At 42.7% G+C, this 121896-nt stretch overlaps 1 protein-coding gene across 1 annotated transcript; it reads left to right on the top strand.

Moving 5' to 3' along the window:
* Window positions 1-23931: 23931 nt before the first annotated feature.
* On the top strand, window positions 23932-118336 carry ATP9A (ATPase phospholipid transporting 9A (putative)). Its single transcript, XM_014609691.3, has 28 exons — window positions 23932-24072; window positions 46065-46209; window positions 47856-47969; window positions 51987-52095; window positions 60160-60218; window positions 61349-61400; window positions 63347-63441; window positions 65472-65552; window positions 66654-66729; window positions 69691-69767; window positions 71969-72129; window positions 72690-72832; window positions 73477-73589; window positions 76985-77197; window positions 88592-88753; window positions 92292-92384; window positions 93701-93784; window positions 94621-94791; window positions 98211-98309; window positions 98954-99043; window positions 99154-99298; window positions 100727-100791; window positions 101337-101492; window positions 106917-106981; window positions 107909-108017; window positions 109442-109499; window positions 111431-111634; window positions 112860-118336. Exons 1-28 carry the CDS (start codon window positions 24005-24007, stop codon window positions 112994-112996), a joined length of 3144 nt encoding a protein of 1047 aa, XP_014465177.1. The 5' UTR covers window positions 23932-24004; the 3' UTR covers window positions 112997-118336.
* The last annotated feature ends 3560 nt before the right edge of the window (window positions 118337-121896 follow it).

Raw genomic sequence — 121896 nt, forward strand, 5'->3', positions numbered from 1 at the left:
TAGTTCATGCCAACAATGACTCCAAACTTATACAGCTGTATTGCTGTCCGTCTCCAGCATTTTTTTTTGCCATGATCCGATTGCAAAGGACAAGAGTACTAAATTATCAACTTAACAGACCGACTTGATAGTTCAACAGATGCCAAGTCCATAGATGGGACTTCCAGGATCTTTAAATATTCTTCTTATTTAGAAAAGTACATGGCTGGATTCTCTTATTCTGGAGGTCTGCATGGTATAGAGTAGGCGGCTGAGTTGTTCTGATTCGTGGGATTTGAGGGTCATCCCAGATGCAACAATAATTGCCCAGCAGCAGTTTGAAATTGCCACTAGCTGTAGAAGTCTTATTACCACCTGTAGTAATGGAGAATGGGTGATGCTCTGCCGAAGTTTTCCTGACTCTAAAAGGCCCTTTCAGCAGTGATGCAAATTGGGTACTCTGTATATGCCAGAGAGAAATTCCATGCTAGGCACTAGAAGCCAGACTATGATCTTTGGACCAGCTGTGTACTGTCAAAAGGACAAATGTAGTTTGAGCAACTTCCTTGGTAAAGGGTGTGCCACAAAATCCACTCATCCCATGTGTCCTGTTCTGTATGAGTTGTAGTTCAACTTCAGGACTTGCATTCCTAGCTCTGCCGCGTATTTTACTAAAATCCAAACTTACTGCTGAACCAGTACGGTGGACTCGGTGGTAAGCATACGTAAAATATCTCTCTCTGGGAGGTAGTTCTGATGACCAGTTAGAGTGAGTGGTGCTAGCTGTGCTTAAATTCTGGAATTTAAAAGGTGTCCCCATCATTACTACAAACCACAAGGACAATTGGGTAAGAGAAGAGTGTGTAGCACGTAGCTGTATCACCATATTTCAGAGGGAATATAAATTTGTTATAGGTTCTTGAATTTACTACTAGCTGTTTAACCAAGTATTACCTACTACAGTACATCTTAGGAGCAGACATGAAATCCAGCTTCACATCTGAGGCTGGTCACAGAATCAGAAAGTTAGGGTTGGAAGGGACCTCAGGAGGTCATCTGGTCCACCCCCTGCTTAAAGCAGGAACATCTTCAACATGGGCAACTGCCTCCTGATCCTGATTTCCCCCAGACTGTTGATTGCTGACTGGGGGCAGGGTGGAAGTTGCTGGCTCCTCGGGCAAGGGCCAATCTCGGGGTGGGGGGCATGTGCCCCCCCTAGTCATTGCCTATAATCCTTAACTAGATCATCCCTTATTGTCTACTGTCACCCCCAGGCCCTTTTCTGCAGAGCAGCTGCCCAGCTAGTCAGCCCCCACCCTGTACCAGTGCATGGGTTGGTTCTATCCTAAATGCAGGACTTTGCACGTGTCCTTGTTGAACCTCATGAGATTTCTTTTGACCCAATCCTCCAATTTGTCTAGGTCACACTGACTCCTAGCCCTACCCTCCAGTGTATCTACTACTCCCTCCAGCTTGGTGTCATCTGCAAACTTTCTGAGGGTGCACTCTATGCCATCTTCCAGGTCATTGATGAAGACATTGAACAAAACTGACCCCGGGTTCCTATTGCAACAGTGAGTTTCTTAGCCTTCTGGTGAAGTATCTGTGACAGTGGGGTCAGATCAAGTTGCTCTCTCTGTTTTAAAAGCTGCTGGAATTGGTAGCTGCTGGAAAAGAGGAAGCACTAGTTAGATGGCAGGGGCTGAGGCAGAAAAAATGGTATAAAAAGTTTGGACTAACTGAAACTTTACTTCCTACAATATAGTCATGTCCACTTTCATGGATGGTGTGACAGAAGCGTGAATGCGAAAGGGGCAGCTTTCCCACCTAACAGGTTTGCCCTCCAGGTTTAGTAGTGATAGGACTAGATGTCTTTTCCTTGAGAAATTAGTCTAATGATGATAGGGGAGATGACAAAACAAGAGGAAGAGAACATTGCCCATGCAGAGAACAAGGGTTACAACTGGATTTCTAAAAATATTGATGCTCCTAATTCCCATTGAATCAATGTAGGGGAAATCAATAGGCATTAAGTGCCTCTCAAAACCTAGATCTAAGTCTCCAACTTTTTATGCTTTTGCAATAAATTGTCTTCCTGGAGATGTTCAGAAGTGAGCTGGGATAAATGATGCTTGAGGAATAAGGGAAAAGGTATAAATGAAGTTAACTATTTTGAATTTGCCTTTACAAAATCTTAAGCGTCAGTGATCCACTCCTAACATAGCACCTTATGGTTTAGTTAAAACACTCTTCCAGTATGTAACCTTCTGCAATGGTACTAAAAGTGGCAGAACAATCTGTCTTCACTGGGCACATCTACATGTGCATATTAATGTGATGGATGAAAGAAACTCGGGTGATTATTGCACCAGAGTGTGCACAGACTGCCATTTACACATGTGCCTGGGACCATAGCACATTGAGCCAGGTTGAATCAGCCCCAGCTGGCAGGGGCCCGAGGGGTTTGCCTGATAGCCTAGGGCTGCTCCAACCTGGCTCAACATGCTGCAGAGGGGCTGGCTGGAGCACAAGGCTGCTTCTGCGCAGGGCTAGCTCTCAGGAAGCCCCTACACTGATGCACCCTGATGCCCCAGCCAGCTGGAGCGGTGTCTGCATGTGTGCTGCTGTGAAGTAAAAACCTCTGAAGTAGGATAGTACTTGTATTTTGCAAGTACTACCTTGCTGCAGAGTTAATTAGCTTACTCCAGCCTAAGAGGAGCACACATGTAGATATGGCATTCACTGTGGACCTAATTAGTTTACTTTGCAGTAAATGTCTTGTGTAGACGCACTCACTGAAATGTAACACTGGATTCTGTATCTGCTGAGAGACGGCTGAGCTATAAGATTGTACTTACCTGGCACCTTACAAATCAAAAGATTATACTGGGAAGATACTGGGTGATAAGATGGTTGCCTTTGCAGTGCAGGTGGGACCAGAAAGTTAAGCAAATTTCTATAGTGCAAGAAAAGAGTGAGCATCCTGAGCAAATGATTCTCACTTTTATTGTAGCAGAGCTTTTTGAACAGGTTTTTGGTTTAGTTTTAAAATAACATTTCCTCTTTTTGAATGAAAGAAAGAAAGAAAGAACGAAAACTAAGTCTGCCCTTAACCGTTATTTATTTCTGTATTTGACTTGATGCAAAGCAGGAGTACTTTCACTGAAGCAAATGGAGTTAATTGGTGTAAGAGAGAAAAGAATAGATGCTGAGAATGGCACCACCTCTACTATTTAGCAAGGTGCTTTAGGTAAGAAAGCCTATGCTTATTTGTTATTGGTCACCTTCTTTCCACTGCATCTGCTTGGTGGATTTGCCTGGGTTGTCCCTACCAAGATATAGCACACTTGCTAGTAGGAATCGGTGCAAGGATTGATGGAGTTCCTTGGAAGCTGGTCAGGTTGGGCCTAGCACAAAAGTTCTTAGAGGTTAGTTTTTTCAAGAGTATTTAGATGTCTAGGGATGCATGCCCTAGCAGCATTTTCCAAACCTACACAGTTTTTGGTGTCTAAATACTTCTGAAATTAGGCCTTATGTACAAAGTGACATAGGTTGCTGCATACAAAGACATAAAAATTGGACTTAAACCATTTAAGAGTCTGCTGGACTCTTAAATGTACCCAACAGTCATATTGACTAACAAAACAGAGACAAAATACTGGGAAAATTTTTATTTTTCCCCCTTGGATTTCATAGTGGAAGTCTTATTTCCTAGGTTTAAAATTGGCACCAACATGTTACCTTCTGATAACCAATTTGATAGGTTTACAAGTCTCAGAGCTTTCCAAAAAAACCTGTTTTCAAAAATTTAATTTCTAGCTTTTGGGGCAGAGGGAGGATATTTTTTTTAAATAGATATACTTCTGTAAAAATATGCCAATCAACTCCTCCCAGAAGAGCTGGAGAGTCGCATTAGACCTAATTTTTAGGAGCACTGGGCTTCGACTTAATTCTAGCATGACCTGTGGGTTTGCAAGTACAGTATTTTAAAAAATCATCCCAATAGTACTGAGTCCACCTTGTGCTTATCAAGCCTGATGGGCCTTTTAAAAGCAATGAGCAACGAAGCGGGTGGAGCCAACCTGGGCCTGCCGATGTGTGAGACAAAAGAAACCTGGGACTTACCTTTGTGTACCAGAACTACTGCTGAAGTTGGAGCCACAGCTGGGAGAAGAGCTAAGAGTTTCTTCACAAGTACATCAGGAAGGGCAGAAGGGAAAGGAAGCAAATTCAGGGGAGGGAGCAGATGAAATGAAAAAATAAAAGCAAGCACTGAGATTTATCCTTTCAGTAATGGCAAGCTTTTTTGTATTGAAGATGCATCAATTTTGAGCTAATGCTTTCCCTTGTCATACTTCTGTGCTTGGAAGGGAAGGTGGTGTCCAGGATCATCTGTGTACAACTCTAACCCAGATCATAAAGTATGAGAACTAATAACTTAATCAAAGCACCCTTTCAGCTGTAGTGGGTCACAGATATCATCATCGTGCTGGCGCTCTCTGAGTCTGTAGTCCTGCACCTCCAAATCAGAAAGCTTCTGTCTGCTGCGTTACACATACCTTTCCCACTCATGCTCACTCTCATGGTGATGAATGCTTTACATATAGCAGCACGCGGGTGGGCATTGGACTCCAGCATGTGTGCTTCCATCCCACATTCATTACTGACCTAGAAAAGTCTCTGGCTGCACTCCCACAGCAGGAGGGGAAATGCAGACTGGTAGACAAGAGCACTAGGGATCACCAACCCCTGCTTATTCTACTTTTTATTCTTACAATTTAGGGTAACTTCTATCAACTTTGGTTACATTTCAACGTTTGAGGAGGACTTTGTGCTACAAATCCTGTTCAGGGTATTACTTTGCCCCCTGGGAGAATCACGTTTAATAGAGCTACTGTGACTGTTAATTATGCGTGTGGTGGGTGCTGTGGCATATCGAATGTAGCTGCCTGTCCATTTTTTCTTTTGACTATCATGTTTTGCACTGTCATGATCGTCTGCTCTGATGTATTCCCTCACATAGCTTCATGGGAAAACCCGTCGTGAGAAATCCTCATTTTGACCTCTGTGTAGCAACTTAGGGTTCAAGCAAACCCTAAATGTGCCCAAATATTTATGCACTACTAGGTCCAAAATGCAAGCTAAATAAGAAGTATGATTACAGCCAAATGGGTCATTGAGCCTGTCTTAGAGTGAGGCAGGTGGTAGATGCTGAAGCTGTACCATGACGTATAAAAAACAAAAATCCAGCTATGTTTCTTTAAGAAAATACATCTTGAAGCCTGTTATGGGTGTTCGTGATTAACTTAGAACCTGCTTTTTCATTGCTGTAGCCTTACTAGTCACTGGCACCGCATGCATACTAACAGGGCCTCAAGTCACAGCCTTTTCCAAAATTTCCCAAGCTGGTCAGGTAAGTTTGCAAGAAAGTAGCACTTAAAGTATCTCCATTCTGCTTTGATAACTTAATGAGACTAGAGTGGGATATGAATGGTTTTATTTTTCCAGGCTTTCAAAAGCTGATTTATAGTAAGATTAAATTATGTACACCCCATAAGAAATAATGCCAATTTTACTTCATGCTTTTTTTTTTTTATCAGTTGCTTATAACTTCATCCATTTCTTTCCTTTGAAACTGTAACTATTTGTTTGGTCTTGAGTCAAAGTTGAATGTAAAAAAAATCCCACAACCGTTCCTTATTCAGCTACATAGTATATTGTTTTATGTCTCCATTTAGTGTATGAAATATACATTATAACTCAATCAGCATTTGTTTTGTTTTATCACTTTTATCGTAGTCCTAGGAACGAGCTAAATTTGAACAAAATTGGTTTGGTAGGTTTAAAATTATGACTGTTGAAAATGTATGGGAGATTTATGTCAATGCACAATACATTTGCTACTAGGTTTTTATTATTAATTAGAGTTTTATTTCTCTAGAGTGACTCAGAACGCTGGATACATTGGTTTTTGGCTTTTCAAAACATCTGAACTTCCAACAGTTAATTCAATTTAAATCTTCCAATGTATACTTTTGCCTTCATCACATTTGCTTATTCTAAAGTGACAATTACATTTTTTTAAATCCAAATTTAAAGACAGCTATCAATATGGTTTCTTCATGTATTGACACAGCCTGGCTTCCAAAGCCACTTCTGAGACAAGAAGGTCCTGCACTAAAGACCCTGAAGGTGTCCCAAGCAGGCAGCTGGACTCTGCCGTTGGCAGATTTCAGTCCAGGAAGACACAAGTAGATATTCATCATTCAGATCATATAGTAGATATTCATCATATCTGAACATTCAGATATGTTACAGTTCAGGCAGCTGAGGTGAGAAAGGGAAGAAAAGTTTGCAGATGTAGTTTGTATTTTCTTAAGCCATTCCAATAAATCAGCAACAGAACTAACAGAAAGTCAAAGGTGAGACTTGACAATACAATTGATTCCACAGTTGTTTGCATTAGTTGTGTGGGAGAAACCGCACACCAGTTTCCAGTGCCACCAGTCCTCCCCTACAGTAAACTAGATTATAGCTGGGTGAGGGTGAGGGCTGAGCAAGTTTACAGCTCATAAAATAATTTTCATGGTTTGGACCAAGCTATTAATTATGCTAAATCTAAAATGTGAGAATTACATTATTTTCCATCCTTAATTAAAGCCTTCATCCTTGCTACTCCCTCCCTTCCCTTGTGTGCCAAGCACTATTTTCTTCCTTTAAACTCAGTTCATTATATCCCTCTTTGTAGAGAACATTGCTGCGTAGCTATGACTATGGTTAAACACGGACTGGTAGTTTATGTACCTAGATACCAATACTGCAACACTACCAGATGTAATCCTGAAGCCACAGAGTCACCAAGAGGGTCCAGAATCAGAACTTAGTTAAGGTAGGAAGTGTGTCTTATATGCCTATATGGTGCTGAGCACACAGCACTTACTAAATAATAATTAAATATATATGTTAATACATGGAATCTAAATGAAAGGCGAGTCAGTGATGCTCCTTTAACAACACTGAAATATACACTGAACTTGAGCAATATGGAAAAAAAAAAAAAAGGTAAAAGATGCTGAAAAACACTGTCCCTTCTAAATGGACAAAGTTGGAGTCAATGAAGTATATAAATCCACTATGACACTCTGCTAGGATGTCTAACAGCAGAGCACAGTCCCTATCATTTCCTCTCCAGATGTCACTTCTTCCATGCACTTGGCAGCACGAAGCACATCTTTGTCAGGCAGGTGCTGTCAGACTGCTCAAATGTTGCTGGAGTGGAAAGGAGATCCAGAGGGATCTGGTCCTGGCTGTCTTGGAGGAGGCACTCCTGATCTATTTGTCAAAACTTGGTTTCAGAGGGAATGGCACACAAATATGCAAACAAAATAAACCATCCTGTCTTGGGCCCTTATTCACTTGCTATGGAGTAGTTTCTCCTTGAGCTACTTAAATACTATACATGGGGAATCCAGCAAATACCTGTAAGTCTCGACTGCTCAGTTTGCATATTTCATTGTATTAACTGCAGCCATCATGTGCAGCAGCAGGGAAATTGCACAACCTTATTTTAGCTCAAGAGACTGAAATGCTAGTACCAGAAACTAAGAGCATCTTCAAATATAATGTTCTGTTTAAGCTGTTCTGTTTCTGTTAATTCCAGGAAGGGTAAAGTGAAGGAAAGAGAAGGGAAGGCCACAGGATTTGTGACACCTATGAAACAAATAGAAGTTCCACTTTGGGAAATAAAAAAGGAAGTGATACATGCCTAGATGCCAAAAAGGGGGCTATAAGCCAGCCAGCTCAGGCCTATAAATCTGTCAAACTGCATGGTTGTAATTGTAGGGGCTTAAGTTAATTCAGCTAGCTTTGTTCAAAAAGGCACCTCCCTTTGCAGACAGAGTTACAGAGACCAATGGAAATATGGGAAGGCTGTATACTAGGAGGTAGTTTTAAGACTATTTCAGTCTCACTGTACTAACACAGCTTCCCTAGATAATGTTCCTCTAACCATACATTCCTTCCATTCAGTGCACCACTTGTATTTTTATAGCTGTGACCCTTGAGTTTTCAAGGTTCCAGAAATCAGATCCTTAGACTTTTAATAGGTTTTGCATAACTTTTCCAAAATTGGAACAAATGACACAAAGCTAAGGAGAATGGCTGGGCTGTGCATATTACTAGATGGGATTTTAATGCTGTTGTTGCCCATGCTTACCCCTGAACCCATGTGAGAAATCAAAGGAGCTCCCCTATGATAGAGTTCTCAGAATGGTTTTAAAATAGATTTGCCTACAAACGCCAATGCTACTTGTACAGTCGCGTTATCTGCAAGCACAACTCAGACCTTCTTGGTTATCTTAAGGTTTGAAAACTGAAGATTTCAAGGTGTGAAAATCTCAGGGTTTGGGGTTTCAATCTTACAAAAGTCTTCAATGTGTGCTTAACTGTAAGCTTTCCGGTTGCCTTACTGAAGCTAATATAACTACCTGGGCTTAAAATTAAGCACATAGCCAGTAGTTGAGTGAATTACTGAATCGAGACATACTTTTTCTATGCATGGACAGCTAGGGTTCCTCCTTCCTTTTGACATCCCAGCAGTGGTCCACTTCCTACATTTCAGCCTCCCTGTACTGTTTTTCCATTTATTTTGCAATCTTTTTTATTTTATTTGCATTTTCACCATTTATGTTTAGGAAAAATATAAACCATGCAAAATTACAAATAGTGTCATACATATTGATTTATTCCTATTTTTTTTAAATCTCCTTTTGTCCTGCCCTATTTATGCCCGTGGTGTATGTTGCACATGCAAAAAACCCATGTGTTAAAGCTTGTAGAAATAGCTAATAGGAAAAATCACTAAGTACTAACAGGGCCAAAAAACAGGGTCATGTTTTAAAAATACTACTGCACTTTTCCCTTTACCAATCTTTTGAATTTGCTAGCCATTCTAGATGAATGACAGAGTGACAGTCCTGATATTTTGTAAATTAGGCATATAAAGGACTTCCCTTAAACTCAATATATCTTTGTATAAGAAATGCTGTGTTCCCAAATCAACATAAAGTGTGTTAAAAGAGCACCAAATGTTCTTTCAGTAACACAGTCAACAGCAGTGTGAGCTTTATTGTAGTTACCCTTAGTAAGTGTTGATGGATTTATGAAGGACTTCATTAAATATAGGCTTAAAGGATATCCGCTATCACCCACTTGTCAAAAGAAAAAATAATATCAAAGCCATCCCTGCAGATCAGAGATGCAGGTGTTAACAGTGCATTATAATCTGGTAGTGTTTAACTTGCCAATTAATTGCACTAGTCTTGTCTGAGCTCAGACATTTAAAAGATAAATTTAAAAGACAAATGCATCTAGTGTAGACTTAAGGCACATGTAAGTTGTTGCCATAATGCTACTGATTCTTGTCTTGGCATCACAAAACAAGTTTGCATTTCTGTTATGAAAATGCTTCCTCTTTCCATGCATTATGCACAGAATGTAGTGGCTGTGTGCGCCCATTAAACCACGGGAACAGATTGCTCTTGCAAGCGTTCATTCTTTCAGTTCTTTTTTTTGTTTTCTGGAAGACAGTGTAATAGGTGGAGTATGTTTCTATACTGCTCTACCTCACCAAACCTGCCTTCTCCCTTGTCATTCCACTCAGTGAATCGGTAGCAAGAGGAAATGCAACACAAATGTGAAACTATCCACTGTAGAGTTTAACCCATGACTGCAACTCTTCTGTGCTGTAGCTAGAAAATTGATACACTTGCAGTCTCAGAGGAGACTGCCATACAAAGGTTGGAACTGCAAGTAGAGTCCTGCTATGCTGAAAATATAATATGCATTGCATTGGGTATACCTTACTGCTATGAACAAGCGACAATTGTGGATCAATTTGGTATGCCTACTCCAAAAAAAATTTTTAAAAATTAAAAAAAACAAAAACAAACCTTCCAGAATAAAATGGCCCACCCTATTTGTATTGTTCTTGTTTAGTATTTCTGTACTGCTCAAAAGGCATATAAAAGACACAGCCCTACCACTCAGAGGTGCTATCATTAGCTCAAATACATAGCAGAAAATGGAATGCAAGAACCCCACGTTGGATCAGAACTATGATCCATTTAATCTAATATTCATCTGTAGTCCACCTTGATCCAACAAGCCACGGAGGATCTCAGCTGGTGGCTCCTCCAGAGAGCTGTCCCCACGGGCATGTATCTGGCATGCTTCGCAGATGCTCCCAACACCCATCCCTTCTGTGAGCAGAGGAAGACCCTGGCATGCCTATCTTGAATGCCAGGCTGTAGCCTCCTTTCCTGCCTCCTCCCCTCACCTGTTTATTCATCCACTCCCTATCTGCAGCCTCCACCAAGTCCTAGGACTTCCTGGTCAACCTCCTTTTGGCCCTAGCCAAGCCAGCCATCTCTCTCACCAGGAAGGGAGCTCTGGCCAGGAGGACCCCTGGGGACGGTGGGACTGCTTTCCTGTCCCTGGTCTGATCTTGTAGCTGAGTAGTTTCACCGGGCAGTGTCCGCTGGCTCCTTGGACTTGTTCAAGAGCCAGTGGGCACTCTTCCCTCCCCCCCCCCGCCCCCTTGGTGCATTCATTTTAAACTTATGACCTCACTCCTATCCTTGTTATATTTTGATATGTCCCAAGGAATCAGTTGTTGCTTACCCAGTTGCCTTCCTTCTAAGAGAGTGCATTTTCTAGCATTTCTTAGTGGGCATTGGCCCACGATCCTTTAAGCAACAAGTAGGCCTGGTGCTAACAGCAGCCGGCACCAGATGCTTCAGAGGAAGATGTAAGAAACCCGTAGTAGGCAGGTGTGAACTAATCTGCTCTCCACACAAGTCTTACAGCAACAGACAACGGTAGATAGAGGATCCAAAAGTGGGGTGGGAGGAAGTCAGCAGGATAGAAATGTAGAACGTAACTTTCTCACAGCAGAGACCAGTTTATAGATATTATTTTGCACATTATATGTTAGTTCCATCTGAACAGAAAGAGCATATTTTCTGTGGATAGGCTTGACTACATATTACATTCAGATCTCAACAATATTATTATTGAGCTCCCTGCTGGAAGTGCAGCCACAAAAGTGTAAGGATATTCTGAAATTAATACCTAACAAAATTTAAGGAGTATAGCTACAGGTACTCAGTGTTGCCTGATAAATCACACAATACTTTATTTATTTGCATATTCATTCATTTATTTAGAGTAAATTCCCAGCCCCTAAATTCAAGGGGGTTGTTATGCTATTCTTTTTTTTAAAAAGCTTTTAGTTCTGATGACTGGGGAAAAGTTTGCAAATGGAACCCTAGTGTGATCTAACTGCATCTATAACCAGAAAAAACCTAACATTTGCTTTTTAAAAACACAAAATCTAATTATTTTAAATCAATCTTATACTGTTGGGGGTGTTGTAGGCCTTGATTTCTGAATTTTTAGTGGTAATCCTGTTTTATTTTTATAGCATCAGAGAAATGTGTGGCACTGAGCAAATAAAAGCTAGTAAAAACAAAAATTGTGACGATTTCAGAATGTTTTATGTAAAGTTTTGACTATATAGGGCTGAAAAGAATACCATATGTATTCTGAAAAGAATTCTCTATCTATAGATATAGAGAGAGATTTACAGATATAGCTACAGATATAGATATAGTGTGTGTATGTATAGTGTGTGTGTGTATACACATATGTATGTATATTCACTTTTTTAATTAAAAAAAAGTTTTATTTCACTTGACTTAAAGCCAGCTCCACAGCCTGAAGCCAGAGGCTTTTCTATAGGAAGAAAAGAATATACATATACGTGTGTGTGTGTGTGTGTGTGTGTGTGTGTGTACATATATATGCATGTATGTATTCTTTTCTTCCTACAGAAAAGCCTCTGGCTTCATATATCTGTGTGTGTATGTGTGTGTGTGTATTCTTTTCAGAATACATATAGTATTCTTTTATAAGTTGACCAGCTTCAGGATTGGCCCTAAATTAAAGAAAACACAGAGTAAAGTGCAAGTAAAGAGATGAAACTTAAAAGTGATGCTTCTTGCTTTTCTCCCAATCGTTGTGATGTAATACTAATAGTATCACAAACATAAAATTACTTCTGAGCATAAGTGAGTGAATGAAAGATTTTAATGAATAGGTCGATAATGTACCAGAGGTCTTAATATAACTACATTATCCAAAAATATCTCGAAGGGTATAATATAATATCTTGTTCATGTACTTTGACTGGCATTTGGGGCAGCTTGGAAAGAGATACGAAGTTGAGTGGGAGAAGGAAATACTAAAAGGGGTATTGAGCAATGTGGAAGGAGGCAGAGAAGGTATAGGAAAAAATGAGCTGAGAAACAGGCAATGGTAAATGCCAAGCAAGGGACTTTAAAAGTCCTTTTAGCGCTCAGTGCCTGGTTTCAGGTACTATTGGTGATCTGTAAAATAAGCATCTACTACAAGAATGGATATAGGATAGGAAGCCATTTGCTGCACCTCTGGCAACAAAATTACATTGTATCTGTCCTTATCTGTGTGTACCTTGTTTTGCAGCTCACAAGAGAAAGATGAGACTGTTCAGTGTATACTGCCTACCCTTAACTACAGAAAAATCATTAAACTACTAGTATAAGCACAAGTATTTTAAATCACCTTGTTCAACATCTGGTATTTTTGTACAGATGATTCGATAAAATTGTGACCCTGCCTTTTAACCTTTAAAAACAAGCCTGTTCTTTGACAAGTTTTACATTTGTATAGCGACAAGTACACTGCTGGCACTCAATAAATAACAAACTTTTTCAGTAGTTATGATAGTAACTAGAGAAGTGGATCAGAATTGTTACTAGGCTAAATTACTGAGAGGGAGAAAAGTCAAGGTCTACCCACTGTTAAATGTAGTAAGATTTTTTTGATTGCGTCCATTTTTTTTTCTCCCTTCTCAGTCTCCATGTAAATAAAAGCAATGGATTAAAATAATGACAAATAATTAGTTCCTGATTGACTAGAAATTGTGCAGTAGGAACTTTGTGGCACAAAGATCTTTTTAGGGCTTGCTTGTGAGTCTTCACCTTTGTGCTGACAAAAACTGAACATCAGGGGTGCCTCTACACGTGATGAAAATTGCCTGTTTTTGTGGTTTAATTGCATCACAGGTTACACTTATGGGGGTTTTTTGTGATTTAAATGAAATGGTTACATTGCAAACTAAACCACATCCCCATGTAGTTTAGTTTGCAATGTAGCTACTTGTAATGTTGCAGGCTTTAATCTGACAACTCACCCCTGGGTGCGGAAGAGGTGGGCTGAAGGCAGAAGTGGCGAGAGGGGTCTGATCCTTTTTTTTTTTTCTTCTTCCCCCACAGAGCCTTCCCACCTCTTTCACAGCCAGGGAGCAAGTTGCCGGTGGGCTGAGTGGCCCCTGAGCTACCGGGGGCCCCAGTCCTTACCTCTGTGGTGCTGGCACCCCCAGGGCTGCCCAGGCAGGTCAGGGGCTGCCCCAACTCAGCGACAGCACCCACTGGATCCAACTCTTCCATGAGCCTGCTGGGGCTTCCAGTGCACTGTGCTCCATCCCCGCCACCTGGGTCCACCCAGGAATGGGCTGGCTTACTGGCAGGTCACGCGAGCAGGCTCTGCTGGGAGGGAAAAAGAAGTGGTGAGGGGCCCAATCCTTTTTTTTTCACAGATCCTGCCTGCAGCCAGAGGGGGTGGGATGAAGCTACCGCGGGTCCTGAGCTGCAGGGGGGCCCAGTCCTTGCCTCCATGGTGGTGACACCTCCCAGGGCTGCCCAGGTGGGCTGCTAGTGGGCTGCCGCAGCTTGGAGGCAGCACCCAGCCTCATCCAACTGTTCCCTGAGCCCGCTAGCAGCCTGCCCAGGCAGCCCCAGGGGGTGCCACTGCCATGGAGGCAAGGACCCAGGCCCCCCACAGTGCAGGGGCTACTTGGCCCACCAGCAGCCTGCCCCCCAGCTGCAGGAGAGGCAGGCAGGCTTTGCAGAAAAAGAAAAAAAGGATCGGGCCCCTCACCATAACAATCACAGAAACCCCTAAATTGAAACAGTGGTGGGTTTTTCAATTTAGGGGACTAAACACCCATCACATGTACAAGTAGCCCAGAAGTATAAGCTTGTGGCAGAGAAACCAAAGTGGGTTTTATTTCACTTGACTTAACAAAGCCAGCTCCACAGCCTGAAGCCAGAGGCTTTCCTATGGGAACTCTCTCTCATATTCTTTTGGGGAAGAAAAATAAAATGTGTTCCATCTTCCTGCCCCACTACTTCCCCCACTTCTAAATCAAGGGTTTGTGGACAAAGGAGTTGCGTAGTTGCTTTTCCCAGGGAAGTTAAACCCACATCTTTGACAAAACAAAGGCTACTCTCGTAGCATTAGAGTGGCTGCACCCTTCTGGCTACACTCCAGGCTATACCACTTTGGAAGACAGCTCAGCGTCTCCAAATAAAAACTGAAAAAGAGTTTGTAAAAAAAATAAAAATATGAATTCACTTAAGTCAGTGGATTGTGTATAATAATTACTTCCATAAATAATGAGCACGTAACAATTTTGCTATTTCAGTCATTGCAAACTGTCTATGCAAAGATTGAAATAACTCAGATCCAAATTGTGAATCATAGTATGTATCGCATTACATGAGTGGCAGGGTAAGCAGCTTCGTGTCTCACAGCATGGGAATGAGTTATTTCTCCTTCTGTGCATATGTGGGAATCAATCTGGCAGGGGGGTGAGGAGCTAGTAGAGATGGAAGTTCTCCACACTAAGGAGTCATGATCCACCTTGCTTTTACCCTGGAGCAAAAAGGAACTCAGGACCAAATCTTGATGCACAGTTGACTTTTGGCTCTTGTAAATTTTTCTATTTATTTCTTTTTGTCAATGCAGACTCCAAGCAAACAACGCTGAAATGTCAGCTTTTATTTCAGTTACAAGTTCCCTCTTTTGAGGCTAAGACTGCAGTTTAAGCTACCTAAAATGCATTAGGATAGCAGTTCTGTTGCAATGATGTTATCTCTCAAGATATGTTTTTGGCTGTAATACCCTGTTAATCTACATTGGTTGCTCATCTCAGTAAATTATCACTAACCAAATGCCATCATCCATCTTCTTTGTCTCATAATGAAATATCTCATTCATTAAATTCCTGTGGATAAAGGAGATGAGGAAAAAAGAACTTTAGATGTCTCCTGTACGTTGTCCGCATCTCAGCTCTGTCAAGTAAGGCGGGGATCACAACTGCTAGATAAACCATGATCTTGGTTTTGATTCTGATGTCACGATCTTCCAGCACCCATTTCTTCAGGCATCCAGAGGCTGCACTTGCACATGTAAGGCTATGGTGGATTTCTTTGTTGATGTCAGCCTTCTGTGAGAGATGACTTCTAACGTATGGGAAATACTCGGCGTTCTCCAGAGACTCACCGTAGAGATGGATTACCAGAGCTGGGGACTGCTCATTAGGAACTTGTTGGTGGAGGATGTTAGTCTTCTGAATGTTAAGCGTCAGTACCATTTTCATTGTGGTTGGTGTGGTCTTGGTTTTGGCTTGGAGTCAGTTTACCATCAATTCAATAGTTTAGCTTCACTCCAGCTGGAAGCTTGTTGGTGGTCAGATGCAACATTGTGGCAAGGAATATTGAGAAGAGTGTTAGAGCAATGATGCAGCCTTGCTTAATCCCATTTTAACCTCAAAGGGATCTGTGATGGATCCATTACTGAGAACCACCACTCATATACCATCATGGAGCAGGCAGAGAATGGTGACAAATTTTGGTGGGCATCCATACTTCAGAAGGATCTTCCACAACACTTTTTGGCTGATAGTCGAAAGCTTTTGTGAGGTCAAAGAAGGCCACGTGGAGAGGCTTATGTTGTTCCTGACACATCTCCTGCAGCTGGCGAGCTATGCCTCTTGATGCCTAAACCCACACTGAGATTCCAGGAAGAGCTCTTCAGCAAGTGTAAGGAGGTGGTTCAGAAAGGTTCTCAAAATGATAATGATACAACTGCAGCTATACCAGAGGTTGTATCAATTAAACTACCTATTTTATCAAAGTCGTATGAAAGGAAAAGAAAAATGAGGATGGGAGAAAGAATAATAGAAGTTTATTCCTTTTTGCCTTTTTCCTCCTGTCTCTATTGCCTCTCCTATACACCAAATTCATTCTCTGAGTTTTCTTCTCTTTGTTTTGTCTGTGCTTTAATTATTTTCAAAAGTGCTGAGTGCACAGAATTCCAGTCAAAGTCAATAGCATTCATAGGTGCTCAGCATGGTGAAAATCAGTTCCTTTAATTTGCCAATTAGCGGTGTAACATCCTTGCCCTTTAAAATCAATATATTGCACTGAATTGATGGGAGCCAGGATTCCAGCCCTAGAAATTAGCTGTTTGGTCACCTAGTAAACCTCTGCTGGATCTTTTGAAGATTGTTTTCTCCATTATCTTTCCTGTCACTGACAATTAGTTAAATTTATCATTGGAGAGAATGTAGTCAGTTATTTTTTACAGGATCTTATCTCTGCTATAGAGATTTCATCAACCAATTTGGTTAATAAAATATCTTAATTGCAAAATGTGAGGATGACTTCTGCCTCAACTGTGGTGAATTGTTTTTAAATTGTTGTTGCTGCTGTTGTGGCCCTGATTATTACTGCATCATGTGCTGATAAACCAGACAGCCCAGATGAGCCATCCAGAAAAGGCTAGCAGGACTAGTTCCTTAGTTTCCATTAGTGAGATAGCAAATGCTATTTAAATTAATTGGAGTTAATTTGAAAATATGTGCAAACATCCTTCATCTTCCTTTTAAAAATCTTCAATCAATTTTGGTGTAGAAAGTGATGGGAAAATACTGTTTAAAATAAATCCCATTGTGGTGCCAGTGGAACACTCAGTAAAGAGTTGAAGGGGTTATTTCAATGCTTTTCAGTCTTTTTAGATTCAAGGCACTACACGTAGAGTCTGGACACCTCTTGACAGACTCAAAGCGCCACTCAGAAAATGCCAGCTCTTATTTTTCACTCATTTTTTTTTTACTACGGGAAAACAACAGAGCAGTTTTTTGTTGCAAAGAACACCAGAAGACTACAACAGGTCAGAATGTATTAATACTATGGATTCTTATTTGAAGTCTCTGGTCACATCCAGACAACGTGCAGTATGGGGTGCTGCAGACCTGTCTGTGGTGCCACACATCGCATATGCAGGCATTCCCCACTCTGTTAGCATGAGATCCCAGGGTAAAAAAAACACACGCCAAAAAAAAGTGAGGTGGTGCACATGGTGGCAGCATGTGCCACCCAAAACCAGAGCTTGGCCAGCTGGAGCCATGCTAACCAGGCTCCCAGCTGCAGGAGCGCCATGGCTGCAGCTCCCTGAGGACCCCAGGTAAGGCTGCTGGGGCCAGCATGGATGCTGGGACCAGCAGTTGCTGGTCCCAGCCTCCCCTACTCCACCTGGGGTAACCTGCCGCACACCAGATAGCATGTGGCACGGGCATCCCTGGGGAAACAAACATCTGCACTCCATCTGGACGCGGCCTCTGGGTTGATCTTGTGACTCATTCTTGGACCCTGACCATTGTATGGCACCCTTAAAAGGAACTCAAAGCACCCTAAGGTCTAGTAATTAGTAGTTGTGACATCACTACCATTGTTTTCAGTGCAATTTATTACAGTTCATCTACAATAGCTATGAAACAGACCCATGCTTGTGTTTCTCCAATCTGTATTGGCAGTCCTCAATGTCGCAGGGCACTCCGGTGCTCTGCTCCTAGAGAGGAGAAACTGCCAGGGAGAGAGAGACAGAGCCCTGGCATGTTATAAGGAGCGCAGCTGCGGGTTGCCGGAGCAACTAAGGGGAGCCAGCTGCCGGTAGGGGGCAGAGCCTGGCCCTTATAAAGCCCAGGGCTGAGGCCAGGCTGGCACTTCTCTGCCAGCAGCCTGGGAGGTAGGAGCTCATGGGGCTAACAGCAAGTACTGCTTGAGTGGAGTTAAGCCATGATGTTAAGTTATAGCCAGGCGGCTGTGGGTTGTGTTTTGAGTTATAGCCGGGAGGCTTGAAGTTGTGTTTGTGATATTACACCGGAGGCTTGGGTGAGGTTGTAGGGGTTGGAGGAGGCCTCATAAAGGGCCCCACGGGAGTGTGGGGGTCCCAGCACCCAAGGAGGGTGCATTATCCTCATAGGGACCCCGGAGAGTGTGGGGTGCCCTAGCGCCAGGGAGGGCGCAGTCTAGCGCCAGGAGGGCACATTATCCTGCGCAACCAGTGGGTTGCGGGCGCAGCCAGTGGGTTGCGGACGGGGGACACAGACCCCGGGTTGTGTGCGGGGTTTGTGGACCCCAGCCCCAGAGAGAGGGGCAATTTTATTGAGAAGCCCAAGGTGGGCACAGCGAGCCCCAAAGAGGGGGAGCACCATATTAGGGAGCCCAGGACGGGTGCAGCAGACGCCAGCACGGGCATCACTTGTGGGGTGCATAGACCCCAGCCCCAGGGAGGGGTGATTATTGAGGAGCCCTAGAGAGGGGCCATATTGAGGAGCCCTAGAGAGGGGCCATATTGAGGAGCTCAGAACAGGCGGGGTGAACCCAGTAATAGGCCTGCACTGCAGGGAAAACCCAGAGAAGGGCAAGGTGCTGCAGTTGCTCCGAGAGGATGGGGAGTAGCAGCGCGGTGAGCCCATACTAGAGAGGGTAGTGGTGCGGTGGGCCTAAAAGACTGGTGGCCAGAGGGGATGTCCCAGAGGGGACTAGTGTATTGTAGAGAAGGCCCAAGAGTGGGCGTAGGTGCATCGTGACCCAAAAACGTCTTTCACATCAGCGAGGCTTGGGGCGTGGTATTAGGGGTGGTAGGAGCCACACGCAGCCCATAAGGCTGGGGTGCTAGGGGAGCACCGGTCATACTGGGAGACCACAGGAGTCCAGAAGAACCGTGGGGACAGAAGTCCCGAGTAGCTGTGCCCAGGGAGTCATAGGCAGCCTCCCGAACCTACTGAACAGCAAAGACGTGGCGGGCGAGAAATAAGAGGGTGCCTTGGGCCGGCCTTGACACGGAGCGAGGGACCTCGAGGAGATCACGGCCGTCCTGAAGGACCCCGCCGTGACACTCAACTTACAACATTTCAAGTTGCAATGTTTCGCACTTACAACTTTTAAAGATTGACACCCTGTTTCAACTTTCTGATATCAGTTTCAACTTTACAAGGCTTGATCCAATGGCATCCCACACTGGCGACCAAGTTCACTGCGTCACCCATCTCCCTGGACAACATCTGTTCAAACTTCCTTGGACACCTTCTTTAAGTAAGCAGACAAGACTCCTGAGAAGACTCCAGCCAAGAGCCCTTCAAAAAGTCCAACCAAGAGCCCTTCAAAAAGTCCAGCAAAGTCACCTCAAAGAAGTCCTTCCAAATCAATATGATTGTTATTTACAATATAAATACATTAATGTAGCTACATTACCCATCTATAATTGATTGAGTATAAAATGCTGGGTTATTTTTAGTGAAAATAGGGTATTCAGGAGTTGGTTCAGGAACCAATCCCCCATTTATAACATTGTTTCCTATGGGAAAAATTGGTTCTGAGTTACAATGTTTCGACTTAAGACATGGTTTTCAGGACCCAGATGTGTCCTAAATCTGAGGACTGACTGCCTGTAGTTGCAAAACAATTGTATCCCTTCAACAGAACAATAATCTGCTACTTGAAGAATGCAGGATACACACAGCCAGGGCTAGCAATTACTGTTAAAGCTTCTTTTGAACAAAAGTTGCTTGTGATCAAAGTGTCCTGAAAATCATTAGACTCCTTCAGTGCTGCAGAGATTTTTTTTTTTTCCTCAGGCTCCTCAGTTTGAAATCAACAAGATAATTCACAAGCTGATATGTTAAAGAGATCCCTGAGTCTCTGCAGGATCAGGGCCTTAAGTGGTAACTTCCTGGGAAAGGAAATGTTTTCTGGAGAACTAAATATATACTTACCTGCCTCCACTGGGGTTTTAAAACATGTTAGTTAAAATGTAACACCTTTTATAGGGGTGTAAGTTGTAACACCAGTTATACAAGTGTGAACAGTACAACACATGCTCAAACTGTTGTTCTTTACCTAATAATGAGCTTAATCATGCAACTTTCTTGCCCCAAACCCCTAGGCAAATGAAGCACCCACCAAGAGAGTGAACTTTACATTGCTAAAATAGGAATACTTTCTACTTGAGAATATTTAAATTAGCAGTGATTTTTTAATTTACATCTAAAATAAAAGTGGAGGATACAAAATTAATTCAGAGTAGTATGAGCCTTTTAGCAATGTAAATGATTATGTACTAGAAGGCACCGTGAGGCTTCCTAAAATTGAATCCTTTTAGGGTGCATTCACTTATTGGAAGTTTTTCAATGGGAATTCTCAGGTTTGAAGTAGACTGGCAGGATGGATCATTACAGGATTCTTCCAAACCATGGTGATTACTGACTGTGATATAAGATGGCAAAACAGATGGATGTGACCATTTATATAGGACTTATTTGCATTGGAGATTTCAGCCATTAGTTTAGCTATGCAGATATAGGCAAAGCAGCTATAAACCACAACTTCTGTGGGTGCAGAATAAGCAAGAGCAAGCTGCACTGATGCAAGTTATAGTATATAGCAAATTTGGCTGCCCCACCAGCAACAGGCTGCCAATACCTGTAACTGGGATAAATCCCCAGTGCTGAGTTTCCCACAATTAGTGAAAATGAGTTCTTACCCATTTTGCAGAGAGAGCCAAGCATGTAGCTAGTACTTGCATAACTACCAACATATGCAGGTGACCAGTAAACTTTGCTATCCCTTGGTACTGCCATGTTTTAATTGCTTTGTACTTCTCCACTGACTTTAATTAAACTTTCACTAGGCTAATTTACCATTTCTGGTCACTGAACAGATACTACTAGCCATCTGAGACTCCCTTAATTTTGCTTGATGCTTTTCCAGGTGCTTTAGCGTCATCCATGTAACCTCAAGTTCCCAATTTGAAAAGACATTTAGTGTGCATTTTTTGTGAAAGTGCAGTGCTGGATTTTTCATTTTCATATCAGTGGGAAAGTATACTGAGTAACTCCTTGTAACCAAATAACATAGAGTTATTACGAACCCTTCCATATTCTCATCCACAGAATATAAACCTGGACTGCAAATCTTTTGTGAGAAAAATATATTGGATTGGGAGAGGAAGGGAGACTTCAGTGCCAGTAACACCAAGACCACATGGACATGATATTTAGTGAGTCTGAACCAGGGTCCTTGTGATCCTTTCAAGGGTGCCATGGGTGCCGCACAATGTTAGGTTTGCAAACATGTTTTACAGGATAAACCCAGAGATTTCAAATAGAAATCCAACACTGTGGTCTTTCTGGTTGTGTCCCCACAAACACACATGTGTGGTTTACAGCACTGCAGACCCATGTGCAATGCAGGAAACCACATGCACCACACATGCAGGCATTCACTGCACTGCTCATTTGCAGCACAGTGGGATTTTTTGACACCAGGAAATCCTGATGTCAAAAAAACCATGCCAGAAAAAAAGTGGGGTGGCACATGTGACGTCAGTGCGTGCCATCTGAAAATGGAGCCTGGCCAGCCAGAGTCATGGTCTGGCTGCCAGCCAGGGTCCGCGCACCTGGATTGCCACCACTGGAGCCCCAGGGGGCCCCCAGGACCCCAGGTAAGGCTGCTGGGGCCAGTCTAAGTGCCGGCCCCAGCCTCCCCTACCCGACTTGGGGCAACTTGCCACATGCTAGAGTGCATGTGCAGGGACCTTCCCTGGGACAACTATCAGTGGCACAAATATGTACCACTGCTGTTTGCCCCCAGGGAACGCACGTTCCTGCTCATGGGGACGTGCCTCTGAGTTCTTTGCAACAGGAAAACTGCCCTATTCTTTTAGTCGAGCTGGCATTTTTTGAGGGGTGCCTCAAATCTATCCAGTAGTGTTTAAGAGTCTGAAAAGGTTGAGGACCATGGGTCAAGTGAGGTGTTTGTTTTCACTGGGAGGCAGGTTGGAGCAGAGCGTGCTAAGTGCAGAAGCATGAGGGGACCAGAGGAGAATGCAGGGCGGGAGGAAAAGAGATAGCTAGTCACGATAGTCTGAAGTCAGGCAAAAGACAGGATAGATATGCACCTTTATAGAGTAATCAGATAAGATAGATAGATAGCATAAGCTTTTGTGAACTTGAGCGCACTTCATCAGATTCAGACTCAGCATCTGATGAAGTAAGCTTGAGTTCATGAAAGCTTATGCTCTCTATATAGCTTATTTGAGAGGTTTTCAAGCTTTTTCTTATTGTGTACCCCTGCCAGATTTACCAGCTGCATATGTTCCCCTAGTAGCATGTTTAATATTTTAACCCCTTCGATATTTTAATCCCTGAAATGCCAGTTATTGTTATAACGAAAATTAAATCCACCATTACACAGTTTCTCCTGTGTACTTCGCAGAGATGTCTTGTATACTCCCAGGGGTACACATACCACCATTTGGGAGCCCCGGGCTTATTTAGTTACTCTATAAGGTGCATTTCTACCTTGCCATGTGCCTGACTTTAGACTAACACAACTAACTACCTCTATTTTTCTCCCACCCTGCCTTCTGGAAGGAAAAGAGCAAGTGGGCTTGACTGGGGGAAAGAATGATGGGGCAATGGGCAGGGATGAACATTGCAGTGGGACCCGGCTCTGACTGAAACATAGGAAATACTGTCAGGTGCAGAAGGAAGCAAAATCAAATTAAAGCGTAGGCACTTACGCCCCAATAAAAAAGCCTCAAGTCCTGAAGTCAAGTATTTACATCAGTACCTGAGCTTACCCTTTCTTACAATGCAGTTTTCAGCTTTTGTGTTTGCAAAGAGGCTGAGAAGCATGAGCAGTGTCAGTGGTTTCTGCTCACACCTGTAGAAAGCGTGATGCTCTCTTTCTGTTGAAGGGCCGTGCACACAATGCTCTACGGAGCGTGTTCTCCCCAACATGAAGTTAAATATATATATATATATATATGAATAAAAGCAGCCAACACATTTCTAGTATCCATGTAGGGATTTCATAGATGTTAGGGCTGGAAGGGGCCTCATGAGCTCATCAGGAGATAGCGGGTTGTATGAGCCTGATTAATGTGTCAATATGCAGTTTTGCCTGACTTTTGGGGGGGGCATTAAAACACATGAACGTGGCGTGCCCCCAGAGGCTGGGGTGGCATGGCAAGCTCCTGCAGGCGGCGGTGATGTCGGCGTCGGAGCATGGCAGTGGTAAGTGGGGAGCTCCTGCAGGCAGCCATGGCACTGTCGGCAGCAGCTGGGGGGCGGCTATTGCTGACCAGCAGTCGGCAACCACATGCAGACACCCCCGGCAGTGTCAGCAGCGGCCAGCAGCGACCACAGACTGCCTGCAGACGCCACCAGTGGTGCTGGCGGCAACCGTTCGCAGACACCACCGCCACGCTCAGGGGGTGCGCGTGCACCCCTACTCATTGCCAGAATAAAAACAGGATAGCTAACCTCCAAAAACCCACTTGCGGGGGTGGGGTAAAACCCTCCAGCTCCTGAGGTTTTAATGCCAGGAATATCTGACAGCCAGCAGGGCAAGAGAAGAGGAGGCCTGGTCCCCGCCAGTCTCTCCAGCAAGGAGAAAAGCCCCTTTCCCCCACTCCTAAGTGCGGCTGCCTGCGGGGGCCCCAACATTTGGCAGCACAGGTCCGGCTTGCTTCTAGGTCATCGGGTTGCAGCTTCCCAGCCGCCGCCCCGGCCCCGGCCCCGGCCCCGGCGCGCAGGGCCCAAGCCCAGCACGGGCGGGGGCTGCGGGGCAGCCGCGCCCGCCCCCGGCTGCGGAGGGCGCGGGGGAGGAGCGGGCGCTACCTGCGTGCGGGAAGCCCGGCCCAGCCCGGCCCAGCCCAGCCCGGCCGGCAGCGCGCGGAGGGGCCGGGCGAGGCGCTGCCGGGAAGCCGCTCCCGCTCCGGCTCCGCCGCGGCCATGACCGACAACATCCCGCTGCAGCCCGTGCGGCAGAAGAAGCGCATGGACAGCAAGCACCGCAGCGGGTGGGTGAGCGCGGCATCCCCGGCCCCGGAGCACCCGGCTCGCCGCCACGCGGCCGCCTTTGTCCCCTTGGGGAGCTGACAGGTTGCTGCTGCCGCCGTGGCGAGCGGCACGCCCAGCCCCGGCTCCTGCCCCGGCAGCCGGGCAGGGTCCCCCCCGCCCCCGCGCCTTTCCTGCGGGTCTCTCTGCGAGCCGGAGCCCGGCAGGGAAGCATCCGCCCCACCCAGCAAGGGGCAGGTCCCGCTGGAGAGTCAGGCCGCGCAGACGGGTCCCCGGATGGGCTGCGAGTCCCCAGAGCCCTCATCCTTTGTATTTCCTGATGGGGAGGGGAGGGGAGGGCTGTGTGCTGTGTCCCCATTGCTCCCCGTCGCGTCGCTTGGCTCCGCGTCCCCCCAAGCAGACGTGGTCGGAGCAGGTTTCGATGCCTGATGCACCATCTTCCTCCTCCTCCTCCGAAGCATGTCGCTGTGTCGTCAAGGGCTGTCTCCAAATGCCAGCCGCGCTCCCAGGGCAGTGGGAACCGGGTCCTGGGGGTGCTGTGCCGCTTGCTAAGGGCCCAGGATGGTTCATACAGTGCGGCCCCAAGGAGTGGTGACTTTGCTGGCTTCAAAAGGTGGGCAGGGGCTTGACTGGGTTAGCTTGGGGATGCCCATGGAAAGAAGCCGTCATGATGCAAGCACCTTTATAGCCATATAATTGGGAATTGTAATATTCAACTAAAAAATACATATACATTTCTAACCAGACTAGCCAGACATACCAGCCCTGTGTGTGGACGTACAATCCTGGTTTGCTGCCTAGGAAGTAATGTTGTTACTGGAGCCTGTTCTGTTTTTATACCAGGTGAATGACTCTTAAGCCACAGTGTCCAAAGAAATAATGATTTCTTTAATAAGGAAGGCTGTCTTGTTGTATGTGGTGTGTCATATTTTTGTTTTGATTTGGATTGAGCTGAAGTTGTTGAGCAACATGACGCTTTCTTTTAATTAGTACCTTTTCTGCATATGGATAGAATAATGTCCATGACAGCTCACCACTAGGGACGAGGCTTGAGATGAGACCTACTGCAGCCAGGTTTAGCATCTGCTATGACAGTTAGACTGGTGTTTCACAGGGTAAAATAGCTGCTGCTTAACATTCAGTTCTCTCTCTCTGGTCTTTTTTTATGCCATGAAGCCCTGGGGTAATCCTTGCTGCTGCTTAGCTGATGTACTTTCTTATAGGGCTTTACAATCTCTATAGGTCCCTCTCTGTTTTTCTGCTGTAGTTTGCTTTGTTAGCAGTGGCTGACAGCAATTGCCCTGGTGTAACCTAAGCTCTAGTTCACTGGCTCTGGAGCTCTAACTGGTTATCCGTCACAGAGGTGGTACTTGTGCTAGCAGAAACTGTTGACAGGGAGCTGTACTGCAGCATTGATTGTAGTGATTTGAGACTTATTTTTCTTTGTAGTGGTGCAGATCAATTTTTAAGACAGTGGCATTCCCAGAAAAATGACTTATTTACCAGGATTATCAGATCTCTCTTTAATGTGTTAACGGGTTTATAGGGTGTATAGGTAAACCATGCAAGGAAAGCAAAACTAAACCCGAGTGTTATAAATCTAGAGAGAAAACAACCTGCCAGACAGTCCTTGCTCAACCATCTATCTCACGCACCCTGGCACTGAAGAATCTGTTCCAAACTAGTGGGATGAAAAGGGGGAAAATGTTAGCAGATGCAAACTGGAGTCCACATCCATTACTTGGCTTCCTAGACAGATCTGCAAGAATAATAATAGGGAGTGCCTATGCCCACCCCCTCCAATCCCAATGATAGCTAGAACAATTTCTGGATGACCCTGTATTAATATGGTTGTAACCACTACTCTAGTTTACAAGACCCTTTAAAGAAGGGATTACCCATCCACAGTGTCTAACACAGTGGGGCCCAGGTCCTTGATTGGCGTCACTTGATGATATTGCAGTATAAATAAATGATAATGATTAAACATAGCTAAACACTAGTAGGCATTCAAGCAGAGTGTTACTCTTAGGCAAGGACATGGGGTGAAAGGTGATTGTTCGTGCATTCAGAGACCTGAACGAAAAGTTTGATGTGCAAATATTCAGATCTAGAATTGTTTGAAATACATGCAGCTAAAGTAGGCAGCAGGAGGCAGGTCTGTTACTGACCTTTTCCATTCGAGTAAGGCAGTAGCCATATCCCATAGCAGTGAAGAGTCACCACCAGATCAATTTCTAAGGAAACCCAGTGAAGAAGCTGTTAGCAAATGAAGATGCCTTGTTCTCCTTGATGTAGCTTCTTAATAAGGTGATGAGGGCAGTAACTACTCTTGATCATTGACCTTTGAATGTACGATCACGGGTGACTTCTGAATTCTATAGCTGTATGCCTTCAATAATGGGTATGTTATCCACACCACTTTTTTGTCTTCAAGCATTACCTCGCTTTAGTCTCAGTTGAATTTTAGCCAGATTTTTCACTTTAAAATGTTGATCTAGCTGTGACACTCTGATAGCCACTGCTTCATCCATGTCAATTGAGAAAGGGACATGGTGTTGATTGACATCAAAATGCTGATGGTGCCTAGCTTGTAACTGAATTCCCAAGGGTGTCATATCTTGAGATGAAACAAGCTGTGACATGCAGTCATATTAATGACCATATGCAAAAACATGCCAAAGACTTCACAGAACGCATGCAAAGGCATGATCTCTGCCCTGAATAGTTCATACTCCCAAAGCTATGTGTATAATACAGGAAGCTTTTTGTGCCCATTAGCTTCCATTGGCCTTGCAGAAGTGATGCAGCAAGTGACAAGAGAAAAGCTTTAGTGGGGAATGAGATCAGGAAGAAAAGTTGCAGTATTAAGTCACATGGTCACTTCATTTTGGTGTTCAGACACATCTTAATGATTCCCTTGAAATGGAAAACTGGCATCTTGTCAACAGGAAAGGAGTGAGACAATAGATAAATAAATTACTTTATCACCAATTCTGCATCTGGACTATGTGGTTGGACCTCTGCATCTGGATACTGCAGGCATGGGAGTTCTCTTGCACCAAATTTGTTTCATGATAAAGGTCTTATTTGTAAAGTGCTTTCCTTCTCGTTGCTGGGGCACTTTCATTTCGAAACAATATGGCTTGAAACAGAAAACATCCTGCCCAGGGTGGCTCTGTTTACAGAGGGAAGGACGACCATATACAATTTGACAATAACACTGGGAAAATACTCTTCAAGTGCTTTTTCAAAAACTGAATGAAATCTCTAGATCTGTGCATCAGAGACACCAAGAACTGTTGCTTGTCAGCAAAGTCCATGAGAAGCATAGTAAAAATGGAATGTGTGATTTGTTGGAAATACCTCTTAAGTTTTCTAAGCCTAGGCAGGACATTTGATGAAAAAATATATTCTACTAATTGACAAATAAAGCAAATCTATACAAGCTTAACACTGCACTCTGAAAAGTGCTTGTCAAAAATCAACTCCGTCTGATACCTGAAAATCAAGATATCATTCTGTTTTCTTGCATCACCATAGTTATCAAGATTGAGTTTAGGTCCCAATCAGATACAGCTAAGGAGACCTTTGTGATAGAGGGACTCCTTATAAGCGCATCCTTCCATGATGGGTTGTGTACGCAAAGGAGTCTGGCACTCTGTAACTGCAGAATCAGGGCTGGAATTTTCTTCAGGACACTTTTGCACAGTTCCCTTTTTAATCAGTACTGGTCTTTAAAATATGAATGTTGTGAAAGCATATGACTTGAATTAATGTTGTTGAAACTTTCCCATCCCAAATGGTAATTGTTCTAATAAAGAATTATTTTTTTTCATAATCTGTGAAAGGTGTTTTTGTTTTGTGTTTTAATGAAGGTACAAAAATATAGAAAAGTAGTCTAACATAATTTGGCATAAAGAAATTGTATGTAAGGGAATGTGGCTTAGATAAAATAATATATTTCAGTGATTGACATTGCAGATGTCTGTCACTATTAGGAGTACAAGAACATATTCAGACTCTCCAAATATTGTTGCCTTTATTATGCCTGTGTCTTCTTCGCTGCATCTCCAAGCCAATCTTTCTATATGGTCTGTTCCTAATATTCTGCACAGGCTACTGCTTCTGGTGTTGGTGTTGCCAGATCTTGTGAGGTACATTGTGGTGCTACAGGGCATCTCTCAGGAGATGCTCCATGGTTTGCTTCTCCTGACAAACACACTGGTCGGTTGTATAGAGGCCCCAGTGATTTCTACAGGTGCACCGATACATCGGTCCGATATCAGATCAGCACCAAAGAAAATTGACTGTATCAGAAATTGGCCTGATGTGACTGATAATGTAGTTGATAAATGCTCTCTGCATGAGTGCAGCTGCAGCACAGCACTTAGGCAGCAAGGAGCACAGCCTGGCAGTATGGAGAGCTGTGTGGAGCTCATAAGTCTTGTGGTGGGAGGGAAGGGGCATGGGGGGGCGTAGACCAAGGCCCCTGGTGAAGGAGGGAGTGAGGCTGGGGTTGGGGTAGGTGCTGTCCAGCCAGGGCAGGGCCCAGGCTGGAGCTGTGGCTCATCCAGGGGGTGGGGGAAGGGTGAGGGGGCAGCTTCTGTCAATGCATGTACCCAAAGAGGGCTGGGGGGCATATGGCCTCCAGATCTGTGCACAGAGCAGGGCAGGCTGCTGCTGCTGTCTGGGGCCAGAGCTGTGCAGGGATCTTTCCAGCAGGACTGGGCTGGGCTGCACTTGGGGCGGGGACACAGGGAGGGAGGGTTGGGGGGCTATGGTGAATTTTGGGGTGGCTGTAGCCCCCCCCCCCATTTCCCCTCCCAGCGCCACCACCACCTGCCCTGAGCGCAGCCTGGCCCAGCCCCTACTAGGAAGAGCCCAGCACAGCCCCAGCCCACAGAGGCACCCTGCCCTGCCCTGCCCCGTGCAGATCTGGGGCACACACTCCCATGCCCTTCTGGGGTGCATGCAGTGACAGGATTTGTGTCCCCCCTGCCCTCCCTCCTCCCCCCGCACTCCCTGGATGAGCCGTGGCTCTGTCCCACACCCTGCCCTGTCCCAGCCCCACTCCTTCCCTCATTGAAGGGGCCTCAATCTGCTCCCTCCCCACCATGCCCCTTCCCTTTTGGAAATCAGGTCGATATCAGCCAATATGCCTCCATAAAAACCGGCTATTGGTATTGGTCCCAAAAATCTCTGTCGGTGCACCCCAATGATTTCGTGAGAGAGTTGCATTTTCCAAGACCCACTTCAATCTGTTCAGGCTCCTCCATGTATGCCGTTTGTAACTGGAGTCGAATGCTAACTCCTCACTGGGAGTAATTCCTCACCAGCTGCATTCAACAGCTTAGTCACCTAGTTTCTTCCATTCTCTTTGCCAGAGGGTAGATCTGGCTTATTCTGGTGATGTGGTCAATGGTGTGGCAGAGGACAACAAGCTATTTCTCGATGTAAGGCTATAGTTCACTGGTTGATGTCCATATAGTGGGTGGCAGTTGTGTGACTCCTGTACCTGCTGGTTAATGTTGCCTGCTATTGTCCTCCTGATGTAAGGGGGCACTATGCCAGATAGTGTGTATAGGCAGAGAACAGGGATGGGTTTTAGGCAGCCTGTTATAGTTCTGCATGTATCATTTAGGGCGGTGTCAATATGTTTACTGTGACTTGAGCATCCCCAGGTGGTGCAGGCATATTTGGCCATAGAGAAACAAAGTGCTACGGCAGTAGTGAGTAGGGTGGATGGATGTGCTCCCCAATTGGAATTTGCCAGCTTAAGCAAAATGTTGTTTCGTGTGTTGACCTGGGCTTTGGTATTAATATGTGCTTTTTGTAACAAAGTGTATGATTCAGTGTTACCCCTGAGTAGACTGGGTGTTTCTGATGTGCGAGGCTCTGGTCACCCCAGGGCTAGGGACAAATGTTACACACAAACTAGTTTAAATGACCAGAAACCAGTTTAAACCAGTAATTGAACTTCTGTTCTGTGTACGTAAACCACTTTCAAAATGGCTAAAACTGGTTTAAGATAAACCTGATTGAATGTAGTATTAGACTTAACCGATTTTGGTCACACTGGTTTATGGAACTTCTTTCCCAGATCCCTTCATGGTCCAAGTTAACTCACAGTCCCCCAGCATCCCAGAATGCTTTGCAGCCCTGTGCTGGGCTGTGCTGTCTGCTCCACAGGAGTGGGGTTGGCCTCGCCCTAGCCAGAGCACTGTCACTGCTCTGACTGGCTGAGAAGGGGGTGGGGGTGGGACACCTGGCTCCAGACCCTAGCTGGGGTCTGCCTGGCAGGGGCGGAGTAGCCCCTCACAGGCTTTTCCCTTACTCGCTGTTGGAGTGTGGGGTGTGGGGTGGCCAGACCCTGGGCCAGGCTGACAGAGTGAGGCAGAGTGGGCCTTAAACCCCCTGTCTTGCCTTCATGGGACCCCAGCTGGGGTCTGCCTGGCAGGGGCAGAGCAGCCCCTGACAACCTTTTCCACGCTTGCCACCAGAGTGGAGGATCATGGCCAGACACCAGCTGGGGCTGCTGGCATGCTGAGGTGGAGGGGAGGGAAGTTTAAAAAGCCAGGCAGGGGCTGCTGTGCCCCTGCCAAGCAGACCACGTGTGGGGTCCCATGCAGGTGGGAAGAGGGGTTTAAACCCCTTTCCATCTCCTCCGATTCAGGGCCTGGGGCTGATGTCTGGCCATGCCGCCTGCTCCCTCTGCCTGAGCAGCAAGTGGGGAGAAGCCAGGCAAGGGTTGCTGCACCCCTGCCAAGCAAACACTGGCTGGAGTCCCATGTGGGTGGGAGAAGGGGTCTCAACCCCTCTGCCTCAATGTGCTGGTCCAGGCCTGGGTCTGGCCATGCCCCACCTCCCTCCTCTCCAGCAGGGAGCAGGGGAAAAGCTTGGCAGGGGCTGCTTTCCCTCTCCCAATGCCCTCCCCCCCAGGCACACCGCAGCTGGGGTCCATGCAGGCCAGGGTGGAGGTTTAAACCCCCCCGCCCCAATCATACTCAGTGGGCCTGCTGGGGCCTGGCCATGCCTCCCCCCCTCAGCTTGGAGTGCTTCTCTCCCAGCTTCCCTCCAGCCACCACTGAAGGGAAGGGAAAGCTTGCTGTAGCACCCCCAGCTTTGAGTCTAGGGGTGACCAGAGATACTCACCCTGGCAGCCACATCTGATCCTCCACTGAAGTTCAAGAGCCGGAGAGTGGGGGTGCAGTGGTGTTGAGCACCCTGGAGTGGAGGTGATGACCTCCCCCTGTCCCCCCCCCCCCCCCCCGACCCTGCTCTACTAAGCCACTCCCTGCAGGGAAACCCAGAGCAGCAGGAGGTGCCAGGCTGCACTGTCCCCTGCAGCTGTCTCAGGGAGAAATGGGCAGGGCTTTGGCTAATTTCTGGAGAGCCGTGCGGCTCACGAGCTACAGTTTGGCCCCCGTGGTTCTAGCCTGAGCTACTGCAGGCACGTGGCTGCATTTCCAGAATCAAAAGTGCATGTCTGTTCACTTGCTTATCAAGTTCAAGCTGCACAGTTTAGACTAACCTGCAAAGATTGAATCGATTCAGCCTCAGGATTTTTGCCTGTCTGCACTTAGCCCAGGTGACACTCAGGTGTTGTTCCACATCCTGATTTCTCAGATGGAAAGCGCAGATTTGGGATTTGCTGGGGTTGGGTTGGAGAAAATTATTTAGGTAATAATCTGACATTTTGTTCAGTGCTCGTGTAGAATAATAATACTTAGCATTACTGGGCTTTACGAAGTGTTAGTTGATCCTAGCAATATCTCCCAATGGTAGTAAAGCAATTTGCTTGTTTAGAAATGTGGTAAAAATAATAGAAACTTTTTTGTTAATGGATAGCGGTGATGGTATCAGGGATTTTCTTGAGGAATAGAAAAATATTTGCCAAGTCCCCTCTTGCAGTACTATCTCCTTCAAGATGCAAAACCCAAACCAAACAAAATCTAGCCTCAAAGGAAAAAGAAAAGTGCCTTCTAGTTCAACATGGTAGCAGTTGAGCATCATCTTTCTACGAAAAACATTTATTAAAGCTTTTTTTTTTTTTTAAAGCAGCACTCGCATCCTAGGAAATAAAGAAGTCCTGGTTGATGGAGCTATGTGAGATTTGCCATTGAGAATGTTTAAAATTCTTTGAGAAGTGACATTCCCCAGAAGTTGATACTGTCAGACTTAAGGGACTTAAGTGGCTTCTTGATAAAGAAATTCTTGGCCCCCTCCCCCTGCCGGCTGTCTTGTCCCACCACGGCCGCCGTCGCCAAGCCCCTCCACAATTATGTGGCTTCTTGATAACATACAGGATAAATCAGAGGTAACTTTTTTTTCCTGAATCTGACTGCCCAGAATAATCAAATAAATGTTTAAGGGAGGTTTAGGATAATTCAGTATGCAAAAAGAAAAGAGAAAACCGTGGAAATCCTTCCTGTGTTGAACTCCTTGCCAACAGTCTTGCTGCACCTCCTCCTACTTTAGGGGTGGCCAACCTGTGGCATGTGTGCCACAAGTGCTTGGGCACTGCAGCCTCTGTGCATGGCATGTGGCAGACCAGGGAGGGCAGAGGGAGTGTGGGGCAGGGAGCAGAAAGTGAAGCAGCAGTTTGGATAGGGGGAAGGGGACAGGAGTCGCACTTGGGAAGGGTGTGGGGCTAATTTGTGGTACACCGGTCAAAGGTTGGGCCCCACTGTTCTGCTTACTGTAGTCCTGTGAGGTGTATTAGTCCAACGCCTTGTATACATCATAGTTTTGTTGGTAGAAGTTGCATCTTGTTACCATATCTTTCTGTATGTAATCACGCCCATATTTGACATAAGCTGGCAGAAACCAGCCTTTCTGTATCCTGAATGAAGCCACCTCCCCAATGACAAAAGACTGCAGCTGACATACAACTTCCAGCGAAATGCTGGTGTGGGTGCTCTCTGCTGACAGCAATATTAGTTGCAGTAAACCGTCAGGTCCCACCCAGGGTGCACAAATTCTTGGATTAACAAAACCTCTTGTAGTTGTAAAAGCTGCCAAGTGGAGCACATGTATTCCAGTGACATAGCAATGTTGGCAGCTGTAAGCCAACAAAAAGTTCTGTTGGTTAAAACTTAATAGTGTGGATAATATTATATTATACTATTATATTCTTAACTCCTGAGGATAGAAACTGAGCTTTGATCTGGTAGAAACAACAGATGCTGTTAGTACAATTTATCATTGTGCCCACCACTTCATGAGAACCATATATACATGGGAGTGCAGGGACTTCAAGCTGTAATACCAATCAGGCAAGGTTCTTTGAGTAGCTTGAAAGCTTGCCAAAAACTTTTTTCCAACTACTTAGTTGGCCTAATAAAAGATATCACGTCTACTCAAAGAACCTTGCCTACTGCATCCTTAGACCAGCACAGCTACAACCAAAAACCCAGTCATACCAGTCATGAGTTTTAGATTTCTATTTTCAATGATCAAAAGGATGAGATGTCAGTGAGCTTTTTATAAAAAATGAAATAGTGAACATCTTCCTAAGAAAATAAATACGTACTTGCCTCTAGGACTGGCAACATGGCTCCGTGCCACAGAAATATCTGCTTTTCAGCTGTAATCTCCATTACTAATGCATTGAAATGGGTGGCTGTATTGCACTTACACAAATGATATGTGGAGCTTAACTGTTGCCACTCAACATTCCTGCATATGTTTATTTGGTCTGTAGGTTTCTCCTTGCCTACCCCATCAGCAAAATATAGACAGACCACTTAGTATTTTGTGGAGCAACAGGAAAAAACAAGGTCAGGCAAATGGGCAGGAGTTAAGTTTCAGCTCTGATGGCTTGACTATAAGCTTTCATAACAAAAAAACCTCTTTGGGGATCTTCTTAAATATACAAGCGATAAAAGGTCAGAGTTTGTATTCCAAGTATGTTTAGCCATATTTTTAAACCTATCTGTGGAAATCCACTGACGCATGCTGCCTTTTCTTAGCTTTACATTTTCTGGAAAAGGAGGGAAGATGGTGATGTAATGTGATTCCCCAGCTTCCTGATGGACTGTTCTGGTTAGTCCATCAGTTGCTGCCCATGGATTAGTATTATTGCTGGGAGTAGTCTTTTTTTGTACTTTCTTTTTGCTTGCTTATAATTAAAAAGAAGCTCGGTGTTACAGAACGGTATAAAGAAGATTCTGCCATGTTAATATTAGAAATTGAATGTGTAGTAAGTGCTGATGATCCTTTACTTGGACCTTTGAAAAGCCAGTGAAGCAGGAAGCTTTTTTTTTTTTCTCTCTGTTATAATTAAGTGTTGCTTTGCTGTAGCTAATGAGGTTGTGTAATCTGTGGTTGACTGGAAGTCGCAGACTGCTGCGACGAGGAAACTTTGAAAAGAACACCTCAATTTTGCAAAGTTATGATGTTATAGGACAGATTCCCCCTCCTCCTACTGCATAACCTATGAACTGGATATTAACTGTTTCCTTTTTGTTCACCATGTTAGAATGATCACAGTTGTCTATTGGACATTTATGCATGGTCAGTAAATCAGTATTTTAGAAGCAGCAATCATATTTGTGGTCCAGATATCATGCAAGACGATAGCTCTTGATTGCATGTTATGAATCGTGGTCTACTGCCCTCTTCTCTTCCGTCAGTATTGTCAGTGGTAGGGGCTACTGCTTAACTTGTAATCAGAATTTAAACCTGTAAAGCATGTCAGCATGTTCCTAATTCTGGCTGCCCTGTTGAAATCAATGAGATGACTAGTACAGTGCATGCTTAAGTGATTAGCAAGCTCAGGGCCTTTGGCTTTAACTCTGGTTGAATCTGCCCTGTTTACCTAACGTCTTGTGTTTGGTTATAACTATGGAACAATATATAAGTGCATAGTAATTTAAGGAGACAGAGGAGGAGAAGAGACTGTTTAAAATATATGTGTGTGTATATATAATATATATTTCAAAGCAGGGCATTCCCTTTAATAAGAGCATCTGAACCACACTGTTTATATTGGTGTCAGTCATGTTTCATTTGCTGAGAAAACATGTCAGCGAGCCATTTATACTCTTAAAGTTTCCAGAAGTTTGTTTTGGACATTTTCAAATTCTCATTGGAACTTGGTTTCCAGGTTATAATTTATTACCAAGAACACTTTAAAAGGTCTGTGTTAAATGACTCTTGTTCTTTGTTTTAGTCCTGACTCTTTATTTTGTAACTATAAACAGAAAGGTATGTAGCTTTCCCCCCCCCCCCCCCCCCCCCCCCCACTTCCATAATCCCTTAAAGAGGCCCATCCTGAAAGGTAAACAAAGGTAACTTTGGTTTCAAATATCTGATTAGACAGTGAGTAACTCTTGCTGTGTAATTGGGAAGAAGATTGTGATGAAACTAAGCATTATAAATATAAGACTTGTTCCCTTGAGTAAAGCCTTGGTTTTAGAGTGTCACACTGGAGGTCATCCTAAATGCTCAGTAGTTGAAATAAGTCTGGCTAATTTGTGTCTTCTAGCCCTCTTCATTGTGATTGAGAAAACAATCCTCCCATTCCCTAGAACAAATACATTCATACGCACACTTCCTGTTAAACTCCTGTCTGAGCACCAGCCTTTCCATTAACTTTTTTCTTAAATAGAGCTGGTATAATTAAAAGGAAAATCATTGGCTTTAAATCCCTTTTCTTACTTTTTCTGTCTATAAGTAGCACCTAAACTAACAATAATTCAAAGGTATTGGATTAAAAAGAAAACTGTCTTTTTAGAGCATGGTTTGCAAATTTGACTGCTTGGTAAGGTCAATTCAGCTGTTTTCTCTTGTGTAATCATTTTCCCATAAGGGGGGTGTGTGTGTGTGTGTGTGTGTGTGTGTGTGTGTGTGTGTGTGTGTGTGTGTTACACACAACAGCATGGGTAAAGAAACATTCAGGAGCTGTGTTACTGGAAACTGCATTTTAAACTAGATTTTCTGTTGTGGTTTTAATTTGTATTTATCGTGGTCCCACCCAGGGAGAAGACAGAAATGGTACCTCATTGTGCCAGGCACTATACAAACTAGACAGTGCCCCTTTAGAAATGTAATAAGAGACCTTAGTTACAGTAGTAGAAACCCGCATTAAAAAAATCAAGTACTTGCATTGCAGGATAAAGGTTTCCACTAAAGGGTAAAGATATTCTGATTGTTTTACTCCAACAGCTTGACCTAGCTGTTCATTGCTATTAATTACTGGGGTTACTTATGTTACCAGCTGTGTTTATTTTTGTTGGGTTCTCCTGCATTCTCCTAATTTTCCTCCTTTTGGTAAATGAACAGTTCACAGGTGAACAGCAGATTCCAACTGCAGAGGTTGTGCAACAGCTGACCTCTGCTGTTATCAGCTAAATGTGATGATGAGCCAACACATGTTGAGGCAAACTTGCTCTTACAGAAATGTGACAAGTCTAGAGGGAACCAGTACTGGGATGCAGGATAGTAGTTGACAGCATTGGACCCTTCTGCTCTAATCAGACTGCTACTCTAATCACCAAGGATCTTGGTTTTCCCAGATAAATAGCAAATTCTCTGATAAAAAAAATCACAAAATCATGATTAAAACGAAAGGCCCCTCCAAGAGTCCTGCCGGTGTCTCTCAGTTCTCCCCCTCCCCCTGACAACCCCCTGCATTGGCAACGCGTAGGGGGTGCACGCGGGTGCACATGCACCCCCTGAGATCGGCCGTGCACCCCCTGGAAGCACCAGCCGTGAAACTAGAAGTGCCAGTGGAATTGCACTTCCTTTTTCACCACTGGCTCAGTGATCAGCTGCTGGGGGATACCCTCCCCCTCCCCGGTCAGCGACCTGGTGCCTCCCCTAGACTCGGGAGGCACCAGTCGCCCCCCACCCATAGCCCCTGCTTCCCCAGCCCTGCCGGAGGGGGCCCCCAGCTGCCAGGGCTACAGGGCCAGGGACCCAGGTCTGCAGCCCCCTGCCCCCAGCAGAAGGCAGTGGCTGCTACAGCTCAGCTCTCTGCCCCCGCCGGCACCCCGCAATGCCTGCCTGCTGGGCGCACTGCCTGCCTGAGGGCAGCTCACTGCTGCTGCGTGCACTTTCAGGGGGGTAGGGGGGACCCATGCCCCCCAGATCTGTGCACAGGGTGGGTGCGCACTACCTACTGTGGGCTTCCACCCTGCTTCCCTCTCCTGGGGCCTCCACAGCCTGGCAGGTGCGACCTGGCGCTGCAGGTCAGAGTGGGACCATGCAGGAAAGCCGCTCGCTGTTGCAAGCTCTGTCCTGCCCTGGCGTGGTGTCCCCTGCACACGTGGCACCAGTGAGGAGCACAACCCCGTGCTGCCTCTCCCACTGGTGCTGCATGCACAGGAGACCTGTTGCCAGGGCGGAGTAGAGTTTGCAGCAGGAAGCAGCATTCCTGCGTGGGCCTGCAGCGTGGGGTTGCACCCACTGGGCCACAGAGGCCCCAGGAGAGGGCAGCAAGGCGGGAACCCACAGCGGGCAGCCTGCACCTGCCCTTGTCCTGTGCACAGATATGTGTGGGCATGGGTCCCACCTGCCCCCTGGCAGTGCACGCAGCACCGGGGAACTGGGCCCACCTCCTGCCCCCTAGACAAGCTGCCTATCACCCCCTCCTGCTCCCTGCCAGGGCCCTGCGGCCACACATTATGGGGCCCCAAGTTCCCTGCACCACCCAGCTGGGAATTAGCGCCAGCCCTGCCCAACTCCTTCCCTCCCTATGGGGGGCCTCAATCCCCCTGCACTTACCTGTGGGAGCTGCTCTCCAGGCTGCCTGGCACCCCCTGCCTGAGCACCCTCCTCCTGCTCCCCCCTGCCCCCTTCAGGCTGGAACTCTGCCAGGCTCCAGGGAGCTCTTTGCAAAAATGGAAAATCTGCAGGGATTTTTGCTAAAATGAGAAATCCACGTTTCCCCCTTTACTGGAGAAAAAGTCATGTTTTACGCCATTTTTCCGTAGGAAACAGAAAATCCAGATCCCTTCTAATTACCCTCTTGAGGGAGAAACCATACCACCTACAGCTTCAAGAGCAACTTCTGGAGTAGTGTGCACGATTTCTGTTTTGAGTCCATCCCAGACATCTGTGCATACACTAATATTTAAATCTGTTTAGATTGTAAACCCTTTGGCTCAGGAAGTTTCCGTTCTTTATGTTGGCACAGCAACTAGCACGCAATGGGTCCTGACCTAGGCATTACCATAATAAAAATAATAATTTATCTTAGGATTCATTTGTGGCTTGTTTAGTGAAATGCACTGTTGTGAGAATAGGGATCTAATTACGTGGAAAATCATCTTAAATGCATGCAAGAAAATGCCTAATTTAAGGTTGGCCTGTCATAAAATTAATTTTGGTGAAATGGTCAAGAAATATTTTCAGTTAAACAAGACTGTGTTGTTCCTTATTCATTTCCTGAAACCAACTGGATTTCCAAGCCTTTTGCATTCTGTAGGAATTTCCTTGGTAGATAAGATTTCTTTTTGTTTGTTTGCAGACAGTGGGTGGAAAGCATGAAAGATGATACTTCACTTTTTGATAAAACCACCTTTTGTAACTGTGAATGGTGAATGCCATTCACCCTAATATTTCCTGTTTTGCAGCTTGTAGATGATAAAGTGGCTTTACCTGCTGAAAGCATTGAGTAATTCCTTAAATGGTAACTCATTTGATTTATTTCTGATCATTTACATATATGCTTACCAAAGCAGGAGTTCTGTGATTCAAGGCACACATTTTGGCATTATCTCATGTGGTGAGTCTGATGTATATTTCTGTCAGATCTCTGAAGCTTTGCATTGTAAACTTGCATCTAACACAGAGCTGCAAAAGTCCCTGAAATCCAGTGTAACTCCTTTTTCTATAACAAAAGGGGAAAAGAAAAGAAAGGATTAGTTTTAAAGGAGAAGCAGCAACAAGAGAAAAACAGAGGAAAATAACCTTTTCTGCTTTGGAAAGTTAAGATGTTGCATATCTATTTTTCAGGTTTTCCTTTTAAGAGCAAAGTAGGGTGTTAGTGGGGAATCTTTCAGTAGAACAATGCATGCATGTTTATTCACCTGCTGATTCATTACTTGGGTGTTTGTTCTTCTCCAGCGTAGTAGGGAACTTGGTTCATCCCTCTGACCCATCCAGAGATAGATTTTTGCTTCTTATAATACCTGGAACCAAAGCAGTACAATGCATGTCAAGTTAATAGGAAAAGAAATGCCAAGTGCTCCTAAATATCCTGGGGGTAATAGCATAGTGTTTCCAATACTGTACTGGATGTTTTAACAATCCTGATGTCTCAAAGTAAAGCTGAAATAAAGTACTGCCTGCCTGGAATGGATGGGATATATCATGTATCATTTTAAAAGACGTATAATAGCTGTTGGGTGTAGAAGATAGCATATTCTTAAGGTTCACTGCGAAATTCTGGCCAACCACAACAGAATTGTTCTGCGTTAGTGCTGGAGCTAGAGATGATGAACTGTACAAGTTGTAGAACTCATAGAAAAGGGATCTCCAGAGGTCATCTAGTCCAACTCCCTGTCTGAGGCAGGATCATCCCAAGTTGAGAGCCTGGTCAAGATTTAGGGCTGTCAGATAATCGCAGTTAACTTATGTGATTATGTGATTAATGCAAAAAAAACAAATTAATGTGTTAATTTTTTTAATCGCACACATCATTTTGACCACTGGAGCAGACCAGCTCTGGACCAGCTGAAACTGTTGCACGCAGTTCCAGCCTCAGCCCACCCTGTGCCTGCTCCAGACTTGCCAGCACACCCTGAGCAGCGACAGTGGCTGGACAGAAGCTGCTACTTGGCACGGGGGGAAAAGCGTCCCCTTCTGCTCACCGTTGCCAGGCCTTTCTTGCTGCTACCGCCCAGAGCCCATGCCTGGGGTGCCCCATAGCTCCTCTCCTCTGCCGTCACCACCACTTCCAGGCTGCCCAGTCAGGCAGCAGTGACAGTGCAGATGAGCCGCAGGGCAGTCCAGGCACGGGCTCCAGGCTGCTGCAGCAAGAAGGGCCCAGCAGTGGTAAGGGGGAGAGGCTGCTTTTCCTGTGTGCTGAGCAGCGGTTTCTGCCCAGCCACTGCTGTTGCTCAGAATGGGCAGATGAATCTGGAGCAGGTGTGGGGCGGGCCAGGGGCAGGGCTGTTCACACAGCTTCTGGCTGGTTTGTTCCAGCTGGAGCACGCGTGGCACGAGTCGGGATCAGGGCTGGGGCTGTGCACTATTGGTGGCAGCAGGCAGGAGCCACAGGGGATTTGGCTGTTGGGGGGGTGGGGTGCTGCCAATTGTTTAACTGTGCTTAAAGTTGTGATTAATTGTGACTTTTTTTTTTAAATCTCACAATTAATTGCAATTTTTTTTTAATCATTTGTCAGCCCTATCAAGAATCATGCAAAAGGTGCATAGATGTGTTTAAACATGAATGCAGATTGCTCAAGTATTTAATTCATTGCTCTTTCTGCATAGCCTGTGTGTTACCTGGCATTATGAATGAATTGCATGTTTGCTGAATTACCAGAGTAAAATTCTAGCACGTGCTGGTAGAGAGACTGGTGGTGACTGAAACCAGCATGATTTTCAGTGATGTTCCCTTTATTGATTACAACAAAGGGGCAGAGTGGTGCTCAGATTGCTTTGAAAGAAGGTTGGTTCACGTGGACTTCTGCTGCCTACAACCATTTAAAGACAATAGCAAGTGAAATCTTTTTACAGACATTGGAGTGATTACAGTAGACATTGACCTATGCTGCTTTAAGAACACCTGCACAAGTGCTTTTGTGAGGATTGTAAATGGGACAGAAACTGAATTCCGCCCTTTAAGTAAGCTCTGGGGGTGTGGTAGTGCAGAATAATGTAAATGCTCTACAGATAGCTTCAGCTTTCTCTATCTGCAGGTATTGATTTGGGAGGAAAATAATTCAATATTGCCATTTTCCAAGTGTGGAGAAATCATGAGAAGTAGGGCTGGATTGCCTTAAAATTATGAGACTTGTGACAAAGATTGTAATGTTCTTTTTTATTTGCCATCTGAGTCTTGAGCCTTCAGGGGACACAGTTCACATTTTCAAGTTTTATTCTGCATTCAATTGGGCTAAAAACTTACTGCTCCTTAAAGGAAAACTGAGGCTTTCCTGTAGTCTTGTCTTTTAGCCTTCTATCACGGAGAAAAATGCCAAATATTGGCAGTGTTGGCAACACTAATAACTTCCAAATGCCTTGAATCAGTAATTTTCTGAGACATGATGTCCTAAGATCACTGGAAGAAATTTAACATGCAATAGTGAGAGCAACACACACATTACAGTACAGCTGCTTGACTATAGCAAGTGCTGGTCTTCAAGTCTTCATCTAGAGCAGGGGCTGTTAACCGGGGGTACACGTACCCCTGGGGGTACTTGGGAAGGTCCTAGGGGGTATGTGCAGGCAGGCATGGACGGAGTGCTGCCGTCTCCCAGGAGCGGGTGGGGGGGTGAGGGCAGCAGTGCCCCTTTGCGGGCCACGCAGGCAGCGCCTGGCTGGCTGGACGCAGGGGTGAGGGGAAGCTTCTCCTGTGCCTCCACTTTGCACTACCATGTGCTGCTAAAAAATCAACTCATTTTTTATTAAGTGTACCCCCCTCCCCAGCTCCACATCTGGCTGCGCATCCGCCTCCCCAGCTCTGGGTCTGGCTGCATGCCATCCCCTCTCCCCCCGTCCCAGGCACCGGGGGTGCACTTACTAAAAACTTCTGGCCGCTGGGGGTACGCTTGCTAAAAAAGGTTGAAAACCCCTAATCTAGAGCTAGACCAGAAAGCAATCTTTATTATTTGTGACACTGCTGAAAAGGCAGATACTGATGTTTCATAAACAGGTGATGTAGAAACATCCCCTTATATACTGCAATATAATATATTATAATGCAATCATATATTCTGTATGTTAAATGCTTCTTCGATACAGAAATAGGTGTCCTGTGGTCACAGCGTCTGTTTTACCATGCTGAAATTTGTGGGTTTGGGGATTTCCCATTCAGCTTTTAGCAAAGGTCAGGGAAGTTGTTAAATAGCCTCAGTACGAGACCTAGAAACGTGGAAAGAATAGAAAATTAACAGACTACAGCTGGAAATCTTTATTTTCTGTTTACCTTAGATAATTTTAAAGACTGGTAGGAGGAGAGTGTTAACAGGAAGTAAAGAGTGCTTTCTAAGTAAAAAAAGTCAAAACTTGATGGGCTGCCAACTTCAATGGTTTTCTGAGAGGAAAATCCTGTGTCTGAGATGGACACGTTCTCTTCACAGAGTAATTTTAAATTGCTAAATGTTTCCTTTCATAAACCTTTCCCAGACTTCCATAATTCAAATGCACCTAAACTTAAAACTTAAAATATTATGCATGTTGAAAACTACCTCCTTTGTCAAGGAGGTAGTCAAGCTGGGCATTTGACAACTGGGAAAAAAATCTCCAGAGCTAACAGATGAGCTCCCACAGCCTTAACAAAAGAGCCCAACTGGTGCAGCTGGGGCTATCCCATTCATCCTCCCTGGAGTGGCACAGAAGGCACCCATAACTTTGACTCAGCAGCAAGTAATTCACAATTTTACTGTAAGTGCAAATAAAGCTAACAGTTGGTAAGAGCATGCATAAAAAAATCTTGAAGGCTGTGAACTTAATATCTATTTTCATCTTACTGTAAAAATAAAACTTTCAGAGAACTGCAACATAAAATCTTGTCAAGAAAGGGATTTTTTCACAGAATAACCCCAAACTATTAATGCTTCAGGCAAACACTGTGCTGAGCATCCATTGTAGAAAGACACTATCAAGTGACATTCACATTTGTTTGATTATTTTTTATGTTCTTAAAGTTTCAGCTACAATTCTTATAAGGGAGAGCGGTATTTTTGGAAGGAAGCTTGTATCCTTATTTCAGTTTGTTTACTTTGGACATTTGTTCAGAGACTTCCATTTATAGTAAATTCGCTTCCTCCTTTGTTGGCATGTCTTAGCATAGCAGCCAGAAAGTGAGACAATCAGTAAAAAGCAACAACCCTTCTAGCCAGATGCAAATGCTTTATACTGCTGAGGCCCAGATCCTGGATCAGTGCAGAGGTGGGGACAATTTTTTAATTCTAGAAATGTGTTTATGGCAAGAGATTCCAGGTTGTATCCACTTGTGATCACCTCGGGGTAATACGTGAGACTAGCTAGGAATGGAAAGAATCCATGCTTCCCTCACCGGACCAGAAAAATCTAGGAGAAATTCTACCACTGGGGTGTGGATGGGTTAACTCACTGTGTGGTTTCGTGCTTTGTTTTCCCTACACGTAAAATGAAAATAATACACACTCAGTCACCATGCCAGAGTATTAATGGAGATTAACCAATATCCATATAACACTTTGAACATAGATGTAATATTTATACTAGAGGTGCACTGATACATTGGTCCAATATCGGATCAGCACTGATATAAAGCAAATTGATTGCTTCAGAAATTGGCCGAATGTGGCTGATAATTTGGCCAATAAATGCCTGTGCATGCGCGCAGCCGTAGCACAACATGTAGGCGGTGAGGAGCAGTTTGGAGAGCTGCATGCACCTGGTAAATCTGTCGTGGTGGATGGGGAGAGGGAAGGAAGGGTCATGGGGGAGCAGATCAAGGCCCTTACAGGGAGGGAGGGAGTGGGGCTGGGGCAAGTGCTGCCCAGCTGGGATGGGGCGGGCACAGGATGGACCTGCAGCTTTTCCAGGGGGTGTGGGGATGGTGGGGGTGCTTTTGCCACTGTGGGCACCCTGGGAGACCACAGGGGGGCATGTGCTCCCAGATCTGTGCGGGGTGTAGGCAGGGTGGGTCTGCCCAGACTGCGCTGGGCTCTTCCCAGCACATGGGGAGGGTGGTTGGGTCGGGGCTGCGCTCAGGGCAGGTGGTGGTGGTGCTGGGAGGGGCCTAAAGTGAATTTTGGGGTTACTGCAGTTCCCTGCTATAGCCCCCTCCAAGTGCTGCCGTAGCCCAGCCCGGCCCAACCTCTGCACATCCACAGCCTGCAGCTGCAGCCTGCCCTACCCCACCCCGCACAGATCCAGGGGCACATGCCCCCCCAATGTCCTCCCAGGGTGTGCACAGTGGCGGGAGCCATCTCCCCCCTCCCTGCGCCCCACGAACAGGCCACAGCTCCGTCCTGAACATTGCCCTGCCATAGCTAGGCAGTGCTTGCCCCAGCCCCACTCCTCTCTCACCTCAGGGGCCTTGATCTGCCCCCCGCATTCCCCTTCCCTCCCTCCTCCCCTTCCACCACAACAGGCTTACCAGCTGGGCACAGCTCTTCAAGCTGCCAGGCTGCGTATTTGAAATCAGATCGGTATCGGCTGATATGCCTCCTTAAAATTGGCTATTGGTATCGGCCCCAAAAATCTCTATCGGTGCACCCCTAATTTATATTAATACTTTAGTAGCAGTAATAGCTATGTAAGTTCTGACCCAAAGCCTCTCCATGTATTCTCTTTCCTGGACTTTGGCAGACTTTGAGTCAGGCCAGCATTACTTCAAGTATGCTAGGTGTTTTACTAGAGTAATAAAAAAATCAGGGTCTCGACTCCAAAAGGCTTGCAATCTAAATAGACTATCACTGGGTCGATGTCAAAGAATTAAACAATCTTACCTTTTGTTTGTAGCTTTTACATGGGTTTATTTAGCACTTTTCTACAGGTAGTGTTCTGCATTTTCAGTTTTTACTGAGTTTCACTAATAAATACCGTGATTTTTTTTTTTTAAGTCATTCAATTTTTACTGATTTACACCCATTTTTCAGTTCAAATCCCTATTAACTGGCACAAGTGGGGAATGGCCCATTCCCCACTCACGCTAGTTAACAGGGATTTGAACTGAAAAATTGGTGGTGCTGGTAAGCTAAAAGTGCCGCTGTACTGGTTATCTGTGGCACAAGTTTCTGGCTGGATATCGAGGGGGTGTGGCGGGGGCCACATGTGGAGTGGGTTGTTTGGGAGGTGGCGATGGCCACACAGGGGCCAGGAGAGGGTGACTGGAGCCACTGCCTGGGGACCTGGGCTCTCGGCTCTGACCCTGGGTGGGGCAAGGTGGGCTGTGGAAATCACTCCCAGGGCAGGCAGGTCTGAGCTGCACCCCAGTGGCTCTGGCTTTGGCCCTGCCTCGGGTGCTGGGAGCTGGGAGCCTTGCCAGGGGGAGAGGCAGGTGGAAGAGCCTGGCCCTGCTCCCTGCGGTGGGCACTGCACCCAGCCTATCTGCATGAGCCTGCAGGGCTGGAGCTGATGCCTGGGGGCACGGGGCTCCTGGCTGTGACTGGGGGTAGGGAGGAAGGTGCCGGTGCCAGAGTCGGGCTTGGATCCCCCCACCATCACATCTGGCTGCACGCCACCCTCCCTCCCCCCAAACGCCAAGGCAGCCTGGCAGCAGACTGCTGCAGCAAGGGGGAGGGGTGCAAACACAGCCAGGGAAATAAGGCATGGCTCCATGTCCTTTCTGTCACTGCTCCAGGGGCACGCACCTCCCCAGGAAGAGCCCAGCACAGGCCCCACAGCCCTCCCAGGGGGTGCATAGCAGCAAGAGCTGCCCCACCGCCCTGTGCCCCCTGCACCCACTGACAGGTCCCCCTGATGTGCTCCCTTCTGCAGCCCCAGGAGCGGTCAAACAGGCTGCACCCACCCCTACCCCCACCCTTTCCCTAGTCCCAGCCTTATTCCCTCCCTCTCTCATCGCCGATTTTTCCCGAATTTAAACTGATTTTTTTCCTTTTCTTCCTTTTATCCTAATTTCATCCCAGTTTTTATGTTTCGATGATAAACCCTGAAAAATTCCCAGATTATTTATTTTTTTAAAATAAAAACTGAGAATGCAGAACACTATCTGCAGGGATACTTAGAGGTTTGGGGCTTCAGACACTTCGAGAAAAACAAGACAATCTACATGCTTAGGGAAGGCAAGGGGTATGTAGCAGGTGGAGTCATGGACAGGGATAAAATGAAAAAGTTTCTTGAAAAGTAAATGTTTTTCCAATAGGTGTTGTGAGTGCCTGAGATGTTGCGGAAGAAGAGACCCAAGGCCTCGTACAGTTTGGCTCGGCCATCCAGAAAAAAGAGACCAGCGGTACCCTCGCAATGTGATCAACAATCAAAAATACAACTTCTTCACATTTCTCCCTGGGGTAGGTATTCCCAAGGGGACTCCTGGTCTCCACATTCTGACTCTTTTGCCTCATTTTTGGTAGGTTTATAAAGTATTGATGCAGAACCTGAATTCACAGTAGAGAATTCTGTTCCTGCTCCTGTTTTTTTACTTAAAATATGCCTTTTGGTCCTCATTTCAACATCCATTTTGAGTATAAAACTAACTTGCAATCTGTATGGTGGTATAATCGATGGCCATGCAAACTGCACCCTGCTGTCTTTGTGGGCAGAATTTACTCCAAGTCCCAGAGTTGATTATTCCATTCATCCTCTCCCTTAACTTCTACCCCTGGTCTGTAGATCAGCTGCACTGCAGTGTGTCTGCTGATGCTTTTAAATATACAGGCTGTTTTTTTTTACCTTAGGTTCTCTCAAACAAGGCATGTGGTTGTCTGGATCACAGAGACCCATATAAATAGGCAGCGCAGTGATAGCTGTTCTCTTGCGTGGATATTTTGCCTGTGTGTGATGACCTCATAAACTACTGCCCAGTATTTAATATCTCTCTAACTAGTCAAATAATCAGTGATGATACTGGATCACCATTGATCATGTTGATGCTGCCCTATGGATTATTTGGCAGTTTTATTTCCCCTGAACTGTGGATAAGGTATATCAGGGGAATTCCTGACTTGCTAAACTCAGGAATCATAATTTGACCACCCCCACGTTATCTGTGAACCAAACATGATTTTACCCAAATATTTATACACAGACTTCTAATGAATGCCTTTGAACGTGAAGCCAATATCATCCTTTCTTCCAACATAAACTTACAGGAAATAAACTTTCAAATCACACTTGGAATATAGCATGTGCAATTAAGCACCCGAGTCACGTGGTACAGTTTTTGTTCCTTGACTTAGATGATCTAATCTTTATAAATGAGAACAGTACCTGAAGAAATTATTCAGACTCTGAATATTATAGGGAGAAAGCACTTAATTAAGTGATAAGTGATAAGCAATTTTTGGACTTCACCTGCCAGCCATCAGTTTGCTATGCTCCTCTGCTATGCTCCTCTCTTCCTTTCTTGCTAGTGGTCTGTATAGGCTCACATTTCTCCCTTGCAGGGGCAGAAGGACTGGTGGCCCTGCTCCATAACAGCAACTTCTGTATTACATTTCTGAGCTTCTCTCTGCACACCATGCATGGCCTGCTCTTAAGAGGTCAATTTGTAATTCATATAGTCTTTTCATTAGGGACAGTTTTCTTTTAAACAGAGGAAGTAGACTGGTTGCTGTTGGAGTGAAAGTGCCAGGGAAGCAAATGCAAGTTTCTGCACATTTTTTGTAAGGGAAATGGTAGGCAGTAAACTGCTGTTTACAGAACCATCACTTCTCAAAGTGGAGTTTGTCATAAGTTTAAAATAAGGGTGAAATCATGTACCCACCTTAAAGATGAATTACGGAAGAGTCTGGTATGGCATAGGCACAGTTGTGTATACTCTATGCACATAAAATGACCTTTTAAAAATAATTTCCAAAGCTACTTGAAAGCTGCTGCAATTTAGGATTTAGACACTTCAGTAGCTAGCAGAAATATGTCTCATCTCATATGCATAACTTTAGAGCTCTCCATTAATATCTCCTTTCTCTCTTTTTTTTTTTTTTTTTTTTTGTAGGTGCTGTTTAACCAGTTCAAGTATTTCTTCAATCTTTACTTTTTGCTTCTGGACTGCTCTCAATTTGTTCCTGAAATGAGGCTTGCTGCACTTTACACGTATTGGGTTCCCCTGGTAGGTCATCTAAGGTTTATTTATTCAAGGAAGTTTCAGTGTTTGGCTACAAAATGTCCTTTGTTGCCTTATCTCTAGGATTTAATAATTCCACATTTTAAATGGATTGTGTTAGCTTGTTTTTATGAAGTCTGTTCTCTAACCATTCTGGGATGTAGATCCTTGTTCAGTCTTTTTGAATTCAGTTTGTAAAGGTTTAACATTACAATATCAGAGGACTCCGTAACCAACGCTGTTCATTTGAATTGTTAACATATACAGAATTCTTTGCTTATGCAACTTCTGGACATACTGACATTGTAGCCAGCTGGCCCTGCCCTCAGTTAAATGAGGGGAAAAACAAAGACCAAAATAAATATCTTTCTGGCACTATCTAGTCTTCTTCAAAGCTGCAGTTACCAGAACGTGGAACATGCAGACAGAGGATCTGTGTGGGGGCATGAGAGCATTTCATGAGAAAAATTGGTAGGGGTCTCACAGAAGTCTGGCAACCAATGTGAAGGCCTCACAGTATTTTTATTCAGAATGACCTCGGTGAATGACTGTACACATGCAATAAGTGCAAATTCAGCTGTTCAGCTAGTTGCAGCTGTATCAGCCACATAAATCTATGTGCCACCATTTCTCTCTACTTTTAAGTCAAGATGGAAATAATGATTTAGGCTGATGTCCCTCTGCTGCAACCAGCTTCCCGCAGCTGGCGATTCCACTTTGATTTAAAAAAATGGTAGACAATATTTGCATCAAGCCCATATAGCCATCCCTTTTCCTTCAAAAGAAGCTGCAAATAAACTGTTGTTTTTTGGCTCTTCCAACAAGTTTTAGAAATGCTTGGATGAATGCAGTGTCCATCTAAAGAAAATCTTTATAGTAACTTTGTATAGGAAGCAAAAGCCACATTTTAAAGTTATAAGCAGACCTGCAGGGTGTGTAAAGACTGCCCTTGGCTTTTGTTTGTGAATCACTGGTGGTAAAAGCTCTGGGAGAATTGATTTGGGGGGTGGGGGCAGGGAACGGGGACTAGGGGAAATCATTCTTTCCATCTCCAACTGAATGGGGGAAAGTTGCTTTCCATTAAACTCAAAGTAAACAGATATCCCTATTAGTAAAAGCAAACTGATATCACAGAATTGAAGAGTGACGTATGGCAGTCTACTGCTAAAACGCTGCTAGCGTTCAAACCTGTATAACGCTGAATTCAGTCTCAGGCATTTACCCATGACAGTTATTGTGTTTGCCCCATTTAAGAAAGCATGTGTGTCACAAGCTACTTTAACGAGACCCTGTCAACAATTTCTCTCTTTTTTTGCAATTATATAGGCAATTGTGATTTGTCTAAGCCAGATGAGCAATTAGGATTTAGCATATGAGCTGCCAGCGACTAGTATAAGAAAGGTCTTTGTTCATTACTGACTGCTGATACAAGTGTTTGGTATAGAATGACATACATGATGGCATAGTGAGGCAGCACATGTGGGAATATTTTTAGATGATTATTTGAAATTCAGATGCCCAAACTCTTTAAAGTACTGATCCACAAAATAAGCTCAAAATAATTGGCACAGACTCTATTCCTTTCTTTTATTTTAATTTTTTTTCTTTCTTTTTTTCTTTTTTAAAGCAGCTAGAAGTTTGAAGCTGAACACAAGAAATACAAATTTTAATTCTTGGAGAAGTTGTTAGGGTTTTTTTGTTTCTCAGTTACACGATTGATGTCTTTCTCAGTGGCCCAAATTATGAAGTAGTGAACATACCCTTTAGGAGTGAAATGGCCCTCTAAAAGATTATGTATATTAATGACTTTTTAGCTTCTCCATTATGAATTTTATTCTGACACATTTGTATATCTAAAGGAGCTTGAAGTCTTTAGGGTATAGTCTTCCTAGATGGAAGAACATCAGTCCCATTTAGTTGTACTTTTTGGATGTATGGAAGGCAAAATGAGAAAATACCCTAGGTCATTTGTATATTTGATCATCCCTCTTCTCCCCATGGCAAAATTTGGTAGGATTTTTTGTTAAAACACTTTTTTTCTTCTTGCAAAAAATTACTTTTTGTTGTTGTTTTCCAAAATGTTTTTGGACTTGTTCTACCTCATGGTCAAAAAAAAAAGGGGGAGAAAAAAGAAAAAAAGCCTAGAGGTTAAGAACAGTCTATCTTAGGCCAGTAATCTTCTTGGTATTCTATTGTCAGAAAAATTAGCTTGTGTGCAGAAAAAAAAATGACCATTTTTACAGGGTGCAGGATTTCATTAACATTAACAAATTCTGTGTTAGCCTACTAACTTTGATGTCTCTTCTGCTCTTAATCTCTGCTAAAAACACACATTCTTGGAAAGGAAAAAGTGTAAGGGTGAAAATGCCAGCTCTTAGCTTTCACTCATTTCTTCACTATAAAATAATAGAGTGATTGGTTGCAATTTCCCAAATGATTAGCTAGTATTATGGGCCTCGGGTTTTGCGTACCCAGGTCAAGATGACATAAAGCAATGTTGTTGAACTCAACTGGCTCTGCGGGTCGGATGAATAATGCACAGTCAACTCCGCAGGCCAGATTGGGCAAAGGCATTCACTCTGGTTATTCTGGGAATGCGGTGCATGCAGCATCCATATGGGTACCAGTCTGGGACGCATGTTGCACATGGGTCCTGGATTGGCTAGGGCAGGCCCCCTGCTGCCCAGAGCACCTGCATCTAGAGCAGGGCATACTTCCCAGCAAGGATTGCATGCAGCATGCCTCCTGGGCTGGCTGGAGCAGGACTGCGTGACGTGCATCCTAGACTGGCTCTGCACAGATAGCACATGTGGCGCAGGTGCCATGTGCAGCATGGCTGTGGCTCAACTCCAGGCCCAGAGGCAGCACTGGGTGCTGGGTAATGAGGCTCTGCAAGCCTGATCCAGCTCATGGGCCTGTCTTTGACACGCCTGCCTTAAAGCATTATGATTTCCAGGGAGCAGGTGATCAACATTTTCTGAAAATCGGATCCCAATGAGGTTGAGAACCACGGGCCTAGAGCGAGTTGGGCATTGCGGTTACGTTAGTGAGTTTGGAAAAAAAAAATTGTACTTCATTTCCTGCATTCTTTTTCATACATCTATCTTTGGTTTCATTTGTTTATATTCTCTGGGGGTTTCTTTTGTTTGTTTTCACTCTAAATTTGCTTGAAAAACTAATAAATGCACTGATGGACAAGATACCCCTTAACTGGTTACAAATTTTTCTCAAAAAAATGTCTGTACATAAAGCAAAATGTACACAGCTCAGTTTAGTTGGTGTTTAAGGTTCAGCCATCTAGTCGATAGGAGCTGAATACCTTGTGTAAAATGACTTTGTAATATTGGCTCCACAGATAATTGCCTTGTTTGAGCTCTACCTATTTTTAGAGACGTAATGCTAAGAGTATGATGTCTATTTCCCATACAGCAGGAAACTGAACATTTTAATGAAGTAAATAGAAGAGCAGGGTTGAACTCCCAATCCTAGAAATACCTATGAACTTACTGAACTTTGCTGCTGAAACAGCCCCACTGGTTTCAAAAGATAACTCATGGGAGCAGAGTTAGTCATATATGCGGATTTGTATGATTAGGGCCCAAGCTAGGTACTCATCTTTGGTTTTGTGCCCTAGTTTGGGAGGTTCTCTTGTGTATTTGTCTTCCTGTGTGATTGAATCACTTCTTCAACTCTTTACCTCAGTTACTCATCCATCAAGCTGAAATACCATTTTGCCATCTCACAGGAGCACTGCAAGGATAAATCATGGTATTTGTGAGGGGTTTGGCAAGCATCAGAGGCAAGTGTTGTCACTAAAAGATACATTTTCAAAATGCCAGTTTGTTAGCTTGCTATTTGGATTCTAGATGCCACCCATCATCATAGTAATTAACCAATAAAGGGTCAGGTAAGCAAGATTAAAATGCAGAATATAGGAATGGCTATTGCTAGTTATCATGTGTTGTTCTGATCCGTGACAGATGGTATTTTCTGGCTTTTTTTTTCTCCATTCGGCATTTTTAGGGGTTTGTTCTTGCGGTTACCATCATCCGAGAAGCAGTGGAGGAGATCAGATGTTACATGCGCGACAAGGAAGTAAACTCCCAGATCTACAGCAAGCTCACAGCAAGAGGTCAGCTCTTTGGCTCCAGCTCTCTACCTCGTCCGCTGCATCCTGTAGCTGACTGCTGGAGCCTCAGGGGTTGCAATTCAATCAAATGTTACTGATAATCAGAGAAGCAGAGTTCAAAGAGTGGTGGGGTTTACAGGCACGGAGGCACGTGGCTTAACAGCCACTTGGTTGCTTCTGGCACTGGCAAGGCATCTGCAGGTCTTGGTGAACTTGCAGATAGCTTCTTGCATAACTGCAATTGAAGCTGCTTCTACTCAAGTGTTTCCCCAGGAAGTAAATTGAGAGCAAATGTGCATGGGCTAATTATTTTGAAATACTCGAGAGCACAGTACATGCAGCTGGAGTGGTCAGAATCTCACTACTGTTGAGATTAGCATGTGTGACAGTGTTTTTGGTGCTGGATAAGCTGAATGATAAATAAAGTTCCTTCTCATGGTTTAAAATGTATATTTATGCATAGACAGGTCTCTCCAGATAAGTTCTTGGAGAAGAGCACACAGCGGTATAACATTTTAGGCTTAAGTCAGGGGTTGGCAACCTAAAGCCAATGGGCTGGATCCACCTGTGATGAAACTACATCTAGCCCCTGGTAGCTCAGGGAATTGGCATCATATTCCAGCCCGAGCAGCAGAGGAAGCATTTCCGTAGTCCTAGGGTATTTATACACATACGCTTGTCTGCTCTAATGTGCTGGAGCAGAGCCTGCTCCACATGTGGGCTGATGTGCCCGGCAGTGCATTGCATGCATTCGTATAAATGGCCAAATGCTCATCAGTGCTGAGAAAATAGCAGCGGCATGCTTTTGAACTAACACCTTTGACGTGTTTTAGTTCAAAAGCACGCTGCTGCCATTTTCTCAGCGCTGATGCGCATTTCACCATTTATACAAATGCATGCGCCCATGCCGGAAGTGCCTGGTGCTGCAGCGCAAGCATGTATACAAAATAAATGCCCCTATTGCCTGCCAGGTTCAGTTCACGCTCACTGCTGCAACAAAGGAAGCATCCCTGGGGTCCTAGTGCCTGCATCTACGAACTCCCTTAATAGCACCTGCCGGTTGCCAGTGGGGGCTGCCTGGGTACAGCCTGGGTTGCAAGCAGTGGCCCGCAGTGGCAGAAGGTTGCCAACCCCCAGCCTAAACCATAGCTCATACCAGAGCCTTCTGCTCCATGTTCTTGTCCCTTTCCAGTACACTGGATGTGTTGGAGGAAATGGAATTAGGTCTGAATCTGAATTAGCCTGGAATTGGGTTTTGTTTAAAAAAACCAAAAAGCCCAGAATCCTTTGCCTTTGCTCACATAGATCCATTACTTGGAGAATTAGCGGTGAATGTCCTTGTGGGGGAAGTGTTATAGAAGGGGAAATGGATTTCCGTCTTCCCCTCCATCCCCAGTCTCTAAGTGACTTAAGTGCAAGAAGTCATGTAGTAGGAATGAAGATGAGACTAGAGATGTGGCAGATATGATGTTGTGGTTTAAAACCATGTATGTGGTTTCTCCTAAGTAGCCATGCACCAGTATTTCAATAATACTTTTGTTTTCCAGGTATGTGGCATTACTTTCCCATCTATGTAAAAAACACATGTTATATTGTGACGTTTCCTATATGCAATATTTAATTTTGACTTAAGGGTGCTGAAGTAAACAATCCTCATGCAAAATACACTGCCATTAATTTGTACAATTGTAGCATATAAAATACGGTGCTATTAATAAGCTCTTCTGAAAAACAAAAACCCTACGGCAGATTGGCAGTGAACATGATTTACGTAAATAATCATTAGCCCTTTATAGCTTGGTTTAAATATTTACTGGGTACCACATGGCCAAAAGGAGTTAAAATGGTAAAAGATATAGATTTCCATTGCTACAACTGAGAATACATAAATAGTTGATGACTATACTGATATAAAAAATGTAAATTCTGGATTACCAAGGCCATCTGAACTGAACCACTCTAAATACCAAGGCTATAGGCCTGGATGACTCCTGGTAAAAAGTTTTATTTGCAGAGATGTGTAGGATCGGGTAGATTAAAATTAATGAGAGAATGTTCCAAAAAATCAAACATCTCATTTTTGATACGTCAAAAATAATTTTAACTTTCCACTTTGAACCAGTGTTTAATTTAGGATTTTATTTCATATTTATTTTTCAGAATCATTGTTTAGGTAAAAAAAAAAAAAAAAATCTTTTGGACACCAAGCCAGAAAAAAAATCCATTTTTGTGTGTTCTTTCATACAGCACAGCCCTGAATATAATAAACACCTTGTTCTTGAAAAGCAGAATGAAACATCCACTGAGTTCTGTTAGGCCAGCTCCTCTTCCAGGGTATTTATCAGCACCACTACTGCCCAACCTTGTTTGCCAAAATTGCTCACGTATGAAAATATTACACAACAGTACTTTGTCACAAAAAAGTACACATTAGCATTCAATTGCTATTTCCTCAGCTGGTTTTCCTGACAACAGTAGAAACATTTATTAGGTTTGTTGCTTATAACTTTCAAAATTTTAATACAGTATACCTTGTTTAGCTAGCCTTCCCTCAAATTTTGAAGTAATGAGTTTTATGTCATAAGGACATACATCTTTTATAAGGAAAGATTTTTTTTTTTAAAGTAGACATTTCTAGACTCGTAAGATACAATAGTTTCATTTAAAACTTTCAAAAAAAATTGAACTGTACTTTAGGCATCAGTGATGGTGGTGATTTTTTAATATGATCACTGTTTAATATTATGCTTAACAAACACACTTTAAATGCTACTTTAAGTAAAGAGCTCTATCCTTAAACATGGAGTTTCTGTTAATGCCTTGATAATATCAGTGAGGCCAGGGGATATTTTTTTAATGGAAATTGAAATTTAGCTGGCTTCTCTTCTTACTGAGCATCAGTCTTCAAGGTCTATAGTACTTCAATTTGAAGACATAGTGAGAAGGATAATATTAAAAAGAAAGAAAAAAAGGTCTGCCATTTGGTTCAGGCTTTAAACATTTTGCTAGTTTGAGTGCAAGCTTTCTTTTCATTGGAATTGCTTAAGGTTGTGTATATTTTACATGCCAGGAATTATGAGGCTTTTCTGGACTAGGGAATTGGAGTTGCTGAATATTAAATCCCCTTTTAATAACATGTTCTTACTACAACATTTAAAGTGCTTGGCAACCAACAAAAGCCCCATCAGAGAGGGGTGTGCTACATCTATTTAAAGGTATAAAGGAGTTGCCTTCTGGATTCTATTCATTGATCTATAAGGGGTCCGACCTTTCCTTAGTTCTTTTCATATTGCAATTACATTTCCCATGAATGATTCTTCCCCCACCCCCTTTAACTTCACTAACTTCTTGAAGAAACTGAGTGGGGTTGGCAGCTGCGCACTAGCATAAAACCTAAGCCTTTTCATTCTTCTTTTTTAATGCATTTGCTGAGATAATAATGAGATGCTACAGTGGTCTAGTGAGATCAGATTGTAGGGAAAAGAACCAGGAAATGATTTATTAGAAGATTTACCAGTAAGACAAGTGCATCAGGGGTGATTAGCTAAACTTTTTAAAAAGCATTTGCATAGCAATTTTGGCATAGAGTTAATTTAACCATCTTGCTCTGCATGTGAAAGCCAGCAACTTTTTGAGGGCTTGGCTGTCAGAGGTGCTGGAGTGTCCTCACTCCTGTTGACTACAGGCTTAGCACTTCAAAAAATAGTTCATAAGTATATAGATGTCACCAGTGATAATCTCTTTTTTGCCATTCGCTAAATGCAGTTTTAACCACCAGAACCACAGCTCTTCAGGTTGTAAGCTATATTTAGAGAAGCAATGCCTTTTGGGTATAGGTAGTACCTTGCACCCAGGGTACTATGGACCATGACTGGCATGAGGTATTATCACAATCCAAATAAAGGTAGAAACATATTTAAAAGGACAGTGCAGGAGAGTGTGCCTGTTTTCTAAAAAGTCATTATAAAAATTTGCAATTAGGGGAAATTTTCCCTGATAGATGGCAGTGGGGAAGGATAAAGTAGAAGAAGTAAAATTGCTCTTTTGTTTTTGAAGAACAGCTATGGCAGATCTAATAGCTAACTACAACCTTTTGCTGACTCATCTTACTTTTGCTGTAGAATATTTTTCTAAATCATCACAAAAATTGCTAGATAACTTATTATTTTTCTTTTTCCAAACAGCAGCCCCTCTGTACAATTCCAAGGAATTAAGTGCTTGCTCATTTCCAATTCAAGTAGAGATTTCAGCGCATGCTTATGTGCTTTTCTGAGAAGGGATGGATTTAAACAAGCTTAAATGACTTCATGGGAGTCGGGATCTTCCTGTCTTTGCTGTGCATCTTTCTCCTGCTTTGCTTTCTTGCCAGTTGCATCACTACAGAGATGCAGATTTACTGCTCAGTTAAATAATCTCTTGTTAATGCACCTCTATAACACAAGTTCTTTCATCAAGCTAAGCAGACGGCACTCCAATTTGTTCGAATACAAACTCTCTGCTGTTTCGTAATTTGGGCTTTCAAGCTTTCCTCTTGTTTTACCAGTTGTCTAGCGCTGTTTTAGTGAAGGTCTTTAGATTCAGCTGTTCCCTTTATAGTGAACAAAAGGGAATCATTTTTAGATCGCTTTGTCTATTTAACGTAAATAGCCAAAGTCACGTTAGAGATTGCTGAAGAAAGGTGAGATAAAATAGTGACTGTTTTACCAAATGAACCTTTTATTTGGCATAATAATAATAAGCTTTGAGCCTGATTTGCCTTTTTTTATTTTTTTAATGGATTGCTGATGTTAACTTTTTGATATACTCTGCAAATTGGAGTTTAGAGTTCACAATTTGCTAGGACGTATTTTTACAGGATGCTCTTTATTTGGAGGCAGTTGTTTGGATTGTAATTAAAAATAATCAAATTTCAGTCCTCTATTCATAAATGTACAAGACCCCTTGTGTTACAAAGTCTGCAGGCTGGGTTTCTGCTTGATAGAGAGCTAGGACTTTGCTTGCAAATTCCAGGGTTGTTTTTTCTTCTCTTTTTCTTTCCCCCTGGGTAACAGAGCATAATAGAGGGAAACTACACAAAAAGTAAGAAATGTGAAGAGACCTCCTACTGAGGGGGTGCTCCTTCAGATACAGATCATCAGCATTTACCAGCCGTACAAAAACAATATTTTCCCAAACCCTCTGTGCCCTGCTCCACTGCTTGCACAGTATAAACTAGGAGCGCAGCAAAATGGATCAAAACAACCTATTTCTGATTTTCGGATGGGTTTGACTTGTTTTTGTAAACATTCAGCTTCACCTTTTAATTCTGAGTGAATTGTGTTTTGATCCCTGCCATGATAAAGACTGTGCAAATCCCACATGAAATCTCTGTTTAGGCCCTTATATGGTAGGAGGCATTTCCCTTTGCTCATGTATTTGACACTTTAAATTGTCTGCATAATGGCGTGTTCATCATGCTGGGGATCTGGTGGAAATTCAAAAGCCCATGGTTGCATGTCAGTGTGAACCATTTCCATGCTAGTGTGCACATTTTTTTTTGTCTCCGTATGACCCGAACAGGCACTTTCAGAGCACATGAATAGCTGAAACTGAGACCTCTAGGCAGGGATTTTTGTTTGCACGTACAAAAAAGGCATAGAAGTTTCTTTTCTTTCCTTTAGAAAATTTGAAGAAATCCCATTGCACAAATTAAGAATGAAACCTATATTGTTTAAAAAATAAATCCTCAACATTTTAAACTTGGATAATGTGACTAAATGGAACAGGATTTTTGAGATCTGAACTCCGCATTCAGTGTTAATTATCGAAGTACATTCTAATTAACTTCTGAAAAAGTAGATTTAACAACTGACATTTTAAAATATTGTTATCCTTGTTAAAACTGGACCACTTGGAAAAAACCCCTGGCACATATATTATATACAAAATATCTTACTAATTTTTATAATCATGTTGAGAATTGTTATTGGGTATTTGCTTAAATTTACATGAAAATTCCAATATTTCGTTAGCTAATTCCTTTAAAAAACCTACAGAATTCCCAAGATCAAAATAAAACTAATTTTAATAAATGGCTTTATGCGAGTCTTGAGTCAAAGGAAACATCTGGTCTTGGCTTCTTAGTGAGACATATGGTGCTTACTACAAAGATGTCATCCATGAGGGGCCATGAATTTGGCTGGCACTGCAAAATTAGATTTACTTGTTAAAAGGGGTGTGGATCTCTCTTAGACAACAGGCATCCTTGGAAAGAGCATATTGATTAGAAAAATAATGTGACCTGTCTTTTTTTTTTTACGTTGCAAGTGCCAATACTGAGATGCTTATTGGGCCTCCTGTGTGCACTTCTCATTATTTCTGATTTGAAATGGCTTGTAGTGGAGAATGGTCTTTCCCAGATGCTGGCATAGAAAGATCCATAAAGATTTTTTCTGCACATGGTAAAGATGAATGGGACAAGATGATGGTCTACTGTGGTGTTCAATCTTTTTCCTAAGGTCTATTTATTTTTAAATAGCCTGTCTCACTGACACTTTCTCATTAGTAATCTTGTAGGTCATAAATCCTCCTACCAGTGGTCACCTAATATCCCTGGGGCTCACATCAAAAGCATACTAGAGAAATAATGTAAACCAATTTTGAATAGTCTTAAGTGAAATTCACATCTCCAACCAAGTGCTTTTTGTACCAGGGTTTAGGAACTTTTGTGACCATGGGGGAGGAAGTTCTCAGAGCTTCCTTCCTTGTATGGTAGAGTATTCACCAGTGTTTGCTGTTATACCATGAATGACAATATAAGGAAGGAAGCAAGAGACCTTTTTAATGTCCTAATATGATAGACTCCACAGATGGTACACAGTGAGTGATGTTGTTCAGGAGTGCAGTTTTCTCTGCAAATCTCTCAGTGGCATGTCATAGAGTCTAATCCCCAGTACGCTGCTTGTGCCCCTGGCTGTGAATTCAAAGACTTCTTTTGCCCAGCATACGCTTTATTTCCTCTACTTAACTAACATTTCACAAGCCAAAAACCCAGGCCTGTGAAGACCTATGAGATATTTTTGAAATGGGCCATGACTGCTTATAATTTGTAGCAATAATTACAGCATGCGAGGAAGTCTGCATTTATTAGCAGCAGTGATGAGGCATGTTGTTAAGCACACTGTGTCTCACCAGAGCAGCAGGCTGCCTGGGAGCTTAGAATGGCTTTCATTGTTAATTTGGAGCAGAAACACTGAAGCATATCCTGAGAGGGATGCTAATGAAGGGACTGCCAGTAGTAAAATCCCTGTGACCTTTGGGCTTTTTGCTAATTTCCTTTCCCTCCTCTCCAACCCGCCCCCCCAGCACACCCCTTTCTCCTTTTCCCCGAGCTTGCAACAAGCCCGCTAGCCAATGAATTACAAGGTACAGTAGGAGCCTTGTTGGTACCGGGGTCCTGCCTGGCATGAACTCCCACAAGACTTTGCCACTTCCATCCAAACCGCAACCAACCAAAGAAGCTTTTGTTAAGGTATAGCAGGCAGGCGCATAAAGGCAGAGTTTAAATTAACAGATAATAAATCACTAGTCACCGTAAGAAACCAAATCTAGAGCTGGCTAATAATTTTAAGTTACTAGCCAATTGTTCAATTAATCCTCTATTTTAAAGAAACTGGTAAAATGCCTGGCCACTGAGACAGAATAAATGTTAGCATGCTCCTATTAGAGGCTACCTATGAAATTATTGTTAAAAATCTTGGATTGTAAGCACAATATATCAGTTTAGTGGCTTGAAACCCCAGGAGAGAAAACCTAGCACTTCGATTTGTAAAACACGGGCATCTCCCACCTACAGCACTAGGCAGCAGTAGTATGGATCCGCTACTGTGTAGGGACATGATCCATTGTCCTTTTGCATTAGTGTTGTTCTTGACTGTCTCCAAAATGATGTTTAAAGTAACTTATATGTAGTTCCCAGCATAGCTTTTTGGACTTCCAGTGTAGGCGGAGACCCTACTTTTCTGTATGTTTTATCGTAATTTTGCTGGAACGTTTACAACTGACATGGTATTTATTGTACCTCTGCAGGAACCGTGAAGGTGAAGAGTTCTAATATCCAAGTAGGGGACCTTGTCATTGTTGAAAAGGTTCGTAGGGATGGGTGTGGGTGTGTATATGCACATATAGATAATATAAAAGGTTTTGTTTGTGAAGTACTCCTTCACACTCGGTGAAATATGATTCTGAAATATCATGCCACTTGCGTTTTACAGTAGACTAAATAGTACTGAGTGCTGGATATTAATGATCTTGAATCACCTTTCCTAGTAATATCCTTTTTTCTATAATTTTCTATTGCATTAAATAGTCATGGTAAAGTCTTAACGCTAAATCTCTGTATGGAAGCCTATGATCTGAATTTCCTACATACCTCTGCATGCCAAGATAAAAGGGCCAAATGGCCCTGCCTCTGTGCATCCGAACAAGTAGGTCAAATTGTTTGCATTTACAAATCCATTTTTTGCACTCAATTGTATTTTTGGACACATAAGGACACAGCTGCCCATGTGCAGGCTTGTATGTGCCAATATAATATGTTCCTTACTATGTAAGGCACCTCTGAATTTAAGAATCATCCAAAATTCTGGCTTTCAATCTGAAAAAAATAAAGCATCAAATAATGACACACTCTACAGGGATACAGCTTCTGTATGATGCATATAATAGCTTTCAATTCATTTTAATTGAATTTGAGTAAATTACTGGATGGGGACTATATTTAGAATAAATGCTTATTTTAAAAAAGTTTTCCTTTCTGAAGGAACACAGTATTATTCCTATAAGAAATCTCTCTCCTGTAATGTTATAGGTATCTGGATTTGAAAGGATGCGCTATGTATTTTGATATGTTTTCAAATGACCCTCAGCTAGCGCTCCTTTGTTAAGAAGATGGTTTTCACAGACTTGCTTTCTATCTCTGTGCAATGTCTGTCACTATTTTAATACAGAGAGAGCTGCTACAGAGAAAGGGCTATCAGAATTTGTGCAACAGAAAGCATATGAATCTGCCTTTTTGCGGTAAAGTTAGTTTTTTAGGCTTTGAAACAAAATCAGTCCTGATCACCAGATTCTCGAAGACCAAAACCTTTTTTTTTTTTTTTTTTTTTTTTTTTTTTTGAAAGCTGTTATTTTTCTGCCACATCACTGCTGAGGATTGTGGGGGTTGCCTATGTATGCATCAGTGTATACACAATAATGGCCTTTCTTTTCGTAACAGAATCAGCGAGTCCCTGCTGACATGATCTTCCTGAGGACGTCAGAAAAGAATGGTAAACATCTGGAACCAATTGTGAAAATAGCCATTAACCTTTTGCTGGTTATTTAGAAAAAATAATCATCTGAAAATGCAACAGAAATAGATAAAACTTTTGTGTTAGGAAAACGGACAAATCCAAACACTTTGAGCTGTCTTTTTTTTGTAGTGTTCTGATAATTTTTGATGATTAAAGGATATAGATAGTTGAACCCAAGTTGAGGTGCAGTTAAGAAAACTCACACAGTTGCCTGTTTTACATGGAGAGAGGAGAGAAATGGTCAGAACAGCATTCAGCTTTGTCCTAGTGAACCTTGGGATGCTTTGCAAGAGAATAGGTAAATGTTTGACAGAGTTTTTAGAAAACTATATTATGAAGATTCAGAAAATAGTCTGAGTATATCTTAAGGACATGATGTAGAAGGTTACTGTGTTCTGTAGTACCAAAGGGGTAGACACGCATAGCTTCCATGTTTCAGAAACCATTGCGCCTGTAGTGGTTTATCAAGTGAGCAGCTGCCTGCAGCACTATCATCTTAATGAGGTCATATTCCTTTTAATTTGTATCCATAGAAATTGTGAACAAACTCAAAACAGTCTTTATAATGTTAAGGTTGTTATTTCTCACCTGTTATCCAGCACTATCCAAATGTCCGACCTACAGTCATGTATTTTAGTATCTGAAAATGATCTATTTAACTTTTTTCATATTCATGGATTCCTCAACCACTGAAGTATATAAAGTCATTTTCCTTCTATTTGATATGAAATAAAATGGAGTCAACAGGAGAGGTTGAAAGATGCCAGCTCCAAACTATACATTGCTAGAGCATTTCTAGGGGAACTAGTAGATGTGGTTCAAACCTCCTCAGAAAGAGGAGAGAATCAAATTCTTAGTGGGTGCATCTACACAAGACATTTGCTGCACAGTAGACTAATTAGCTGTGCAGTAAATGTCTCGGTGTCTACACATGCACCCCTATTAGGCTGGAGTAAGCTAATTTACTCCTCAGCAGGATAGTAAGGGAACAGTAAAAAAACTGCAGTACTGCATGTGTAGATGCTACCCCAGCTGGCTTAGGCATAGGGTGCTTCAGTGTGGAGGCTGCCTGCTGGCTAGCCCTGCACTGGAACCACCCTCATGCCCCTGCCAGCCTCTTCACAGCACAGCACTTTGAACTGGGGGGGAGCAGCCCCGGCCTGGCAGGCCGACCCCCAACCTCCTGCCAGCTGGAGCTACTCCGACTTGGCTCAGTGTGCTGCAGTCCCAGGAGCACATCCAAATGGCGGTAAACTCCAGAGTGCACATGTTCAAACAGCATGCCCAGGAGCTATAAACTATGGAGCAATAAACTCCAGAGTTTATTGCTTTGCACTAATTGTACGTGTAAATGTGCCCAGTGAGTGCCATAGCCAGTGGTGATTGGGCAAAAGGGTTATTCTGAACCCCAAAAATCAGTTATTTACAGAGCCTAGGAGTGATAAAAACTAGGGGATATAAGTTACCAAAAACAAACATAGGAGGAATCTCAAGAACCTTTTCTTCCTATGGGAATAGCTATTGAATTACATTTACAGAGAAATTTGGATGAAATGCGCTATACCTGAAAGAACTACCCTGGGCACATCTACATGAGACATGAACTGTGCAGTAGCCTAATAACACTGTGCAGTAGCACATCACAGCCCAGCCAGTGCTAATACACTACTGCACAGTATTATTAGGCTACTGCACAATAGCGTCACTAAAAAGGCATTCACTGGTGTTAGTACTAGCATTCACATATATTTAGTACTTGGTTATACAGTTATGCAGTTACTGTGCATATATTTAGTACTTGTATAACTAAGTACTAAATATATGCGCAGTAACCACTGCACATTAATGAACATGTAGACGGCACACCCAATGTACCTGAAGTGGAAGTAGGAAGATTATTAACTCGTATTGAAAATCCACAGGATCCTGCTTCCTTCGCACTGATCAGCTGGACGGTGAGACAGACTGGAAATTACGTTTGCCAGTTACCTGCACACAGAGATTACCAACAGCTTCTGTAAGCAGCTTTCTAGCAAAATATTTTTTTTTTATTGCCTTGCAAGTTTGAAAGAATAGCTAATCTGCCAAAAGAGGGGGAAATGGTTTTTTACAGAAGATGGAATAATAACTAGTGCGCCAATAATAACATGCCAGGCTGACTTGCTCCAGACCTGAAAGTTTGCCTGTGAAGTTTCTCTGGGCTTGTCCCCGATACCCACTCTCAAGCCCTAGTTCCTTAGAAGGCCTGAGAAGAGGTGGTGGGGATGAGACTGGAGCTACCTTATAGACCAACTTCCATTTCTGAATCAGGTCAGTGGTTGAATGGGTTGTCCATTGCTACCAACATATAGACAGACTCAAAGATGAAGACTTCAAAAAATTATATGCACATTTGATCATCCAAATGGCACTAAAATAATCCATTATTCTCAAAAACATATTGAGATGTTTTGGGTGCATGTTATTTTTATTACCTGGTTCTCATTTGAAACTAGTTATTGCTTGAGATTTTTGAAAAACCTGAGAAACTAGGTTATAAGGAACAAAAAGCAGCGGTTTTGTCGTAAAGACTACGAAATGGTACTGTATAAAGATGGAGTTGATATGAGCTGCATGCCAGTTCCTTATCTGAAATATGTTTCTTTTAGCTCTCCGATCTATAGTTTAAGTGTATCCCATGAGACATAATTAAATCTTACAGGTGCACTAACCTCTTGTGCTGTATAAGGTGTTCTCAACATGCTTTGGGAAGTGTTAAAGCTAGTTAGGTTGCTAAAGGGGAATGGCATTTGATTTAAAAAAAAATTCTTCAATCACAATTACAGCTTCCTTTCCTCAAGGAGAGGAGACAAGCAGACAGCTCCCTGAAGTTCATTAGGGACTATACCAAATAGATGCAATTTACTTGACAAATGTTTAGGTGTTGCAATGACAGAAAGCTCTGACAGACTTTGGGATATGTCTACACTAAGCTTGCAGTCTAGCTGTGGCAGCATGGCACTCAGGGTGGGCTAATTGAACCTTGTTGGCCCACATTGCTGTAATTAGATCGAAGCTATTTTACCCATCTCTCTAATACAACACAGTCACTGCTATGTAGACATGCCCTTGCTGCTGCTTAGCTACTGTCCAGAGTAACACCTTGAAATGGGAGGTGACTAATGGACTTTTCATAGTATAAATGGAGGATATCTACCAATATTTTACTACACAAAAGGTCCATTCCCTTGATGATTTTACTTTCTGCTTTTTCATATGGCTTTCTTTACATTAATTGAACTTCATTATATTCCAAGAGCAAAACTTGTGTTTTTCCTTGAAACAGAATATTAGCTTCCACTGCAATCATTGCTTGCCTTCAAGAAAGGAAAGCTTTAATCAGTTGTGCCTCTTCATCATCTGAAGTAAACATATTGCCTTCGTCAACCACTGTGGATCTCCCGGTATCCTAAACTGTAGCTATAGTACAGTTTATGTTTAAAAAAGAAAGGATCTGAGAACATCTGTTTTACAGTATTCGACATATAATAAATATGTTTACATTTAATGTTTAAATATACAAAACCCTGCATAGAAGTATGAAAGTTCTTTAGCAGTGATTTTATATAACCCTAGACATTAGCAGGGAAAATGGCTTGCAATATTAGCATTTCTGCCTTCTTGCTACTGTAGAATTGTTCCCTATTGCACATGCTAATGTCTTGACCTAAATGTCCAAAGCCTTTCATTGTTTCCAATGGCAGACCATTCCACAGTCTATTAGAAATATTATACATTGTCCTAATTATTCAGCCTGATACTTCCCTCATGATGCACTAACCATCAAGTAACATCCAACAGTTTCTTTGCTGACACTGCCATTCTCGAGAAGCTTTTCTAATGATTTTGTTCTTTCTACATCAGAGATTTTTATCATATCATTACTTCAACTCTTCCATGTTAATTTATTTAAAGAAATGGTTGTCAATTGTAGAGGCTTTAAAAGTGTGTATTGCGTTGAACTATCCATCTTTTAACCTTCTGCTACAACATTTCCATTCTGTATAGGACCTTCTTCAAATTCGATCCTACATTTATGCAGAAGAACCTAATATTGACATACACAATTTTGTGGGGACCTTTACCAGAGTAAGTATTGACCAGCCCTTCTTAAGCAGTGTATAGAAGTGTATGCCATGCATAGACCTTTTAAATAGTTTCTGCAGACTTTCATATTTCTTCTGGAGAAGCACTGACGTGTTGCTATCCCCTGTCCAAATATGCTAAAGTTAAAAAGTATAATTCATCTATAAAATTTAACAATCCTCCCTTCCTTCTGCTCCCCCCAACTCCAGAAAAAGAAAATGAAAACTTTATAGCTCATAGTAGGTTTGGCATAAAAAGACGCAAGCTGTGCAGAGCAGAGGCCTTTATTCAGATGATAGTAGATGTGCTCATTGGCGTCAAACATGGTGGCTGAATACCAAGTTCTCCTATTAAGAAGAACTTGCTCACTGCACAAGCTGTAAAAGATGAAACAGCTATCCATTCAGAGCTGCATGAAGGCAGAAAATGAGCTCTCAAATGTCCAAGCTCTGCACTGGTGGCTCTTCTCCTTCCAGAGGAATGCATCTGGAAATTTTATCTGAGGGATGTATATTATATAGAGGGAAAAGTCAGAGCTGCAGAGTTGAGGAAATTTGTAGAACTCTTTGTAGGTGTTCGTTTACCCAGCATTCTTTAAAGGCAAAGTACTTTAGACTTCATCTCCCAATGCACGAAAAAAATTACACCAAATCTTGCTTACTCATTGATTGACATATTATTTATGATGCTTTCCAAGCATTTTTGAGGGATTTAAATGGGAGGTGAAATTATGCTGATAGTTTACGATGAGACGCACAGCAAATTGTCAAGAATTTTCATGAGTGGATGCTGTTGATGGAAAGCATATTCACTGATGGTGTGGTCCTGGGGGCTGTTAATCCACATGGCGCAATAGAAGATGTCATATCATTGTCAAATATTTATAAAAGAAGCCCCTCATTCCATGCCTAACTTGTAGGGGGCTTGAGCAGGAAAGGTCAGAGGAGGTAAAAGTATAGACTTCTGCATCCTTCCAGCTTGTAGAAATGAGATGCCTGTATTTATTGTCTAACAAGGCTGATCACATTGCAGGATTTCTCTCCGGTTCACATACAGATCGAATAAGTTGTTTGAATTATTTTTATTCATGTGTGTCTGTTGTAGGAGGACAGCGATCCTCCAGTGAATGAAAGCTTAAGCATAGAAAACACCCTCTGGGCCAGCACAGTGATTGCTTCAGGTAAGATGGAAGCTCTTGTAATTTTTTTAGGGAGTATGTTAGCAATTTTTTAAAATCCTTTTGTAATTGGAATAATCATCTCTGTCAGTTGGAGAAATTTGCCATTGGAATGAAGTTTTCCACTTGTCCTAACACCTCCAGGGAGTTGAGCTGACATCTAATTACCTGTTGGACATTTATAGATGAGAAGGAATCGGAATTCGAGTGGCCTTTGGGCACTTCTCGAGCATCCACTACCAGAATAGCACTTAATTGCTCTCAACATTGACGTTCTAATCTGTAACAGAAATTGTGTCAGATTCTAGTAATAGAAGCTAACATAAAAATGGCCAGGTAAATGCTTCTGCTGACTTGTGGTTTTGTAGGGGTTAAAATATATATATTCTGTGATAAATGTTGGGATGTTGAGAGGCGTGAATGCTTATCAGGAGAAAAGACTTGTTCTTGGAGCATCGGATGTACTTATTAAAAGGTTTCCACAGGAAAGTGGCAGAAGAGGAGTGAAATTCAGGGCTTGAAGTGTCTGAGTTTGCAGCTCTTTCATGCTATAGTGTTTAGCTATTTGCTGAGAGACATCAAAGACTGGAAAGAAATACAGACTTCAAAAAGTTCTACTTTATAATGGAACTGAGATTGTTTAATTAGCAGAAAAAGATAACTACTTTTCACTTCTTGAGTGTTTCCATCTAATGCTTCTGCTGGTCCTTTTTAAAATACACTAAAATGTTGTCATAGTGATTCATCCTTTGACATGAAATGTAGATGTCCACACACAATTTGGCAGAGTAATTTTTTTTTTTATAGATCAGTAATTATTAGCTGGTGACTGGCTTCCCACTTTGCAAAGAGCAAATACACATGAGTGTGTGCAGGATAACTGTTGTGCCATGTGGCTAGACAGCTAGTAATGCGAGTTCCAGTTCAGCCCCTCTTCTAAACATAGATGAGGAAAAATAGGCAGGAAAGCCATTGTTCTAGTTCAGTGGTTCTCAGCTAAGCTCAAGACACCCTTTCATAATTTTTCACAATTTAGGGACACCCCAGCCAAGAACCACTGAGCTAGAATCTGGGTTGTGCCAGGTAAATGGGGGCAGGTCCGCACCCTACAGGACCCTGCTTTTTCTACCACCTGCCCCCTCCCAGCCCATGGTCTTTACTTGAGGGGCAGTGCTGCTTCACCAGGGACTTGAAAGCTGGTGACTGACTGAAGCCACATGCACCTGTAGCCCCAGGAGCATGGAAGAAGGGAGGGAAGCATGGAAGATAAGCTGAGCTAAAACATGCAGCACTGTGGCCCCATGACTGCCTGTCCGCTTGCACGCGTGCGTTGGCACACAGCGTTCTGCTGGCAGTGTGGGGCTGGTACGGGAGCTGCTGTCGGGGCAGGGAGCAGCCATGGGCACTGCTTATCTGTGGGATGCTAGGGGAGAGGAGAAGCAAGCCACAGAGGCTGGGCACCACAGCAGTTTAAAAGCATCTCACGGCACCTGGCTGAGAATTCCTGCTCCAGACACTGTGCCCTCCACCTTTTTGTTCTGTGAATGCTTATCTTGTGTACTAGTTGATCCAGCGGGTGGATTCATGCAAACAATAAGATACTGTATATGAAACAATGCCGTACAACTGGGTGCAGCTCCCCCTCATGCATTAAAGCAGTCGCCCAGCATGCCCCATCTGCTGCAGTAGTAGGAGTGAGTGTGCCTCCTCTTGCTGTTTGCTGTCAGATCTGGAGTAGCCTGCCATCTGCTGATCTGAATTGGGTTGATTTTGCCACCTTCTGCCATCTGGCTCAGAGCCTTATTTTTAAAGGAACGCTTCCCAGACTGTATTTGGAAGCCACCTCTTTTCAACTTACACTGTAAGTTATTTAGGACTTAATTTGCAGCCTGCTGAAAGCCTAATTAATAATAGGAGCGGGGAAATAAAGCAAATTATTTTAAATTAGTCTAGGTTTGGAATAAGACTAAGATTCTCTTTCCAAGAGATGCCCATGCTCACTCTTAGCCTTTTATGAAGTGATTCACTAGAGTGCTGTTGTAGCATAAAAATATACTTGTAGCCTCCCAGCAGCTCCATCTGTTGCTGAATAATAAGAGTTAACCTGATTCTGCCCTCACTGGGAATACCTGGGCCACTGTCTAATTTAATATTCACAATGTAATATGGAATTGTGTGGTCTCTTCTCACTTTGGCTGGTCCTGCCACTTATCTATACCCATTTTATTCTAGAAATAATTATTTTCCTTGCCTCTCTGATCAGCTGTACAGCCAGTGAATGACTCTTCACATATATTTTTACACCTATTACAGTGCAGTTTCTAAAAATGCTGCCATATAATTCACTATCATGACAAGTTTGGGGGCATTTTGCTTTTGAAGGACAACAAAAAGGCACAAGGCAACAGTGATTGTAATTAAAGATTAATTGGGGGTGGCAGGGGGGAAGGGTAAATTTACCTGTTTTATCAGCTAATTGTAATGCTTGGAGAAGGGAGAGAGAATTTGTGCAGTTAAAGGGAGAAAAAATGGAAGGGATCAGAAGAAATAACTTAATCTGTTATGTCCTTTAATGGAAACATCTTTGTTCCATTACCTAAACTTTAATGGTATACTTGGCACATTTATTGAATGGAGGCTTCACCTCTTAGCACTGTTGCATATAGAAGAAAAATGAGCTGAACTTTTGTGTTCAGAATCAGGGGTTTTTTTGCTCCGTTTATGATCCAAATACCTGAATTTTGTTGCTCTTTGGTTATTATCTACAATTAATAAACTTAATTTGTTAAATGTGTATCTAAACATTGAGCCCATGAATCAGATCCTTGAGGAATGTTCATCTTTCTGGCTGCTTTAAATGAGAGGGGCATTTTGCTTGTCTGTTTGTTGGGGGCTTGGTTTGTTCTTGTTTTGATTTTTTTTTCTGTTTTCTCACTGTTGTATATTTTGTCTTTTTCCACTTAGGTACTGTTGTGGGAGTTGTTCTTTACACAGGGAGGGAGCTGCGCAGTGTTATGAATACTTCAAATCCACGAAGTAAGGTACAGTTTAAAAAAAAAATAGCAAGAAAAACAACACCCAGATACCTTGAAAAATGAATATTGAGCCTTCTGCCTATTACACAGCAAATGTCTGAGCACTGGCTATGCTGCAGTGGCAGCATCAGCTAAATTTTAATTGATGTTCAGCTTTCAGTGTAGGATCATCTTCAAAGCCAGCTCTTTTTCTTCTGTTTTCTCAAGACTGCTGTACACACCCTTTTAATATCATTATGATTCTGTTTCTCTCTTTTTTTCTTAATGATAGATTTATCCTAGTATAATCCTTCTCATCCTCGGAGGTATTAAAGCAAAGTTAATTGTACCGGCATTGTATTGGATGTGCTGAATAAAAAACAAGGTGCAAGGGAAGTTGTGTAATTAGGTCATAAGTTTATTAATTCCACTGCCCGTGGATCACTGACAAGAACTCAAATAGTACAGATTGTGACTCTATTTCTACCTGTTCAAGGGCTTCAGCCAGTCCCCCTAGCTGGTGCCCAGCCAATTGCTTGTCTGAGGGTTTAGGGGCTGAGGGAATGGAGTTGCCCATTAATGGTGTATGACATTATGAGCTCTAGCCTTGCTCCTCAGTTTTTTAGAAGAGTTGCTTTCCTCCAAAACTGTTTCCAGTTTTGTTTTATCAAGGCAGTGGGCTCCCTAAGGAGTGCAGAGACTTTGCACTGGGCACCAGCGCGTGCTGAGTTGCAACAATTAGAACCTGCCTTTTTTTGTCTACCTACCTGGGTCCCTCATCTTTTACAGAGGAGGCAAAAAACCCCCATCCCACCCTGGCTAATCTGAAAGGGAGTAAAAAATTCCTTTCGAATCGCAAAGATGTCAGCTAATACAGTGGCACATAGTTAGCCATGTTAGTCTGAAATCAGGCATAAGGCAGGGTAGATAATCACCTTATACACTAACTAAAAGTGATAAGGAGCATAAGCTTTTGTGAACTTGAGCTCACTTCATCAAAGCTTATGTTCCTTATATATCTTATTTAGTTAGCTAATGCAGGACACCTATACACATACATTGAGGCGGCTCTGACACACTGTAATTACAGCATGTCAGAGCAGACACAATTAATCGAGTCTGCTGGAACATGGTAATTCCCACTCTCCAGCAGACTCCAGTATCATGTGTATTGATGCTGAAAAGCGATGGCAGGGTGCTTTAACTAATAAGCTTTAGCAAGGTTTAGTTAAAGCATCCCCACTGCCATTTTTCAGTGCAGGTACTCTGATACATGTGGTGCTCCAGGTGCTTTAAAGTACCACCACCCATGCCCAGAGCATGTGTATAAATGCCCACAGCAGACCTAAGAAACTAGGTTCAAATTAGGGGGAAGTGGGATCCACTAATTCAATCTCTTCTCCATGTACACAAGGAGCCAGTGACTTAGCTGAGCCTGACCAGCCTCCCTGCCTGGGAGGGGAGAGACACTGAAATGACCCCTACATTACCTGCCAGTCCAATGAAAGCACTGCTACTTTAAATTGCAAGAGTTACATAAATATACAAGCATAGTTCATACCAGTGGAACTACATTTCCACTGGTAGGTTATGATTTTCAACTGTATCAGTAGAGTTAAAATAATATAATTGTTTGTGTCTAGACAAGGCTTCATTGTCCCCTAAGTTCTTTGGACATTAGCAAACCATTCCCGACTACTCGGGTCATTTCACATCTTGTCAACTGATTGGGTCTGTCGGTACTCTCATTTTTCAAAAAAAAAAAAAAAAAATAGTTTACAGTAGAAAGTGGCAGTCGCAGATGGATAGTCCTCCTGCAGCTGTAAAATTTTTGCTGCTAAGGATGCAGGATCCTGAATGTTGAGTTAGGGGGAGAATTGCTTTGAAATGCAGAACAGACATTTTAAATTAAGATAAGAAAGTGTCTAGTGATGAACATTTTGAACTACCAGTGGCTTTGAAATGAGCATGCCATCTCACTGGTTTTGGTTTAGGTCTGTGCAGCTTGCTCTGCTTATACCCAAGAACGCTAGAGCTTTCATTTATGGGTTTGTTTGGTTGGGGGTTGTTTTTTGGGGGGGGAGTGGTTGTAATAGAGATGCTATCTATATGGGTGCGCGCACACTTCAGGCATAGTGACAGCTCCATCCACATGAGATCATGGCCCTGATAACACCTCTATGTGTGTTCTAGGAAATGCTGTGTTTTGTCTTGTTTTATTTGCTTAGATTGGGCTATTTGACTTGGAAGTGAACTGCCTGACCAAGATCCTGTTTGGAGCTTTAGTGGTGGTCTCGCTTGTAATGGTGGCTCTCCAGCATTTTGCAGGCCGGTGGTATCTTCAGATCATCCGATTCCTCCTCTTGTTTTCAAACATCATTCCTATTAGGTAAGGAGGTCACTTAATCCTCCCCAGCAGAAGGTTACCTTCAGTGCACTTTGCACACTCTTTTAACAAGCACAAGCAGGTAAAATCCTATCCTATGAGGTAACTAAATAGAAAAAGAAAGAGTAAAAGCCAAAGGACTGGTCAAACATCAAATAGAGATCAGGTTCTGCAATTTTTAGATCTGTCTATGTGCACTAAACTTCTCCACAATTACAGGTTTAAATTAATTTCCTATCACTTGGACGGGTTTATGTGCATACCTGGCTTGGATGTTTATGCTCTGTCGTACTGATTGGATTTTGGCAGCTCACTTGCAACCAAGCAAAAACCTCTTTAGTTTTCCCCGCTTCATCAGGGTTTAAATGGGACTAGTCACAGACAAACCTTTCTTATGGCAGGCATTTTTAATATGGGAGGACAGCCCTTTTACTGCAGTCACTTCCTATGGCAGCCCATGGTGATGATGTCATCCAAAAGTTTTAGAAAATTCTGCATTTCTCTGGGAGCCATTTATCAAATTAAGCTGGGGTTTTTTTTCCTTTTTTTCTTTCTCTACACAGTTTACGTGTAAACCTGGACATGGGGAAAATAGTCTATAGCTGGGTGATCCGTAGAGATTCCAAAATTCCTGGGACAGTGGTTCGATCCAGCACTATTCCAGAGCAACTCGGAAGGATCTCCTATTTGCTTACAGACAAAACAGGTATGCAGGTAGATGAGTTAGCAGGAATGGATGATTTTTCTCTTATTGATCAGTTGTGGTTTTCCTCACCCTCTATCAATCTTGAGCCTCTATTCTCTGTCTGATGAGTAGATGACGGAATAATTTTGGTTCTTTAAAAAGTGCTTGTTTAAACAGTCATCTGCGGCTTAATAGTGAATATGCTTAAAAGTAAGACCTTGTGAACAGAAACCAGCCGTCGTTCCAACAGCTACTATCTCAAATTGTGCAGCTCTGGCTGAGGAACACAAAATTTCAGTGTGAAATCCTGGCCTCACTGGAGTCAAAAGCAAAGCTCCTATTGGCTTTGACAGGGCCAAGATTTCACTTTGCTTGTGTGGAACTGAATGGCACTTGGTGAGTAATCTCATTCATTTTAATCGAGTGCTTGCCAAGTACCCTTCTTCTCCTTGTGGGAATCTAGTCGCAAGTATTGTCTTTTTCTCTAGCTCCAGACTGCACTAAGAGTCTATTGTAGCACCCAGGTCAGCTTTTGTGCTCAATAGAAATTGGTCACTCTACTTTGTCCTTTCTCCTTTAGTTGGGGAATAGCAGGGCACAAGACTTTCAGAGAGAAAAGATCAGCCAATGCTCAGACATGGCCTATAGTGTTGTTTCTATTACAGGAACTCTCACGCAGAATGAGATGGTTTTCAAACGACTTCACCTTGGAACAGTAGCTTATGGTCTGGACTCTATGGATGAAGTACAGAGCCATATATTTAGCATATACACACAGGTAAAATCAAGTCAGATTACTGAATTATTTGTCCACAAAACAGTGAATAGAGTTGTTTATCAACTAGTGTGAAAGGGATTCTGGGAACATGACCTAATTTTTTGAAAAACATGCAAGTAATTAATGGCCTAATACATTAAAAAAAAATTGGGAACTTGGATGTCCACACTATCTTATGTACATTTGATCCATACCAAGTATCTTTTCTAAACACTGTTTACAGGTCTGAAACGCCTTCCACAGCATTTTTTTATTATTATTTAGAACTGTTTAATCATAACTAAGGATACTGTGACATGATCAATATGTAAAACAATATGCCACACAGCTTTTCTTTTCCTCCTTCTCATAAACTTGCTAAATGAATTAAAGGACTATAGGATTTATTCCTTAGCTTCCTGTCATGTGAAAGTGATCATGTCTTATGCCCATGTGTATTCTGAAGAGAAAGTCCAAAAATCATAAACACCAATTTGTGAAATATATCTATATATATTCCACTTCCCTAGATCTGAGATACTGTACAAAGCTTTAAAAGTGAAAAAAGCCAAAAAAACCCCAACCCCACCCCAAAAACAAACAACCCCCCAATAATTTAAAAAATCAAAAAAACAGATAATCAAGGGGTGGGAGGAGATAGAGAAATCCCCTTTGCAGTATAATATTATGACCCTTAAATTGCTACATGAAATTTGTTTGCATTTTTAGTGCTTTTACCTATCAGAAGATGATCGATCTCCTAAAATGGAAACTTTCCAGTAAAACTGGACTTAAGTAAGGTAGTTCTCGTGACAAGAAAATTGAAAATTAAAGCGTTTTTTTTCAGATGAGAAAATGGTAATGGGGGGCAGGGAAAGGAGGGCTCCTTTCTAAACTTGGTGAAAATGCAAAAGACCATTTGTTCCACTAGGGAGTATTTTCAAATTCAGTAAAAATGTATTTTACCAAAATTTAAATAACTGAAGTCACTTTTAATGCTGATGAGAGTTTGGTATTTCTCTGGGCTTCCAATGGATTTTTCAGATGTTCATACCAAATATTCAAGTCCTCCTTTTTTATAAAATGCAGAATGGGTTTCTCTTTCTCTAGCCCAATACACTGCTAATTTTTTTTTTTTTTTTGGAGGGGGGGGAATAGTTTGGTCATTAGGAAGTTGTCAGTAGCTAATGATCTATGTTGCATTTATATTAATACTGTTTTAAAGATTTAAAGAAGAATAGTAATGTGATCATCAATAAAGCATTATTCTTTTTTTTTAGTTGCTATTAATAAGATTTCTTTCCAGCCATCAGAATGTCCTGCAATTAGAAATACCTTTGCAGTGAGTTATTGATTAAGAACAGAAGTCTCTGTCTTTACTGACTCCTGGCTATTCCCATTTGTAAAATGCAGCCCTGCAGATGTATTCTGTGGAGTCTGGCAACAGATTAGGGGGCCTGTGTACATCAAGGTCTTAATGTCAATCACCTCTATTTCTTATTGGTTATGGAATTGCTTTGCATGTGGTAGAAGTATTTTCCATATGGCTTGTATTTCTCCTGCCTCCTCCCCCCCAGCCAAATACCCACTGCAGCCAACTGATACCTTCCTTGCACATTGCATTTGCTTTCATTTTGCCTTGAAACAGGGGTCAGCACCCTACAGCCTGTAGGATGGAGCTGGCTCATGAAACCATTGGATCCGGGCCGCAGACGTGGGGCTTCGGCTGCAGATGCTCTCCCCATGCTGTTGCAGGGAAGAGGCTCCCCTAGTGTTACCCTGGAGGCAAGCGGCAGCAGCATCTGTATCCTAATGCCCACATGCCCTCATCTGCCTCTGACCTGGGGTGGGGAAAAAGGTTGCCTACCTGGAAAAGCAGGAAAAGTTGCCTTCCACTGCCTTCAAATGTAGAATCAAGGGGCTCTTCAACCTCTCCCTCCTGAAAAGTTAAAACATTAAATATAGTCCGTTTGTCCCCCCTCCCCAAACACTTTGGGGGCTTCCCCAAAAAAACAAACCAAAAATGCTATGAACTGAACAATTTGGAGCATGTGCATGGCAGCAGAATCAGTGTTCAGCTCTTTCCCTTGAACTTGAGAATCTCTTTTCAGTATGCACTTTCTCCTGCGCACATTGTCAGGCCACTTCCCTGTCCTCTCACCAGGCAAGTGAGAGCCAATGGCCATTTGGTGTTTCAGGCTGCTGTCTTCATGTTACGCCAATGGGTGTGCATCTCACGTCTGGTTACCTTTGCCCGTTGAACACTTCACAATCCGAGCGTGAATGTTTGTAGGTGCAACTTTCAGTTGCCACAGCTATCTCAGTTTTTTGCTCTTTGGTTTTCAGAACATTTATAAGATGTGACCTTTTCTGTGTTTTGGCTATACAGTTGGGGTAACATCTCTGTCTGCACGGGGAGGAAATGGTGGTTACTTATTTCCTAAAATAGTATTATTCAAGACAGAACACCACATTTAATGGACAAGTGGTTGGGTCCAGTATGTGAATTGTGCTGTATCTGAATCTAAATGTACTTTAAGGACTTCTCCATTGCTACTGATTTTTGATGAAAGGCACTCTGATCTTACAGTGATAAGCGGCAGTATACATTTTTAGGTTAGCATTTAATTGTACAAAACTGTGCAATAAAAAGAACTTCCCATAAATCTTGTGTGCTTATAATTAAGAGGTTAGATTCTTCATAATCAGAAGCATTTGCTAGTAATGATTCCCTTTAAACTGTAGTTCTTAGTCATTACTCTTATTTTTACCATGCCATGCCCTTTGACCTGGAAGTGAAACTTTTGTCCTCTTGACATTAAAGGTTAACAGAGCAGGAAACTGGATCACCGTATGTCCCTTCTTTGACCAGCATAATTTAGTAATTGTGTAATTATCTGAGGACTCTGATACTAAAAATAGCATTAAAAATTAAATTAATGAAATTTAAATTTCTGGTCCCATGTAAGCCCATCTGCTCTCAGCAAATATGTTCATTCATATGAAATCCAATTCGTTTTGAGGCATCAGAGCCACTGATATTTTCCTGAGTAAAATATGGTTTCAGTGGAACCCATGATCTCGTGGCTATTAGTGTCTGGTGGATCTGCAACAGATGGTCCTTGTCACTGATGCTGGGCTGAAAGCTCCTGGCTAAATATTTGAGAGCTATTTTTTTTCCCCACCAAAGCTATGGTTAAGTAAATTGATATTCATTTAGTTTCCTGTGAATAGAAGATTGTCCCCTGGTCAGTATGCATTAAAAAAGGATGCCCCAGTCAAGAAAATATCCCAAAATACTGGAGGAGTACATCTGTACTAATACTATGTGCGTGGTTTTAATTGAAGTAAGATCCTTAATTGGAATCTGCTTTCCTTCCCATTAAGAGCTTTTTTGTGATGTTCTTTTTCTTTAGCAGCCACAAGACCCCCCTGCTTTGAAAGGGCCCGCTCTAGCCACCAAAGTACGGAAAACCATGAGCAGCCGGGTTCATGAGGCCGTGAAAGCCATTGCCCTCTGCCACAACGTGACACCAGTGTACGAGTCTAATGGCGTGACGGATCAGGCTGAAGCTGAGAGACACTATGAAGACTCATGCAGGGTGTACCAGGCTTCCAGTCCAGATGAGGTAAAACCTGCTAGAAAAGCTGTTGTTTTTTGTTCTCCTCTGGGCAAAAACAGACATAGGGTTTATCTGGGTATATAAAGGAATTAAAGGACAATGCTTTGACTACATCAAAATAGGTATGAGCGAATCATTTACACACATGGCTTGAGTTGGCAATTAATTCAAATTAGTCATGATTGTTCTGGAAAAAAAGTGCTCTCTCGAATATCTCGCAGGTACTTAAAGTGGGACAATTGACTTGTCTGTCTGTACGATTCTGAGATAAAAGGCTTTGTCCTGGGAGAAATTCAGTGTCTGTTTTTATATACTTTTAGCTCAAGGCGGGCTTACTGCATTCAAGTAGCCTCCGAAACCCTCTGTCAGAGTGGAGCTCCCTGCTGGTATATCGGTGCCAAATCTTGTTCCTTGCCTTCATCCTCCCACCTCTGAGAGTTAAGTCCTCTTCGTTGCAGAACCCTGACACCTCAATAAGCCTAATCCCTCCACTGCAAAGCCCTACTTGTGTTTTAGGTCGATCTGGGGACATATACCATTTTTTTTGTTTTGTTTTGTTTTTTGTACTGAGATGCTCTGATTGCTTCCTTATCGGTTTTGAGAGAACTTGTTCATTGGGAGGTGAAGTTAGTGGTTATGGGAGGGCATTTGAGTACTGTCAGACTTCAGTGACTTAGTCTGCATTCACACTGCTGAGTGGGCAATATCCCATACCCCTGACCACAGGACATAGCCCAGGCATAAAGGGATCTGGCTTAAATCTGCAGTGAAGAAATAACCTGTGGGTGCATGTGGGCCTGCGCTGCACCTGATGTACATTCACGCAGCTTGAATGTAGATCAGAAGTAGCATATACAGCCGTTTGCTGCTCCTGGAAGCTGCGTGGCAAAATTAGCGCAAGTAAGTTGGTGGGGAACAGGGAAGGAGTGGGACTTGTGGTCTATGAGAGGGTTGGTGGGTCCATGGGGGGTGGCCTGCAGGGAAGGATGGGGGAGGAGAGGGGAAAGGGCTAAAAAAAGCCCAGTTGAGGTCGGGGGGGGGGGGGGGGGGGCGCGGGGCAGGGAGGGAATAGCACAGCTTCTGCATGGGGCAAGTGGCTGAGCTTTTCCAGCCCTGGAGCTTCACTGGGAATGGTGTCTAGAGGTGTTCACAAGATCAGGTTAACCCCTACATAGATTGATCTAACCTGATCTTGATCTAAGTTATCAGTGCACCTGCTCAGGTGAACTAATTTAGATTGGGCATGCCATTTTTGGATGATTTAAGCCATCTGCGTGCCTGTAGAAGTGGACCTTTAGATTGACCGAACTCTGGTTGTCAGTCTAAATGTAACGCCTATATGTACCTTAAATCCAAACAATGGTAACAAAAGCAGGGTACCTCATTAAAACATTTTAAATGTTTCCTATTCATTCAAAAAAGCAGTGAAGTTATTACAGGGAAGTAAGGATTACAGAGTCCGTGCTGTATTATCTACAAGCTACTTCTTACCACGCAAAACAGATTATTTTTTTCTCCAGTAAAATTCTTTGTCCCCTCTGACAAAGGGTACTTGTGCCACCAAAGCAGTGGGGGTGAATGTGCATTATAAAAATGGCTGCTTCTGAACTGTGACCTTGGTCTGTGCTCTACTTGCTCCTCTTTCTCCCGTTTAAAGGGTTACTTTTTGTGATTCTGCTCTGCGGAAGCAGGGAAGTACTTTTGGGCTGAAACGGATCTGAATAGTTTCTTATGTTTTGTGATCAGAGCCTGAAGGTTTTCCTAGTGTGTGCATACATTTTCCTTTTTTTTTTTTTTTTTTTACCTACATTGTAATAAATTGTCAGTGAAATATGAACTTTTTTCCTTTTTACAAAGACTCCTGCTTTAGAATTTCACCAATGTGGCTGCAGCCATGCTGTTTTTATTGTAACTTTTATAAATCATCTTGCTGTAATCATGCTTTAGCCTACGCTTGCTTGTTTTTTTTATCTTGTGATGATTTGAATGCTGAATTGTAAGCAGTTTCAGAAATCAGATATGTTTTACCACACTGAAGAAATCTTGCCTGTAGGTCTCAAAGGTACAAATATCAGTCAAACATCTATGCTGCGTCTCACAATAGGAGGTACTAAATATGAGAACAGCATTAGTTACGTCCTTCAGAAAAGTGTGATGCTGTTAAATAGCCTTCCCTCTAGGAATCCAAGAAAGTCTTTAACAGGCGTCTAAATCCTACCTTTGAAATTCTATACCAATAAAATATTACCATGGCAGGAAAGGTCAGTTTATTATATGAGCACAAAAACTTGTATTCTTTTTCCTTTCGAATGGTGAGGGTAATTTCTACCAGTTGGCATAGGATTCATTTCCTGTAACAGAAAGCAGGATTTCCTAAATTTGTTTCCTGTGCACATTCCCATTTAGAAGTCTTGAAGTATCTTTATTCAGATATCGGTTACAGCCTTGGGGCTCTGTGATTGTGTCAGTTATAGCCATACAGTAACTAACAGGGGAAATGAAATAGATATAATCTGATCAGAGATAAGTGTGCCTGAGATTCTTGGGCAAACAGTCTTTAACCCTGACAGCACTCCAGAGCTGCCAGGACATGAAAGGGTGTACTGATCAATTGACTCCCGTTGTTTCCTTTGTGCCGAGGCAATCCAGATGGGGCATTTGAAAAGCAACTAATAATCAGCAAGGATCAATTTGTCTCTCTTTAAAATGAAACTTGTTAATCAATATTTGTTTCGGTCATGGCTTGGGCCATGTAAATGTTGGAGAAGGTAAAGTTAAAGGAGATGAAATATAGAGTTGCACTAGCAGGTCTGACTTATGCATAGCAATATGTCTAACTTCACATAGATGCAGAGAGCCAATATCCAGGGAGATTGCTAGAGTGCAGTAATGTAGGCTTCTTAGATGTATTGGTTGCTGTTCAGTACTAAGCACATACTTGCCCTTCTTGGGCTTATATATGAGTTCTGAAATATCTGTGTCTTGTTCTTGTTTTATATCTAGAAATAATTTTCCAGGTAATTTTCCACCTCAGATACTTCTCTCAGATAGCATGGCTATTACTTAAAGCACTTCTAGAGAACGTTGATTACCCATCTCTTATTACCCAGAAAATATACTACTGTTTTCTGAGAGAGATTCCTGTACAACAGGGTATTCAAAATCTGCCTGGCTGAAGGGCCATATATCATTGTTGCCACTATTATTTATCAGCATTAATACAAAGCCTAGAGGCTAGGTCCCTGCCATGTTAGGTGCTATATAAACATGGTTATTTTAGTATAGTTAGTAAAGCTAATAGAAAAGCTTCAAAGTTGAAGAGTTGTGTCCATCCGCATCCCCATCCCCATCCCAACAATTTTTTCACTAAAAATTTTTGTAAGCTGGAAACTATCAGCTAAATGTCAGTTCCCTGTCCTGGAGCCGAATGCTTTCCATCTGGGATGGGATTAAAGGTTGGAAAAAAGGAGTTGATCTAGGATTAGAAAATTGGCATACCACAGCAGGGGAGAAGATTTGGTGTATTCTTCCCTTGCCCGGGTTTCTGTTAGATCTTAATATTCACCCCCGTGAGTTTGTGTTATGCTTTTTACTGTTTTATAGCCCATATAAAAATGACGTGCACCGAGGTAACTCTCATCTGTGATCTATCCTATCCAGAAGGAAGGGGGCTTTTAAAAATATATTCTTGCCTGCCTTCATGGGCTGAGACTGGAAAAAGGTGATTCATGTGCTTTCAGAAAACTGAAGCTTTTAAGCAGCATGAAGATGCGAGAGCATTACAGTAGTAGAAGATCACTCGGTGATGAAGTGCTGGGACGGAGTGGGATCAGGTCAGAGAACAGAGGCAGAAAAAACTTTAAAATGCTCCAACCCATGTTACTTATTAACCAAATCTACGGAAGCCAGCGCTCAGACCCTGATCTGGAGGCTTGTTAAGACAGGGGACAAGGCAAACAGCAACGTCTAACTGACCTCCCTTACGCTCTGGGGATGTTTTGGAGAAAGTTTGGAAAGAGATAAGCTTGAAACAGCTTTGGCTTTGTTCTCATCTTTGAGAACAGGCCTACAAAAGTTGCTGTGAATAACAGACAGATTAAGAGGTTTTAATGGTGAAGCCAATTTACCTGAAATTTCTTTTCATGTTTGATGGCTTTTTTTTAATTAGAAAAATGTTGTCTTTCACTTTTTGCGTATCTGCGTGTGAATGAAAAAATACGCATAGTTTATTGCTCTTAGACTAGATTCCATTCATACTTACTAATGTTTTCATGTCTGATGTGCTTTTTAAGAAATGATATTTAATGTATTATGATAATTCTGAACATAGAGCTCACAAAGCAGATTTTGAAAGGCACAAAATAAGGCTAGGTGCCTGGTTTGCCTTTGAGCCAATGGCAGTTGGATGTATAGCCCTTAATTGTGCCTTTGAAAATCTCCCTGTAAAATACTTTCCCCAGTGTTGTGCAGATGTTCTGAGGCAAACTAGTTTTCAGTCATTTCTGGAGTCACATTTTTTTATAGGGCAGTGTCATACTGTGGTATTCTTACCTCTCACCTCCAAGACCTTCATTACAAATAAAAGCAAAATAGCTCAGCAAAAGCAATTTTAGCTGCCTATGAGAGGGAGATTGTATGGGGAACTGACAGAAAAGAAAATCAAGTATTGGTTTCTTCTGTGTCTCAAGTTCCATTGCAGTCTGAAAAATGCTCTTCTCATATATTCAAGGCATCCTAAATTACACTCAAAATAATACTATATAAATTCAATTAAATTATCCTCTTACATGCTTTAAAGAACCCTGAAGACACAAGTTTTATGCTCTTTTTTTTTTCCTCTCCCAACACAAAGTGCTTTTGAGCCACTGTCCTCTCATTGTTTGGAAGTTGATTAGTATAGAGATTCTGCAGATAGTATAATTTTGGTAGGCTTTGATGAACCATGTTAACACCAAACTGGGCATAGCTACACAAGACGCTTAATGAGCAGTAGCCTAAAACACTATGCAGTAGTGTGCTGGGCAAAAGCCATGCTAATACGCTACTGTGCAATAGTATTAGGCCACTGTGCAGTAAGCATCACTAAAACAAAGTGTGCCAGTGCTATTGTGAAGTGACTTAGTTACTGCGCATTTAGTTAGTACTTTATTAAGCAAGTACTAAACTAAATGCATAGTAACTACTGTGCATTAATGAACATGTAGACATGCCCACTGATGAGGAATAATCCAAGTTACCTAGGTTTTCTGCTTTATTGTGAATGTCCTTGCTGTCTGCTAAGTAGTGCTTTAGAGAAGACTGATAAGAGCAAGGGGAGTGACTGGACACATCTTAAGGGTTGAGTCTCCCTATTATACGATTTGACCCGTTTCCAAGAGGAAAAAAATGAATCTCTAGTTGTGCCCATATAACTGTTCTGATTTAGCCTAATCCAACTAACTTTATGAATGGAGATCTGTAGGGAAAGTTCTGTTCTTAACATTTTGTAGTTCTTAGAGAGGTGATATGGAGGCTTACAACTGCTAGTAAGAGTGCTCAAGATCTTTTTAGCCTTTAGCAAGGAGTTTTCAAAGAAGTGTTATAGTAGAATAGTCTGACCATAAAACATTGGTAGTCCTGTTAGGTTCAGTACTTTCAAAGGTGAATTAAATGTTGAAAATTCATTTTTAAAATAATAAAATTAATTTGCTTTTCCAAATATTACATTGCAGTTCTAATTCCATTGAAGGAAGTCTGCCCAGTAGAAAACTTTCTAATGGTCTATGGCTTCACCCTGCCACATTTTTCAAGGCTAAGTAGTACCATAGTCCATGAACAGTCCCCTGTGAAATACTTGTGCCAGGTATTTTGTATGACGTGTAAATGTGGCCTTTTACAAAGTTACTTCAGTTGCAGAGATAATGATTTTAAATCTCAAGTTTTTTCAACCAGTATTTGTGCTTACTTTAAATGTGGTGGAAAATACTGTTTCTCAGTGTTGCTGGTTGAGGTGACCACATGTGGGGTCGTGAGGATATGGGTCAGCATGTACCCAAATCTGACCCCTGCTGTGGGGCAAGTTAGCCCGGGAAGGGCAGCTGACAAAGAGGACTTACCTCTAGGTCCTGGAGTAGTGAAACCCCAGTGTCTTTATGAACGGCAGTGTAAAGACATGCCTGGAGAGAGAATGAGTTGGGGCATTAAAACCAGCAGAAGACTGCCAAGCAGGGGAGCAGCATGGAAGCTGCTTTGAAAACCCCTGCATGTTGACTCTGACCCAAGCCTGGGCTGCTGAGCCAGGCAGGGGCTGCAAAAAGGGTCCTGAGCCTCACAGAGCCAGAAGATCAAGGCTCCAGGGTTTTATCCCGAGAGGCTTGTCAGAGGAGGACTCAGAGGAGTGCTCAACTACACAGCAGGCATCCAGTGAAAGGAATGCCGACAACTGGGGATTCACAGACAGCTGGACAAGCATCCAGATGGGATACGCGAGTTAGAATCTCACAGAGTGCCAGATATCTGGCAACATGAGACAGCAAATTTAATTGCCGTAGTTTAATTTTCTTTTTTTTTCTTCTTGAGTGTACTAAAAGGCCTGATGTCGGGGTCAGGCATGGATATATGCCAATAATTTGATTTCATTGATTTGAGCCAGTACTGACCCTGCACTAAGACGGTGAACCCCTAGTCATTATTATTTAATTAGTTGGACTGACACGCCTGCCTTTGCCCTAATACAGAAGATGGCAGGCCACATTGCTAAATACTGTTCGGGTGAATACCACTTGGATTACAACTCAGTTGGTGTGTGGAAGAGGTGTAGGGGAGGTAGAGACTCACAAACGCACTAAAAGGGAAAACCCCATATTTAAGGGGACTTACCCATTATTGGAGCCTCCCTTTTTGTATAATTTCTTTTTGTGTATCATCAAGTTGTGGCAGGAAAACAGAGAGGGATTTCATTTCCTTCCTTTGGTAAGACCCCGTGAGGGTCACAGTCAGAAAAATATGCATTGGTGGCACAGGGTAAAGGAATGAGGTACAGCAGAAGGTAAAACTGGAAGGTCACTTGATACTAATTTTCTGTATAGATAAAATCTGAACTGGCCTGTCAAGAATTCAGCCTTTAGGGGTAGGGAGACCAGAAAATCTGTACACAGAAATATGTGAAATATTGAACAGAAGAAGCAACTTTTTAAATATCTTCCACCTCCTGTCTGCCCAGATTCCCAGGTGTGGGTTTACAATCATTTTGGAAAAAATAAACACTGAGATTCCTCTAAATCATTAAGTGCATTCAGTGTTTTTTACAGCACATTGTAATCACCTGATGAAGGCGAGTAAGCTACAAATCTGGTACAGGCATGGACAGATATATGTATATCCTGGTGTAATTTGCCCTGGCTGTGTATACCATTGTAAATTCCACTGGGATTAGGAATGGATAGATTTTATCCTGGAGTAGCTCTCACAATAGGGCTAGGGACAGAAGTTACACACAAACCTGTATAAGTGATCAGAAACCAGTTCAGATCTGTAACACAACAAAAGTTCAGTGCACATAAACTGCTTTCAAAGTCGCCACAACTGGTTTAAGATGCACCTGGATGGATGTAGTATCAAACTTAACTGATTTAGGTTAAATCAGTTTATTGAATTTCTGTCCTAGATACCCTCCAGATTCAAGTTAACTCACAGTCCTCCAGCATCCCAGGATGCTTTGCACTTCCCCAGAAAACACCCCTCACAGGGTGGGCAGGCTAGCCTTAACCCAACCTGTCTGCTCCAGCGGAGCAGGGCAGTGTGCTCATGCATCCCCTGGTTTCTGGCCTGGGCTACTGCAAGCATGTGGCTGCATTTCCAGAATCAAAAGTGAATGTCTGTTCACTTATTGGTTCAGACTACACAGCTTAGACTAACCTGCAAAGATTGAATCAATTCAGCCTCAGACTTTTTGACTGTCTGTACTTAGACCAGGTGACTACAACTGTGTCTCACCACTGGGCACTAGGGGAGCAGGTTTGTCTTGAGCAAGGAGCTACCAAGGATGGAGGAAAACAATAACTTCTTACCCAATGTAATTTACACTTGGAGAGGCTTACTCCTTACTCTTTCAAAGATAATTCAGCACTGGATTGGGTCAGGTGACCTCAGTTTAAAGAGTTTTGTCTTCTGTTTGGTACTTTCTTGCACTAGTGTACTGGTCTATATCCCTAGGAAAACTTTTCAGCAACACAAAACTGGCACCAGAGGCTGCAGCCAAGTGTCTAACTCCTGAAAACAGATTTATTTAAAAAAAGAAACAAACCCCCCCCTCCCCTTTCAACTTAATGAGAACCTGCACCTGCTATGGAGAGCCATGCCAACACATCAGGGGTGGACAAAATACAGTCCACGAGTCAGATCTGGCTTGCAAAGAGGCTTTGTCTAGCCTGCAGTGGGTCCCTTGGTCCCATCCAGCCCAGACACTGCCCTCCCATGGCGCATCCTCCCGCCTCTGGGCACACAGCAGGGCTGGGGCAGCTCCGTGGCAGGACTGCCTTTCTAGGAAGCCGTGGTGGTGACAGCTCTTTCTAGCTGCTACGACCGCTGGCCCCAGCCCTGCGATACTCTTGCATCACAGCCCCAACCTGGTGCACCCTGCACCTGCTCTGGATTTTCCTGCCCAGGCTGAGCAGCAGCAGCCAGGCAGAAACTGTTGCTCAGCACGGGGAAAAAGTGGCCCCTCCCCCTCACTGCTCCCAGCACTTCCTGGTGCAGTGGGCAGAGCCCAAGCCCTGCTGGGCTGCCCTGCATCTCCAACATCATCACTACCACCTCTGGGCTGCCTAGTGGCTGCTCTGTACTCACCACTGCTCTGCTGGGTGGCCTCGAGGTGGCTGTGACACAACCAGAGCTGCAGGGCAGCTCAGCAGGACACAGGCTCTGCCAGCTGAACCAGAAAGTACCAGCAGTGGCAAGGGGGAGGGGCTGCTTTTCCCCTGCACCAAGCAACAGTTTCTGCCTGGTCACCACTGCCACTGCTCAGATTGGGTGAGCAAGTCTGGAGCAGGTGCAGGGTGCACCGGATCGGGACTGTGGTGTGGGTCCCTGCTGGTGCCCTGGGGCTGGGGCCAGCGGTGGCGGCAGCCGGAAGGAGTTGCCACTGCCTGGGCTGCCTAGAAAGGCAGTGCCAGCACACACCCACCCCAGCCCCACTGCGTACCCAGGGGGAGGCAGGACATGCCACAGTCAGGCAGTGTGGAGCAGGTGTGTTGCATGCTGGGGCTACGTGCTGCTGGCAGCGGTGGGGAGGTGCCGCAGGGTGTGCTGGCTCTGGGCTGTTGCAGGGCTGGGGTGGGTGCTGACCAGCAAACACGCACAAATCAGGACAATTATTTTTTTAAATAAAATTAAAATACTTTATTATGGATGTTTGATTTTTAGTATATAATTTTGGCTTTTTTTCCGGTTCCAAGATGGCAAACCCCCTTCCCCAAAGGAGTACTTTTGGGGGCAAGGGGAGGGACTTCTGGTGGCAAAGGTCAGAGAGCAGGGATTCTGGTCCCAAGATGGTGACCAGGGGGCAGGGCACCTGTCAAGGGGCAGGGCTACCCTTTTGGCCCTAGACAGCTCACCAAAACTTGTTAAGCGGCCCTCCACCTTTAATAATTACCCGCCCCTGCAATAGATCTAGATATGAAATATCTTATTAGGTGGAAATCCAGTGATCTAATCCTGGGCCCGTTGATTTTGATTTTGATGGAGACTGTTGATCAGACCTTGTGCTGTAGCTGTAACTATGTTAAGAGTATCAGATTTAAATGAGGGTTTCTCTTTTCTTTTCAGTACACATACACAGTTCTCGCTGATGTTAAAGCACATATTTCACAGTGAGACTATCGACTCATGGCTTAATTATTTCAAGTGGTGTTTCATTCTTTCGTGGACTTCCTTGGAAGACAGGAATAAAAGAGTTCAACCCTTTTTGGAGTAAATTAAATACTTTGTCCTGGGCACTTGGATTCAGCAAATACACTTGCTGTGCAAGAGATGAAATGTCAGGAATAATCATGGTTATAGAAGTGGTTACTCTAGAAGAAAGAAAAACATCATTATTAAACCAGTCTCTGCCAAACTCTTAACTCTAATCAGCCCATCAATAGGAGGTTTATGGCTTCAGAATCAAGATAGGTAAAAGCTTTTCATGTACAGCTCTAGATGCCTTTGGTCTTAATGGATGTGTATAAAAATTAGGTGAGAAATTCACTGACACCAAGGCTTTGTTTTTATTTATTTATTGAGTAGAGTAGCTAGATACTGCAGTTTTTCTTCTCAGATATTTTACATGTGCTTTGGATTCTAAATCTTTCCATGCTGAGTGAATAAAGAGTTTCAGATTGCAACCACTAAAATGACCTGGTTATATATTCCCTGATAGTATAACTACACTGTAGTAAATGAGGTTACACTAGCAGAAAACTTGGCCTGAAATGTCTATCAGAGATTGAACTGAATTAAATAATTTGATGCAGGTTTAGGCCAAAGTTGATGGTTGTTGTTGTTTTGGGGTTTTTGTTGCCAGGTTTGGTTTTTTTGGGGGTGGGTTTGCTTGGGTCATGAAGGTATTTTTAAAAGGAGACAGGGACAGGAGGGGAGCAATTACTAATATGTGCAATATAGACTTCATACACTAGTTCCATCTGAAACCATCCTGGAAGTAGCCTGTTGTTACTGTGTTGACTCATCTCAAGGGGAGGTCCTGCTGCAAAAGGCTGAAGCTGACTTTTGTGCTCATCCCTTGGGAGCTTTCTTCTGCTCAGCTCTGTTTACAACAGTTGTTGCATCCCTTCACATTTTAGCCTAATGCCCAGTGCACAATAATTAGGCCTAACCTCACTAATGAACTTTCATTGAATCCCCTTTCATTTCACGATTTAAATACCAGTCATTGCAGACCTAATGCTGCCCCCACTGGCTTCAGCATTGCAGATCTTGTTTCATCACGTTCTCTTTGATTGTGTGCACTAATATCCACTCTGTGTGTGTGTGTGTGTGTGTGTGTGTGTGTGTGTGGGTTGCAATTCAGTCAGGGGGAAATGAAGGCCGTATATTTCTACTACAGAGAGAGATATTTCAACATCGTTGGCTGGTTGGGAACACTGTTATACCTACTGTGCATTGCTAGACTTTTAGCAGGGTCTACCAAAGCCAGACAATATTGTCACTAGATGGAACTGGCCTCAGAAAATAATATTCAAGGGCCATTTGTTTATATTACATGGCCAAAGTAGATAAACTGATCCATTTTACAGTGACATTAATGACTGAGTAACTTTTTTCTTCAGTTAACCCACTCTCCCTTCCCTTCTGGTGTTCATTTACATGACCTTTGAACTGCAAAGCTCAGCAGGCTATGTGACCTACGACCCTTCTTGTGTTTAGGTGGCCCTCGTACAGTGGACGGAAAGTGTAGGCTTAACTTTGGTTGGCAGAGATCAGTCCTCCATGCAACTGAGGACACCTGGCGGGCAGATACTAAACTTCACCATCCTCCAAATCTTTCCATTCACTTATGAGAGTAAACGTATGGGAATCATTGTTCGGGTAAGTTGCACATGTGACTTTTCATTCTTCATGCATCTCTTACGGAACTGAATTGCATAAGCAAATACAACATGTCAAGTCTCAACAGTGACATACTGCATAAAGAATTTTGCATTATCTCTTATCTAGTCATATCATGGTCTAAAACATGGTCTACATTCAAGTACTGTGATCACTTCTTATTGAACCTGATTAATATATTTTCTTCAGCCAGATGTTGCTAACTGCACAAACCCTGAAGGGCTAGGGCAGTCTTCCGTTTGTGATCAACATGATCTGTTCCGAGATAAAATATCCAACAAAGATCGGTCGCTTCAGTTTTACCATGAAATAAATTGGGCAAGATCAACTCCAGATGGGTGCCTAGTGCTGACCTTGCTTCGTTTACTTCACAATAAAGGTCTTTGCTTTGTGATCAGTGTTTTCTCTTTGTTGGGTATTTTACCTTGTGGTGGCTTGAGTGGGGGAGGAGTTAACTAGTGGGTAGAGTGTGTCAAAGAAGCAGTCAAAGATGATCAATAGTTTTCTCAATGTGTGTGTTTAATATGATTGCACAAACAGATTGTACCTTTGTTCCAGTAAGTATCTGATATTACATCTAATTGAAATGACAAATTCAATGCATGTTCATAAACATGGCTGGTATTGTATTCCTTTTCATCAGCTGACTTATTTTGATAGTGGAAAATTATACAGACTGTAAAAAGATGAGTTGAATTCTCTTGATACCATTTAAATGGTCTATTTGAGACTCCTATCAAAAAATGCGGCAGATTTTTTTTTTTTAAGTCGAAAATTTTTTCAACAGCATCTTCTGCTCATTTTTTACTAAGTCTCTTCTATTATAGTGGTGGGCAGCAGTCATCAACTCAAATTTCATCAAGGTTTGGTGACCTACTCCAAATAAAATGGGTTTGGCTTATCTCAATGACAGCTTGTCAATGTACGCAGCAGTGGCAGAGGGGCACGTGGTGGGGACACTTGGAGTGGCTGTGGGGCATGGCATGGCAGTGGCGCTGCAGGATGGCAGTGCTGTCGTGCTGCTGCTGTCATCAGCCACTACAAAGTTAGTTTGGGGGGCTAAGCCCTATTAGCCTGGCCTTCTACTGCCTGTGTACAGGTGCATGAATCCTATGTTTTTGTCCCACAAGCCATCAGATGTGTTGAACAATCCTGGGTTCTACCTATAAGTAAAACCTACACGTGTTGAGGGCCAGGAAGAGAAGCTTTTGAAGAAACAGTGGAAAAACAATTGTATCATTTTCCTGGAAGTTTAAGATGCCAGTCAGGCTTCTGAAAAATATCCAAATTTGCATAAATTAAGATCTAAGAATTTTCTTTAAATATAGCCATACTGTTTGTTCTCAGCAGTTGTTATAGGCCTCCTAGTACTAGGGCCAGAAGGAATTATTAAAACCCTCTAGTCCAGGGCTCAGCAAACTATGAGCCACAAAGCCATTGAATCTGGCCTATGGAGCTGATTAGCTTTTGGTGACATTCAGCATCAGGGGGACTTTGCTTGTATTTCGCTGGAGCTTTACAACATGAAGAAATGGCAGCCAGGCCCTAGCACCTTGGACCCCAGCTGGGTCCTTCTGGGCTGCCTCCAGAAAATGTTGCTGACCACTTATCTAGGCAGGGCCTAGGATTTCAACCAAAGAGTCCTGCATCACCAGTAATATTATTTTCAAACTTCTTTGCAGAGATGTCCATCTCTTATACTCATCCTATCTGATTTGTCTATTGTAAACTGTTTAGCAAATAAGATCCAAGCAATCAGTTCATATCCAGAACAAGTAGCAGATGTTTCTTGAGTTGAGACAATTTGGCAGTATTGACTCATTGCACACAATCAGCTGTCGTTGTTTGGTGGCTTACTATTCCAGTTGTTAGTAGTCTAGTTTTAACAAAGCAGCCATGCTTTTCCCCACACCCCAATACTCTTTTACTGGCTTATCCTTCTCTAAAGGGGGTGGGGGTTGAGTTAGTTATTTGTTTATTGACTACAAATTTTTCCACTCTTCCCCCACTCGCTTCCCCCACGCATGTGGAATGATGTTTGCTTTTGCAACAAAGATACTGCTATTGTCATATCTGGATTTGAAAGAGGCCTTTGAACTATAGCCAGAATCAGACCACGATGGAAAAAGATGCAGCTTCAAAACAATACAACTGGCAAATCTCTGCGTAGATTTATAATGTGATCTTACCATGATATGAGAACGCGCTAACCTCTTATTGAACTCGGTGGGAGGAAATGACTAATACAAGGAGATAGTTGATACAGTATTTATATTGGACAAAAATTCTAAACTATCTTAAGCCAGTTCTATAATACAGGAAGTGCAGTCTTTATTCTGTTTCCTATGGAGATGCTTTTGGACACTGTTTTTAACTCAAATAATATATAAGCCTCTACCTTTTGCCAGTGCCAGAAAACGTAACTTTTGAATTAAGAATACTATGGGTTTTCTTTGGTAAAGCTGTAATTTGGACTCTGAAATGCATTGCCTGTGAATATTAACACGGAGACACTAAACAGTGCTCAACGGGAATAGATTGCAAAGCACCTGTAAGAACAGTCATGTCTCCTGTCTTCCCAGTAAAAGGTCTAGGCAAAAATCTTCAAGCACAAGAACCTGAGGAAGTTGAATCAGAGGGACTGGATGCTGTCTTCATGCTGACTTGCATCAGAAAAAAAGAGACTATTTGTTCTCATTCTGGCCCCTCTGTAACTGTTACTTCTGTGCTATGTCAGTGGTTTAGAAATAAATACCTTCTCCACTGTGCCCCAGTACTCCAAGCCCTCACTTGCTTATTCAGGTCCCTCTCCTGAGACCTGCCATCACTGGCTTCTGTAGTGCTAGAATTCAAGGCAGTTTGCTTCATTTAATGTACATTGGAGAGAGTGAATTACATTTTTCCTCATTTCTTATTGGGAGAAGCAGTTAGTCATCTTAGCTTGAAGTCAGGCAAGAGGCAGGGCACGGTGGTGATTTAGCGACTAGCTCATTCACAAAGGCATAAACTTTTGTAGGCAACAGCTTATTTCATCAAAACCGTAAGGTATCATCTATGGAAGGCAGCAGCCCATCTTCTGTGGCAGGCATGAGTTTTAATTTTGCTTATTATTGATAATATTACACTAGGAAAGGTAGCATGAGTTTGAATTTGCTCTATGAAAATCTGTGTAGCTATGTACTTACTTAATTTTCCCAGTTAAATGTAAATGACCATGTTGATTTCCATGCTGAAAGCAAACGTACTGGTTTAATAGCTATGTTAAAGCCACAAACGTTTAGGAAGAGGGACACGGTTTCCATGTAGTATGGTGTAAAGTCAACCCCACCCTCATTTTGAGTTAAGATCAACTGCTAACCAGAAAGCAGATAATTCTTCTATGAAGTATTTGCTCTCTGCTTGTTGACAATGGGACTATAATTGACTGGTTTGAAGAACAACTTTTAAGCAAGAATCCTGGAGCAATGGAAACATTACAAATGCAAGGTCTCTGCCTGTTTTGTTTTGGTTTTTTCAGGATGAGTCAACAGGTGAAATCACTTTCTACATGAAGGGAGCGGATGTAGTTATGGCAGGCATTGTGCAATACAACGACTGGCTGGAGGAAGAGGTACGAAGTACTGTCTTACTTGGATATAAAGGACCTTGCAAGCAAAATGACATGTGATACCTCTTACGTTATGCTAATGTAGCAGACTCTGGCAGCTCTTAAAATGGACACAGGAAAAAAAAAATTACTTTGTCACATTGTTTGAATTATCCTTCAGCCAGAGATGGCAGACACAACAATAATTACATCTAAATAGAAGCCAAGTAGTGAATTCTGCCTCTATTTAATCCAGGATAAGTCTCATAAACAAAATGTATCTTGTCTAAATTGGTCCAGGTTTCTTTCTTTAGTAATTCCTGATTCTTGTAGTCTTTATCCTTGGTCTGATTCATTACTTGGCTTTATTTTAAGCTACTGAGTCTGTAATATTTTTTAGAAAAATCACATTTTGATCTTCAGTCTGTCTCTACCTGGCTTAGATGCATCTTTTTCATTGTGATGGTGACATAAACTCAGCTATAGAATTCAAACTATTCTTTCTGGGGGGTTTTCTTTGCTTGCTGCATATAAGAATAAAGCAGTATCTCTTGTGGGATCACTGGGCTTGCTTTTCATTTAACTGGCTAGAGATAGAAATCACACACAAACCGAAATAAGTGATTGGAAACAGGTTCAAATCTGTAGTTCAACAGAAGTTCAGTAACCAAAAACTAGTTTATGTGTATTTCAAAAGTTGTTTAAGATAAACCTGAATGGATGTAGTATCAGGCTTAACTGATTTAAGTTAAATCAGTTTATTAAACTTCTGTCACAGATCCCCTCCAGCTTCAAGTTAACTCAGTCTCCCAGCATCCCAGGATACTTTGTACCTCTCCCACAAACCTCCCCCCACCCCATAGGGTGGGCAGGCTAGCCTTTTGGCCCAGCTGTCTGCTCTAGCGGAGCAGGGAGGCATGCTATAGTACCCCCTGGCTCCTGATCTGGGCCACTGTGGACATGTGGCTGCATTTCCAGAATCAAAAGTGAATGCCTGTTCACTTGCTTATCAGTTCAATCTATGCAGTTTAGACAAACCTGGAAAGATTGAACCAGTTCAGCTGCAGGCTTTTTGACTGTCTGTACTTAGTCTTTGGGAAATGTGAGATCAGTGGAGTTGCTTATGTTAGTTGGATACCTCTGTAAAAGGATCATCATACCAGATTGCTTGTACAGATTACAGACAAATTTTATAATGCACTTGATCCAATGTTATTGATTCAGCTGGATCATACAACTGAGATGATTATGTTCTAATAATAAAATATCTTATTTCAGTTTCTGAAACCTAGTACAATTATGGTACAGTTGATTGTTTACAATGTGAAACTTCTTTCCAGTGTGGTAACATGGCAAGGGAAGGCCTGAGGGTTCTTGTTGTAGCCAAGAAGTCCCTGACTGAGGAGCAGTACCAAGATTTTGAAGTAAGTTTTTCTTAAAACATTACTTAGCGATGTCCAGAGTTCTCATTTTAATATGTTCTCATCTCCACCTTCCTTATGTCACAATCACCATCCTATCTATCTTGCAGTCTTAATCAGCTGATCCTATTTATTGTATCAACAATCCACATAAAGTTTTCCCTTCTAGGCATTGATCCCACAGGAGCTAAAGCCCAGAATTTCTTCCCTATAGATTGTTGCCATTGACATTTAACACAAAAAATGATTGATGCTGCTGAGTGAAGCTCATACTTGTTGAAAAAACTTGTACTGATATTTCTACATTTTTAATTTTGTATCCTGACATTGACAAACCTATGTTTGGACACTTGAAGTGTCCAGCATGGGAGCTTGAGGTTGTTCTTTGTGGATTTGTTAGCTAGGACCCTAGATGATTTAGCTGACTGACCAATCTGCCCCAACCAAGCAAAATCCTAAAGAAGGTTGAATTGTTTGGGACTCTCTTACATTTGTTCATAACTCGATAAAGTGGCAGTGTAGACCTGTAGTCTGTATGAAGTTTCCACCTGAATTGACACTTGCAAATTTTGTGAATGTAGGAGAAGCTATTTGTGTGCCTATATATGTCTGGTAACTGCATCATAGTGCCAGATGCATGCAATAAATTTACAAGCATCCAAAGTTATGGGAGCTCCTAGGAAAGACCTATTTTAGCATTACATGTCTACAAAGGGTACTATTGAGAGGCCTCCCAAGATAATTCTGAGTTTATATCCCATTAAATTCTGTGTTCCTCAGAAATGTAAACACTCTTGCTTTGAGTTGCAGTGGCCATTTTTATCTTGTGTTGTCCTCAGGCACGCTATGTCCAGGCAAAACTAAGTGTGCATGATCGCTCATTGAAGGTGGCCACAGTGATTGAGAGCCTGGAAATGGAGATGGAGCTTCTGTGTCTGACCGGAGTGGAGGATCAGCTTCAGACAGATGTCAGACCCACCCTGGAAACCCTAAGAAATGCTGGCATTAAGGTTTGGCTAACCTAGAAATGGAGTACAGAACTTTTGCTTGACTGGCAGTGCAAGTGGTGATGAAAGCCAGGCACCTTCGGAGTAAATGAGACTATCTTGTAAATAATAACCCATATATGATTTCTGAGCCTCAGTGAAACTTGATGTCAGCACATTTTGTGAGTGGTGGCATTGCTTGAAATTCAAGCTGGTGTTTGATTTCTCTCCCTGCCACAATGTCTACAGACAAAAGCAAGCAACTCTTTGTGTAACACGCAGGCCAGAAAAATCCTTATAATCTAATATTGCTGTGTAGTGGATATTCAACAGGACTTCAGAATGTGAGTCATCTGTGTTGCATAATGTAAGTTTGTGCAGCAAACACGTAAAGCCCTGTAGGTGTCAAGCAATGACTGATTACAAGAAACCGTGAAAACATTGAAAAACAATGTATTTAATATACAAAAAAGCCAAGTACAGAGGTCAAATATAATTTATGTGAGAAACATTTAGGGAGTTGCTAGACTTTAAGATGACTACATGAAGCAAAAAACCTGTTAAAGTTAATTCTGCAATATTCTCTTTGTTTTCTGGCATCCAGATTGTCATTAGGAGGAATCCAGGTTTTCCATTTCCTTTGGAAAAATGGAGTAAAATGTGGATTGCCCCCTTTACCAGAGGAAAACGCAGATTTCTTATTTTAGTAGAGAAATCCCTGGATTTTGCAGTTTTGCAAATAGCTCCCGGCAGGCTGGCAGAGTTCCTGCAGGGAGCTGGGAGGGAGCAGGAGGAGGGTGGTCAGGCAGGGGTCACCATATACATGTGCATGCACATTGGTGCCAGGCAGCCTGGAGAGCAGCTCCGCCAGGTAAGTGGGCAGGGAGGGATTGAGGTCCCTGTAGGAAGGGAGGGAGGGAGCTGGGCGGGGCTGGGGATGCTGCCCAACCGGGCCGTGCACGGGGCTTGGTGCCCAGGGCTACAGTGCGTGGCTGCAGGGCCCTGGCAAGGAGTGGGATGGGGCCACAGGCAGCTTGTCTGGGGGGGGTGGATCGGGTGGGGCTGCCTCCCCACTGGTGCACACATTACCAGGGGGAAAAGGGGGACCCGTGCCCCCCAGATCTGTGCATGGAATGGGGGCAGGGTGGGCTCCCCACTGCAAGCTTGGGCTCCCTCTCTGTTGCCCTCCCCCAGCCCAGCAAGTGTGACCCAGCGCTGCAGGGGACAGCAGGGCCGCACAGGGATCTCCTTGCCGCTTCGAGTTCTGTGCTGCCCTTGCCATGCATCCCCTGCTCACACAGAAGCAGCAGGGTTGGCAGTGTGGGGTTGTGCCCCTCATTGCTGCCACGCACACAGGGGATGCATCACAAGGGCAGCTTAGGGCTTACAGTGGGAAGCAGCTTTCCTGCGCAACCCTGCTGTACCCTGCAGCACCAGGTCATACCTGTTGGGCTGCAGAGGCCCTACAGGAAGGCAGGAGGACAGGAGCCCAAGTCATCAGCCCATAGCATGTACCCACCCCATGCACAGATCTGCAAGGCATGGGTCAACCCTGCCCCCATGTGAATGCGTGCAGTGGCGGGAAGCCAGCTCCCCCGGCCAAGCCTGCAGCAGGGGGGGGTTGCCAGGCTCCACTCCACTGCAGCAGCCACCACCTCCTAGGGGCAGGGGGCTGCAGACCCAAGACCCTGGCCCCATACCCTTGGTAGCTGAGGTGGGCAGGGGCTGTGGGTAGCAGGGCAGGGGGTACCAGCAGGACTGGGGGGTGCTATAGGAGGAAGAGTGAGGGGAATTAGCAGGGCCGGGCAGTCTGTGGAGAGCCTTTCATTTTAACCATAGATTTGGGAGGTTTTATCAGAGAATTTGCAATTTTTTATAAAGGAAAACCAAGATCCCTGCTCATTAGTAGGATTTTGTACAGCAAGATTTAAGCATGCAAACATAAATCCGTAAGTCTATAAATAACCACCAGAGGGAGTCTGAACCAAAAGAATAATGGCACAAAATATCTATTTTCTGCTTTCTGGTTCTGTCCCTCTCCTTAATCTGGTATCTTGTACTAGATGGACAAAAAAGGAGATGATTCTGGTTTGCTCCAGAACTTTGTCCTTAGGTTTGGGAGTACAACATGGAAATTGAGGGGAATTAGGACCTTATCACCTAGACTTCTACAAGGAGGGACTTGAATAAAAGCTTCCTGTTCTGGCTGCTCTGTTTTAAAAGGAAAACGGGATGAAATCTTAATCTGTACAGAAGCAAAGCTATTTCAAGTTCCTTGCACTTGGACCCCCAAAACTTGGAGAGGTCTCAATAAATGCTTTTAATTTGGCACTGTCTCTATTAATAACATGATTTTGTGCATGTTAGTGAATAGGTCACGCAAACAGAATTCAGTTCCAGTAGTTTCCATGGCAATACTTTGATTTTTTTTTTTTTAACTAAATTTAGTCTTGGCTATTTACTCCAAAAGTTTGTTTTTTACTTTTAACTGGGTTAGATAGATGCTGAATAGATAGCCCTGTTAGTGAATGCATATACAGTGCTGCAATTCACAGTAGTCATTTTACTGGAAATGTTTATTGAGATATGACATGTGAGCAGAGAACCAGTATTAAAGGCAGTTTTGTAATTCATCCTGGAGCCACGTCATTATCTTACTAATTATAGTAAAGTCACTTTAAACTCATTTTAGGATCAAAACAGACAAGTGAATTTTTTAAATTTTATTTTAAGAAGTTTGATCCCATATTTGAAGTCCAAAATATAAAGTCTAATTGAGGAAAGCCTCACATAAATAAAATAAATGGTTAATACTCTAGACCGATACATTAGCAAAGAAATTCCCTGTCAATATAGCAAATATAGGTCACTACTGTTGGTGACGCTGCCTTCTAATGTCCTCTATAAGTGGCTGAGTTGTTTTCCTATATGCCGTGCATTTCGTTTTGTGTTTCGTTTGTTCCAGACACATACATCAGCAATGAGCTCACCCCGTTGCATCATCCACATTTCAGGCAGGGCCTTGCAGCATCTATTTGCAGCAAGGGCTGGAGATTTCTGCACAAAAATGAGTCCGGGTGAGGGCATTTTTGCAGAGTCTACCTCATCAATTTGTTTTTCAGGTTGTAGCAACAGAGTTTTGAAACAGAAGGTAGAAAACTATTGTGCAGATCTTGTAACCTGCTGTCTATTGAAGCTTTTTTCCACCCCTCCCTACCCCCCCCCCCCCCCCAAACGCCTTCATTCCCTTGTGAGATGAGGATTTTCCTGTGCTTTGTAAACTGGCCTTCCTTATGAAAAGATATCTACCATATATGGGTTACACTGGTGTGTGGTCTTTTTGTATATGCATGCAGCAAGCACCACTTTTCCTAAAAGAGCCCTACAAAGATGAGTTTTCTTAGGTATTTTATTAAAGTATAATAAGAATATTTGCATTTCAGGTATGGATGCTGACAGGGGATAAGCTAGAAACAGCTACATGTACAGCAAAGAATGCACATTTGGTAACCAGGACCCAGGATATTCACATATTCCGACTGGTAGGTAACACATACTTATGTACTATGATTGATATTAACCCCTCTCACTAGTCTTGTTCAGGTGGTTCAGAAGGAATAGAATGACGAAATCCAACCTGCAGGCAGACAATAATGGGGCATCTTCATAGGCCTTTTTTAACTTCCAGTTTGGAATCGCATCCGTTGCTTCTGTGTCCTATTCAAGGAATTCCTGGCTAATGATTTAGTATAAGCAGGATACAGAACTGCCCCGGTGCTTCCAGTGAGTCTAATCCTGCACCCACTGAAGTTGGTGGGAGAGCTTCCTCTGTTGATTTATATGGAGCTGGCAGGGATCCCGCATCTGCAGTATGAAATAGTGAAGTCCCCTGTCATGTTACCTTCTGGGTTTGGCATCACAAAGAGCCTTGAATAGGCAATATACCAGGAAATAAATAAGCTCAGAGAAGAGAAGAATGATAGTGGACAGGTCACTGGTGATGCCAGAGATAATGCTTTGCTGCTTTCCTAAGGTTTTAGGCCTTAAGTTTACTCTGTTAATTGTTTGGTTTGGTTGATAACTTAATTGACATGCCAATAATTCTGTATAAGTGTTGAAGGGGTTTTTTTATTTAATTTTGTTCTTGCCAGCCACGCGTTCACTCAGCTGCTGTGCTCATTTGCAGGTGACCAACCGTGGAGAAGCCCACTTAGAGCTGAACGCGTTCCGTCGGAAGCACGACTGCGCACTTGTGATTTCTGGTGACTCGTTAGAGGTAAACTCCAGACTGCTGTATAAAGGTCCAAGGATACTATGCATTTGACACAATGTGGAGAACTATATGAAGCATAATCGTCTCTGAAACTTTTTTCTCCTCTTCAACAGGTGTGTCTGAAATACTATGAGTATGAGTTTATGGAGTTGGCTTGTCAGTGTCCAGCAGTGGTCTGCTGCCGATGCGCCCCAACGCAGAAGGCCCAGATTGTGCGCTTGCTCCAAGAAAGAACTGGCAAACTGACCTGTGCAGTAGGTAGGGAACTTGAGAAACTCTGAAACCAATGGCATCATCATCACAGCCTCGGAGACTCGGTCTCATTCTTAGCTTCATTTTCCCTAGAAATAATTTTGATAAAGTGAGTACTTAAAACCATAGTTTTTCATAAGAGATTTCTTTCTGGTACTGCCAATGAGGCCAGTGCTGTACACATAACAAGGACAAGACCAGCTATACTTTTTTGTGAACTGTTCAGCAGAATAAATGCCCAGTGTCAGATATCTATTTACAAACCCACTATCCCTTCAGTTTTTGAGGATTTGTGCAAATGAACTTATGTGCGTAGAAAGATTCAGAAGTACAATACAAACCTGAAATATTTTTGCACAGTGCGTAATTAGTTTGTGGAGTTCATTTCAGTATGTGTTGAAATCAAGAGCCTACTAGGATTCAGAAAAAGATACAAGATGACTATGGATAAGAACACTCATGGCTACATAGATACAGGTTGCTTGTTTAGCATGATCTAGGTTTTAGGTTACAATTTAAGTGCTTTGGTAAGGGGAGAAGTTCACTTTTTATCACGCAGTTGTTCACTTATTCTTGCACTTTCTGTGAAATTAAATATTGGCCTGTAGCTGAGACAGGATGCTGAACTACATCTAGTGTAACATGGTATGGCAGTTCCTCTGCTTTATGACTTAACAACCATTTTGTTTATAACAAGTGGGAATGTTGCACAGCATCCAGTGACACTTTCTAAGTTACTGTGGTAATAAGAAGTAGCGAATGAAAACCAAGTATTTGCAGAATAATGAGCAAGCTGAAACTTTTCATACTAAAATTTCAGTACAGAAAAAGGTATAGAAATTAAACTTCACAAACATTGGGGTATGACCTTCCGAAATGAAGCATTCAGATTGTAACTGGGGGAAAAATAGCATCATGAAGCTCTACTTCTGTGCTAGGCTACTAATGTTGGTTCAGTACTTTGGAGGAAACACTGTGTCCTGCATTGTACAGGAGGTGAATTTGATCTGATGGTCACTTCTGGCCTTAAACTCCTGGGAATCTATGAAATCTATCTATGGTATTTGGGTACTCAGTTTCCCGTAACATTGGGCAGTAGCATAACTGGGGTGGGGCAACCAGGGCAGTCACCCTCAACCCTGACTTGGGGAGTGGGAGGGGAAGAGGATGAGGGAACATTGCTGCTGAAGCCACACAATTGTGTCAGTGGCGTGACAGCAGCCAGAAATTGCCACCTGCCACCATGTCAGAGCTGCCCTGGAGCACCCAACTGTGTTGTTATGCCTTTGACACCGTAGGAGCCCTGCTGACTTTTCTTTTCCACGTGGTTGATGTCCATTCTGGCCCTTACATCTATGAATTCAGCTGTGCTTAATACCAGTTGCAGGTGACTCTTTCTAAACTTTGCCCTGGTTTCCATGATTTAACCTACAGGTGATGGAGGAAATGATGTCAGTATGATTCAGGAGGCTGACTGTGGTGTTGGGGTTGAAGGAAAGGTGAGTATGAAATATCCCTCAGAGCTGATACAGCTTGTGTTGAAGCCTTTCCCTGAAGCAGTCTTTTGATCCAGAACATTTAAAATTCAGTAGTTGGGCTAATAATGATAGAGACACATCTCAGTATCTCTCATGGCTAGCTTGGTACCCTTTCCATCTACATCCTCTCATTTGAATGGTTGTTGTCCTGGTAGCAGATATGTTAGCAGTATAGAATTTTATAATGCACATGATATGATAAACTCAGAGAAAGTTTAATTTGCAGCCTGGGATCCCTAATTCACAATCTGGTTTCTGGGTTTAATAACAAAGAAGAAATACCTTCATATTCTAATTCTTCGCTTAATGATCATGAGAGAAAGTTGGGGACTGAAAGAAGAATTGTAAATACTAAGATAATGCCTTTTTCTTACCTAATACTTAAATGACCTCTGAGTACTACAGCTGTGCCTATGCCATCCATATGAAATATATTAACACACACGGCATGTCTTATTCTTCTGTAATTTTGTGATCTCATGTTCTTTGACTTATCTTGTACAAAGGAAGGAAAACAAGCATCCCTGGCAGCAGATTTCTCTATCACTCAGTTTAAACACTTGGGCCGGTTACTCATGGTGCATGGAAGAAACAGTTACAAAAGATCTGCAGCTCTCAGTCAATTTGTGATCCACAGGAGCTTGTGTATCAGTACAATGCAGGTACGTGGACTTTTCGTCTTGGCTTGTACTTTGTGTATGATAGCGGGTGGGGAGTGATAAGAATATACAAAGTTAAAAAATGAAGGTTTTCACATTTTGGCCCCAGCTCCCTTGACAATGTTAGTGAAAACAGGATTGCTCTTTTACAAGAAGTATCTTGCTTTCATGTAAATGTGTTTCTGATTTTGGACAAAAGGCAGCAGGATTTTCAAGATACTACCATATTTCTTTGAATCCAAGACAAGATTTTCCCCCCCATTGAACATGGTGAAGAAAGTTCCTTGTCTTGGATTTAAGTATAGCGAGGGGGGGAAGTGGGGTGGAGGGGATAGATGGCTGCCAGGCCTCTGGCTTTATCTCTGGCCCCTACCTGGGCTCAGAGTCGGGGCTACAGCCACTTCCCTGCATCTACCCTCTGCCAATCTGCCTCCTACTCCCTCCCCATCCCCTCCTACAGCTACTGCTTACCCCAGGTTGTGGCTTTGGGTCTGGTTCCAGCCTGAAGCATGGAGCACATACTGGTTCTGACCCCTGGCTGGCCCAGAAGCAGCAGTGATGACTCCCCTTTGGCCCCCCCACCCCCGCTTTCCCCATTATAGCAATGGCGGGGACAAATTTAAGATGACCTTCAAATATATAGATTCTATATGTGGAAAATCATTTTTAAAAATTGTAAATTTTCCACATATAGAATATAATTATTGGGGAGCCATTTGTCTTAAATTCAAAGTCATCTAGGATTGCAGTTAGTTTAATTACCTTTGGGTATGAAAGTTTGCATCAAAAATAGCCAAGCAGTTCACAGAAATACTGCAGAATATTGAATTTATTAAACTGACCCTGTTCAGTAACTGACTTGGAGTGTGTATGTAACAAAAAGCACAAGTAGCTCAGCTGAACTAAATAGGATTGCTCACAAGTCTCAAGCGAGGCAAGTTGCTGAATGGGGTGCTCAGTCTGTCCTGAAGTGGGACAAGAATAAGCTCAGCCCCTGGAGCTGACTCAGAAGCTGAAGCATCCATAAACCTCACTAGTCAGCCACTTCCTAGAGTCCCAGGATTTGATTTGCACGGACTTCATTGGAACCAGAATTGGGTTGTTGGTGATCAATTTGTTTTCACCAGTTTTCAGGCACTAAATATGTCTGCAAAGCTGTAATATTCAGCTAGCCAGATTACCATTGCCAGTTGATTAAAAACAATAGGTTAGTTTTGACTGAGAGAATTTAAAGAAACTTAAGAGTGCATGAGCCAAATTCTGTCCTCAACTATGTATTTGCAGCTGTTGTGGACTTGAGGTAAAAGATACTTGGATACATCTGAGAGATGAGGTTGCTCTTTGGAAGTTTTTTCCAAGCTATAATATGGCTGACAGATGCATCTCTTTTAAACGTACAAGATTTTTCAGAAAAATGCAGGCGTCCTCCCTTGTCTAGAGGGTTTAAAGCAGAGGTGGGCAATTATTTTGCGTGGAGAGCTGCTTACAGAGTTTTGGCAAGCCATCAAGGGCCTCATGACAGGCAGCCAGGGGCAGATAAATACTAATTTTCTAAATTTTTTAGGTGCCCCGCAGGCCAGATAGAATGGCCTGGCAGGCCGCATCCAGCCCACGGGCCACATTTTGCCCACCCCTGGTTTAAAACCTAGACCCATGTGTGGGTTAACTCAGTGCTGAAGACTTAATCCTTCTCATGAAAATGGAAAAAAATCCCATGTGGTAGTTTTGTCATTGACCAGAAATTAATCTGAATGGCATTGCAAATTGGAGCGTCCATCAGTAAGTACTGTGAAACTTTCTTCAGTGTTGTTCATACCTGCCTAAGCACATGTCCCTTAAGACAGCTGGATGATTTTAGCAAAACCAGTGGGCTTTGTATGAAACTCCAACCTCATTTTTGTGGCACAGTATTACAAAAGATTCACCACGTTCAGTTCTCCACTTTGCCATTCAGCCTGTTTCATGTGAGATTTGTGGAGGAGCAAAGGGAACTAAAGAAAAGTTTCAGGGCTATGCAACTTCTCAGCGGCTGGGGGCTGCACCCCACACAATTGCGGCCACAATAATGCAAACCTAGGAATCCTGGACCAGTGCCAGGTGTACAACTCATCATAGCCTAGAAATCGTCCACTTATTATGCTATGTAAAGCCAAGCTTGTAGATTGTACCAAACAAGCAATCAGGGTGTGTTGTGTCAACATTCACTATGGGCAGGACCGAGGGGTCCTCCATCTAATAATTGCCAAAGGCTGGAGAAGAAGTGTACTAGGAGGAGAATGGTTTGAGCCATTGGGATTGAGTTCACAGCCTCATGATGTCCTAAGGGATTTCAGCAAAGTCTTTGAATAGCTTGGTGCGTATAAGGGCCAGTCTCTGTCATTTACGTTGGCTCCAACTGTGGCTCCAGTTTGTATGAAGCCTCATCATGTTGCCTTCACCCTTTGTCCAAAAATTGATGCAGAGATTGATCGATTTATGGAACAAGGTGTCCTAGAAGCGACTTTTAAATCCAATGTGAACAAGTTTCATTGCACTTATCATGAAGCCAAACAGTGATATTAGATTATGTACTGACTACAAGTTTACTATTAATAAAGTACTACAGAACCACCCATACCAGATTCCAGCAGTAAACCAGATGCAGATCGTAAAGGAGTAGTGGCATATTTTGATGATGTCCTCATGGGAGTAGGGTCCATGCCAGAATTAGTTGTCTGACTGTGAGAAGTAATTATGCCATATTTCCAATGCTGGATGGGGCCTTGTTGCAACTGTCCTGTGTTGGATCAGGACCATCAGCTGGATCCAGCCCATGAACAGCCTGGGCCCTGCCCATCTGGCCTGCCAGAGAAAAAGGTTGAGCACCGCTGGTCTATTGGATAAAGATGCCACCTGCAAATGGACTAAACTGCACAACAAGGCTTTCAATGACGTGAAGCAGTTGCTGTCTGATAGCACACTAGTCCATTATGACATGGAGAAGCCACTTTTGCTTACTTGCAGTGCTTCATCATAATGGCGTGAGGGCTGTCCTTAGTCACCTTCAGAGTGATGGACGCAAAACTCCTACTGCCTACTATTCATGAACTATATATAACAGAATTATAAATAAAACTGAGATGAATTATGTTCACATTGATAGGGAAGCTCTTGCAGTCACTGCTGAGGTTAGGAAATTCCATGTTTGCATATATGGCTGCAAATTCACAGTTGTAACAGATCATAACCAATTGCTAGGGTTATTCACCAAGACTGGACCAGCACCCCAGATCATTTCACCATGTATGCTTTGTTGGTCCTTACTTTTCAATGCATATGACCGCAAATGTCACTACCAGTCTGGGAAGCTGACAGCAAATGCAGATGCACTGAGTCGTTTGCCGTTGTCCTGTCCTGAATTCACTGTTTCTTTCACTGAAGTTCTGATGCCAGAATCCTCAAACGAAACACCTCTCCAGGCAGATGATATTACTCATGTGACTGCTAAGGATCCACTCTTACCTCAAGTACTAAACCTGGTGTAAAGGGGGTGGTCTTCAACAAAGGTTGCAGATGAATTCAAGCCATTCATTACATGTCAACATGAACTTTCTGTCCTTATGGGATGCCTCCTCTGGGGAAACTGAGTAGTCATTCGCAATGCAGGTCAAACATAAGTTCTCTACTCTTCATACAGGATGTCCAGATTACAGGAAAGCAGTTGCCAGAAGTTATGTTTGTTGGCGAAAGTTAGATGCTGACATTGAGCAAGCAGAAAAGAGGTGTGAACCATGCTAAGCTACATGCTATGCACCAACCTTAGTTAACGCAGATGAGAACCCTATGGTCTCATCTGCACATAGATTTTGCTGGTCCTTTCCAACGCCACGTATTCATTATTGTTGTTGATTCTTTCTGAAAGCAGTTGGGAGTTATTTCTGTTGCATTAGTGATGTCACACACTGTAATACTAGTTCTACAGCATCTGTTTGCAGCTCATGATCTGCTAGATACCATTGCCTGACAATACTGCATAGTTCACTTCTGAAGAACTCTAAGAAGTTTATGGAGAGGAATCTTCTCCGTCACCATATCTGGACCATTGACGCATCATCAAATAGTCAAACCGAGTGGATGGTCCAAACTACTAAAGATGCATTGAAGCAAATTGTTGAAGGTGCACAGAACCAACTATTAGCTAATTTCTTACTACCACAGCCTGTAGCTCTGTGTACTGCTACAGGTCATAGTCCTGCAGAACTACTAATGAGCCACCAGCCACAAACTTATTTGGAGTGGCTCCATCCAGAAATGGTAGCCAAATACCAGACAAGGCAAGAAATCTAGTGCTTCAAGAAACAGAATATTTCACCTGTAAGAACCTTCGACCCAGATGAACCTGTGAACATCCAGAACGACATGACTGGGCCTTAGTGTGTGCCTGCATCTGTCCTTGGAGCTACAGAGTCAGTATCATACAAGATCCAGGCTCTGAATAGAAAGACACTTCACAGGCATGTTGACCAGACAGTGCGACCTCTGCAACACCGGGTGTTGCACCGCTAGTAGGAACAGTTCTGACGAGTCCATCAGCTGCTGGTTTGGACCCATCTCCACTTCCAATTGCTGAAGCTACTCCAGAACAACCAAAGGAGCCTACTGCTGTGGCCAGTGAAGTGTCTGCTATCCCTGAAGTGGGCCACACAAGAACAGGTTGTTGTCTGGCCCAAATATTTACAGGACTACATTGTTGAGGATGGGGTGTTGTGTATTGAGAGTCTCTATATACGCTGTATGCAGAGGGCACTGCCCAAACTGCATTGTGTTGCTGCTTGCTGTTCTGCTTAATGTTAAGGGTAGTTAGTTATTGTTAATTAAGATGGTTTCCCTGTACTTCCCTGTGTGATCTCTTCAGAACAGGAACCTCACAGATACACAGTACAGCCTCTACCTCCCTCCCAATCAGGAGCTGCAGGCTCCCCAACCGCACCATGTCATGTATGCCACTCTGCTCCCTGGGGCAGGCGGAGGGAGGGAACGCCCCTGTAGGGAGGATGGTAGCTCGATGGAAGATGAACCCCTTGTGAGTCGCACGCAGGCCACCAGTTGGACAGCCCCATGATAAGCCATGGCCATGAATAACTGGACTGCAACCTTAATCTGCCTGGCAGCAACCAACCAGCCATGCTGCTCTGCATGCACTACATCCCTTACCCAAAACAGTTCAGGTCTTTCCATGTGGAGGCAGGAATGGCTGATTGGTACAGTTACTCAGCTGTGCAGTATGTTTGAGAGCACAGGTGCAGGGCAAAGTAAGAATGTGTGGCCACGGTTGTGCCTTCATTTTGTGAATGGCGAATACCTATTGCAAGTGTTTTCCAGTTTGGATAGAGTCTAACTTGTAATGTAATTTCTAGAGGCTGAGAATCCTTTTCTTTTCTTCCCTAGGCTGTTTTCTCTTCAGTGTTTTACTTCGCTTCAGTCCCTCTCTACCAGGGCTTTCTCATTATCGGGTAAGAACAAATCTGTTCAGGAAGTGATGTGAGAAACTTAAACAAGGTGTAGATGCATGTGAGAGGTCTTCCTGGCATATACGTGTCTCCGTTTGAAGTGTAGCGTCCTAGTGCACATGCCACTTCTCATATGTAGGGTCACGTTTTCAGAAAATGATGTAAAATTCTCATCCTGTTTTAGCCCCTTTTACACAGAGTGAAAGGGCCTGCCAATGTAAAGAGGGGATCTCAAATCCCTGGACCTGGGAGGAAAATTCACCACTTGGCTCAGGAATTAAGGAAATCGTCTGTAGTCTCTCTTCCAGCAACCTCCTAGAGATCCCCAACGCAAAAGGCATGACTGGGAAGGGTCTATAGCATCCAGTGCTTTAGAGATTCGGAGTGGTACTAACACCCAGAGGGGAGGTTAGCCCAAGGGTTGCTTCATCCTCCTTAACAGACCAAAATGAAGAGGACATAAAGTTGGCTTGAAGTCACTTTAATCCACCCCTAGCTATGAATTCTGTGCTGTTCTCCTTAGAGGTGCAGTCTAGAATCACTGTAATGCCTAAATTGCTTGTATAAAATATGCCACTGTTGTACTTACAAAGTACATTTGTACAGGCTCTTGGATAAATGTAAAAATATATGAGACAGCTTTCCAAGCTGAATTGCATGATTGAATCTAATATTGAAATACTTCCATCTCTAAAGGGAGTTGGGCCTCTACTGGTAAATGTATAACATCAGTTACAGTTCCTGCAGCTTCCATCCATCTCACTAGGAACCGTATTCAAGCTGGTAAAGAAGTAAATGTTACAGTTCTTTTGCTGTACGTAGGAGACTAGAATGTACCATGTGCAAGTTTATACCGTGAATATTTATTGGAGAGTTATAGAGCACCAGGTATTTCCATTTTGTAGCTCAAATCTCCTCTCTCTTCCTCAGGTACTCCACAATCTATACGATGTTTCCAGTGTTCTCGCTAGTTCTGGACAAGGATGTTAAATCTGAAGTTGCCATGTTGTACCCCGAACTCTATAAAGATCTTCTTAAGGTTTGACAGATGCCTGTTTCTCTTCAGTCTGTCTGTCTTATGCATGATCCTTGCCTTGATTTGGAACAGGCTTTCCAAGAGACAAACCGAAAGTATTATCTATGGATGCTGTATTCTACCAGATGCCTTTTTAAAGCACAGTTGTTAAGAAGCAAAATTCAGTTTACAACCCTAATTTTATTTCCTCACAGCTTGTTGTGTTTTATTTAACGTTCAGCAGCTTATTAGAACTGGCTGGAAAACAGAATTTCCATCCTGTGGGAGATTCTGAATGTTTGATATTTTCTTTTGTTCCAAAATAGAGGAGGAGGAGAAGCTGGCAGGGACTTGGCACGTGGAAGCCAGGAGGCGGTGGTGGGGAAGGGCAGAAAGAAATGGACAGGGACACAAAATTGGCAGAAAATTACTATTGCCTCCTTTCCACTGAAAAATTTTGCTGAATTCCACATTTTTGTGAACTGTTTCAATTTTGCAGTACCTTCATTTTTACAACTGAAAACGGTTCTGTCAAACTTTTGGGTCAGTTGTACTGCTTATGATCTGTATGCTGGGAGATAGGGAAAAGTGGTCACATGGTTTCTTTCAGGGAGATTTGCTTTAAAGATGGCATAGCCTAAGAGGGGAAAAAGATACTTTTCTGGTGCTCAATATGTACAGAAGGCCCGGGAGAGTTTGGTTTTTTCTTTTTAAAAACTGAGAATTCTGCTTGATTTAAAAAAAAAAAATTAACCTTTTGAAATATCAGGAATGCCCTGACTTAATCCTTGGTCATCTTTTCTGCCCTCCCTCTGCTCCACCCCACCCCCCAAAATCCTTGGAATAACTTAGGTATGTGGACTGGGAACATGTTTCTCAGTAGAAAGGCAGGGTGGGCTGACTCTTTAAAGAGACAACCTTTTCCCTAAGTATTTCTGTTAGATGCTTTCAGAGGCAAACACATTTTCCATTGGTCCAAATACGTTGCCATCTGGTTTCACTTGCATGTTTTCTCTGATGTTATAAAACCACTAATTCTCTAACCATCCTTAGGCCTGGGTTACACAGTCTTTGTATTGAGACTGTTGTGCAGATTTAGCTATATCTATTACTCTTAGTGGGATGAAGCTATACTGGTATAGCCAAACATACCTTATCCTGATACAGGTTATTCCCATTCCCCCAAGGAAATGGGTAGAACAGCTTTGTAGACACTGTTATTTCAGCACACCGAAGGGTGGATTGTGCTGTTTTCACTGCACTTATGTCTTTCTGGTATATTTATGATTTTAAGTCTTCTTTATGCACCTTTAAAGAAAAGTCTCTTTTTCAGGTTATTCTTCCCTATTCAATCATTCAGTAGACTACCTATTTTAGACTGTAGTCTGCAGCTTGCTTTATAAATTTGTTTTTCATAGCGTTTATTTGCTTTTTTTTTTTCTTTATAGGGACGACCTTTATCCTATAAAACATTTTTAATATGGGTCTTGATAAGTATCTATCAAGGTAAGAAACTGAAACTTCCCTTCTGGCTTCTCTATGTCTATTAGAAATTGCAAAGCTGTCCTGTGGAAAATCAGGAGCATCATTTACTTGAATAACTGATCCCTAGAATATGAAGCAGACAGCTACTCCTTGCACTGAAACAATGACAGCGAATAGGATATTAAAGGAAGGAATTGCCTAAATTTAAGTTTGTGACAAGTGGGCAATATTTTGAGTGTGTTTTGTTATGATAGGAAAGAGCATGGGCTTCAAGAAAGACAGCTCTCTCCTTTTTAGCTATTTACTGCTTTGTAGCTATGGGCAAGTCTGTTCTATGCTTCAATTCTCATCTGTAAAATGGAGGTAAATTTCCTTTGAAAAAAGCTTTTAAAACCACAGAAGAAACTCCCTAGTATGCAAATAATTATATAAACATATAGTATACAAGAGGATGAAAATGCTGTCGATTGGCCTTAATGATCATAGTTCTGGTTACAGCATGCGTAATATGATGGGCTTACCCACAATCTTGGCTATGTCATTAAAAGGTGGTGCAGGGTTTTGGCTAATTGGACACTGTCTTCACATTATGAGAAACTATTAACTAAACCACCTCTTGTCCCCTGTGGTAGTTCCAAATAGGGGATTATACTGGATTATAAGCCTAAAAATTCAGCACTTTTAACAGAAAACAAACAAACAGAAATGAAATCACTGCAGATGCAAGTAATTTATTCTGTTTTTAATCACAGATTCATGGAAAGTGCATATAGTGCTGAATGAGAATGACAAAATTTGATATCTCTCCTTTATCACAAGAGTGGGAAGAAATGGTTCAAAATCAGCAGTTAATTCCTTTTGATTTAAATGATGTTACCATCCTTAAATAAGGAGCGGAGCCAGGAATATAAAACCTCCTATTAGCATTATCCTCTGGAATCTAATGCAGTAGAATGCTATGGCAGGAATAATGGTCTTCTGTTGCTATATAAATATAATGGCAAAGCCAAGGCATTCATAGAAAATTCACAAGTGGTGGAAAGTCAAAGCCAGAGGGTGATGCATTGAGGGAAAGTTTTTTCTAAGCTGAGCCCGCTATCCGGTTACAATATTTGGTTAAAGTGACTTCACTTCTGATGTGTTAAATGACTAAAAAACAGCAGGCCAAACACTTGGACTAGTTGCTAGCAGTGATGGGCCTGACCCAAACCTTCAACGGCCCCACACTTTGGAAAGTTCACAGCTGGATCTGAACTTTGTGGCTCAGGCTCTATTCACTTGCAGGTTTTCCCCTTGAACAAGAATAATGTGATGGATGTTGGTGCAGATTACTCATGCTGCTAACATGAGTTATTTGTGCAGGTGGCTGTTCAGGGAATTATGTAAACCAGCCAGATTAGGGGCACAAAACAATGCATCGTTAACAATGCTTTAATTTGTACTAGTTTAGAAGGGAATTTACAAAAGAAGAACTCAATCCAAGGAGTGCAGAAAGACTAACGGCATCTTTTGTTTTCATCTGGACACTGGGGCAGTGCAGTAGGAGTTAGAAGTGTTTCATGTGTATTATCTTTCCTTTTGAGAAGTGATTGTGCTGTTTTTCTGGAAGGAAGGGAAGATAGAGCTCCACAATCATAGTCCAGTCAACAGTAGCAAAAGTAGCCAAAATAATAACAATAATACATGCCATTTCCAACCCCCATGTCTGTAACTGTGACAGACTTCTATAAAAATTGAGCACTATATCTTTTTCTTATTGTAGAGCAGTACTTTCAGTGCTGTGTCATAAATGATTGATTTGTTGTCTGAGTATTCAATAGTATTTGTGAAAAGCAATTTCAAGCATTCTTAAGTGACCTGAAGGGTTTCTGCTCTTTCAGGACTTAAATTGATGTTTGGTCTTATAATTTAGAAAAAAACAATCTGTCTCGCCTCTCTTCTCTCTCTTACAGGTAGTATCATTATGTATGGAGCACTTCTGCTGTTTGAATCTGAATTTGTTCACATCGTTGCTATTTCCTTTACATCTTTGATCCTCACCGAGTTGCTGATGGTAGCACTAACAATCCAGACATGGCATTGGCTTATGATAGTGGCAGAGTTGCTCAGCCTCTCCTGCTATATAGCCTCGCTGGTCTTCTTACATGAGTTTATTGGTAAGGTTAAATACAATGTCTATTTTTTAAACCTATGCAGACCCATGTTTAACAAGTTAACAGTAACAGAAGCACTAAAGACATGGATTGGACTCCAGAGTTTTTGACCTAAACCTAGTTCAGTGATGATTCTGGATGAGAATTTGCTAATGGAACATGTTCCCAAATTTTTATATGTGGCTTAAACTCTGAGGGGAGACAGACATATTTGGCTATTAGGTTACATACTGCCCAGGAAATCTCATCCTGAATCTGAGCCCAACAGGAATTCAAATCCCTATACGAGTCACCATGTGTAGCAATAGCTGTGGTTGGGTTACCTATGAGGGTTGAACATGACATGGCTGAACCTGAAATCATGAGCTTCTGCTGCTGGAGCGAAAGGTCACATTTGGCAGCGAATGTAGTAACCGGCTCATTAAAACATAAGTCATTTGGTCTGAGCTTATATTTTCATTCACCTTATAGTAAGTCAGTCCCCTTAGTCTACCAAGCTAAAGGAAAATGAGTGAGGAATTCTTATTTCTCTTGGGCAAGTCAATCTGCTGCAAATATGAGATCCCTACAGCTTGTTTCATTATACTGTCAGGAACCAGAAGATGTCACTACTTGCCTGGTAACCTTTCAGAATGATACATTGCTACAGAATAAAATAGCCCTCTCCTTTCCTTGGTTCAAAGCCCCCATGCAATATAGGGCTCTCTCTTAAACCAGAGTATGCTAGCTGAACTTTGAACTGTTACGGATATATTTGCAGTTATGTCATATAGCATACATGGGGAAATGAGACATACTTCTGAATGAACTGACACAATTTAAACTATCGAGTTAGAGGAAGAGAACTCCCCAAACTAAAAAAACATGTAAAGGAAGTGAGTTTACTTGATTTGGTTATAGAAGGATTGCAACGTTTCATACAGAGTGCACACCCATACTTGCACACACCAGAAAAATCCCTAGTGCAATTCAGTAAGCAGAGTTTTGTGGAGAAAGCTATCTATCCTTCGTGAAAGAGAGAGAAGAGCACAAGATGTGATCAGGAAGCAGAAATTGCTTGAGTCAGTGCCATGTAGTGAGCAAAAACGCTGGTTTGTGCGCGGGGAGAATGAAGCTGTACTAGGCTGTATTTATTTTCACTTGGGCTTCTCTTTGCGACTCCCACCACAAAGCCCTTCTGACTCAGTTTGTTGCCCTTCTCCATTGCCTCTGTGCTTTGTCCTTACAGATGTTTACTTCATTGCTACCTTGTCGTTCTTGTGGAAGGTCACAGCCATCACGCTGGTGAGCTGCCTTCCCCTCTACGTCCTGAAGTACCTGAGACGGAGATTCTCGCCCCCAAGCTACTCAAAGCTCACTTCATAGGGCTCATCTGCTTAGGAAGCAGGCATTTTGCACACTCCTGAGAGACAAAAAAAAAATCACGTATTTGTTCTAACAACAACTACAACTGATAATTGCATTAGGATCATGCAGTAACTGGCATTATGTGCTGCTTTGATGAAAAAGACTTAACTGCAGTAAGTAAAACCTAACAGAAAATGGAGTATTTGGGTGAAGGTGAAGGCACTTGATAGTTTCTTCAGTTTTTGTAACTTTTTGTTTCGTTTAGTTGGGGTCAGATGCATGTAACTGCAATGATTAGTTGTTCATGCGTAAGATCAAAGTATCTGAAAGCTGCTAAATAACTGTTTATATGTGGTGAACTCCTTTTTTAGTTTAATTGGTTTTTTTAAGTGTCTGTGAGGTTTCTTGCATTGTACTATGTTTTATATTGTTATTTATCTGCTCAGTTCAGGTAAGAAATTCATGGGAATTCCCTTCATATAGATGATTATGCTGTTTTCTGGCAGCTGACTACAGGTTGGAGTCAGACTGTTCTGGGTGTAGGGCTCCAAAGTTAAGGATATTTATCCATAAGTGAAAAATTGAACCTAGCCAAGCATGTGTGGGTTTTTTTGTTTCTTTTTTTTAATTCAGTAAAAATGAAAGAGCTGAATGCAGTGAATGCAGTGTGTTTTGACAGTGTCTAACCAGTCATATGCACAGAGAAGGATTATTGAAAAAAAAGGAAATTCCATTTTGTTTAGCCTTTGTGCTTCCTGGTAAAAGGAACTGGTGACATACAAATAGCTATACTGGATACTTATACTATAAAGGCAAATTACTAAAATTAAAGCAAAGCCTTTTGGAAGGAAATTTGCAGCTGATCAGCTTTTAAATGTGTCGACAGTATGATAAGAGACACATAATATTCTGCAGGCAATGTGGCAGACATGTCTTGAATCCTTGGAGACCAAAAGGAAAGGTCACAGAGCTGCTACTCCTCACAGTTGCATAAAAATCTGTTTCCTGTTAGGATGAATTAATAAAGATGAGCTGCAAATAAGCCTAGGCGTGTGTGCATTTGCACGTGCGTGCACGCACACACACACACACACACACACACACACGCACAGTTCATGATGCATACAGAGAAAGGCAATTGCAAGTTCCACTGCTATTGGAATGGTTTAAAACTGGACCTTATCTAAGAGGAGACAAGTCTTGAGAGCTTGCAGAAGTTGAGCAATGCAACCTATATTTGCTCTACACATCAGTCTAGCATGATTTTTTTTTTAACTTGGGGTGGTTTTTGACCCATGTTTTATTTACAAAAAGCCTTCATTGCAGCTGGAGACAAGAGCGTGTGCTTGGAAGTCTCAGGAAGATGGCAGGGAGCTAATGGAGCCTTCAGCTGCTGGGTCCTTGGGTCATTCATGGCTCAGCTTTAGTAACAGTCATTCTCATCTAATACTGTTTAGTCTGTAATAAGTGAGTTGTTTGATCTCTGTCTGTCCCGTTCCTAGTGGAACAGTGTCTCCACTTTATAAAAACCACCACAGTAAGCTGGCACTAAATGGCACCCTTGTTGGTAAGCTAAGCAGACAGGCCAGGAATGAGTGATCCAAGTAGTCTGAACATCCTACCTCCCCCACCCCCCTTGTCTCTAGAGGCAGTCTCCCTAGGTCTGGGTGACTGTTCACTTTAGGAGCAGCAGGCACGCGCTCTCTGCTGTACCTTTTTGAAGGATTGCCAAGCTCTGTTTCCACTGCTGTAAATTTGGCGCTTTGACAGGCACTAAAATGATAAATAAAATTCTCTGGTGTACAAACCTGAATGCAAAATTGGAGCAGTGTTTAAAATGAGAGCTACAGTCTGCAGTGACCCACACCTCCGTCTTTGATTTTCAGCTATAGAAAGCTGTAGTATTACTGTATGTAACTGGCTCACTTGGCTATGAAGTCCACAGTTTGTCTGCAGAAAGTGCTGCACAACCTGGCAAACCTCCCCAGAGGTAGGGTGAGTAAATGCAGGTCCAGCGAAGGACCACATGAAGCAAGTCTGGAAACCCCAAGGAGAGGGGATAGCATGTATACCACTCACTTCACAGCATAAATGACTGAAAAGTGTGCACGGGCAGACAAGGTTCTTTGGGTGAAAAGTGTGCACACACTTTGCAAAAACTCATAAAGCCCTGCCTGTGGAAAATCACTCTGGAGGGAGCCAGCTTTCCTGGGGAGATGTGTGTAAGTCGAAGCAGTGTCTGGGACATTCCCAAGGGGGTGTGAGTCAGGAGCTGCCACCTTTCCGTTCTGCGGAGCCAAAGGCTCTGTAAACCCTTGCTGAATCTGGCGTGCTTTCAGGATCCCCCAACTTTCTAATAGCCTGCTTCTCTTAGGAGCCATGCTAGTACCTTGCTAATCTGTCAAGCCCTGCCAGCTTCTCTGAGGCTCAAAGTATATGGAGCAAAAGCTGGTTCTTCGGTGAGAAACATACTGGGCTTGTAAGACAGCAGTTCAGCATTACCCTCTGCAGATCAGTAGTGCTGCCACCCCACTGAGCTAAGCTGTAGGAACTACAACAGGCTTTAGAGAAAAAAGTGTGGAGCATGCACTGTTGGCTCTGTTTCCCTTCCCATGTGTTTTACGGCCCTTCTGCACCTTCGTCCCTACTCCATTGCTCCCCTTCATGCTGTGGAAGGAAATACAAGGTCGTAGGTGTTCAGTAGGTTCTATGTATGGCCATTTTGCTAGGGTATAAATGAAGGATTTAGGTGGCAGTCCAAGATGGGAAATGCAGTCTCCAGCACTGCTGGTTACAATAGCCTACTTTCTGCATGCTTGGTTTGGAGTGTTATGTTTCAAGGTCCACAAGGAATAAGAATGGCAAATGCTTTTTAATGGAAAACAGTGGCTTTTTTGTGCTACATTGTTTTGATTTGTCTTTTCTCTGGTACTGCATAAAAGCAGAATACTGAGAAGCCTATCAGCTAGCTGCCATAATCATTTCATACTCTGTTTTAAAAATTCACCTTAGAGCCTCCTTACAAACTTTTTCCAAAAACAAAATTCTACTCTAAATTTAGATATTTATCATGGGTTTTGGAGGGCAGTTTTAATATCATAAACCTCAGAGAGGAAATGCAATGTCTAAAAAGTCCTCTTGTGGAAGAATTGGGTTATTGGCTTTTTGTAAATTATACCTGTTCACCCAAAAGATTCTTAATGTTGTCCTAATTGTGACTTGTTGCGGTAACTGGATAATGTCAGTCTTGCAAATGCTGTAGTATTCCCAGACCACCAGTACTTATTTAGTAGATTTAAATGTAATAATCAAGAAATTATTTTTAGCAGTTCAGTGTGGCTGACAATTCAAGTCTCTTGTCCGTTGAAAACACATGACAGTATATATCTCTGTAATAATCTTATCCCCAGTAGATGTATATCGGTAGTTAAATGTCCTGCAAGACTAACAGTGCCATGCTACTGTATGTGAATTATTTGAAGCATATATATGGTAGAATTCACTGTCTCCTGGAGTCAAAGCAGTTTACACTAAATGGACCATATTAGCAAAATTGGAGCTTATGCCAACAAATACTGATTTGTTATTTTTAATAACGTTTATTGGCACTATAACCTTAAAAACAAAATTCACATTTAGCAATATTGACAAATAATTATGAGCAAAACCTATTCTCACAGAAAGCTAATATTGTTTAATAGCTAGTTTCTTGTGCAGACTTATCAGGCTGGGAAGTATTCCTCATTCAGCATAAGTTGTATTTTTAAAGCAATCGGGAAAAGTAAAACTGCCACTTTCAAACAGCAGAGGCTGGGAGGAGTGATGATTATTATTATTTTTTTCAAGCTTAGCACTTTGTCTGTAAACAATTTCCCTTAAGTTATTTTAAACTGTTTTTTAAAAACAAAGTTTAATACAGATGTTAATATTTACTGCATATTTGAATAAACTAATTCTTTACTGGAAATTTAAAGTGCATCTTTTCCTCTATTATGCTTTGTATTTTGAACGTGGTGGGAGTAAAATACCCTTTTCATATAATGTCTGGTTTTTACGTTTGTAAAGTACAATAGCAATTTATGTAACTTTTGTGATACAGGGCTATTCTACAAAGAGTGTTACAGTATGTGTTGCATCACAAGCTCTTGCTTTGCATGGTTACATTGGAAAGGTCTCTGATCAGTGCTCGGTTCCCTTTATAGCCGGTAACCACAGGAGCCTATGTTATATAAACAGTCTATGCCTCTTATTGGTGAGGTAATTAAAGGTGTGCAGCTATCCTCTAGTTTTTTTTCTCTTTTTTTAATTGATGTACATTTTGTATGCGTCTTCCACTCTGTTGCTTATGCCCTTTTAGCCATATACACGATGGAGCTGCCCTATTTCTCTCGGCAAACATCTGTGCTCCTTTTGTTTAGAATAGGGCTGGAATTAGCATGCTGTGTGCTCAACAGTAACAGTGTAAACCTATCTCTTCTTCATCTTATCTCATCAAAATTATATTGGTGAATAAGCAGTGATATAATCAATGTCCTTCCAGTTCTTGAAACAGTATGTTAAGTGCTACAGCTGTTGCAGAGCTAAACTGAGCAGTACCAAACACTGCTTTTCTATGTTCTGCCAAACTGCTATAATCATAGAATCTCATTGCAAGCTGTCTAAACCTCCTTGTGACTCCTGTGGGAGATTCTTGCTGCATTAGTAGTTTGGGCTGGGATTTTCAAAGGAGCCTTATAAAATTGGGTGCATGAATCCCTGTGGTTCCTATGAGATCTGAGCCATAAGACCTGAGAGAGGTTTTTCTTTTTCAAAAGGGCTGCCACACAGCTGGATGCAGCAAATGTCCTGAGTCCACACAGGGCTAAGACAAACTGGGTCATTGCACACAAATTACCATCACGGTCTATTTGCACATATAGTTAGTCTAAATGCCAGCACACAGGATATCTAGTGGCCCATCCAATGCCTACTGAATTTTTTCCATTGACTTCAGTGTGTGTTGGACCAGACCTTTGAACAGTTGTGATGAAATCAGGCCTTGAATTTGCATGAAATCCTGGGTTCTACAACTTTGCCAATATGGTCCATTATTATTGCCTAATAAAATTTATGTACTTTTATGCCTTCAAAAACATTTTTACTTGTACGGAGAAATGAATTCTGATGTCAAAATATTTATTGTGATGCTGATGTTTTGTACCTGTCATCCAGCTAAATACGATGCAAATACCTTTGATTCAAGAGAAATATGAATGCAAAATGTATTTATTGTTCTGTGAGTTCTATGTTGCAGAAATGTAAGAACCTAAAAGGGAATGATGTAAAACAGGTGAAAAAAATAAATTTTATGCAACATCATGCTTTTTTATTTATATACATTTTTGTATGGTGCACTTGAGTTGATCCTGACTTGATCAGTCCAAGATGTTGTTATTGGTAGGGTACATAGACTAGATGGGGTATGTTAGGCTTTGAAATGTAATTCCATCGGAAATATAAACGTGATAAATTATAGAATATTTTTACTGAATGTAGAAGCAGTTACTTCATTATAATATCTTTCTGTTATATACATTTGGTTTTCTAGCTGACTTGCTCATCTCCTAAAGTAGAAAAATATTCTGACTTGAGAAATGTCACTTTTCCACCCACTTCAGCATTTGCAAGAAACAGTCTAGTAAAGAATTTAGCCGTTGGTAATCTTATCTCCTAATTCAGTTCCTCCAGAATGGTGCTGAATAGCTCTATAAAGGACATGAATTGAGATTCAGAAATATTTCTTAATGTACCTCTATTTACTAGGTGCCATTTCCCCCACTATTTGTGCTGGTGTATCTCCAAACTGCTGTAGACTTTGTCCCAAATTGAGACCCACACAGTTTTGGCCACGAGGTGGAGCTTTGGTATTGAAGTAGCCTGCTACAGTTATGTTTTCTAGAACCAGTTAGTCCCAGAGTACCCAACTGTCCCAAAGACTTTATACGTTCAGTCTTATTTGGAAATTCAGTTTCATAAGTCCTAGCTTCAGGCAGGTCCTTGGTCCAGTCCTGCTCTCGCTCAGAACCAGCGTAATTCCCTGAAAGATGGTCCCGCTTAACCCAGATGCATGCTGGAGTAACAGCTTCGATAGTATTTATGCAATAAAGGGCTGCTTTTGGGTGAACGATATGTTGATTGTTAGGGACAAACCTTTTCTTCAGAAGTTTTCATATGTTGAATTGTTGACAGCAAATAGCTGCTGTATCACAGCCCCTGCAATGTTTTTCAGATTGACAGCCTGTTACAGCTCTTCTATGCAAGAAAAAAAGAAAGTGAAGTTTATATTTGGATTCTCCCCAGGGGAAATGCCTATAAAATTGAATATGAATGAAATCAATAGGGTTCTATCAGTTTTATAGAACAATTAACATTCTCAAGAAAATAACAAAGCTGGAAATAGAGAATATAATCTATAACTTTGAAAACGTGAGTTTTACCTATTAGGACTGCATTCCAAAGTTGTAACCTCTTTCAAGATTAAAAATATTTTGGTGACACAAAGTTAAGGCAAATGTTGAATAAACAGGTTTAGTGATGTTTGCACACATCGGATGAAAGCTGCAGGCTCCAGAAACTACAGTAACAGACTTCACACTCAAGTGTTACCAATTTCCCGTTATAAATGGGTTACATAAGCCCCATTTAGTGGTTCTTTAATTTATGGACAGCTTTTTTTTTCTTCAATAGTGAAATGGATAATTAAAAAAAAGCTAGAAATAGTTTTGCTAAACTCATTTTGGAAAGGGAATGAGAATTTCTGCAATATTTTTTTTTCACCCAAGCATTGCATAATACTAGAAATGTCAAAGATTTCCATGGGGTTTAATTTCATTCTTCATGTGGCTGTGGTCATACAAGAAGTTTGAACACTGCAGGGGTTGGCAGATTTTTGGAAGATCACACATCCTGGGATAAGTTTTCAGACTAAGTTTTACCAAAGAATGCCAATGCCCTTTTTATTTTTTAAAGTTGTGGTTATACACTGTAGCTTCTTTTGCAGAAAAAAATGGGAGAACTGTTGGCTAGTGATTTGGGATTTTACTAGGTCTGAGCCATTTTATGCGATGCATAAAAATATGCAATAGTCTCTGTTGTGTAAAGTACCAGGGAAGGAGATGACCTTGTTGGGCAGTGCTTCAGTTTTTGCTTCCCATTTAAAATTAGGTACTTACTTATATAGATAGTCCCGTTACCCTAATATCCAAGCATCTCAATCTTTTAATGGAGCACCATCCAGCTGTGGCCCACATGTGCAAGGGGTTAAATTGCAGCACTTTCCCCCCATTGCTCTGACTGCAGCCCAGACTTCCCCTGCCTCCAGCTTCCCTTCCTGCCCCTGCTCCACGGCATGGAGAGGTGCAGCGCCTGGAAGCCCACAACTCTGTGTCCACGTGGTTGTGGGGCAGCTCATAGCTGGACAGCTAAGAGTGAGTCAGGGCACTCAGGCACATGGGCAGGGGGTGCAGGGTGAAGTGGGGGGGCATTGGGATGCACGGTGCAATGGGGGTTGTAGGGTCCAGAGGGGCACGCAGTCCCTGCTAGTGTGGTTCAAGAGGCATGTGGTCCCCTGCCACTTAGAGCTTGGACAGCCCTGTTCTAATGATAAATAAAATCCTCCCAATGTCCATGGAAGCTAAGGAAATGCCATTTTGCAGAAGGAAAACTTGGGCACAGAAAAATTGATTAGTTGGGGATGAAACCATTCCAAGCTAACACTTAGCTACTGTACCAGTCTGCCAGGAGCTAAATACCAGAGCAACAGTATTTATTCGGCAAACTAGTCGCATGCTCCCCACCCCCAGTCTTTGCATGGGGTCTCAGGCCTCCAGAATCTGCCCATTTCTGGATGCAGTGTTTCTGTAAACCCCAAATGAAAAATCTTGCTTCCCTGTCCCAGAGGACATCCAAGAGCTATGGCCGTGCAAAAATAAGTTTGTAATGAATGTTTTGCAATTCAGTGCTGAAGACATGAGTGTCAGAACAAAGTGAACAGTGACAACAGCAGTAGCTGCATTGCAAACATCCTCACCTATGCCAATCTAAAGCAAACACAAAATCTGCTAAGCATGCTGATGCTGCTTGGTAACACCACCTCCCAGGCTTCCCCTGCGGAAGTCACCAGCAAAACATGGGATCAGTTGCACACTTTTGGAGGCTGTTGTATGTGAGGACCCTGAGCCAGGGTATGAATTAAGGGGGAACTCGAGAGGGGGTGGTTGAGCCACCCCCGACCCATAAAAGATGAGAGGCCCCCTGTAAAATTTGAAAATCATAACCCGCAGGCGTCTCTGATTGGATTGCTCCTTCCACTTAGGTGGACTTTTTTAATTGATGAACCAGTTAAATTTTTTTGCAGACCCCCCCCCCCCCCCCCCCCAAAAGTCAAAGTGTATTTCAAACCGTGCTCTGAGTAATAACCTTGTATGAAAACTCCTCTTTCAACTGTTCAAGTACCTGGTGACTCCTCTCAAGTCTCTGCACTCCCTTCGCTACTACTGCTGAATGTAAGTGACTCTAGTCAAGGTCCGTTTGCAAGATCTCCATATGATTGTCTGTCTGTCTTTCCTTCTTTCCTTCAACCTTTTTCCCCCATTCAGACCCACCTACTAGTAAGTGCATTTTTGAAAAAGTGAACCTAACAATATATTTTTAAGTATCCTTAACTTGGCTTGTTGCAGTCGTGCACGTAAAAGGGAATATTGTGTGCTGTTCAGATTCTCTCAAATAAAGGAGGAGTAACAAGAACAATCTGTGCAAAAGAATTTAGCGCATTAAAGATGGGGGTAATAGTCAGTCTCATTTGTCCCTTTATGTGAAACAGATTTTATTTTAAATGCACACTCTGAGTAGCTTAACTGCATCCAGAAACTTGTTTACCA

Source organism: Alligator mississippiensis, chromosome 9 (assembly GCF_030867095.1).
Source record: "Alligator mississippiensis isolate rAllMis1 chromosome 9, rAllMis1, whole genome shotgun sequence".
Classification (NCBI taxonomy): Eukaryota; Metazoa; Chordata; order Crocodylia; family Alligatoridae; genus Alligator; species Alligator mississippiensis.

What these genes read in the sequence shown, in the direction of transcription:
- ATP9A (XM_014609691.3), top strand. Translation starts at nt 24,005, where the DNA reads ATGACCGACAACATCCCGCTGCAGCCCGTGCGGCAGAAGAAGCGCATG. An exon ending in GTATGGGAATCATTGTTCGG is followed by an intron (nt 88,754 to 92,291) that starts GTAAGTTGCACA and finishes TGGTTTTTTCAG; the next exon opens with GATGAGTCAACAGGTGAAAT. An exon ending in TGTGTATCAGTACAATGCAG is followed by an intron (nt 101,493 to 106,916) that starts GTACGTGGACTT and finishes TTTCTTCCCTAG; the next exon opens with GCTGTTTTCTCTTCAGTGTT.